The sequence below is a fragment of the Urocitellus parryii genome, chromosome 5, assembly GCF_045843805.1.
Source record: "Urocitellus parryii isolate mUroPar1 chromosome 5, mUroPar1.hap1, whole genome shotgun sequence".
Classification (NCBI taxonomy): domain Eukaryota; kingdom Metazoa; phylum Chordata; class Mammalia; order Rodentia; family Sciuridae; genus Urocitellus; species Urocitellus parryii.
The window spans coordinates 94,945,717-95,067,612 of record NC_135535.1 but is presented as its reverse complement, the minus strand read 5'-3'; the positions used below and the strand labels follow the sequence as shown (position 1 = coordinate 95,067,612).

The 121,896-nt window shown below is 38.2% G+C and overlaps 4 protein-coding genes across 5 annotated transcripts in view; 1 reads left to right on the top strand and 3 right to left on the bottom strand.

The window, feature by feature from the left end:
- Positions 1-758: 758 nt before the first annotated feature.
- Positions 759-68,418, bottom strand: Gucy2c (guanylate cyclase 2C). The gene is made up of 27 exons (XM_026414174.2): positions 68,202-68,418; positions 60,429-60,541; positions 58,872-58,936; positions 55,680-55,895; positions 54,586-54,707; positions 52,849-52,945; positions 50,466-50,583; positions 49,537-49,672; positions 47,923-48,008; positions 45,325-45,436; positions 39,495-39,576; positions 36,932-37,037; positions 32,698-32,760; positions 32,069-32,140; positions 31,534-31,638; positions 24,337-24,423; positions 23,083-23,215; positions 20,684-20,821; positions 19,930-20,018; positions 16,760-16,851; positions 14,425-14,583; positions 10,597-10,789; positions 9,454-9,628; positions 6,415-6,513; positions 4,655-4,749; positions 2,534-2,610; positions 759-933 (listed from the first exon to the last, which is right to left on the bottom strand). Exons 1-27 carry the CDS (start codon positions 68,416-68,418, stop codon positions 759-761), a joined length of 3,222 nt encoding a protein of 1,073 aa, XP_026269959.1.
- Positions 68,419-105,031: 36,613 nt separating this feature from the next.
- On the bottom strand, positions 105,032-105,473 carry H4c16 (H4 histone 16). Its single transcript, XM_026414175.2, has one exon. It carries the CDS (start codon positions 105,462-105,464, stop codon positions 105,153-105,155), a length of 312 nt encoding a protein of 103 aa, XP_026269960.1. The 5' UTR covers positions 105,465-105,473; the 3' UTR covers positions 105,032-105,152.
- A 2,240-nt stretch (positions 105,474-107,713) lies between these two features.
- H2aj (H2A.J histone) lies at positions 107,714-108,360 on the top strand. Its single transcript, XM_026414169.2, has one exon. It carries the CDS (start codon positions 107,800-107,802, stop codon positions 108,187-108,189), a length of 390 nt encoding a protein of 129 aa, XP_026269954.1. The 5' UTR covers positions 107,714-107,799; the 3' UTR covers positions 108,190-108,360.
- A 12,063-nt stretch (positions 108,361-120,423) lies between these two features.
- Positions 120,424-121,896, bottom strand: part of Wbp11 (WW domain binding protein 11) — a 14,023-nt gene continuing 12,550 nt past the window's right edge. For both annotated transcript variants that reach the window (XM_026414172.2, XM_026414171.2), the window contains one exon: positions 120,424-121,442. In XM_026414172.2, the coding sequence (XP_026269957.1) occupies positions 121,009-121,442 (434 nt within the window). In that variant the 3' untranslated portion in view covers positions 120,424-121,008. The remainder of the gene's footprint in view (positions 121,443-121,896) is intronic.

Here is a 121,896-nt window from a genome sequence, read left to right as displayed (position 1 = left end):
TTTAGAAAAAAAGCAGAGTAGGCATTGGACCCCTGCCTGGGTGCCATTCTTAGGTCACTGGCATTACTTGTATTACATGTCCATATTGCTAGATGGGACAACCCCAGGCAAGGTCTCTGTTTAAAGGTTAAAGTCCCCTTGCATGCAGCAGGTGAAACTTCCCTGGCAGGTTTTCACCCTTGAGCAACAGCTAGCTTTGTCATGCTTCACTGAGGGAGCATTTAGTCAGTTTTCAGCAAGCAGAAGATAATAGTTGGCACGTTCCAGGAAAACAGGTAGAAACCCAGACCTAGACTCAGGAACTTCGAAACTTTTATTCTTACCTAACATCTAGCATATTTTCTGCAAAAAATTTTGAGATAAGGGGTTTAAATGGAGATAAGATATCTAAATGGAGATGAGATAGCTCAAATGTAGTTGGGACCAGTTTTTAAAATCCACAAACAAAACAATAAAACAAACATGAAATACATAAAATAAGAACAAAATCTCAAGTTTTAGATAGTATATGTCTTCCTCTTTTCCAGATGGATGCTCCTTGGAACAACTGTTGGGATAAGTCCAGAGTAAAATGCAGTGATTTCACCGAGAACACACATCTGATTCATGGAAGAAAGTCTATGCTCCAGCCAGGGCAGCCAGGCTAAGTATTTTCAGTGTCACTGAGGTCTCAGGAAAATGCAAGCCTCAGGACACTTGAGGCTGCTGCCTAAGTGCAGCTGGATTTGGTGCGAGTAAGTCCTTAAACTTTCATTGGTCTAAAAATAGGTGTTCTCCTGGTCCGTGGTGTTCAGTTGCAGGTATTCCAGAGTGCCTTTCTTATAGCTGGCCACCCGTGTTGGTTTTCGGCTTTTTATTCCTGCAGCCTGTCTTTTCTGTAAAGAGTTGAGGATCATGTCTGAAAATTCTTCTTGCAAACGCTGTTGATTCTCCCTGGAAAGAGGGTGGGGAGAGAAAAATAAAACATTTTAGCAATTCACAGAGAATATTCCCCAGCTCCAGAATCATCAGTTCAGTTCCCCAATTACTCTGTGAATGTCTATTCTGTGCCAGATGTAGAAAGCTCCAAGAATGCAGAATGATCCTGACCTTTGATGAGCTTGAAGGACTGCCATCCCTGCAATGCGTATAGAATAAGCAGAATATATTCTACAGCAGGCAGGGTATTCTACTGCAATTTCAAAATGAATCAACATGCTGCTAGAATTTGGAAGAATAGTCAGAAGAACTAGGTTTTCATATACCACTGTATGCTACAGAGGAAGGGGAAAGGAGGCCAAGGAGGCCACCCAACCCTCAAAATACATTGGTCCCACATATACCTGTGGATATGGATATTGTTTGGGGAGAGCTCAGGATGGTAGAGGGCTTCAAGAATGGACTTGGGGCGCTGCTAGTAAGGAACCACGTTTCCTAAGTTCTGGGGAAGATCTGGGTTTTATATTGGCATCTCTAGCCATGTGCCATCTCTCTGATGGCATCTAGGCGTCTGCAAGACAGGGATTATTCTCTGCTCTAGCAAAAGCCATGGGAATAACCATACGACGGATTGCTGCAATGTCTACCAATATGCAACTGAACTTGAATCACCTTTTAGAGAACTGAAACCTGCTATTTAGACCTTTGGCTTTCTCATCTCAGGGTGAACACAGACTGCATGTGAAGATGCAGAACCATGGTTGTGGGGCAGAGGAGGGTCCTGTTTTCATCAGATGACTAGCAGAAAGATGAGACAGGAGGAGGAATGCTGAGAGCTTCTTGTCTCCAGCATGTTCTACTCTTGTAAGAGCCAGACATGCATGAAGTGAGCTCCAAACTGCTTTTTGTTCTTTCAAGCAAGTCTGGAACACAGCACTGGCTTTGCCATATCTCATGGCAGGGACATTTAGTCAATTTTTCAGCAAGCATGAAATGATGGCTGGCACATTTCAGGAAAATGATGTAATAGGTAGAAACACATACCCATACTAAAGAAACTTCTATTTTTTAATTCTTACCTAATATATGGCATGTTTTCTGCAAATATTATGAGCTAAGTATACTTTAATGGGGACAGGTATTTAAAATACAATTGGGACAGTTAAAAAAAAAAAACAACCTCTCATTTGTACAGAAGGAAAAAAGAGTCAGTAAACAAAATCTCAAGTTTTAGACAGTATATCCCTTCCTCCTCTTTTCCAGGTGGACACTCCCTGGAACAACTGTTGGCATAAGTCCAGAGTAAAATGCAGTGATTTCACCGAGAGCACACTTCTGATTCATGGAAGAAAGCCTATGCTCCAGCCAGGGCAGCCAGGCTAAGTATTTTTCAGTGTTGTTGAAGTCTCAGGAAAATGCAGGTCTCAGGACACTCAGTTCTAGCAGCTGGAGAAGGGAGGGTTCTCATGTGTATAGCCCCCTGCCTCATACTCAACACATCATTACCACTTGCAAGGCACTTGCCCCAACTGACTTGAATGGCTGTAAGGAGCACAGCTTATAAGGCCAAAACCTCCAACTCCCCTATCCCTCCAGGTCACACCCAGAAACTTACACAGTTGGTGGGGTTGGCAGGTTGTATTTATGGTCCTTCATCCCAGTCAGCCAGTAGGTGATCTCTGTTCCTTTTCCCTAGGGAGACAGAAGAGGTGAGTCCAATGGATGCCAATGAGACAGTTCCGCTCTAGCCCACTGTTCTACAGGGATCTGTTTCCAAGAGGCATCTTACGTCCACATTTCTCATCGATGCCTATATTTAAGTGCATAGCACATGCCTTTATGATTTGTGTTATCTCTAGATAAATTTTTATTTCCAAATTCCTTTAAAAAATAAATCTCTGACTAAATAGGTTTTTTTCCCATAAGATATTTGAAAATGTCACTATAGCTACATTTTAATAACTCTAATTTAAAAAAAAAATTCATCTGTAATTCTGCTGCACCAACAAACCCAACCAGTTTTCATTGCCTACATTTTCTTTCTTTTCCTTTTTTTTTGGGGGGGGGGGAGCGTGCTGGAGGTTGAACCCAGTGGTGTTCTACCTCTGAGTTTCAGCCCTTTTTATTTTGAGATAGGGTCTCACTAAGTTACTGAGGCTAGCCTCAAACTTAAAATCTCATGCCTGAGCCTCCCAAGTAGCTGGGATTACAAACATATGCTACCATGCCCAGCTGTCTACATTTTTATTTTAGCACCTTTTGCAACAAAGTTTTGTCACAAGACTTTTGTTACTTTACCTACATTAAATGTGTAAATTATAAACACATATTCACCATAATAAGCACTCCTTGAGTGACATTTGTTTGGCTCATCTGGGGACTATGAAATAAAAATAACCTTATCAGAAACTGTTTTTGCTAAAGCTTATACTCAAAAAGGAGATTAGATGTGTGTGTGTGTGTGTGTGTGTGTGTGTGTTCACTTTTAAAAATAGTGGCTGGTTGACTGTGTTTAGACTGCAGTAATCTATAATCTATAAGTCACTTCTATTTTCAGAGGAATGCTCTTATGGAGAAAATATATTGTCCATTTATGGGCTGAAAATGTAGCCAAGTAGCAAATGCCAAGCATTTGCAAGGCCATGGGTTCAATTCTCCACACCAAAAAAAAAAAAAAAAAAAAAGAAAAAAGAAAAAAAACCCCTGTAAAATGCGTTTATGGAGGACTCAAAAACTGAGTGTGATGTTAGGACACCTTTACATACAAGGAGGCTTTTCTAAGTCAAGCCTGGAGATCAGGGCATTATGGCTACTGGAGACAGAAAACTGTTGATAGCTGGCTTTAGACCAATTGTGAAAAGATTGTAATTTTCAAAGAGCAGACTGAGAGCCAGTTGGAGACAGTTGGTGGCTTTGGAGGGCAGCATTTTGTTTGTTTGTTTTTTGTTTTGTTTTTGGTAGCAAGGATTGAACTCAGGGGCACTCCGCTGCAGAGCTACATCTCTAGTCCTATTTTGTATTTTATTTAGAGACAGGGTCTCACTGAGTTGCTTAGCGCCTGGCTTTTGCTGAGGCTGGCTTTGAACTTGGGATCCTCCATCCTCATCCCCTCCCCGCTCCCCAGCCTCTGGGATTACTGGGGTGCACCACCGCCCTGGCAAGGGTAGCTGTTTTTGATGTGAGGAACAGCATGGGGAATTTAAAGCTCTAATTGTCAAACTTCAATGTGATCACAAACATTTGCAATACTTGTTAGTAAGATTTCTGATCTATACCGTGGAGTCTCAGTAGGCCTGGTGGGTGTACAAGTCAGGAGTAATGGGCCATACTTTGCAATCTATTGATCCAGAGTTTCAGAATAATAAAAGCAACTGACAAGAGAGGTGACCTGAGACATAGCATCTTGCCATTAGAGTAGGAAATTGGGGCTTTTGACTTAAACAAGTCCTGAACAGAAGAAGCTCTTGGGTTTGGAGGAATAACTGAGGACAAACCTTGTACATATGTAGAGGAAATAGCAGTGTTGTACAACATATTGGTCATAGACCTAGGGCCTTTCTGAACAAAGGAAAGTTCTGATGCTCACATGTAGGTTCCTCCTACAGGGATGGTGGCAGATCTTTGTGAGGCATATAGAAAAAGGAGTCTTCATCCCTGTGCTTCTTGACCTTCTTGGCCAAGTCTCGCAGGAGATGGCCCAGATGTGTGCGACAAATTGTCTCTGTGGATTCCTTACCTTTAAGTAGGTCTCTCCTCTTACTTCATACAGGAACTGACAATCGGTTCTCTTCAAGGTGGCTATAGTGGAGCTACTCATGTGAATCCTATAGGCTGGAAATGCAAAAGAGACAAATGAAAGCTCATCGGTTTTGACAGCTATGATATGCCACCTTTGTTTCCCCTTGATTTATGCTATCACAAACACCTGAAGCCAATATCCTAGATTGAAGAGAAACAAATACAGCTTTTTAAATGAAAGCACCCTTAAAAATAACGCCAGTGAGCTAGACACCTATAATCCCAGCAGCTCAGGAGCATGAGCTCAGGAGGTTCACATGTTCAAGCCAGGTTAGCAATTTAGTGAGGCCCTAAGGCAACCAGCAAGACACTGTCTCAAAATAAAATGTAAAAAGGGATCCGGGGTGTGGCTTAAGCACCCTGGGTTCCATCCCTGGTACCAATAAATAAATAAATAACATCAGTGAGATAAGAAATATTATCACACATGATAAGGAAAAAGGGTACTGGTTTCCAGGATCCTGAGTGATGGCACTCGTTGGGTTTTGTCCTCTGATTCTCACTCTGGCTCAGGGTGGTAGCCTCTAGGAGCAGGTTTTGGATCAGACTTTCAGTGCCAAGCTTAGGAGTTAGAATTTGCTTTGGGTTCCTGTGAAAAAATTCTAGTGCACAGCTAAAGTGCTGGTGGCAAGATGAAAATCCAGGGTCTTGGTTTTCTCAAATGTTCTTCTTCTGGACAATAGTGATCCTCTGAAAAACAAGCAGTGAGGCACTCCCTGCTCCATTGCTGTCTACCATCTTTCTCACTATGGTGCCTAACAGCCTCCCCACAAGCAGCATCAGGAGGAAGAATGATGGAAAGCCCAGCTGTGAGGCATATAGAATAGGAGTCTTCATCCCTGGGCCAGAGCATTGCTAAATGCTTGATATATTTCATTCCGAGTTTTCCCAGCAAGGTTAGGGTATGGTCCTCAGTTGACATCTTCATCTTTCAGAGTCCTAGAAAGATCAGGTACATTTTCCTCCAACTTACTCTGATAGTAATTAGCATAGTTATGATTTTAACCCAAGTCTGTATGACTCTTCTTTTCTTTATACTCTTGATTTTTCCAGCATATACTAGTATCAGGTTGTTGGTAGAGCACCAAACTACTATCTTGCCTCCTGTGTTTTTGTCAGCTCTTATCTACCAGTGCTTTTTTCTTCTACTATATATTTCCATTATTATCATTATCTCCAATATTATTGAGCAACTACTGCATGCAGCACCCTGTGCCTTTATTTTGGCAGGGCAAATATAATATATATCTTTGCATATAACAAACACCAAGACTCTTTCCTTTACTAAAATGAATTCCTAGAAAAACCAGATAAAAGAGAAATGGGAATTTGAAGCAGTGTGTATAGTCCATATATAGCCCATAGGAGTTTTTTTTTTTTTAACTTCCATAGATCTATGCTAAATTTCATGACTATTCCAGGTAGAGCATGGTTGAATTAATTGAAGGTGGATAAAAAATATAGAAAATTAAAAACTGAGCAGTAATAGAAGAATAAGATAATTATCAGTAAATGATCACAACAAAAGCAAATACAGCAAGGACCAGATTGACACAGGCTCACATGCTGCTGCTGTGCAGGATCATCCTGCATTTCCCCAGTACTTTGTGTCTGCTTATTGTGCATGTAATCCCACAATTGCCTTCCTCTGCAAGAAAGCATCTTTGTCCTCTAAAAAAAACCAATCTCCATTCTTACGAAGGCCAGTGGATTCCATCCTAGAGGCTGTGTTGACGGTGTCCCCAAACAGGCAATAACGAGGCATCTTGATTCCCACAACTCCAGCAGCACAAGGACCTGAAAGGAAGAACAAGAAGCTAGAGGTGGAGGCAATGGAAAGTGCAGAGTGGAGATGAAGGAGCCTCTTCTCAGGGTCACAATGTCAAACACATCATGTCATGGGGAAATGGCAGAGCGTGTGATGTGCTTGGTGATTTTTGCTTTAAATGAATACACCCAGGAAGGATATGCTTTCAAAAAATATTTTGCTGTGTGAAGAACTGTTGCATTGACTCAGAACAAGAAGGCACCCAGAGATCCAGGTCACAAAAGCGGCAAGTCTTTCTTAATATTTTAAATAGAAGGGTGAAGGTGATCCCATGGCTTGCTGACTGTGCCAAACCACTCAATCCTGCACCCTGGACTGCTGGAGGGCACTGGTGGTTCAATGGCCCAAGTTAGTTTTATTTTTATTTTAGGGGGTGGTATTTCTGGGATTGGAGGTATAGTGATGGAAGACCAGAAGACAGGAATTGGGAATAATTTTCCCTAAGCAATTCAGGTTTGATGCAAAACAAAACAAAAACTGATTTAAAAAAACAAAACAATAACGGAAAATGTACAGCAGGAAAGATTTGTGATCTGGCCGAGGCCCAGGAGTTCCCTCATATAAATATGGAAACATGATATTTGGCTCTGGTCATGATGGGGAAACCACAGCTATATTCCTGAATACCACTGGATAGGGGAAGGCTGTGGCAGAAGGACACTAACAAGCAGAACAAAAGCCAAGGCAAGACAGCATTGAGGCATATTAATCATGTATTTGTGTGGGCTGCCTGAAAGCAAGGAGTTAAAGATTTTAGAAGCTAAAGATTAACTTGAAAACTGCAAAGCTGGGTTTTTGGTAGAGGTAATCATTAATTTTCTAGTTGACAGTAGTTTTTGATCTATTTGAGTTTCCTGATAGATTTATTTTACCCCTGTGTTTATGAACACACATAGAAAGAAAGAAAGAAAGAAAGAAAGAAAGAAAGAAAGAAAGAAAGAAAGAAAGAAAGAAAGAAAAATTCTCAAAATACCAGATCTTCCCCAGGATCCTTAGCCTTTCACTGTCAGGTTTGATGTAAAACAAAAGAAAAACCGATTAAAAAAAAAATAACGAAAAATGTGTGACAAGAAAGGTTTAGCAGAAGCAGTTTTTGATCAGATCTCTGAGTTCCCCAGCTGTACCAGGCTGTGCACTAGGACTGGTAGGTCTGTTTGCAAGTGACTTCTTACTTCAACAACAGACTGATAAGGCCGTGGAAGGCCTAAAATAGCAAAATTCCTGCTGATACTGTTTCTTGTTCTCAGTTATTAATACTTAACTTTGCAACTGTTCAATTTCCTGAGCCTAAACCCTTCCAGGCATATGTGCCTAATAGCTGCTCTCATGCCAGCCCAGTATGGCAGTACCCTCGTGGTTAGCTCAGACATTGAGCAGGTCACAGGTAAGGCCTCCACCCTCCTTGATGTCAATAAATCAAGCCTGCTGCTAACCCCTCCTCCAGGTTTGACGATTTGTGATGGGACAGAAAGGAGATAGTTCACTCACTGCCTGGGTGGTCTGGCAGATGCCAGGAGTTCCCTCATATAAATATGGAAACATGACATTTGGCTCTGGACATGATTGGGGAAACCACAACTATATTCCTGGCTGTCAAAGATTTGGCAGCAGTTTTTAAGTTCTATTTACTGTCACTTTGAGAAAATCATTCATTCATATCAACAAATATTTACTGTCAGGCTCTGTAGATATAAGAGGACTTCAGGAAATGCAGTTGTTTGGTCCTTGCCACAAAGCCTAGGGGCTATCTTTTAAGTTTTCTGTACTCTGGGTCTCCTGTAAGCCTTGGACTAGGAGCAATGCCAGGAAATTTATAGAGATGTGATTTAACATGAGGAAAAACTGTCTTAATAATTAACCGTTTCAATAGTGGCCTGAGTTGGAAAACTATGAGTTTTCAAGGAGTCTTGGGGTTATTCTAAATGTGCCATACTATTATTTATCTTGGGACCTATAAAGACAATGGTACCTTGCAAAGGATTAATCCAGATGACTTTTGAGTTCCTTTCCAACTATGTTTTTCTGTATCCATAACTCATCTTCTCAAATCATTATGTTCAAGACTGTTAAATAAAACTAAATTTAGCCTGAGGCTGCCTCCTACCTGGCATGCCTATGGAACAAGCACAACCTCCTTACAAATTGAAAGCCTAATTTAGAAAGATACTTTTGGAATAAATGGCTAAATCTCAGGTAATCACAACAGCTGAGAGCCAGCCAATCACAGGCTGCTAACTGATCATATCAGGCCTATAAATGGCAAACATGGAGCTGTAAAACCAAGTGGTTTCTGTACCTTACTTCTATTTTCTGTCTGTATAGACTGCCAGCCCGTATTACCCACTGGTTCTGATGGTCACGGTTTGTCAATTGTTCTTTCTCAATTAAGTTCTGTTGAATTTGCCTGAAGTGTTTCTTTTCAACAAAGCTATGAAGTTTTTCATGGTCTTTTAAGTGACCTATGTAATTTCTGTACGACTGCAGGGGAGTGGGGTATATCTGTTACAGGAATTTTACCAGTTATTTTTTTCCCCTGTAGATAATCAAATCCACTTAGGTACTATTATATTTTAATGGGGAAATGTACAGAAGTTGAGATTGAGAAGAAGGAAGGGATGAGGAGGAGATAAGTGCAATAGTAGATTCAGTGACTTAAATGGGAAGTCCTTCTTGTTTTCATATGTGGTTGGTGTTATCCATCCAAGAGTGAAAACTGCTGTCAAATGTGTTGTTCCAATCACTCTCTATAGACTGGGTCTAAAATGTCAGGATGTGTAATGGTCTATTTGATCCACAGAATTCAACAGTAAATCTCTTGTGAAAATCAATCATGTTTCAGGTCCCTCTATTTTTTCTGATATAGTTGGTTAACAGATGTACAAATGGTCTTAAGAAGCTTATCTCCATACCAGAGTGAACTCCAATGCGAATCCATACTGGGAGGCCGGGAAGATGCTCCAGTTCAAAGGTCCCTATGAAGCTGAGGATATCTAAGGCCATCTTGGAAATATCTACTGCATGCCGATTGCCATTTCTCTTAGGCAAACCACTAGCCACCACGTAGGCATCACCAATGGTTTCTACCTGTGGAAATACTTTCTCATCAGTGGCTCTGCTCCTTCAAAAGGCACAGATTTTAAACAGAAGCAGTTAATCACAAAACAAACACAAAAGGTTTTTTGGGAACTCAGAGGCACAGTCCTAATACACTTTTTCTGGGCCAGTTCAACACCAGTTTTATGCTAATTTCTTCAGAGTAATTTTTTTTTTTTTTTGGTACCAGGGATTGAACTCAGGGGTACTCAACCACTGAACCACATCCCCAGTCCTATTTTGTATTTTATTTAGAGACAGGATTTCACGGAGTTGCTTAGCACCTTGCCATTGCTGAGGTGGCTTTAAACTCGTGATTCTCCTGCCTCAGCCTCCCCAGCCACTGGGATTACAGGTGAGCACCACGGCACCCAGCTTCTTCAGAGTTTTTATAGTCTAGTTAAATGAATGATAAAGTGTTTTATCTAAAAGTGTTTCATGATTACATAAATTGTACAGATGTGGTGACAATTCTTAAAATGTTTAAATAATCTGATTGGGTTTAAGTCATTTTAGGAATACTCTTAATTTCCAGAAAAGTAATCTATAGTTGTCTTTGTCATTTTCTACATGCAATTTGAGCAAAAATAATTGTAGTTTCCTCTAAGTTATAAGACAGATTCTATTTATTTAAACTCTAGTGTATTCTCTGCTTCATTTGCACTCAATCTAAATATCATCCATTTTTTGAAGGTAATTTGAGAGGGATGACATTTTCTCTAAATTTAGTTTCCAAAATTCATTCCTGTGGAAATTTTCTTCTTTTGTGCTATTTCTTAAAAGTTAAATGGTAATTTTGGCATGTCACCCTTCCAGTTCTTCCACTTCTCTTCCCTTTTAGCGCAGTTTCAACCATCAATTCATTAAAGGTTAAATTACAGAGGACAAGAGAAATAATGGGAAGAGCCATGTCAGGCTTTGATGCCTTTGGTCTGTTCAACCATGAGGGAAGCAGTTACCTTGTAGACATCATGGTGATCCACGATTTGGTCAAAACTCTTATAGATGTCATTAAGCATGTCCACCACTTCCATGGGGGTGCTGTATTTGCAGATAGTAGTGAAACCTACAATGTCGCTGAAGTAGATTGTAACTTCCTCAAATAGTTCTGGCTCCACAATGCCTTTCTCCTTCAGAGACTTTACCACTAGCCTAGATGATGAAGGGAAAATAATGCCTTCAACTTCAGTAAATTTTTCTTGTCTAACATAAACATTTAAGATATTAGTAATTGTTTACCAATAACTTAAGAATTCTAGATTTCTGGTGAATGATTATCTAGGAAGCAAAGTTAGGTTGTATCCATTGTATATATAAATACATCACAAACACACACACACATACACATAATGTGTGTATTAGAACCCAGATGAATCTATGCAGGTTAAACATTCACTTAGTGTTAGGGTCCATAAACAAGTCAAGATGGCGCCTGGCATTTTGCCAGAGGGAGTGGTTTGAGAAGTAATGCCAGCGAGCCATTAAGTGTGGAGATTCCTTAATGACTGACTGCTGTGTCTAGATTATGTCAATTAATTAAGCTGTGTGTAATCATTAAGATGATGATTCCTTATTGTTTGACTGCTGTACCTAGTTTATGTTAATTAAGTTAAGCTGTGTATTCAGTTATGTATATATACCCCGACTGTCCTACAATAAACGGCTCCCACTACATCAATCTTCACAAGTTCCTGTCACCCCCCAGTTAGTTTGCTGCAGCCAGACTGTGGCAACTTAGTATTTGATTATTAACCCTAAAACACATACATACATAACCTTAATAGCTATTTAACCTTAAGGCATATAAGTCCTTGCCCACTTTTTACTTCTGTACTGATAATCAATTTCTTACAGACCTAGTTCTTTATCCAGAAGCAGAGATGGCAAATGTTATAGATCTAAGAGCTTGACTCACCATAGTTATCATCTGACTCTCTCATCAAAGTTGTTTTATTTTCCCTGCCATATTTAACATGATGTTGTTTAATATCATTATGAAGGAATAATGCATTTAACATTAATTTTGATATATTCTAAATCAGAGTTCATTTGATATAGTTTGAACTGTATTTGAGTCAATCACCATGTAAACAAGTTAAAACTATGGTAGATTAGCAGAAGTCAAAAAGAAACAACATAGAATAGCTTTGAAGAAACATAACCAGCTGCATTTCAGACCAAGAATTGAAAGAGAAGAAGTACAAGAATGGACTCCCTATTTTCTTCATGTACCCAATGGCTTTCCACTGAAAAGAAGGGATGGGGGCTGACATGATAAATGCTCTCTGTCTGACCTTGGGATCACTGTGGAGTGGATCCAAGTATAGAACTACCAGAATTAGAATCTGGAAGCTGGGAGGTACCACAGAAGCCATGGAAAATAAACCCCTTATGATTATAGATGAGAAAGTGAAGACCTGAAAAGGAAGTATGAATTTCCTACAATCCCAGAGTCCACTAAGGACAGAGCTGGTATGAGGACTTGGCAACATTTTGTCTTTCAGTCTTATTAATGTGCCATGATTCTTCCACCATTCAGTCCTTGGATATTTGGGGAGATGGGGAAGATTGGGAGGTGTGCTGATTATGTAGCAAAGAAAGGATACCCATGTCTCTCCCAGAAAACAAATCAACCATAAACATTTGCAGTACTCATTTGGAGAAAATTCAGTGCACTGAGGGAAGTCTTTTTAACTGGTGCAGTGACACAACTTGGGACCTTTGAAAAACACCCCATGGTGTGGCTGGGCAGGCTCTCAGAGGTACTCCTGGGCTGGTTACTCTGGGCATGCCAGATATAAAGGGCAGAGCATTTTGGAGGTTACATAGATATAATGATGACATAAAAATTTCTGCCATTGTTGCCCTTCTTTCTACTGCTTATAAAAAGTCATTTGAGCTTGGAAAACAGTGTGTTATCCAGAAAAAGAAACTACTCTGTTGGTAGAAAAATAAAGGAAGGAATGTAACTTAACTTTGATAACAGGGTGTTATTGATGCAATTAGTATGCAGACTAGATGTCTTAGAAAGGCTTCCTGCAAGAAGAAAAAACATCTATTCTGTTTCAAAACCCCAAGGGGTAATATTCAAAGAAGTGTTTAAATAATATTTGGTTCCTACATACAGTCTTAAATGTATTTACCCTTTTTATATAAATATTTCTTCTTAATTCTTCTAGCAATCATTCATGCATGATTTAATTTTACTTTTCAAATATGAAGAATTTTTTGCTGCAGTCATGGTGTACTGTAGCTTCAACATATCCGAACAGATGTGTTTCATGACTTTGGCAATCTGATGAAAACATCTACCACCTAGTGGTCAAAGTAGCATACTGAGCCAGGGCTAGGAAAAAGGCTGAGGTGGTCAGCCAGCTGTTCCAAACCATTTGGTGGACATTATTGGTTAAAATCACCAATAATAAAACCTAAAAAGGTAGCCATATAATCAGGATATTGTTTTGTCAACTAGGCATTAAAGGCCAGGCAAGGAACTATGCATTATATAATTAAATTTTATAGAACTCCCACAGAAACCGCCATCCCTGAGACAAGCGTGGAGGGTACTATTCCTAGCCTTCTCCTACGTGCTCTGAGGGTGGGTAGGTTCTGTATTAAACTCTCTTCAGGCCTAGAGACCAGACAGAGCATGCGTGCGACCCCTACCTCTTCTCATAGCACTCAGGCTTGTAGAAGAGATGCTATTTTTTAATTGAAAAAACAGCTAATTTGATCTTGAAATCTTGCCTTTGCCTGTGTAGAACTGATATTCTAAAAGAAGCAAGTGTTCAAATTAAATAATATGAGTAATATAGAAAAAGTCATAGTTGCCATAGGATAATAATCATCATGGCTGTTCCAGGCATTATGCTAATTATTTCTATCCTGCGCATGATCTCAAGGAACTCAGAGCCACCCTGGAATGTGGATGGGAGACTGGGGCTTGAAGCATTTGAACACCTGCCCAAGATTGCTCATCAGCAGTGGTTGATGGAACCATGTGTTGAAATCAGGCCCAGCTGACCTCAGATTCCATGATTTTACCTAAAACGGGACTGGCTCATTCATCCTTCACCTGATGGAACAGTTGGTTACACCTGAAGAATGCTGCGACTCACTGAAGCACAGTGGTGGGCCAAACCTATTTCCTCACTCTTCACATTTCCATTCCCTGCTTAACTGTCAACACTTAGGAAACTTTCAGGTGTTTGGGAATTTCATTCTTCTGTCATGGCTGTCATGTTGCTTCACAAGACAGAGGTCAGCCTCTACATGCCTCTGACACACCCAATGCATTTCCCCTGCCCTCTCTACGGGGATGGCTCCTAGTTCTTGTAAGTTGGATTCTACTTGCAGTCAGAAGAAATCAAAGAAAAAACTAAGAGTGCCTGGAAGCACCCTATAGTTTCTATATTCTGCAGGCAAATTTTAATTTCCATTTTGCAATTGAGAGATTAGGCAATTTGTCTTAAGTGGTAGACTTAATAAAAAGTGGCAAAGAGGTGCTGACACCCAGGTGTCTGCACAGTGCGTGCTACTCCTGTGTCACCATGCATATGTTGGAAAGTAATCTCTCTTTTTTAGGTATTTAGAGAATGCATGGTACATGCATTTTTAAGCCCTATAATCTGTTGAAGAATATGCAAAAGGAAACAATCCCGTATAGATCTGGGAAAACAAAAGCAAAGCAACAGCAATGCTAGTCAGATCTGCCAAAGGTTTCAGCCACAGGCCGGGAAGCCTGGCTGTGGCACCAGGGAACTCTGTCAGCAGGAGGGCTGCCTCACCTGGGCAGCAGCATGAAGTTCAGTCTGTCCGCCCTGTCCCTCTCTGCCTTGTACAGCTGCGTCCTTTCCTCTACCAGATGTTCCAAGTTCCGAGAATAGAGCTGCAGGCGTCGAATCAAGGTGTCCATATAAGTCTCATTTTTCTGATCATGAAAAAGGCTGTAGGTAGTAGTAGATAAAGAGATCTTCTTAATTAAGAAAACACGCAGTAAAACAATAGAAAACCACATGGAATAGGAAATTAAAGAAAAATAAAAAGGGCCAACAACAACAACAACAAAATTGAACCTGAAGAGAAACCAAAGAAAGGAAAAATGAGATCATGAATGTTTAAAATTATCTACAAAGAAAGCCACAGAATTATTTATAATAGCAAAAACTGGAAAATAATCTAAATATATACCAAAAACATAGTCTAAATATCATGTGTAATGGAATATTAATGTACCATAAAGTAGAAATGAGAATAATTAAAGACAACATAAAGAAGCACCCTTTATCACTAAGTGGAAAAAGTCAGTTTATAAAATAGTAAACACTACAATCTCAATTTTACTGGAAAACGGGTGCTTTTACTTTCTTGCTGACTTATTCCTCTTTCCTAAAATTTTAATAATACACGATTTATAATAAAGGAGAATCATTTTAAAAATGGCCTAGAAGTGATCAATGGAAGCATAAGAGAAAGACCAAGAAAGTCCACGCCAAGCCACCGAGCATCTCTTCAGGATAATATTCTAATTCTGGATTATGTTGTTAGACCCAGAAGGCACAAGATGAGAGGCCAGCTTTCTGTGACATTGGGACACATGATACCCGGTGCAGAACTCAGGGAAGAGACACACTGAGTTCTTGTGGTGTCATATATCAGAGATCACGCTCCTAACACAGGAAAGCACCGTGGATGGTGCTGCATGAATCACGGCCACTTGGTCACTACAACTATGACAAGCACAGGCCACCACTTCCGCTCTCAGGAGGAGATGGCCTACATCATGATCCCCTGGGGTGAGGAGGGATGTTTATTAAAAAGTCAATATATTTCTGAGTCCTACCCCAGACCTCTGTAAGTAAAACTGCTAGGCTTACAGCAGAATTTTTTTTTTTTTTTAACAAGCTCTCAAGGGACTCTTACTTGCCCCACTTAGAGACTAGCTGGGTAGAATGGGTGAGGGAGCAGGTGTAAGGGACAAAGATGGATTGTTTTACTCCACCATTAATTAATTCAATTAAAATAGTTTTCCCAGCCTTGACTGCATATCTTAATCACCTGGGGAGCTATTAACACTTCTGATGCCAGCCCGCACCCCAGACCAATTACGTTAGACTCTCTGGGGCAGGACCCAAGGCATCAGCAGTTCTGAAAGTTGCTCAGGTGACTCCAATGTGCAGCCAACTTGGAGAACCACCACTGAAGGCTACAACCTTCACAAGTCTACATGTCATCTGTCATGGTACAATCTCAATTGCTCTCAGTAACAGGCCTATGAAAGAGTGAAAAGGTGGCAAGAATTAAATCCCTTATTACTTTCAGCTCCATTCCAACAGCTGACAGCTTAGTTCTACCAATCAAGGACCACACACTCATTAACTTCACTGCACCTCATCTCCAGCCCTGGGCTTTTAGTCTCCTTAATTATCTGAATCTTTTGACCTAATGAGAACTGCAGAGCTGGGAGGAATTGAAGAAATTATCTTGTCCAATCCAATTTTACTAACAAGACAACGGACACCCTGTGAGGGTGAAAATTTTGCCCTACATCCCATAGCAAGTACTATCAGATCCTAGCGTGGAAACTGGATCTCCTAACTATTCATTCAATTTTTTTTTTCTCATCTGCAATGGATTAGCTGAAAACATGAGACATCCAGAATTCAACCTCACTGGATAATTGTGTACTGCTGTTTTTTCTTTGATGCTCAATTGAACCTGATTCATAAGACAGATCTTAAGTACCTAGGGCCAGAACTGGTGATTTTAACATTTAAAAAAAACTTGCTGATCTTAAGAATTATCAAGAGGCTTTACAGATTCTCAAGACCTATATCTTAATTACCTGCACAAGGATCTGGTACTATATTTTTAACAGAAATGCTATGATCAGTTAGAACTTGTTTTCAACCAGACAATTTGTCTGACATTTTAAAATTTTCAAGCGAGTATGTCCCTGAGAAAATGGCCTGTTAGTCTTCATATCATTTTAATTTTTATGAGACAGGTGCTTGCAGTCTGGGATCTTTCACTGGAATAGGCAGACTCATTCTTGGATACCACTGAATGTCAGCTGTCACTGAAAAACCCAAAATTTGTGAAAAGTAAACATTTCATCAGTACCCAAATATCTTGGCCAGTGTGTTTTCGATTTTCTTGAAATCTGGTCTCTTTTCTGGATCTTCCTCCCAGCAGCTTTTTACAAGTAAATACACCTGGAAGAAGGAAGTGGGGTGAATTAGTTTAGAGGATGGTAAATTCGGACAAGGTCGCCTCCTCTTCTCTTCTTTGATGGGAGTAATTAAGAAGACATATTTCTCCCTCACCGTCCCCCCGAAAGCCAAACCTCACCTCTGACATTGAGGATAAAGCTAGCTCTGCATTTTCCATCTCGGGTATTACCACCTACACTACCTTACCCAGTAGTTCCTGTGGGTGAAATTAATGAAAAACGTGATACCAGTTTGGATGAGACCGGGTTGATGCGAGAGACTAAATGCTTTACAGTAGTTTGCAGTGTTTGTGCTGGGGAGGGCAAAAATTAATGGGGCTTGATGAGTAAGTGGCTCTAAGTGAGAATAAGAGCTGGACGGCAGTCAGTGGTTTTCCATTGCGGCGAAAAGAATTGCCTGGGGAGCATGTGTATTTCTTATAGCCAGGCCCCACCTCAAGAGCTTTGGGTGTAACTGTAAGATAAGCAATGACTAATTCACTAGAATAAGTGTGTCCCCAATTTTGCATGAGGAAAGGACAGTTTTATATTTTTTTAAAAAGTTCCCCATGTAATCCTAATACACAGTTGCACTAGAACAGCAACATAGAGAAAGGAGAGGTGAGGAGGAAGAGGGAGGCAGAAGGAGCCCATGGAATCTTTATTTTATGAAAAAGAGAGGTGAAAAACTTTTTTTTTTTTTAAATTGGTTTTTCACTCTAAAAACAGGCAATATTAAATCCCTGTTCTTGTACTTTGCTTGGGAAGGGACTGGAGCCCTGGTGTAGCCTCTGGCTGTCTGTAACTCACCATGAGGTGATGTCCTTGCTTGATAAATGGCCTGCTGACTACCTTATAGGAGATTGGATAGAAACCACTAGAAATGTTCTGGAACAGCACCACAAAGGAAAATCCTGAGTAGCTTTTGGCATCGCTCAGTGATCAGACCTGTATTCCATTGGAACCAGCTACTAGATATGAAATCTCATTCCTTATTTTCAATTCCAGAACCATCCAACTATGCACAAATGAATTGAGGATGAAAATGCTTTGGTGAAAAAGGTTTTAATCTGAATATACTCTTGGCCCTCTGTATCCCTATCGGTGGGTTCTGCTTCTGCATCCATGGATTCAATCAATAGCAGGTTTAAAAAAAAGAAAAAATCAGGTCTGTACTGAACACATATAGATTTTTTTCCTCATCTATATTCCCTAAGCAATACAGTAGAAGAAGTATTTACATAGCATTTACACTATATTTAGATATCATAAATAACCTGGAGAATGACTTAAAATACATGGGAAGATGGGTATAGACTATATGCAAATACTATGCCATTTTATTGAGCAGACAAGGAACCAATTTCCTACAGATCCTGAGGACAACTATGCTCAGGTTAGAGAGTTTGAGAATGGATGGATGATATGTGGGGAGGTATAGAGAAGCAGATGAAAAGAAGGAACAAGGAGAAGGCAGGAATAGGAGCAATTGTATCTCAGAACCCTGGGCTACAACGTGCCTGTGCTATTGAAAAGGAGCAGACGAAGAGGAGAGGGAAGAGTGGCCTATTTTTCCTGGGTGGATTCTGGCTAGAAAACTCCTCTGGCATGGACTTATAAACAGAAGGACAACATTTCTGCTTTTATCCCACAAGGAACAAAAGGTATATGTGTGTGTAAAGCACCAGAAAGATTTTTAAAATACTTGACTATCTCTTGTATTAAGGTTCAGGTAAAATTCTAAAAAAAAAAAAAAAAAAAAAAAAGTAGAATTTTTTATCCCCAGCAGTAAAGCTTTTTCTGAAGGATTGTTAGAAAAATAAATAAGCAAATATGGAGAGAAAAACTCCATTTCTTCCTGGGGAAGAGTAAAAGTACACTTAAGTTTTTCTAGATATTGGAATATTTCTTTTTAAATCATTAGATAATACTCTGTAGAGTATATATTTTTACAAGACTAACAAGGATATCACATTGACATCTTGTTCTTTCAGTTGATAAAAACTGAGAATGTGATGTGTGTTTTAGGAGCCAGCTGTTTTCTGATTTGGCAGCAGAGGAGGGCATGTGGAATATCTCATCCCTAGAATGTGTGAGTATTACCTTTCTGTAGTCCACCTTTATCTGCAGGGGATAATTTTAAGACTCCCAGTGAATAACTGTGGGGAGCACTGAACCCTGTACATACCCACGATAAAGTTTAATTTATAAATTAGGCACAGTAAGAGAATAACAACAATAACTATGATAAAACACAATAATATACTGGAATAAAATTTCCAGCTTCATTACCATTGCATTTGGGGGCCATTATTAAACAAAATAAGAATTACTTAAATAAAAGCACTTTTATCCCTCAACAGTCAATCTGATAACCTAGATGGCTACTGAATGAACAATGGGAGGGTAGTATATACAACATGGATATGTGAGCAAAGGAACGATTGATATCTCAAGTGGGACAGAGTAAGATCTTGTCACACCACTTAGGATACACACTGTCAGGATGTCACATCATCTCTGATACACAACACCACCCGAACTCAATGTGTCACACTACTCAGAACAATATGCAATTTATACCTTATGAATTGTTTATTTATGGAATAATAAATATAGTAGTTTCAGACTACAATTGACCATGGATAACTGAAACCACAAAAAGCAAAACTGCAGATAAGGGAACCATTATATTTGGAGAAAGAGTCTTTGCAGCTGTAGTTAAGTTAAAAATCTTGAGGTGGGGCAATTATGCTGGAATTGGGTGGGTCCAAATGCAGCGACATGTATCCTAATAGGAAGAAGATTGAGGGAAAACAGACAGAAAAGGAGGAGAGAATGTGACCAAGAGACAGAGCTTGGAATGTGGGCCCACAAGCCAAGGAATGTCAACAGCTATCAGAAGCTTCCGGAAAAGGCAAGGAATGAATCATCCCCTTAGAGCTTGTGGAAGGAGTGCAGCCTTGTCAACAACTTGATTTTAGAACTGTAACTGAATAAGTCTTTGTGGTTTTCACCACCACATTTGTGGTGAATTTTTAGAGCCGGCCAAAGAAATGAATACAGGGGAAGATGTACTCACTTCCAGCTCTTTTTCGTCTGCTGTTTCCAGGAAGAGATCTGGGCGGAAGGGTTTCATGCCATTGGAATTTTCCACTCTGAAAATCTTCTCTGATTGGTGAGAATAGTCAAGTTAGAAGGAAGAATACAGCATCATCACCTTCAGAAGGCTTCTTGTGTCCAATACTCGGGCCCCACCCTCCCTAAATCCCTTAGTCATCTTACTTCCCAAGATAGTTCAGAGTCGGCACATAATAAATACCCAGTAAAGTCTGAATGGATGTTTAGAAAAATAAAAAAATCGCATGCTATTCTGACTCATGGAATTGGACTCACTACGGTGACAGTGCTTCACCTTTTGATTAAAAATAATTTGTGTATGTAAAAAAAAAATTTGGAGAATGGAATGAAATATTTTCCTCTGAGAGGATATGACAAAAAAACTGTAGCTTTTCTCATAGTAAAAACTGGAATATTTGTGTCGTCTTGCTAGAGTGATCAGCTCTTTCAGAATCAGAAGGAAAGGCGGAAATTGTAAGGGAAGATTCTTTGACCACAACACTGACAGCCATGACGTCTGGCAGGGCACATTATCTTGTGCTTTTCGGGGACTCTAACTCTTAATCCTTCCAATAACCATGTAAAATGTGTAGTGCAGATGCGCAGTCACTACTTTTGCAGATGAGATATGGTTACAAGGAGATTAGGGCCTCCCTGAGCCCAGAATGCAGGTTGGCTGGCTCCCAGCTGGGGCAGGGGAGGGGGTTCAGACTTACCTTTCTGGTCCCGGCAGCTCAAGGTGTAGAAGGTTTCTCTCCGCAGGATGATCTCCTGGGCGATGATTCCAAAGCTGTACACATCTCCCTTCTGAGAGATGTTGGCTTGGCGGAGGTGCTCTGGAGCGGTCCACAGGTCTGTGCATTCAGATATTGAGAGTGCAAAGTTGGGGGGAGCAGCCTCTAGGTCTCCAACCTGCTTTTGCTTTTTAAGTTCTATGCCATCCACCCAGAATACGGTTGGTTTTGGAATGGTGTGGTCCCAAACTTTTAAGGACTGTAGGTTCATACCAGTGATAGAAGGTAGAATAACACACTTAGCTTTAAAGCTGACTTTGAAAAGTCAGAATTTGGGTGAGATCATATGTGTTCTCTAAAACAGCTAGGATAATAGTTCTGAAAACCCTTGAGATCTACCCAGAACAGGGCCTGGTGTGTAGTAAGTGCTCAATAAATATGTTGAATGATTGCAATAGAATAGGAAAGGCTGAGGGATTTAATAACTTATGGTACATATGGAATGAATTTTTGAAAGCTTTTATAAACAAATAAATAAAAATTTATATATTTAAACATATTTATTATTTAAATTATTAGAATTTATTTTCTCTCTCTCTTTTCTCTCTCTCTCTCTCTCTCTCTCTCTCTCTCTCTATATATATATATATATATATATATATACACACACACACACACACACACACATACATTTTTCTGGTACTGAGGATTGAACCCAGGGGCATTTAACCACTGAGCCACATCCCAGCCCTTTTAATATTTTATTTGAGGCAGGCTCTCACTGAGTTGTTTAGTGCCTTGCTAAGTTGCTGAGGCTGGCTTTGAACTTGCAATTCTCCTGCCTCAGCTTCCTGAGCTGCTGGGATTACAGGCGTGTGCCATTGTGCCTGGCTATATATATATATATATATATATATATATATATATATATATATATATATTTAAATATGTAGTTACTGAAAGAAGATAAAAATATTTTCCAAGCATAATATACTGGTGGCCTCCAAGCCAGTTCATGCCCACAGAAGCAGTTTCTTTCGTGTTCCCACAGTATTCTTAAAAAATATGATGTATGTAATTTAATCACATTTTATTATGTTCACACCACTGTAATGATTTACATAGAGCCCATTTCACATGAATGAAATGCCTGTGTCTTAGTACCTAGAGACACCTGTATTCTGGACACCCATTATGTATCTGATTTAGCAATGACAGGAGCACAGAATTAATTCATTTTTCTTCAGCACTCTCTGGAAAGTTTTTGGAATCACCCCACTTCTTATAAATGCTTTGAGATTTTGATATTCAGTAGTTTTAATAAAAACAATACATAGATAGATTCATGTTGCTGGGCACAGTGATGTATTTATGATGAAGCACATTTTCCTCATTTGGTTCTCCAACCAAAGTTACATCACCTTTTCTAATTCCAGTCTTATAAATATTTGTGACTTGTGATTTACTCACAGTGGATCCTAAAGGTTTGAGGTTGTTGAAAAGGTATGTATGTAATCTACTAATACTGACACTGCAGTCATCTGATGAAGGAGATTTGCTCCATTACATCATGAGCCATGTTTGGCACACAGTAGGGCTTCGAAAGAATTTACTGGATTGAATCCAATATCATATTATACTCAACAAGACTGTGGAAGTCAGGACAGAACTGTGATTTTTACTAAGGAAAAACTAAAGGATTGTGAAATTAGAATTAGACACGGAGTTAATTTTTGGATTTAGTAGTAATTTTAGGCAACATGAATGCTAGATTTCTAAGGCTGCTTAACTATGAGTTACAGTAAAGAAAGGATAAATATTTAACATGAAAAACCTTTCACACTCTACAAACCAAGTTACCTTTTTTGATCCACCACATTCTGAAAATGATGAGAATATATTTCATTGAGAAGAGTTTTTTTTTCTTATGTTTTATTACCATTGAAGAATGAAAGATATGTAGCTTTGAAAATGCTTTATATTTTTTCTTCTAGGGAAATCTAGTAACTTCTCTGAGTCTCAATTCTGATTTTTTTTTTAAAAGAAGCGGATTAAACCAGATAATTTCTAAGGTTCCTGCCTGCACTAAACTTCTATATTTTTTCATCCTATTTGTTTCACAAATCAATAAGTTCTTCATGGTCTCTCACTGATATCAGGGGACACTCAGCTGAGCATTGAGAATAAGGTCCATAAAGAATATTTGTTTAACTCAGATGGAGAATGAGCCTCTTGTCGCTCCAAGTTTTTGTTTTCTGATCAATATCACTGTTTTCTAACCACTTTATCTGGGCTTGAGAGAAAAAAATTTTTTTAAAGTAAGAAGAAAGAAAAAGAAATGCCAAATGGGAAGCTAGTGAAAAATTTCATTCATTACAAACCTTTCTTTGGATGTAAAATGGAATTGCAGCCAAAATCGGTGATCTTCACCACCATTCGACTGTCCACTACGCAGTTGGTGGATTTCAGGCGACCATGGACCTCTATTTTACTGGCGTGCAGATATGACATCCCCTGCAATTTTTCGGATGACAGGAAAACAAAGAGATGAGACACACTTCAGCTGCTTGGTTATTTTAAAGGAAGAAGTGACATTTTGACACTATTTCAGCATAAAAGATAGCCACACTGTCAGATTTTAAATTTAGTACCATTACTTTTGGTTTATACATTTTATTAGAGCCTTAATATTTTCCTACATATTCTATATCATTTTGAAGTCTTATTTAGGCTACAGAGTAGACAACAGAGTAAAAGACCATTGTGTAAAAACTCTGGTTAAGTAATTTTGTCTGAGGCACATGGTCGAGACAAATATAAATGTGTGTTTATATATAATTTAAGTGTTTTACTTGCCAGTGATTTGGGTTGTGACCCTGTGTATGTCTCTGGTTCTTGGCTACCTCAATTTTTCAAATATGAATTATAAGTCCTTGTTTTTCGAAGGGAGGGGCTGGCCTGGATTATTTCTTAAAATCGAATTGGTTTCATTCTGTTTTGAAACAGAAGCGTTTCATTGCTTCTGTTTGAAAGGGGAAGTCCAATTTTAGCTCTTGTACTACCCTCTGGTGGCCAGAGGTGTCATAGCCAGAACTGGTTTTCAACCTTTGTAGGAGTGAAATTGTACAAGCAAAAAGGTCATCGTGACATTTTTTGGAACCATACAAAACGGTTTACTCTTGGGGCAACTTTTCCTCATTCTCGGATAAGGCCACGGTTACTGTGTCCGCTTCCTTTTTCATGTCATGTCTGGAAATAGTCATGTCCAAATTTATTATTGCTTCATGTAAGACAGCTGCTTGTACTTCGTGTTTTTTCTTAGAAAGTTGAAAAACTTCAATGGTCTTCCATGAAGTTTAATAGGATTTTGATTTCTGACAAATCTATGAAAATGTATGCCCCATGCCCAGAATACAAAAAAAAAAAAATACGACAACAAAAATAATGTCACCAATGTATATGGAATATTGATTTGTGCTGGGCCTTGTGGTAAGCATGTGCATGATTTCATAGATGATATAGCTACCGTTATCATTCTACAAGTGAAGAAATCAATGCACGCTGAGGTTGAATATAGCCAGATCTGTTTTATATTTAATTTCCATAAAAGTTTCTTATTTTCCTAGGTCTCTTACCTTAGCAATGTCATACAAGACAGAGATTTTAAACTCCCAATCCATGAAGGTGCCATCAGGGTAGGAAATTGTGTCATTCAAAACTTCCTGAATAGGAGAAAAGAAAAGAAAGAAGGTGAGCTGTTGTATGGAAGAATGGTTTGGAGAGACTATTATGAGCCAAACAATAATCTCCTAATCATGAGAGCTTGGGACCATGATTGTGTGAGGGTACTCACCCAAACATAGAGGGTTCAGCTTACTACCCACGTAGGCACTGCGGTATGTATTTTACATGGTACAGCCTATTGCTCCTAGGGCCATGATGATTAATAGGGATCAGACAGATGTGAGGTGTGGGAATATGAGGTTAAGGGAATAATAATTCTATAAACTGGGCCCACTGGGCTGACTCCCACTTGCTTTCTTCTTTTAAAAAACAATTTACCTGCAGCCCTACCTGGCTGAAGCCAACAGGATATAGGACATTCCTCTGCAAACTAAAGTGAAATGCAGGCCCCAAATGCTGATAGAACTTACCCTGAAGTAGGGGTCTGGAACTTTTGTAATCCTCACATAGACCAGATTCCAGAACTCAATGAGATAAAGATAATTCCCCCTAACCATAAAACCCGCAAGAACAGGTTCCAATGAGAACTGGCCAGCATGGGCCAAAGTGACCTAGAGCTGTCATGCACAGTGGGAACTTGGAAGTCTGATGTTATCATGCTGTCGGTCAAAAGTTAAGAGGTAAACCTGGGTGGGACTCTCTGGAAACTTCCCTGAGACCCCCACTAAAACTAGAGGCAGGAGAGAAGACACCCTGTACCCTCTCCTTTCTGAAAGGACCCATTGTGTCCCTGGAGAGTGTCGTCTTTTCCCATTTCCTGTCCCTTTTAATGAGCTCATGCCTGTTACTCTGAGTAACATCTGAAATCTTTCTGGCATGATTGCAAGAATTGGGATGCAGGGGGTGCCTCAGCTATACAGTAGGTCTCTGCCCTGTAACAATGATCAAAACAACAACAGTAAATACAGCACAAGATGGAATGATGTCATGAAGAGCATGGGAAACACGACGTTTATGGGGCAGCTGCCTGCACAACACACACATTGTTTACAGTACGACTTCTTTTATAAGGAGGAGTACACTCTAAAATAGTGATTAAAAAACATACTGTGGTGATACCTAAATCAGTCACATGATCATTTATTATCATCTTCAAATATTATGTATCATGTATATAATTCTGTGTGCCCTCTGACTGGCAGCACAGTAGGTTTGGTGACACCAGCATCACTACAAACCCATGAGGGGTACACTGTGCTGTGATCTTACAGTGGCTACAACGCCACTGGGTGATAGAAGTTTTTCAGCTCTGTTACGGTACGGCTGTCAGATCTGGGGCCAATGCATGGCTGAGCCATGTGTTATTAGTACATGACTATTTCTTTCTTTCAATGAGAAGCATTGAGTGGCTTTCACCATCAGACAGGGGCCAAGAAATGAGCACACCCCACCTGGAAGGAGAGCTGGGAGCTTGATTAAAACGTGGTTGCCCTGCATGCCCCATCTTTCAAAAGTTGGATCAGTGCTTTTCTCAAAAGCTTAATCATGCTAAGTTTTTCTGAGGTTTGCTAAGCCTTCTATCAAAAAGAGAGTTCTTGGATTTTTGTGTGAATTGTAAGAGCTAGACTTTTGACCCAAATTAACACAATGGAGGCTCTATCAAGACACATCTTTGTGTGTGTGTGTGTGTGTGCACGTGCCCGCTTGCACCAGGGGTTGAACCCAGGGGCACTTAACAACTGAGACACATCCCCAGCCCTTTTTATATTTTATTTTGAGACAAAGTCTCACTAAGTTGCTTAGGGTCTTGCTAAGTTTCTGAGGCTGGCTTTGAACCCACAATCCTCCTGCCTCAGCCTCTTAAGCTGCTGGGATTACAAGTGTGCACCCTGCATCTAGCAAGACACATCTTTTTAATAAAGTCAATAAGTAATCCTAAATGATATCCTAACAATACTTATTTAAGGAAAAAGCTCAATTTGACCTTCAGTTTTAATTTAGGCCCTGTAACCCTAATTTCTAAAAAAGTGTCTGAAGTCATTGACCATTTCAGATGAGACTGGCTGGACTGTGGGTACTAGGGAGTTAAGGAAGGAGAGTTATGAGCACACAGACTCTCTACAGTAATTATTTCCCTTTCTATCCATTCTTTACCTTTATCTCACCATTTACCCATCCTATCTTGCTCACATCGGACAAATTGTAAAAAGTGTATTATTCCGTTTGACTATGAAGGGAATATATACATAGTATAGAAAATATGAACAAAATTTACAAAATATAAAAAAGGAGAAAATAAAAATCACAGCTAGTTGCATTATCTAACTTGTTCTCATTCTGGTATTTCCTTCTATTCCTCTTCAATGTTCATTTACATAAGGTATATGTACTATCTTACAAAATTGGGACCATAATATATAAGTTTTTTATATTATTTATTTTTTAGTTTTCAGCGGACACAACATCTTTGTTGTATGTGGTGCTGAGGATCAAACCCGGGCCTCACGCATGCCAGTAGAGCGCGCTACCGCTTGAGCCACACCCCCAGTCCTATATGTAGGTTTATGTGCTGTTTTCTGATCAATTTTAGTAGGTGATCTATTTATTTCCTTAGAGATAGTTGAGAGTGTATACAGCAGGCCCTGAGTTTGGTGCTAGGATTACAGTGGGCCCTTTTAGGGCATTCATGATCTGGTGGGGGAAACTGACACTCGTAAAATAACTGTAATAAATATGAAATTATAAATATGATAAGTACTATAAAAAGGGACTACAAATCTGAGGATTGACCCTTACACTCTGGGAATTTGTTATGTAAGTCAAAGATGTTTCCTTCAGAAAGTGTGAGTAAAGCTGAGATCTGGACACAGTAGGGAAGCAAGTTCTATGGAGAGAGAACTGCTCCGGCAAAGTCCCTCTTGTGGAAGCGAGATGAAAAGTCTGAGGGTCCTATTATCTCAGCCCTATTTACTAAATTACCCTTTCACCAAACTTGACAATATACTAATGCTATTCTTGGACCATGCATTTTTCTTCCATAAATCATGTCTTTATTCATGAACTATTACTAGACTGCTTTTATTATAACTTTCTGGCAAGTAGCCTCTCATTATTCTTCTTTGTTAAAATGTTTTGTTTATTATTGTTCTTTTATATTTTTTCCTGATGATCTTTGTTAACCAAAAAACAAAAAGGGGGAAAAAAGTCTGCCTTTGATTCGAAATTCTTTGTTTTTAGAATTTTTATATTTCCATATAAATTATAATCTGTGGCAGGCGAATAAACTGGCTCTATGAAAATAGCCCTGATTTAAATACTTGCAGACTCTATGGTGCAATGCTCCCATCTGAAATATTTTCAGCCACCAAGAATTCAATACTGACTAGTTAACAAATTCCTAAATATTTAACAATCAGCCTTGAGCTAGCACATGTTGAATGTCTTTATCTGAAATGCTTGGAACCAGATATGTTTCATATTGTGGATTTTTTCCCCCAATTTTAGAACATTTATATATACATAATGAGATATCTTGGGCGTAGAACCAGCTTGCTATGTAAATTTATTTATCTTCCATGTACATCTAACACGAAAGCAGCAATGTTCAGAGGTGAGTCTTTTGAGAAGCAATGGGATCTTGGGGGCTCTGAACTTATCAATGGATTAATCCTCATTAGTGGATTACTTGGAGGTGGTGGAAACTGGAGTGGGGGGCATGACTGGAAGAAGTAGATTACAGGGGGCCATGCTCTAGAAGGGTATTTCTTGCCCCTACCCCATTCCTTGCTTTCTTTTTGCTTCCTGGCTGCTACCTTTGCTGCACCTTTGCTCTGCCACACCAGTGATTCCACCATGATATCTGCCCTGACCACAGGCTGAAAGCAATGGAGCCAGCGACCGTGGACTGCAACCTCTGAGATCATGAATCAAAATAAATCTTCCCTCCTTAAATTGATTTTCTCAGATTTTTTGTCTCAGTGATGAAAAGCTAACACGGTGAGCCTCTACACCACTTCAAGATAGGGACTAATTGCTGGAAAGAATCAGCGACATGATTATAGGGTGGATATTTTGGCCCTGTCCCTCCCCTTTCACTAACAGGGAGGAGAAAGGGCTGGAAATAGAGTTAACTGTCAATGGTGGATGGTTTAATCAATTGTGGCTCAGTGATGGAACTTCCCCCAAGTCCCCTAAGTGAAAGGATTTGAAAGCTTCCAAGTAGGCCAACACATCTACAGGCCAGGAGGGTGGCACAACCCAAGTCTCTAGGGACAGAAGTGCCTGTGCTTGGGATCTTTGGGAAGTTTCCCTAGGTATTTCTTATGAGAAACTGCTGTGACTCCATTTTTGAGAAACCAGCCTCTACCTCAGAGCAAAGCCTGTCCAAGGAAGGTGGCATGACCCTTGTCCTTGGAAAAACCCACAGAGCACTCCTAGGCACATACCCACCCTGTTGAGTTGTTTGTCTGCAAATAAAAGGAGAGATCTGCTGCGCCAGGTGTCCTTGACACAGTTAGGCTAGGTGAGGACCCATAGCAACCTCCTAGCAGCCACCAATCAGCATGAGATAGAGAAAATACCTGGGATGCCAGATGATCCCCCAGTAGTTTATGGTGGTTGATAACATGTGGGGAAACCTTGTAGTTTAGCACGTACACCCCTCATGGCCTAAACCAATCAATTCAAAGGAATCCCCCTCTTGTACTAACCAATCACCCCTACCCAACTTGTTCCCGCCATTGAATGTGCTAATCAATGTTAAACGTTGTTGTTTGAGTTTCTCTCAGTGTGGAATGATTTGCTGTGTGATGTTGTGATGCACAGAGTATCCCCCCAAAACCTATAAAATCTCACTGAACAAAGGACCAGGACTCACTCCCTGGGACCGCTGCGTCGGGAACGGTTGTGAGTCCAGGCTCGAGCTTGCAATAAAGACTCTTGTGTGATTGCATTGGATTCGGTTCCTAGAGGTCTATTGGGGTCCCATGAATCTGGCATTACAGTTCATCTGGCTGCTTGTCTGTGGTCTTTATAATAGACTTTATAATAAACCAGTAGTAGTAAATAACTTTTCTCTGAGTTCTGAGTCATTCTAGCAAATTATCAAACTCAAGAAGGGAGTCATACGAATGCCTGATTTTCAGCTGGTTGGTCAAAGTACAAGAGGCCTGGGATTTGCAACTGGGGTCTGAAATAGGGACAGTTGTGGGACTGAGCCCTTAACCTGTAGAGTTTGATGCTAACTCCAGGAGTTCATTGAAAAAAATTGAACTGAACACCTAGTTAGTATCCAGAGTAGAAGAACTAAGTCTTTTAGGATGAAAAAACCTCATATATCTTATGTCAGAAGTATTAGTGAAACTGGTTCAGAATTGGCCTACTTAAAAGTTTACTTTTTGAGTCAGATCTTCATGATTTTATTACTTCTGAAGTTTTTTCTTTTCAAAGATATTATAATTTAGTAGCAATGAAGTGTTTTCCACAATTATAATTGTTTTCCACAATTATAATTGTGGAAAACACTTCATTGCTACATGTTTTCACTGCTTTTATTATTCCTACTTTTAAGTATTTGTATGTTTATTTTTAAAACCACAATTAGAAGTAAGAGGCTTATATGTTTTCATAGTTTTTTTTTAAACTCTGTGCATTTTGAATTTTATTTTGTTTTATAATGATTGATATTGAACATCTTCTTCCCCTTAGGCCGTAGTTATTATTCTAAGTTTTGAATAACTACATTATTTACTATTGTTTAAGAAAGAGTCACATTTAGAGTTACAGTTTTTTTCTTTGAGGATAGATTTTGGTTTATGCCACATATTTGGAAAGCTAGTGTTTTTGCTTTTTTGTTTTGTTTTTTGTCTTGTTTAATTGAAGCCCATTAAACAATTCATAATTTCCAAATTATTAGTTTTGACAAAAAATTATTTTTTAATTTCATTGAGTTATGAATATCTAAACCTCTTTGAAGTTACCAAAGCTTCTTAGGAATTTGGCTTAGGAATTTGGCTTTGTTATGAGGACATGAGGTTCCTAAGAGGTACTGAAAATAATCCAAAGGCAGGACTACCCACACATCTTGATTTTCTTGGTCCAGTTACACTTTGTGTCTGTTATTCTAGGATCATTATTATAACATCCCGTCACTATCAAGGTATCCTGATAAATCATTGGGTCACCCTACTTTGGGCCCTCATGGCACATGCCCATAGACCGTTCAGTCTGGTTCAGGTGTATCAGTGTCCTTTGAAGTCATTGTCCCACAGTCCTTTCTGCTCTTGCCCTTTTCAATCCCTGTTTCTGTTTGACACCTGACTCTTGTGTTTTGCAAATCAACTATGCTTGCCCTTCAGAACTATGTGATGATTTGACACTCTTTGCTTAGTGCTTGGTTCTTCCTATGAACTTTACTCAGTCCTGTCGTATTCTTCTTTTTGCTTTGGACCCACTCAGCTAGAATACCTGACCATGGGAACTCCTGGTTATCTTCAGTCCCCTCACAAGGAAGAGCAGGTAGGAATTTAGACCAGAGCAGATCAGGACTTATGAACAAGTCCTCTTGTGCTTATTTGGTGCTCTGATAACAACTATCCATTGATCTTTCAATACAAAAACAAGTGTAAAATATAATGTATTTAAGTAAAATATAATGCATTTGATCCAGGTGTGAGAGCACACGCCTGTAATCCCAGCTACTCAGGAGGCTAAGGCAGGAGAATCAAAAGTTCAAGACCAGCCTTAGCAACTTAGCAAGACCCTGTCTCAAACTAAAACTTAAAAGGGCTGGAGATATAGCTCAGTGATAGAACACCTCTGGGTTCAATCCCCACTAACTGCCCAACCTGCCCAACACACACCACAAAGTGTATTTTGAAGTAACCACTCACTTTCCTACTTCTGTTCTCTGTTCCTTTTTCTCCCATCTACATTCCTTTTCCGAATATCTTTTGACTTCTTTGTAAAGAGATTATAGGACTGATTGATAAAATCTGAGGAATCTAGTTTGAAAAGTATGTGGGTCTACCAACTTTTCCTGATAACTCTATAGTATTATCCCCCTGGTAAAATATTTTTTAAAGATCTGATTTTTTTTTTTTTAATATGGTTGACCACTTAGGAAATTGAAAATGATGCTGGTTTCTTACCCGGAGGGATCCTCTCTCACAGTATTCGATCACCCCAAAGATCCTGGAGTCAAGCTTCACTGTGCCATAGAACTTGGTCAGGTTGTAATAGTCAGTCTGAAGCAGCTAAGATAACATGTGTGTTTATAAAGCATATCAACCAGAAGCCGGAACCAGAGAAAATATTCATATGCTAGCAAAATGTGTTTCATTTGGGAAGATGCATTGCTCTTAATAAATTGAATGTCAGTACCCATTTGTTACTATGTATTGTGTTACATCTTATTCAGCAGTCTTTCCTTTGCTAGCAAGGTGACTTGAATACAAATTTTACTACTTTCAAATAATATTAAGAATGTATTTTAGAACATACCAGCATATTTCCAGAGTTTTTACAGTGTAAAATCTCACCCTCCAACATCTCTAGGCAGAGTTTTCAAAAAGTAGCTAAGTCATTCATTTCTTTCTCATAAGACATTTCTCCACAGGGGACCTCTGTGTTCAGGGAAAATGGAATGAGGTTAATTCTCAAGGGGTTGAAGTATAGGACACATACCTTGTTCAGTTCTATCTTCTGTTTCTCATTGAAATTGCCATCACTGTGCTTGAGATCTTTGAGGATCACTCGCTGCAAAGATCAGTTGAATTAAGGAGTTACTGTTGCAATGTAATTCCTCATATAAATGGGTATTATAATAATTTGTTCCTATGTCCTATTAGACTGTAAGTTTTTTTGAGCAGTGACATTTGATTATTGTTTATATCCCTGGTGTTTAGGATATGGTGTTTAGGTTTGTTTGTTTCTTGCAAAATGACTAGGGGAAACATGAAGATGGGAGGAGGTTGGGCAAGAAGATACAAAACTCCCAGATGGGATTCTCAAGAATGAGCCAAAATACAATATTAGGGTTGCCCTCAGTGCTGTGAATCTATTTCATATTTCTGTTTCCCTCCAAATAGTTAACTTATCCTTTGGCTCCCCCAGGATGGTGAGTTTTGTAACCTTCAAGCAGAGCCCTGCCTATCCTATGAAGCTCTACAAACGGCCCTTTGAAGCAACCTGGGAAACATCTCCCCCGCAAACCCCTCACCCACTATCCCCCTTGCAAAGTCAGGGCTGGGACCGTGATGACTCAGAACCTACTCCCAGTTAGAGTTCAGAGAAGTGGGGGAGACTGGAGTCACCTTTTTGTCATACTTGCATTGTCGAAGTCTCTGGATTGTATCTCGTCTCTTGTCGTCATCAATCTGGCACAAGAAAAGGCTAATTATTCCAGAACTTCTGATTTGTCCCATTCACTGCCTGTCAAAGGCTGAGAGGCTCTTCCCGCTGGGCTGTATCTGCTGTTTGCTCAACATCCCAGAAACACTGGGGTAACTGACTTGTCTTTCCTTCCCACTACTCACTCCAACCTCTTCTTCCCAGTATTGACTATATCCTCCTTAACACTGGGCTCTCCTCGATTTCTCTCTTCAGCCATGGATTTTCTTTCTTCCTTCTTCCCTGACCCCCCTCCTACGGTGAATTATTGCCCATAGTATAGACAAATGCTCTTAAGGAATGGTGATAAAGGAAGATGCTATGCATTTATTTCAGTTGCAAATTAATGCTTGAAAGTCCAAGTAGCAGTGCTCATGAGGCAAATGGGCCAGATGTGCCTAAAGAGATGCAGTCCCAACAATTCTGGGTTCTGCTCAGAATTGTCAGATCATCTGATTTGTCAAAAGAAGCTGGTTGATAAATGTAGATTTTTACATGCTACACCATGATATTTATATGCTGGCAATTGATTTTTAAAATGTTAAATACTGAACAACACACACACACAAACACTGATACCTGTGGGCTAGATAGGGCTGTTGGTTTGCCAGTTAAAGATTTCCAGTCTCAAGACAGAGGAAAGATTGGGAATGAGTGTATATTTTAGTTTGGTTCTTAAATCTGGTATGTATGTTTATCTTTGTTAAAATTTACCTTACAAGGACATCTTGAAACTTGAGTGAAATATTTCAAGGTCCAATCATGATTCCTGACACCATGCAGATGAATAAATGTTGAATCTGCTAAGGCCTAGACAAGCCCAGACTAGGGATTGAACCCAGGGCTTCATGCATGCTAGGCAAACACTTTCCCACTGAGCTACACCCCAGCACAAACTTTTTAAATAACAAAGTTCTTAGTTGTCTTTTAGGCAGTCTCTGGAATCCACTGAAGGACAGTCTGAAACCAGCTTTTCAAGAATGCACTAGTGCAGAAGTAGCCAGCTCATCAGGTCAACGACCTCAAAATCCCCCACAGAATGTGATAATCACCCCACCCCACCCCAAAGAAATACATGGCCTGTGAAGAGGCAGGTTGACTGATTTGTTTATAGCTGCCAAGACTCTCTCTTCTCAGCAGCTCTCTCCTCTCTTTTCTTAAAAATTGCCCTGTGACTCAAAGATCTGGGAGGCAGATCTGAGCTGATGTCTCCTGGTCGCCCTGTCAGTCTGCAGCAGAATAAAGCCTTTTACTTTTGCAGATACCCAGCGCCTTCTTATTTGGCTTCTTTGCGTATTGGGCAGCCAGCCTGTGCTAGGTGCCAACATCAGTTATTGTTATTTTTTATTTTACAAATGAGGCATAGAAGGGTTAAATGACATTAAATGCCACATTAGAAGACCAGCAGAGGCTAGGCTGCTTGTCTTCTTGTCCAGTGTTCTTTTTACTGTTTCTGACCTCAATGAGGTCATTTAAACTACTTGAATCTCATTTCCTAACCCTGCAATCCTTATTCAGAAGGGTACTTGGTGATCAAATTAGACACCGTTGGTGAAATTTTTCTTGCAAGCTAGAGGATCCCAATTCCCCTTTCACTGGGGATTGAACCCAGGGGCACTTAACCACTGAGCCACCCCCAGCCTCTTTTTATTTTGAGAGAGGGGTTCACTAAGTTGATGAGGCTGGCTTTGAACTTGTGATCTTCCTGCCTCAGCCTCCCAAACCACTGGGATTACAGGTTATGGGCATGTGCCTCTATGCCCAGTAAGGATTTCTCTTTTTATTCGAAAATGAGATATCATCATCTTTATCATTCTTTTCTGTTTTTTTTTTTAATCATTCTTTTTCTGTTTTTCCTGACTTCTCTTTGTCTGATTCTCTGGTCTGGCTTTCTATGTTAGTACTGGGATATTTGACTATTATCTCATCCTTTAGACTGTCTTCCTTTTTTTCTGTCTTCAGAGAGTATCCCAAACTTGAACTATTACCTGTCTGGTTGTATTTTCCTCTCATTCTGACCTTGAGTTTTCTCCCTGTTCTGTCTGATTCACAGCATCTGATGAACTCTCTCTATAGCCCTCTCCCAGTCTTCCTGCTCCCTAGGCTATCTAAACTCAGGGCAAGAATGATACCTCCATGCTAGGAACCATTTCTGACTTCCCTCCTTTGAATTTACTTCCCAAAATTTTATTGGGTAGCCCTGGGAGTGACTAACCTGATAAATTAACTATTCAATATTCTGTACTCTAAAATTCTGCAAGAAACTGGCAATGGACGATGCCTTCTACTGCTGGAAATGTTTAGATTTTAAAAAAACACACAAAGATACAGTGTTTAAAGGTTAAACCAAAGGATCAAAGTGGGGTTTTGAGGCAGTAGAGATTGTTTCCTAGGTAGGGTTTTTCAGAGGTGGAACATGTGGGAACCTATCCAGGTGTCATCTCAGAAACAGGAGCACTCACTTAAAAATCTCCTCAGCTACTCCTAGTGTCAAACAAAATAAGCAGGAGGTAATTGACCTGAGGCTGCCTGAGTATTTTGAGTTCCTATGTATCAAACCACAGTCTAACTTACATCATCATACATAAATAAACAGAAACCTTATTTAAGAAAACGTTTTGGTAACAAGTAGCTGAGTTTCAGCCAATCACAGGCAGCCAACTGATCAGACCATGCTCAGATCAGGCAAACTTCTAGCAATAACCAATGAACTTATTTCTTTGTATAACCTGTGAAAGAAAGCTCACTGCCCACACTGCAGAGTGCTCTCTGACTTTCTTTTGGTTTTCAGTGTTTCCCAATTGATGAATCATTTTTTTGCTCAAATAATAATCTGCAAAATTGAATCTGTCTAAAATATTTCTTCTACCAGCAGGTACTTCCAGTCAGTCATTTCTGTCAGCAAATTCTCTCTTTGGAAGTCAATTAGTCTTGTGGTTCTTTGCACCTTACTGTGAATTACTGCAAGCTTGATTCCTCCATGACACTTGTATGAGATACTTGGTCCTTGTGAACACAGTGTTCAGGAGTGAGGTTCAGAATGCAGCCGAAGGGTCACTTTGGAGCAAGGAGCATTTCTGAAGGAAGGAAGACCTCATCCATGTTCAGCTGTGAGGGGATATGAGCTCTTAGAAGCCCAAGTGCAGTACTTGGGGTAGGGTGTCAGGGGCTGGTAGAAAGGGGTCAAAGATAAACCTGGCTGAACTTGCTGCTTCAAGTTCTCCTCTGCTGGTTTTGGGCAGGGAGGCATCTCAAATAGCACTACCTTATCAGGTTGGTCCTACTATGAGAAAGTCTACAAATGCCCTTACGTGAAGGTCCTGGGTCTCCATTCCTTCTTAGTATACTTTGATATAAAGACCCTTGTAATTGCAGTATATAGGTGTTAGGATCTTAGACTTCACAGGCACACTGGGTTCAAACTGTAATTGTTTCTGAAATTCCATCTGTTACCTCAAGGGCTCAGGGAAGATGCAATGGGTTAAAGTATCTGCAGTGTTATAGTGTTCAGTTAAGTGTTAGCTGTCATTATTTGCAGTAATCTTACTGACTCGCTGTAGGTGACCCTGCACTGTTTCTTAATGCTTTGGTCTTCAACTTCCTTATCAGCAAAGTTATGATTATAAAGCTCAACTCACTGGTTCCTTGTGAAGAGAAGATGAGAAACACAGGTCTAGCATCAACTGCAGTAAATGGGGTGAGTTGTTAATAATGGCTACTGATTGTACTTCCTGGTTGGGGACGAATTTGAACAAACATCAACAGAAGTCTCTTTCTTCAGCAATGAGCAAGGTAAGTGATAGGTCCTTAGTAGAAGTAGATTAGTATCCCAGGTTTGGGGGAATTCAAATGCCTTTCCCATTCCTATATCCCTTCCATGACAAATTCCCAGCAAGTGCATGTCTTGCTTCTCGTGGGGTCAGATGCAAAAACCCAGTAACACTCTGTAACTCAGCCTCCAGTGAAGTGTTCACTGGACTGAAGAGCTGGCATTAGATCAATGAAGAATCAAGAGAAATAGGAGGTGGAAAAGTAGAAAGCATCTAACTTTTGGATTCTAGCACAAACTAAGATTGGACCATTTCCTACCATGCTGCCAAAGTCTTGTCAAACACCTAGCAAACTGCACCATTGTCCAACAGGTCAGGCAGGCCTTACCTTCAGGCTGATTTGGTTGGTCTCATTGTTCTCCAGAGGAAAGATATTTTCAGGAGGAATGTGGGACCATTTTTTCTGACGAAGTTGATTATCTCTTTTATATTTTCTGTGGAAGGAACAGAATTGGTTGATAGGTTTTATTAGTGTCCATGCTGTTCTATTTCTGAACACCAGGAGAAATTTAGGACCCTGGTTTTCTCAGGCAGACATGTGTTGAGGAAGACTAGCTCAGTGGTGAGACTCTCCATGCCCCAAACTGGCCAGTGCTGGCCATTAGTGGACCCACAGGAGGTTTCGTGGACTTCTCTGTTCTTTTGTGTTTGTTTCATTTTACTTTCCTTGATCCTTCACTATAATAAAGGGTCTGAACCAATGACATGGAAACATGAGGGAACAAAACAGAAAAAAATCAAAACTGATAGCCTTACATGGCAGAAATGTTCATTTTTAAACCACCAACGAAACACACCAGATTCTACGTAAGCCAGTTCTTTTTACACATCTGTGCCTTATGTTTAGAGAAAATGAAAAAGCACAGAGACAATGCAACAACATGTGTCCCAATTTATAAAATGTTAGAATCTTGTCTATAGTGCACATGAGGAAGAATTCTTGAGTTTTTGGGAAAGCTCACTTGGAGCTTTTACAGATATTGCCAAATTACTTCCCACAGTGGTAGCACCAATTTACCTTCCCATGTTCTTAAGAATATTTAGTATTGTTAATTTTTTCCCTTATCTTTATGATGCATGTTAATGGTGTGTCAGTTTTGCTTTAATTTGCATTTCCTTGATTACTACAGAGATGGTCTTTTGAAATATTTGCTACATATTTTATAGAATATATAGAATCATAGAATCATTTACTTATAATTTCTCTAATATTTTTTATTATGCGATTTTTCTTTTCTTTTTCTTATTAACTTTTGTGAGTTCTTTATGTCTTCTGAAAAACAAGTCCTTTTGTGTTAAAAATACCTTCTCACAGTTTATTCTTTTAACTTTGCTTTATGGAAAATTTTGATTTTACATATTTATCGAGTTTTCTTCTCTGACATTTTTTTAATCAATGACTGAATCACACTTTCCTAATCTGACTTCATAAAGTCATTTCCTAAATTTCTTCTATATTCTGAAGTTGGTTTTTCACATGCAGATCTTTTTTTCTTTTAGTTTTTGCTACCAGGGATTGAACACAGGGGCGCTGAAACACTGAGCGTTGCTTAGGGCCTTGCTAAGTTGCTGAGGCTGGCTCTGAACTCATGATCCTCCTGTGTCAGCCTCCCACGCTACCACACCCAGCCAATTTCATGTAGTTTTAATTTCATTTTTTACTTGTGGGAAGCTTACTGTCCCAATATCACATCCTAACTGACTTGTAATATTATCTCTGTAATATAAGCAAGTCCCTGTACTTGCTTGAGTCTGATTCTGTAATCAATCGTCTTTTCCGTTGACCTATTTGTCCCTGAATACCTTTTTGTTTTTAAGTCATTTGACAAACTGCACCTCACCTTTTCAAGTTCATTTATAATGCCTTTCTTATACTTTCCTAAGCAGAAATCATTATTTTCCTCCTATGCTTCCATCCAGCTCTATTAAATACACATAAATAGCATAGTATTCACCAGTTATTTTTACAGTAAGACTGGGAGCATGGAGAATGACTCTTGAGACATTGAAGGCAGCCAAGCACCCATGCAGACTCTCGGAACTCAACAGAACCAACTGTCATTCATATTGAATTAGGGATTCTATAGACCATTTACTACTTTTCTTGTTATATTGGAAGAATACATGAATGACAACTATTTGCCAGGTCCCCTAGAGGAGACTCTGGCCATGAGGAAGTCCTCTTTCTGCCTCCCATGCTTAGAAACAATGGGAAATACGTGTCACTTTTGTCTTGCAATTTGCTCCTCTCTTAAGCTGACTCTCATTTGGACTTGGTTTCTGAAGGAAATTTTGGCTTCTGCTCATTCTTGACTAAATGGTCACACTGTCTATTGTGTATATTTCTAAGCAATACAGTTACAGGATCCTAGCTCTGCCTTTGGATTGAAGAAAACAGCCCACTTCCTTCCTGCTAAAATAGGAAATTTGGAATAGATGATCTCTAAATCCTCTCGCAACCTAAATATCATGTAGTACCATGATTTTAAAATCTCCCACAATATGCCAATAAAACAGTGAGAATAGCTAGTTTTCATTTACATAATGCTTATTATATTGCACTCTGTATACATGACCCATTTCTAATTCTCATGGCAGCTCAGAGGAAGAAACTGAAGCAAAATAACTTGTTTAAGTTGTTAAGTAACGTGTGCTTGAGACCTCAAAACTGGTAAAGCACAGAACTGGGTCAGAGTTCAGGCGTTTGACTCAGAGCTCTAATCTGCCCCCCAGGTCATATTCTGTCCTTCTGTCGTCTTGGATGCAGAATGCCTTCATGATCTTAGGTCTGTCTAGAGATCTCCTTGTGAGCATGTGCGAGCAGCAGAGTCAGATCTCTGCCTCCTTCCTCCTCTGAACGAGGACCATTCTGTGGCAAGGAGGGGAGGTACCTCAGCACCAGGAGAGCAATGATCAGGACCAGCACGACTGTCCCTGTTAGTGTGAAAACAGCAATCATCAGGATCTGAGGGCCTGTGGCAGGAAAGAGTAGAAAATGCATTAGCAGGATGTTTGAGAAGAGAATGAAAACATTTCACAGATTCTAGTTGGGGAAGGGACAGAGAAAGCCCTTTTGAAAAACATTTTTTTTTTAATTAATTGTTTCTTGGTAATTTATGTCCTGTGTTCCAGTCCTGAAAAAAAGCAGTCTGGCATGTGCCCAGGGAAAGCAGTTTCATTTCAGCTCTCCTTGAAGCCTACATTTCTCTTTTATCTCTAACAGGAATCACCCAATGGTTATAAGAACATAAAGTGGTTTCCAGCACACAAATAATGGTGGGAGTCGAAGCCTACCTGCTGTCCTTGAAACCAGTATACCCCAGGAGGTTGCACAGAGAAGAAACAGACAGTGAGTTTTTTAAATGCAGAACACATGTTGGAAGAAGAGTCGGTGTAGACTGTTTAATGACAGCGTTGCAGGCTGGTTCTTTCCAAGCTCTCTGGGTTATTGAGGTAGTCAGTGAGGAATGTGATTTTCGTTATTAGAACACTAGTGTATGGGTGGAGTTAAGTAGACGGAGTAAGTTGAGAGACTCTCAGAAAAGTTAGTGGAATTCAGGAAAATGAGGATCCACCCCCAGGAAGCTTTGAAGCAGAGTCTGAGAATGTGAAGGCCTATGCCTGGGAGGAGAAGGCCCACCATCAAAAAACCATACAGAGAAATCATGGCTCACACAGCCCACACTGCATCCCTGTTGGGAAAGGAAATCAGTGGATTCCAAATGGAATGGATTCCAAGAAATAGAATGTGTAAGAAGCTAAAAAATAATAGAAATATGGTGAAGACACAATTCTTTCTACATAAAGAGAGAGAGAAAGGAAGGGAGGAAGGAAAGAAAGGAGGGAGAGAAGAGGTGCCCCAAAGAGAAACTCTCAGGGAAAAATGTTCAAGAAAGGCAGAGTCCAAAAATGAAACAAAGTAAAATGAGGCCTGATTTTGTGTATTTTAAAAAGGAGAGACAATTCTTTATCTTTTGTGTGGTATAAAAGAGAAGCTTTGGAATCATATATAAAGAAATGTTATCACAGCATAATATTTAGCTTTGTGTAAATATTTACATCATGATAATGATGAAAATGTTTACTTACTTCAATTTATAGAATCAACTTATAGGTAAAGACCAAAGAACTATGATATGATTGCCAAATAAATATGAACAACCTTGATAAATTAAAGAGAGATAAAGGAGAGTATGGGAGATGGAAAGAGGGTAGAAGGAACAATTGGGGAACTTTTAGCTTCATCTCACAAAGTGGGGGAGCAAGACATTTTTATAAACAGTTGATTGAACAACACTAGAAGCTCATGTATATTAATTAAATACCTAATAAATATATTGACAAAAAAGGTGATATTGAGAAGTAAGGAGGACTAGTGAAGAACTAAATCTTAATTCATAATACAAAAGATAGATAACATCTAGAGCTTTTAAATCAAGAAACATTACTTAGAAATATGCTGAAGACATTGAGAGTCTGGGGACACACAGAGGTGGGACCAGACATGCTCACCTTCCATTGTGAACATCTCTACTACTGGACTGAAAAATCACATACAAGAATTTTTCTTTGCTAAGAATATAATTAATGAAGGTGCTCTGATGAGGAGACACCAAGATCCCTCTATTAAAGTAGCTCTCCCTTCCTATCTTCCCTGTCATGGCACCATGACACAGAATCCTTGAGACTATGGTCCATGATCTACTTGTCTGTTCCTGTATCTTTAGCACATATCAGGCCTGAGACCTGGTAAAATATCAATTGAAAATGACTGAATGAAAAAAAAAAAGAAAATGACTGAATGAAAAAATAATTGAATTAAAGTTTGGCCTCGCTCATCTTACTATCTGAAAGAGGCTAGGGAAAGGAATCCAAATATTAAGACACATAAATTCATGTCAAAAACTGGTATGCTGTTAGACTTCGGTTACACACTATATGCATTTTACACATCATATTCTAATGAAGTAATTCTTTTTTTTCTGAAGTGGGGTGCTTTTTGTGTGGTTAAATGTTGCAGCACTCTTTTAAGGGTGTACAGTACATTTGAAAGTTTTAGCTTTGCAACCATACAGCTGCCTCTAACTACCTGTTTTGTGCTAAAAGGAAATTTTCAACAGTGAAAATGTGAGTTGTGGATTTATCTCATCTGGGCAGAAATAAATTCATACCTTGGAGATGAGGTAACATTGTGGGCATGTTTGTCTTTGGTGATGGCCGTATGTCACTACAATCACCACTTCCATCATTACTATTACTACTCCCACTTCTATCACACCAGACAAATAACAAGAGTGAGAACAAGAAATGCAGTTTCAACAGTGCAGATGATTGCACTCAGCGGCCTACTAAAATTGCACATTCCCTGGACTAGCACAAGAATTAGAGAGAATGTGGTGGTCTCAGCCCATCTCAAGCCCCATCTGCCTCTTGCAGTATCAACATCTCACTGTGCTAGATGTAATTATGACATTTACACATAGTATTTAAATATGCCATGTAGAATTTAATATAGTTTTAAATTCAACATGCTTTTTAGTTTTGCTTGTTAGGTTGTCTGGGTCACAGTAGTTCTAAGGCTAAGCTTTGGCTGCCTCCTGGTGGTCACTGTGATTATTACATCCTATTTATCTCTTCCCAAGGAATGCAAAATGACCTTATAACTGCAAGGTCATATGACACTATGATTAAAAGGAACCCTAAGTCTCCTGTTGTAGCAGAGGAAGAAACTCACACTTAGAGAAGAAAAATGACTAAAATTAACACAGTGTAAATTAGTGCTGGAGTTCAGTGTAGAAATACAGTTATCGCATGTCATCATTCATTGATTTCAAGGCGTATGTTGAGGGGTGGAGAGGATAGGAATAAATAATGGACTGTACCTTTAAAAAATATAAAAAGACATGTAAACAAATATAAATGCTAGGAGTCAGGTAGGGTAAGAGCAAGATAAATAAGATTAATAATCTCCTGGGTTGCTGAAATAAGTTAGGACAAATTAAATAAAGTTAAATCTTGAAATGAGTGTACGTTTGCCAGTTGAATGGGGGAGGGTAATAAATTCTGGACAGAGGGAGTAGCATGAACAAGGACACAGGGGCACAAATTTATATGACCTTTCTTTAAGGAGGTAGGAGGAAGTTGAGAGTGGGGAAGGGATTTTTTTAAGAGAAAAGATATGGCTGGAAAAATAGGAAGGTCATGGGCATATTGTACTCTATTCAGTCATTTGGACTTTGTTCTGCAGGTAGAAGTGTTGGCAACAGTGTGGTGATGTGAGGGGTTGCCTTGGAGGTGGGAGCACTGGAGCAGGAAGGCAGCTGGATGTTGCTATAATCCAGGAAGCAGATGAGGAGGGCTCTGAGGAGGATACAGCCAGATCTGCATTATCCACATTGTTGTATCCCAGATGTTTAGCACATCTTGGGGCACTAACTAACTCTTCCTTAAATGAATGAATAGACAGTGAGGGTGTGATAGCCAGATGAAATATTCTGATTAGTTAGCAAGTGTGTACACAGAAAAAAGGCCAAGCATGCATTCCTTATTTGTATACTATTAGATTATTTGTATATTTTACTTGTAAAGTATAAAACTAACTATAGTAACAGGGAAGTAAAGGAAAGTTCTGGCTCAGTTTTCTAGTTAACTGAAAGTGAGGTGAAGTTGCCCAGGGTAATATAATGCCTCTGTGCTACAAAATATAAATATTTCATGTGATATCTTTTAAGTAAATAATGAGAGTGCTCAAAAATTATTTTTCGAGAAGTTTAGCACTTTAAAATCCCAGCCTTCTATTAAATAACTAAAAACTTAAACACTGATAAAAACCATACTAAAATTACAAACAACATTGTCACTGAGAGCTGTAATTAGGAGAAAGAAAATAATATTTTAATTCAAGAAGTTACAAAAAGTAGAGAGTTTTAGAAGCCCATGGTAAAAGAAAGAGCTATTTAGAAAGTCAGATTTGGTTTAGAACTAGGAAGCTTGAAGATCATTCTAGGGATAATAAAGAAAGCTGATTAAAGAAAAACCAACTTCCCAAAGGAATGCCAACAGTTCCAAATTGCTTGTTGTTTAAAAGACTGTCATCCCCACCCCACCTCCTTTTGTGCTTTACTCAACTGCTAATGTCTTTTGAATAAAAGCACGGGAATAATTTTGAACCAAAAGTGACTGATGCAGTGAAAGAGAACCAGGACATTACAGCTTTGGCACAAGCAAGCCCACCGAAGCAGAAATGTGCCCCCTAAGGCACATCAAAATTCCAGAATTTCTGGCTGCAGAGCAGAGCTGGGTTAGAGATATTTTTAGCTTATAATTTTTAAATGCTTTTTAAAAGTGATAAACAAATATAATCAGTAGAAAATATTGAAAATTCTGAAATATACTAAAAAAGAAAAATGTATTTCTTCCAGAATTATTCTACTCAGTAGCTACCACTGTTAAAATTTTAGCCTGTTTCTTTAGAATCTTCCTTCTTTCTTTCTTTCTTTGTACCTGGGATTGAAAGCAGGGGCAGTTAACCAATGAACCACATCCCCAGCCCTTTTTTTTTTAAATTTAATTTAATTTAATTTTTATTTTATTTTTTATTTTTTTAGGTGCAGATAGACACAACACAATGCCTAGACGAGCACTCCACCGCTGAGCCACAATCCCAGGCCCTTCATGTTTTATTTTGAGACAGGGTCTCACTAAGTTGCTTAAAGCCTAGCTAAATTGCTGAGGCTGGCTTTAAACTTGAGATCCTCCTGCCTCAGACTTCCAAGTCACTGGGATCACAGGTGTGAGCCACCACACCCAGTTTACAATCTTATTTCTGCACAATGTTTAACGAAGTTAGGATCCCAGCATCGTAAGTTTCCTATCATTTAAAATTCTCTGCAAATAATTATTTTAATTGATGACATGATGACCCTTAAGAATGTCTCATAATTTTCTTTAAAAATGTATTAATGGTATTTACATTTTTTTTTTTGCATCTTTGGGTGTATTTGTCCAAATGTAAAATTTTTTCCCTAAAGACAGTTTAACAATATGGAATTACTGATCATCATTTCAAGTCCTGGCCAAAGCCAGTCATGGACAGAATATTCCAACACTTTATGTCTGAGGAGATACCTGTCCTGCCCAACCTGCTGATGATCAATGTCACAGAGTTGCCTCGCATCTTGCCGGGGTGACAACCTAGCCATGTTAGGGCTTTTTATGATGGAGAGACTCTCATCTGATTTGGGTGGGAAACCTTCACTGTAACTGAAATATATGTCCGAGGAAGGAATGGCGGGGGGCATGATAGGGAACATAATCACCAGCCACACCTCAGCTTGATAAAGCATGTATTCATTGCTGAAATAGGTGTCCTTTGAACTTTTCCCAGTAAAATATAAATGGAGAAAAAGTACATGTCTCCCTCTCATTTTTGTCAATTGCCAAACTTTAGACTTCTATGGGATAATTTATGTCCAAGGGTACAACACATTTTTAAAGATGGGTCTGGCAAAATTAGAATAGGGGTATTTTCCGTGTTTAATCAGAACTTTAATGTAATTCATGGTTCAGGGAAATAAAGTCCACATTTACAAACCTGGAAAATTTAGTTGGAGGACCAAACGAAACAACAATAATCATAAACTAACTTCATAAACCATATAGTTTACTCTTCTTACCAGAAAAACAATTTTAGGGAAAGGAAATTCACTCAGAATATCTTACCCCGGCCTGGGATATCATTAGGAAGTTTATGGTTCCTCCAGACGAATGAGGGGCGTGTCTCCTCTGTAGTGGTACTATTTGTGTGGGTGTCATAAGTCAAAAGAATCTTGTACTGTGTCAGGGCACAAAAAAAGAAACGGATGAACAGGTGAGGTCTCCTGTCTTGCCCAATGATATTTGCATTTAAATAACACTTCTCACTGGAACAAGGTAATTGTAAAAAAGCTTGGAACTAGTTAGGATCTGTTTATTGGTTCATGGCATGAACATGGATTTATTTTTTTCTTGTGAACAAAATTTTTATATACACACTGTATCTAGGAGCAGATATGTAAACTCTTAAACAATTAATTTCCAAAAATGTGCAAGAAATTACTATAATTTGTTTACAAACCAAAACACATTAAAATCAATGGACTTTGGATAGTGCGTTCAGTGGTGTACGAACATGGATTTAATTTCCATGTGCGCCAATTAGTATTATATATCTTTATGGCCATGTACAATACCATTAGTCTCTGCCCAACACAGTTACTTTGATTCTTTAGAGAACTAGTCCACGTCGTTCATTTTTACCAATGTTAAAACAGAGTCCAAGAAAAATTTAATGGCCAACTCCAATTCTCGCCATACATGGTCACCAGTGTTTTCCACAATATTAAGCTGCTTTTGGAAACCATCATGAGTAAAGATATCACAGGTAAAACCCATTATAACATTTTTTAATACATGCCAAGGGATCCTGAGATAATTCTACATTCCTTAAATTCTATCAATTTCATAATTTTCTAATCTCTTCTATCCCATTAGGTCCCTACACATGACACTAATTAGTTACTACAATAAAAGATTTATTTTTCAAGTAATCTGCTAAAGGAAACATAAAAGGTATATTCTTAAATTATTATTGCAAATATTGAGACATTGGAAAAATAACCATCCTTCTAAATTTACCACCATTTCCTCAATATACTCTGGACAGATAGTTAACATTTTCAAAATTTTACACTTAAGAACAGAATATATAATTGCATACATTGAGGATAGGAAATATCTTATGTATTAGGACATGGCATATTGAATCTCTACTGAAAACTACCTTGGATATGGACTATCATCTCTGTAGCTGTCTTGAGAAGTAATCTCTGGTTTTCCCAAATATACATAATACAATTGATAGCATTAGATTATTGAAAAATTCAACCAAATTTGCTTTTAGAGTGGATAAATGCAGAGAGCAAAGTTTTTCACTTTGAGGAGTTGTCTGAGGCTGAGATAAGATATCATACATGTCTGCCTCTCTCCATGGGACATGAGGGCATCATCCCAGAAGCAAATACTTGGAGGAGGGTGTAGGTATATTTCTAGTTCCTATTAGTGGCTGAAACATTGAGAAGATCCAATTTTAAGGTATTCCCATGGATTTTATTCCAAAAATAGCATTATATTAAAGGTTCATTATAGTAACTAAAAACTATAGATTACTTCTCTGAAATGTTGCCCCCAAATTTCCAGTGTACCTTTCCCAAACTGCACATCTTTTCTCTAGTTTTTCACATTTGTCATTGTAGATGTCTTTTGCAAAGCTAGGTCAATATATATACACTCAGGTCATAACATTCACTCTGGAAAATGAAAAAAATGCATGACTTTTTCTCTTAGATTCCCCAGATATATCAGAATCTGATTTGTTGAAGGAAAAAGCATTTTATTGACCATTTGGTTGGCTGGAACAGTGGCTTTCATAGTTTGGATGAACACAACTTTGGATGACAAAGTGGGGTGTTTTCTTTTTAAATTAAATGTTGATCAGCTGTCACCTAGGTGCTGTATAAAAAGCAAAACACGGGAGACATGGAAAGATGAGTTTAACCCACTCCCTCTCTTTACAGGAATTTCTATAGAGGTAAGGAAAAAAGAGATATACATTGTAGATAAAGGCAAAAACGTTATGGGTCTGACTGTGTGCCTGAAGGATTGCACAGGTCATGATTTTCTTGGGAGTTTCTATATATATATATATTTTTAGTTGTAGTTGGACACAATACCTTTATTTATTTATTTATTTTTATGTGATGCTGAGGATCGAACCCAGGGCCTCGCACATGCTAGGCAAGAGTTCTACCACTGAGCAACAACCCCAGCCCATCTCCCTGGGAGTTCTGATGGAGAGAACAGAGACTATCTCATAGAAATCTTGAGTAGCGAAAATGAATAAGCAATTCTGAGGAGAGACTTGTTATCTTCTCATTGATATTCCATGAATAAATATTCTGATCCTTATATTAATATATTTTGGATGTTTATATATATATGTGTGTGTGTGTGTGTGTGTGTGTGTGTGTGTGTGTTTTCCCACACACATATGTATGGAGAGTAAATATAATTGATAATCTGGGTAATAAGTTCTTTGGTCTAAAATGCTTAAGGAATACTACCCCAAGTAGGGTATACTTATAAAACGGAAATGAACTGCCTTCAGATTCTAAGCATAACTTTTCCAATTGCTTTGCTGTCGACCCTCATCATGTTACTTCAGGTTATCCTCCTCACCCAGGTGTATCACCCCTATGTTTCCTGATAAGCCATCAGACGTACCTTCTGGTTGTCCATGGAGGCATACAGAAGCACCATAGTATTGTCAATATCCCCACAGTCGTCCAAAGTCACGGGACCCGTATAGCCTAGGGCAAAATCAGAGAGCTTTATAGGCCACTATTGACTTCTTGCCTGAAACCACGACAGAAAGGTTTCAAATAGCTCTATTTCAAATTTGCTGAAAAGTTGTTAAGCTGAATGTTCTTGTCAGAGGACACTTGAATTGGCTCTTGACCCTGAGATTTCTGAAGGATATTTTTGTGGGAGATGTTGTTTGAGGTAAAAATATTTTTCATTGCATTTAGGGTGACACTAAATGTAATCAGTTAATAAATTCCTCAATTATTAGTGACAAACTTTTGCTGAAAATATTTACTAACCTAGTCCCATAGTGTATAAGTCTAACTTAGGCCATAAAAAGAACAAAATCTCTTCACTATCATTTATCTGTGAAATAATAGCAGTGTAAGATGAACCTATTAAATGGCTGTTTGGATTTAAAAATGATCAAATCAGCAATTCCACATGGTTCAACATGATAATCTAACACTTATCTCACATTTACTACAAATCATCTCGGTGCTAAGTATTTTCTATGAAGTTATCATTTCATTCTCCCTAGACTACCATGATATGGAAACTATTATTATTTCTATGTTATTCATAAGAAATAATGTATAATTGCATTCAGAAATACTAAGTAATCTGCTCAGGATTGTAAAGCTGATAGGTCATTAAACTAAGACTAAAATAAATGTCTCCTGTCTGAGCCTGGGCCAGGGGCTCTTAGGATGCTTGACCAGGATCATGGAGGTAAGAAGATTAAGAATGCACTGAAGTGCCTGGGAGAACTTGGGACACATGGAAGGGTCCATGATTCTCTCTCCCTCCCTGCTTCTTCAGGGGACTGAAACGATCTCTTCTTATCATTGTCATAAACCACAGCTCCTGGTACAGCCCCCAGATCTAGTGCCAGGCAGCTTCTGCCCACTGAAGCTGACAGAAGACTCTCTGTGCAGTTGGACAAAGGTTTTCCAGAGTAAGACTTTAAAGGCAAGTTAGAGGAAAAAAAAAAATGTCTAACAGGAAAATTTCTTTATAATCTCTGGATAAGATCTGGGAAGTGAAAGGTGAGAATGTGGATAGAGACTTGTGAATAAAGGCGAAGTCAACCCAGCAGTTTGGAGGGACATGTGTTGTTTGGGATGGTATTGTTATGAGGGGTTTGGGCAGTTAGAGGTTTGACGGAGTCCTGGATCCTTGAAGGATAGAAAGGGAAGTATAAAGAACCAAAATCAAACTACAAATATTTCTCTTCTTGCTAGTCTCTGAGCATATCCAGGATGCCACTTGTCTAACTGCCTTGTGAGAGCTCATGCTTTCTGAGCCACATGCTGACTCTATGATACCCAAAGGTTCTGAAAGTCTGAGGTATAAACTACTGCCCAGTTATCCATAGTGGCATTCCCAAAATTGATGCAATGATGTTTGCTCCTAGTTGAGTTCAAAGGTCTTAGATCTTGAACCATCAATCGCCACCACCCCCATACCATGCCCCATTTCCCAAAGCCCACATCTCTTCAGCTGAGCTGTTTGCTTATAGGAGACCAGTACCTTGAAATGTGAGGTTCCTGAAAGCATGCGCAAATTTGGAAGTGGCAATAGCTTCTCCATTCTCAAGAAATATCTTCAGCATGTGCCCAAAGAGCAAGGTTCCATCCAAGTAAGCAAGAGCAAAGTCATTTTTTTCCTGAATAAGAAAGGAAAATCTTAAAAAGGATCCTCCTCCCCAAAAGAGATTCTGGTCTTGAGACTGCAGCAAAATGTTCTTGGGATCAGCAGGTCATTGGAAAGGTAAAGGAATATTTGACCCTTCCCTGGGTCAGTGTTCTTTGTTATCCAGTGGCACAATTCTGCTTTCTCTTGGGATCAATAAAATAAGAATACTCCTTTAGGGAAGTATCTACAGGCAGCTTTACTTCTTTCCCAAGGTGACAAAAGAAATAACTGCAGCCAAGAAAGTCAACATAAAGCATTTCCATGATTCTTATAAGATTTTATACAGAAATACTTGCTCATAGTTTAATGTTTTATTAAAGCGAAAAAGAAGAACACACATGCATGCACATGGGCACACACACACGAAAAAAACCTTGTCTTTAAGAATCCTGAATGTGACATGAACAGTTTTGGTGACAGAATACTACCAAGCCTACTTTGAGGACTGGGTATGACTTCAGGCCTCAAATGTCTGCCCTGGGGAGAATAATGGGCAGATCAGAACTCCTCTGTCTCTGTGGCTGTTGCGTGGTGATCCTCACAGAACTGGGCAATGAATTAACACTCTTGCCCCAGTGAGACCAAGTGGTTCTTTTACCTTACGCATTTTGGTCTGCCTGTCTGTGAAGAATCATGTTTGCCAGAGATAGGAAGCAATGCACCTGGGCTGGGGATACAGCTCAGTGTGAGTGCCTGCCTCACATGCACAAGGCCCTGGGTTCAATCCCCAGTAGCACACGCGCACACACACACACACAGCTTACCGGTAAAATACTCCTGGAGAAAGAGGTATTTATCATGGAATTTCCAGGAGGCAGAGTCAGAACAAGGACATTTTTCATATAATCAGGGGCTATGGCATTTTCCTCAAAGTAGTAGTCACTATAATCAAAAACATACGTTCCTCATAAAATTAAGTTCCTCCCAAAACTGAGGTGCATCTTCCACAATTCATAGAAAATATAACATGGGCCTGGAAAATACTTTAAAACTTTTTTGTTTAGTAATCTACAAAATTTTCTACCTCCCCCAGATAGAAGTGTTTCCCTCTACATTTGCTAAGATGCATGAGAGAACTTAGGCTGTTGTGATTAACATAGGGAAATGGAAAAGAAAATCAGAATACAAGGTACATCTTTGAGGGAAATTTTTGGGTTCTGGACATGTGAACCAATACTTGCTCCAAAGGCTTAATGACCCTGGGTGCTCTTAACAACTTAGAGATATTGGGATATGGTACAGAGAAATATTATCATTAAACTTACTTTCCAGATGGTAAAGCATAAGCATAAAAAGTAAACGTTTTCTCTAGCACTGTAAGCTTCTTGACAAGTGGGACAGTAGCTCATTGACCCTCATTTCATAAGCTCCCCGATGACGCTTGACACACTGCAGACTCTTGATACTGTCTGAGATTGCTCTGAAAATTATAGGGCTTCTATGCTTCCTAATCGTTTGGATGTTTCAAAATGCAAAGAATCTAACATGATCAAACTGCTATCACTAGAGTGATCATCATTTAATGTTTAAACACATCTGTGTGCTAAGGACTATGCTGACTCTTGCTCATATTATCACATCTAAATGGACACGCACAAAATGGACATTTTAATTCTCATTTTACAAACGAGAAGATTTCGTCTCAATATGCTAAGACTCAAGAGTCAAAAGGAACAGAAGTGTCAGAATTAGAATTTGAACACAAATTGGTCTATTTTTGAATCTCATGATGTTCTTGAAACTTAGCCATGAGTCCTTGGGGAGTACTCACAAAGGAAAACTAGCATTTTAGCAGTTGATGGAGGGTTGGCTGAAAGTAAAATTATACCAACTTGGCTACATTGAAGACAAAGCAGTCACTAGAATTAATGTGTTGGTGGGAGTGAAATGTTGATAACTTCCTATACTTCTATAGCTAAAAGGTTAGATTGATTGTTAATCTTCATGAACATCTAGCTGTGAAACAGGCCTGCATTCATTTCCCTTCACACTAGGAAAAGTACTCTTAGTGTGGGAGTAAAGACCAGGCTAATATCCGGGAGATGGAGAGCAGCAATCACCTCAGGTCTGAATGCAGACAGGTAATGATTAATGGTCCAGTCAGATAAGTAGTCACATGATTCAACTCATGGGACAAGGGGCACAGGCACGGCACACCAGCAACACCTCCTTTATGCTTAGAATAACTCATATTACCTTGGCACTTGTTAGTGAGTCTCCAGACATATTAACAGATGAGTGCTAAAAATATGTACAGGCTGTGATAAAAGATGGTTTCTACTCTGCAGAATTCATAGTGCAGAAAAAGTGCAGAGAAGTCACTTGGTGGCAATCTTTTCTTCTGCACATCTCTGGGACTGAGAATAGAAAGCATCCAACAAATTTAATCACATTAAGGTACAATGACTAAGTCCAATGTGTTCTGCATTATAATAAGGAGACCATGATTTAGTGTCCAAGTGGAAGCCCTTTTCCTCAGACAAATGCTCCAACCATATAGGATACTAGGACAACAGGAGTAAACTAGGACTCATCTGGGCTAATATGGACAACAGTCAACTTGATATAATGGACTCTAATGTCTTATTGAGATACTATAGTCCCAAAGAAGTGCAAAGAAAATATTACCACCAAGTGATTAGGTCTTAGAAAGCAAGGAATAATTTTACAAATCAAACCTACATAGCTAAAGCTTTACTCTCAACAAAGAGGCCAGAGAGAAAAGTAAAAGGGGGTCAAATGCCATTTGCAACTGAAGAAAACAAAATGAGGCCCATATTCACAGGAATAATATTATTGAATGGTTGAATGGTTGATTGAGTTATCTTTTCCTAGACAAAGACCTTAAAATCAGCGTGGGAATCAGGATCCTAGCTTGATGAGTAGGTCTCATGGATGAATGAACGTGGATTTAATGGACCTTTAATAAAATTTTGCATTCAGCAATGATGAAGGTGCCAAAGGACTCTATCCCTGCGAAGCTCACAATTGATTATATGAGAATGAGGGTGAGAAAGAAACTTTAATTCAAACACTACTGTCAAACTGAACCCTTTAAGAGGCTGTGCAAAGACCAAGTATCTGTTGGAAGCCCCTGGAATACTCCCTTTCTGAAAGGCGGACAGTCCCTCCAGGTATGATACCTACTTGAATAGATCCACTAAGATAATGACAGTGTCTTCAGCCACTTCCTGGTCACCCTTCAGGCTGTTGAAAGTTTCTGGTGTACCACACATAACAATTACTGGAGGAGAGAAAGCAAAACAAGGAGAGAAATCAACGGTTGTCTACACAAGATTGGGAGAAAAACCAGTTTTCTGGATTTGAATACAATAGGTCCATATTATATTTTTTTAAATTAATACCAAATCCCTAAATCTCATTCCCTTTTTCATTTATGGTTATGAATTCAGAATAGGACTGCATGGAATCTTTAAAAATCTTTTGGTCTTGGGTTGGGGATGTGGCTCAAGCGGTAAAGCGCTCGCCTGGCATGCGCGAGGCGCTGGGTTCGATCCTCAGCACCATATAAAAATAAAGATGATGTGTCCATCGAAAACTAAAAATAAATATTAAAAAAAATTCTCTCTCTCTCTTTAAAAAAAATCTTTTGGTCTGTTCGCTTAATTTCATAGATTTAGGGAGACTGACGCCAAAAGCCAAAGGGGTCCTTTGATTGGTAGATGACTGAGACGACTGAGACAGCTCTGAGCAGAACTCAAGTTGTGAATGCTTATTCCATTACACTGAGGTGGAGTCATTATAGAAGTCATTTGCAGAGAAGTGAAGTGCACCCTACCATTTCGAAAATGATTGAAAAGATACAGTAAAAGTGAATGTGAAAAGAATTTATAAAGTCCTTCTGAGCAACTTTCCTTGGGCTTTGCCTGTAGCTTTTTAACTTGGAACTCAGTCTTAGAAATTTGAGTGACAGAATCCAATCGGAAGCTCTACCAAAAACCATAGCTAACTATTTCCTAAATGCACGGTTTTGTGAGAAAGAGGAGTTGGGGGAGCTTCGTTAAACATTTTTTATTTGCCATTTTTGTCCAGTTGAATTGTAAAGAATTTAAGGGCATGAATAATGTTATACTTCTTTTATCCTCAGATCTTGGTTAATGTTTTGCAACTGGTAGGTTTTAATATAGCAAATTCTTAATCACAACAGTTTATTTGAGTGATTTCAGAGAATCTGCCAAGAAAGCATCTTTTCTTCAAGGAAATTCTCACAATTGATTCCTTTGTTCCTGATATGTTCTGGTTTATAAAAAGAATTTTATGGAAAGTGCAATAAATCACCTAATGATTTATGAGGTTGATTTTATTCCATTAGTTTTTCACACTTGGCTTCTAACTCATGGGGCAGGTGAGATATAGATTAGGAATGTGAGATGGTCTTTGCTGCCTTGTAATTTTTCCTGAGCCTGTATATCAATAAACTTATCTTCTTGGTTAGCAGGAGGATCAGGGTTCAGAACATGTGAGGATTAGTCACAAATCTAATAATATGTTGGATTAAAGTGCACTTAGCAGTTTACCAATGATAGCTTTTGATATCATTTTAGTTTCTAAAAGCTGGATGTTAGCATAATTATCTATATTCATTATGTGAATATATTTATTCAATCCTACTTTTGTGTTTTTCTTTCAGAGGACAAAAGATACAGTAAAAGTGAAACAATGAAGTAACTAATTAACTAATCAATGAAGGAAACAAAATAATAAAGTTTCAAGCAATTATAGATCTATAGATCTCCTAAATATACAGAATATATACAGGTAATGACGATAACTATTCAGTCGTAAGTTTGTCAGAATGACTCTGAAGGAGGTGGTAGTCATGAGGAAAGGTCTTGCAAAAAGATTGTTTTCCTATATTTTTACCATTGCTTTTCCTGTTATGATTCACTATGATATCCCGAAACTGGTCATCTCGTCTCAAGGTATCCTTGAAGCTGAGTACCTGAGAAAAATAGGAAACTCCAGCCTCTAGAGCATTAAGGTACCTGAACAGGAAAAGGAGAAAGTAAGAAGACAATTTTGTTTCCCTCATGGCCTTCCCATGACTTTCACTTGTCATTTGCAAATCTGTCCTGGGACTTTATTTAAAATTAATTTCTGCTATTAACACAATAGGTAGTACACACCATTATACCACTGATTTAAATTGTGGACAGCTAACTTAGTGAACGTATAGAGGAAGTTTTAGGGGATCTTCATGCATATATAGAAATAATAGGCATTTGATTGGTCCCTTCTACTTGCTTCCTGCTACTTATAGAAGGGAGGGTTTACTCTGCTCTATGAACCAGAAGCCATTGAATGTACAGTCCAAAAACTCAGAGTTGATAAAAATAATTTCTGCTCCTATGTGAAATGGTTTTTTTTTGGTGTTCTCCATTCACCCCAAAGTTTCTAGGGTGAGGTCTTAGAGCTGATTCCTATATTTTCCCAGAGGTGCATCCCTGTGGTATCCAATCTTATACTTCTGCAAACCTAGGGGGACAGAGACTGCAGAACTACGCAGCATTCTGGAAGCACCGCCAGTAACCCAACCAAAAGAATCTCTCTGCCACTTTTGCTACAGTTGATAAGTACATGTAGCATGGGCAGAACACACTTTCTCTGGTCTTATAGTACCAGTTATTTTTTTTTCTTCAGAGAACTTACTGTGGAGAATCAATAAAACTAATGTGAACATACTTTCAAAACTAGAAGGTATGTCATGAATGATTTATGCTGATTATTTTATGATACTTTATTTGCTTTGACACCTTTGCTTTTATATGTCTCTCTCTCTCTCTCTCTCTCTCTCTCTCTCTCTCTCTCTCTCTCTCTCTCTGTGTGTGTGTGTGTGTGTGTGTGTCCATTACACTGCTCTATAGATGAAAGGCACATCTGATAATAACCAGATATCTGCTATGAGTTTATGGCTTACTTTATGGTAAGTGCCCCACAATGTTAATGATCCTCCTTACCAGAAACAGTCCTCAGTCTCATTACCATCCTTATAAACATATGAAGTGTTCCAGGAAAAAGGTTTGAATGGCAGATCATTGATCTTCCAAAAGTCAACCAAGAAGTACATCAGTTTCCTAGCTGGAGACATCAGCCTGGTTAAGGTTTCTTTATAGTCACACGACAATCCAAAACTTCCAGCTGAAATCATGGGGTAGTTCAACTGGGTGTCAAGGCTATGCCGAGAGGTGAGAAATAAACCAATGTTAAGGTGAACTTAAGTAGCACAGATAAGATCCCTCTTTCACCTTTTCTAGCATGTGCATATAAATAGCACAAATCAACTAGGGTCATTGGAGCAAGGTTCTCATGTATATAGATATCCCTCCAGCACAGGTGAATTTAAAAACATGTATTGGCCATATGCTATGTTCCCAGCACACTGTGGATGGTTTCAGCATTATGCAGATTGGTTACTTTGATTTATTCCTAAATGAGTTATCATGCTTTCTGGGCTGGGAAGGGAATAGGACTGAGAAATAGAGATTTGGGCTACCAAGTTCATCATAATTATTTTAAAGCCAGAAAGATGCTTTTTCACATTTCCCTCCATATATTCCCTTCTTTCCAGCTCTACTAGGGACCACTTTTGAAATGGATGGTAACAAACGACTTTTCCTTCCTTGCTTAGCACAAGGAACCCTTCTTGTAATTCTTTAAACATATCAAGCTCCATTCTCCATCAAGACAGATGCCAGGATAATGCTCCCTGCCTCTTTTCCTGGAGAACTTTTATTCACCCCTGGGGACCTAATTAAGATATCTCTTTAAGAGGAAAACTTTCACTGATAGCTAAGGACAGGTAATGATTTCAGAGGGTATATGTTGACTATTTGTCATCCCCGCTGGACCGCCAGTTCCCTGAAGGCAGCAGCCTTGCCTGACAGCTCACCTCAGTCTGCTGGGCTCACAGGTCAGTGCTCGGTACGTATTTAATGATGGAAGGAAAGCAACATCCCTTTCCATCCTCCATGCTGGTTGGAAGGATTATTGGGTATCCTGCTTGCATCTCAAACTCACCATGTTCATGGTCGAATTTATCTTTTATTTTAACTCCTCCAAAATACCTTACCTTGATTTTTTCCCCCATTTCTTTCAGTGTTTTGAGATCTCAAAGTCTATTCCATGCCCCACTTCAATATCCAGTCATTTATGGAGTATGACTGATTCTACCTTCAACTATCTTTAAAGCTGTCCTCCGTTTCTTGCCTGCTGGCTTTTGCTAACTCAGGCCCTTCTTCTCCCTGTGGACTTTCCTGTCACCAGTCTCTGCCCTGTCTCACCTATATGTGGTCATCACTTATTCCTTTCAAAGTTGAGGTTCTGTTCATGCTCTCCCATGCTCAAAACTCTGGAGATTTCTATGCAAATCTCAACAGATACAACTTCTTTCACCTGGACTGCCCTCACACAGACTTCTAACTGTGGTCCAACTTAATGTTTCTAGTCTTTGTTATTCTTCCATACAGTTCCTGAACCCCAATTAATAAACACTTTCACAGACTTTCATCACTGCCCTCTTTACCTGCTTTTACATCTGCCTGGATGGGAAGATTACTCCCTGATCTTTGCCCATTAAAAATCGGTACCGTTCTTCAACACAAAACTCAGATTCCATTTCCTTCACGAGGTCTTTCCCTTTTTGAAGCTTAACCTCCTGAACCAGAGGTGACCATTTTCTTCCATGTATTCTGCACCTTCTTGTTTGCTCTTCTCTGATGGAAACTGTCTCACTTGTATTAGTCACCAGTGTCCCTGTCACCTTCTCTACTTGGCTGTAAAGGGGGTGTGTTTTACTTAATATTCTCTTCACTAACAAAAATAAAATGCTTCATTGCATACAGAAGGTTCTCACAAGTGGAAAATCAGTTTTTCTGGTCCCTCTTTCCTTGTCAGTAGCAACATTATAAGAGATCAGATAAGACAAATAGTGGGAATGAGCACAAGGAGTAGGAAGAGTGTGAAAATATCTGAATTTTGGTATGGAGGATGGAATCAGAAAGTGCTCCCGTGGTGTATCTATGGTGTCTGGTGGCCTGGATCTGGGTCTGTTTTACTGCTGGGCGAAGGTATCATAAGCAGACTTACCAATAGAAATTTTGGAAGTCTAATGCTTACCCTCCAAAACTATTGCATGGTGTCCCTTAGCACAGTTTTCTTTGTGCAGACAAAGGGTGGTCCTTGATTCAGGAGAACACTAAACAGGTGAAAGAAGTGCACAGGAGAGCCGGGTGCAGGGCTGCATGCCTGTAATCCCAGCAGCTCAGGAGGCTGAGGCAGGAGCATTGGAAGTTCAAAGCCAGCCTCAGCAATTTAGCAAGGCACTTGGCAACTCAGTGAGACCCTGTCTCTAATAAAATATTAAAAAGGGGGTGGGGATATGGCTCAGTGGTTGAGTACCCTTGGGTTCAATCCCCAGTACCAAAAGAAGAAAGAAAGGAAGAAAGAAAGAGAGAAATGTACATGTGAAGGATTTTGATTGAAGAAGGTGTGATCGGACAGAACAAAAGCATTTTGTGGTGATGTGAATTACACTGAACAAAATTAATGAAAGGGATGGGGGCAATTTTCCTAAAGCCAGATAAATTTTTTCATTCTGGAATATATTATAGGCTTTTTTTCTAAGACGACATGTGTAGTATGAAAACACTTAAGTATGCTATTTTTTCATTTTCAAATAAGTCTATAAAATAAGTATCTTGCTATTTATACACTTTTATAAACCTGCATATAAAACAGAGCCCCACTAATACCCGTGGGTGTAGCACTGCCCTTTTTATTTCCCCCCCTGCCCATGCTTTTGTGAATATTATCTTTATTAAACTCCTCAGGCTCTCCGAGGTCTGATGTCCCTGTTTTTTGCTAGGTCCCTGATTTTCTACTCATCATGTGTTGCCTCTTATGCTCCTACGTTAGTGACTCAAACTGAACAGCGACTGTGGTCACCCCACTGAGCAAAAGTAGAGCTACCTGGGGAAGGAAATAGCAAGTATAGAGAAGTGACAAAATATTAGGGTCCCAAAGCCCTTCATTGTACTGTCTTGACTACACTATTGGTTATTAAATCATTTAACTTGCAATAGCATGTTCTGACTTCAGTTCACAATGATAAAAACAAAAACAAAAAAACAACAGCAAACCAAACTACTTACTACATCTGGAAGGTGGAGTATGTGCATGAGGGTCCCATGAGAGCACAGCCCAGCTGACCTTTCCTCTGTAGGAGACAAGAATACCACTAATGACTAAAAAGAAATACATTAACAAATGAATAGAAAAGATGTGGCAACGGAAAGGCTCCTGGAAAGTTGGGACGTAGCCTGTCAAGAGTTTGAATGCACAGCAGAAAGGAGTTGCATATTGTGCTTGGGCCAGGCCAGGGACAACTTAAGGGTAGGGAGGTATGAGGGAGAGGAGATGCTGTGGGTAGAGGGGAATGTTATCCCACCAAGGTGAGGTGGATCTCTTATTGGTGGGGGTGGGGGTATGGGAAGAGATGAAGGAGGGGCTGTCAGGACAGATTGGGGATACGGAAGATTTGGGAGTGAGAGGACAAGTTTTAGTTTCAGGGAGAACTACAAAGAAGGGCTCCTGTGAATCACATGCCATGTGATCAATCGAGCAATTATCAAACTTATCTTCTACTATTTCTCCAAGGGAACCTGGTTGGGAACATCCCATTCCCGGTTTGGAGAACCAGGCCTCCATAGAGAAGAGGGAAGAATCGCATACTTCTCTGCAACTGGGAAGGAGAGTTTACCAAACTACCCTGGGCCACCTTGCGCCCTCCCAAGACAGACCCAGCCAAGCGTCCTGACTTGAGTGCCACCTCTCTGGTCAATGTGAGGTGACTGATTAAAGTTCTAGAGTCATGGCTCTACTCCCCACGTTCTTAAATGTCATTTCCCTACTTTCTAGCAGTTGGGCATCTTGAACACCTATGTGTCACTAAAGAGTTTGTGCTATTCTTCAGCTCCTTAAAGTTTGCCTTAGATTGGAATTGGGAGGAGGAACTGGGCAAGAACCTTCCCCTTCCCATTTCTATTCTTAGATATTACCATTACCACTTGAAGTCAGGTTTCAGATTCAACCCTCAAGCAACCGGCCTGCGACCTGATATGTGGCAATGGCTTGAAACAGATTTCTCATGTGGGGCTGGGAAATGTGTGTGTGTGTTTTTTTAATTGTTCTTTTTAGATAGACATATTATCTGTGTATTTTAACACATTATATATTCATGGAGTGTAACTTATTCTAATTAGGATCCCATCCTGTGGGAACATGATGTAGAGTTTCACTGGTGGCGTATTTACATATGAACATAGGAAAGTTATGTCCGATAATGTGTTTTTAGATATGGCTCCTCAGATATTTCTTGAGGGAAACAAAGGCAAACCAGGTTCACATCAACATGTACATTTTTAAAAAAGTTTATCATCAGTTGAAAACAAAATAATTCCTCTCTATATTCCTGAAAGTGTGCAGATAGTACGTAGCTATGTTTCTCCCCACATTTCTGGATTCCTGGAGGGCATTTGGAGAATCCATAGGACACAGGCCAGAAACCCGGCCTCCAAAGCAGTCCACTGCTTGGCTGCAAAGGATGGGGAGATGCTTCATGGACACGTGCACAGGTTTCGCACTGTGACCATCCCAAGCCAAGGGGGTGGGGTGGGGTGAAAGCTACATCTACAGAAGAAAACACTTACTGTAATTTCCCTGAGGAGATCCAAGCCTTCGCAGGTGCTGCTCCGGCAGTCGCCTGACTTGTGAATCAGACCATCGGAATATATAAAGGTAGCATTCACAGTCACATTTAAGCCTGTTATCCAGAAGGGAGGGAAAAGAGAAAACTAGGTTTTTTTGTTTGTTTGTTTGTTTTTGTAATTTATACCAACTCTAGATTTATCTCTTTTTACTGATTCTGAGGAAAAAAAGGAAGATCCATTTCCAGGCCTGGAAATATTTGAATTCTGAGTTTTTAATTCTATTCTTCAGTCATTCCCCCCTCCCCTACCCTATCTTTCTGTAAGTTTCTTTCTGTTCATTTCCCTCTCTCCACAGTATAAAAGCCATACATTATAAGAGTAAAATGCCATGATCTTTAGTAAATAAATGGAATTGTGCAGCCCTCATCATTAAGTCCCGAGTTTTCAATTCTGTGACTATTTCAATGAAACTGACACAGGTGCATTAAAACAGGTTGGAAACCATAGTCTGGGACTTATATATTATTATATCAATTAATTTGAGTTAATAATAATTATATAGTTAATATTACAAAGATTATGATTATATTCTTATATAATTTGGTTACATAAAATATAATTGCATTATATATTTTATGCTATATTTAAGTTTTTTTTTTTTTATTATTGGCACCAAGGATTGAACCCAGGGGTGCTTAGCCATGGAGCCACATCCCTATTCCTATATTTAAGTTTTTATAAGTGTTCCACATCTGGGACAATGGGAGAAAATGACATTTTCGTATGTCTGATGTTCTTGTCATCTTTTCCCAACTCCAGGTTCAGCAAATTTCTTACACAGAGTCGGACAGTGTGGGGAAAGCAGAAACAGATGCTATGATGTCCTGCTCATTCCCAAGATGCTGGTTCTGTTTGCTGCTAAATGCATACACAGTTACAACCTTCCTTGGTCTTCGGTCTTTGTTCATTCAGCCAACAAATACTTGTTAAGTTTCTGCTATGTGCCAGGCACTCTTGTTTGTGCTCAGGAGATAGCATTGATCAAAATAAGTCCCTGCTTTCATGAAGCTTACATTTTCTTTGGGGGAATCACCCAGAATTGTGCTATTTCTCATAGAGTGGCTGTGGAAACCCCTAGGGGGAGCCAGAATCTGAGTGCCACAAAAAAGCGAGGCATGCAGACACAGGTTTCCTGTTGGAGATAAAGCAAGGGCAAAAGTCTTGGGCAGGATGGTTTTAGAAGCAGTAAGGAAGCCCCTGCAGTTATGGCAGAGCTAGTAAGGAGCAGAATGGCAAGAGAAAAGGTCGAGGGAGCACATATCACTCAGGACCTTGTAGGCTTTAGTAAAGACTTTCAATTTATTCTGGGATGGGATGTCTGGGGTCGGGGTGGAGGGTTAAGCAGAGAAATGATATTGTCTGGCCATCATTTAAAGAATATTTCTCTGGAATCTTATATGGAGAATAGATCATAGAGGACAAAAAAAAAGCAGAGAGGTTAGTTAGGAGTCTATGATTCACCTAGGTTAGCTTGAACTAAAGTACTAGTAGCAAAAGTAGAGGAAAATTGTTGAATTTTTTTTGTTGTTGTTGTTCTTATTAGTTACACATGTCAGAAGAATATATTTTCACATACATATATGGAGTATAACTTCCCATTCTTCTGGTTGTACATGATATGAAATTACATTGGTCATGCATTCATATATGAACATAGGAAAGTAATGTTTGATTCATTCTACTGTCTTTCCTATTCCCACCCCCTCCCTTCCCTTCATTCCCCTTTGTCTAATCCAAAATACTTCTATTCTTCGCCAATCCTCTACCCCCTTATTATGAGTTAGCATCCGCATATCAGAGAGACTATTCAGCCTTTGGTTTCTTGGGACTGGCTTATTTCACTTAGCATGATCGTCTCAAATGAATCTTGGAGGAAGGGCTGGCAAGAAATTGCTGACAGATGGGATAAAAAGCATGAGAAAATGAGGACTCAGGATAACGTCGATATTTTTTACCTAAGCACCGGGTAAAGGGAATTGCTATTGACCGAAGTAAGAAAGAATGTGGGAGGAGCAAGTTTGTGTATTCCAGGGAGGAATCAGAGTTCAGGTGGACATGTCAGTTGTGGGATGCAGATTAGACTTCCTAACAGACTTAAGTGAGCAGTTGAATATACCAGTGAGGGATAAGTATCAGAGCAGTTATACTTACTGATAAAAACTGTCACCTGTGTCTCTCAGATTTATAATTTTAGCACAAAAGGGATGTCTTAGATTTCTAGAAAACAGCTTGAGACAAAAGTTTCACTGGGCTAGGAGCTGTGGCGCATACCTGTAATCCCAATGGCTCAGGAGGCTGAGATAGGAGGACTGTTGAGTTCAAAGCCAGCCTCAGCAATTTAGCGAGACCCTAAGCAACTCAGCAAGACCTTTTCTCTAAATAAAATATTTTAAAAAAGGGCTGGGAATGTTGCTCAATGGTTAAGCCCCCCTGGGTTCAATTCCTGGTACCAAAAAAAAAAAAATTTTTTTTTCAATGGGGTTGTCCCATGTAATAGATGATGGGATCTGAAGTCATGATTATCTCATCCCTAACCCATTGTGCATTTTTGATATCTCAGATCCAAACTCATGCATGAGAGAGTAATTTTTGCCAGGTTAATATCACCATTAGTATTCTAAATGGTGTAAGAGTTTTGATTGGATTTCACTGTAATTAAAAATTTCTCTCTTAGAAATATAAGAATTCAAAACAAGTTTCTCTTTGAAATATCTGCTTGGTCATAGGAGCATCTAGTCTTACTGAAGAGTTACCACTCCCGATGTTAAGCATTTCCTGTGTGGTCCACTCCCAAAGACAGAGTGAAGGGTTCTCATTCTGGCCTGAGATCTTTGGATAATAGCTTTAGGTGAAGGCTAAGGCATTGATTGAAGGATATGGGAAATGACAACCCCCAAGACAAGGAAATGATAATCCCTGGGAAGAAAGTGAAGCATTGATTCTTTCCCAATAAATCCTTTCCCAGTGACAAGACAATCTCTGGGAAAGAGATATCCATCCATCCTAAAATGGCAGTCCCTGGAAAGAGGACAAGGATTGATCCTTTCCCAATAAATCCTTTCCCAGTGACAGTACAATAGACCCTGGAGGGAAAGAGATAAGCACTGAATGCTGAACCCTCCATCCTTGTCCAGCAAAAACAATACCCAGTAATAACAAGTTTCAGGTTCTCACAACATGTTTCTTGAATGCCCAAACTGACTCATTCTGTTAAAAAGATTAAGTCATCTCTCAGTGTCCCCTATAAAAACCCAAACCCCTTCTGTAACAAGGGGCCATTTTCTGCCCAGAAAATGAGCCCCTCTGATGCCCAAATCTTTTGATGAATAAAAGGCATAGCTGATCCATGAAGTCTGCTCCCATCCTGGTTATTTGTGCTTTCATTATGGGGCCAACACCGTTTTTGTTGTTGTTGTTGTTGTTGTTTACACTGATGACAATATTCCTGGGTATTCTAGGCACCACATTTTGAAAGATAAAAATGAGGTAGCAGAACATATCAAGCTCTGTCTCTTATGCTATTGTGTCCTTTCAGTAGAAAAATAATCTGGACAAATGTCTGATTGCTAAGCCAGAGACATTCTTAATTTGCCAAGACTACCCAGAGACTGGAAAACTCAGTCGTTAGTCTGTCATTGTGAGTGACTTTCTATGTGTTCTTTTTAGAGGCTATTTTAATTTCCCTGACATGATATCCTCATATGTAAAGAGAGGTCTGTACCTAAATTGTCCAGTGGGATAATTTTTAAATAATACCTCTAAAAGTGTAAAGAATATCTATAATAGAAGTTCTCCTGAATATCCAAATAATGCTTTTAAAAGTAGAGACCTGTTATTCCTCGTGATGGAAGTATCTTTGCACACATTCCTACAGCCACCTAAGAAATATGATTATGGGAAATGACAATCCTACCAACTAGGGAGCACTTTCTTTTATTTTTGGTTAATTCAAGAATGCATACACTGGTACTTTGTTCAGTAAGAGGTCCAAATAAGAGGTGTCAGTTCTTTGCTAGGACTTTGCTAGGATAAGAGGTTAATAAGATTAGACTTGTCAGAGAAAATCAGTGGAAGAGGTGAGGTTAGTGATGGGTTTAGTAATAATTAACACTTGAGTATGGCCATGAACCAACCACAGGACTAAGCATTTTATAATGTTTATTCGAGATAATTCTCACAATAGGGAGAATACAGGGCGTTGAAGCCAGGAGAACAGGAGGCTGGGGTGCAGGCGAGGAATGGTAGAAAAGAGGGCAGGAGAAGGTCTTGGGAAACAGCAGGAGTCATCAGGCTGACCAGGAGGCAGTGTGCAGGAGCCTGATAGAACCTGGGCTTCAGAAAGATGGTAGTACTCACCCCTATTAATGTGAAAGCTAACTCCTCCCTTGACTTCTCCTGTCTCTATGAGACTTCTGCTCTCTCCTACCTCCATGAGGTACATTGAAAATGACCCATTTAAAAATCGTAGGCTCCAGGTAGTTCATGAGTGGCACAATAAAACCCAAGTGTTAAACCCTGAACAGAGCTTGGGAAAAAGGAACCATGGTGAGTTGAGTGTGACCTTGGACAAGTGACTTCACCACAGGGGCCCCAGTTCCTCTTCCACGTGTTGTTATAATAGACTGAAGCATCTCTGTCGCAATATGCCTGGCATTGGGATATGAATTTTTACATGCATCATTTTACTTAATTCTTTTCTGAAAACTGCAAGAGAACTAATATTTGCCCTAATTTTTAAATGAGAGAATGATGTCATAGAGAAAGTTGATTTCCTTAACATTACAGAGCTAGTAAGTAGTGGAACTGGGATGTGAGCCTAGGGCAGTCTGATTCTAGAATTTATCCTGAGTCCCTTTCAGGAGGTCCATGAAGTCAAAGCTATTTCATAATTGCACTAAGATATTCTTTGCTTTTTCTACTCTCTTTCATGAGCATATCATGGAATTTTCTGGAGGTACATGATATATGTTATATTGTAACAGACTGAATATAGAGCCAGTATGAGAATTTAGCTCTTTCATTAAATTGAATATTAAAGACATTCTCAATATGCGAATCAGTACCACTCTTGGCACTTGCTTTGTTTTGGCTTGAGAAATATAGATTTTTTTTCTTAGAAACATTAACAGATAAAATGTTTGTTATTTTTAGTGAATTTATAAGCAAATGTTTTAAACATTTCTCAGCTTTAATTTCCAATCTAATAAATATCGATAAACAAATAAACCACAATAAACAAAACTCTTCAAGACCATCAATTTTTCCCTTGATTCTTTTTAAGAGTATAAAAGGTCTTAAGACCAGAATGTTTTAACATTTTAGATTCACTCCAGTGGAATATACTATAATATGCTATCTTTGCCTATTTTATCTCTCCACATGATTTCTCAAAAAAAAAAGACTGAACATTTTTCAAACAACAAACAAGTATGAACTTTAAACTCTTAATTTTATTTTATTTAACTCTCAGATATATTGTTTTAAAATTTTTTTCCAAATAGCAATGCTCAGTATATGTAGAACATGAACTATCTTCTCTCTAAAACCTGCTTCTCTTTTGTTTACTTTTCATGAATATCTATCCAACAAAATGCATTATTGAAGGGGGGGGACAATCTGAGTGAGAGTTCTATAGAACTCTCCACTTACTTAATCCATTCAACAATCTCACCATTAGTACCTCTATATTACCAATCAGATGAGTGAAGTTTCAAAATAATAATTCATCCACTCCGATTCAAGTAGTAAATGGTGGAGCAGGAATTCAAATCCAGGCTGTATGAATTTGGAGATCAAGGTTTTAACCTGTACCCTGCACTATTTATTTTATATGCCAGGCATGTTTTTCTCCAAATAGAAATAACGGCCCAGCAACAGCAACAACAACTGCCGTTTATTGAGTATTTACCCAATAAAGGGACTTACATGCATTTCCTCAGCGAGTCCACACTCTACCCATAAACTGTAACTACCACTTATTCTGATTTTAGGGATAAGGAAACTGAAGTTCAGAAAATGTAAGTAATTTACTTGAGGTTATATTGGCTGTAAGTGGTTGGTCAAGAATATGAACCAAGATCTGTCAGATTCCAAGTCTCCGCTTCTAATAAAGATCTTAGTTCATCCTGTGCAAAGATCTTACAGTAGCAATATGATACACTCATCAGAACCAGACAGAAATGGATCTGGATCCACTTGAAACAGACAACCTGTAGGGCCTTAACAAAGTTATGACTTCTGCTCTAAAACCAGTGTCAATTATACAACCCCACAGAGCTGTGGCAATTAAAGAAATTATGTAATGAAAGTACTTAGAACTTATGTAACACATGACCAGTACATAATGAACAAGGAAACCAGGGCTCAGAGAGTCTGAGGGACCTCACTCAACCAGGGTCTCAGAAAAACAGAAGAGTTGTGGGCAGAGACCTCAATTCAGATTCTCAGACTTCAAATCCAGTGTTCTTTTCACTATCTCACACTGTCTCAGTAAAAAAGGGGATTTTATTAAATAACTTCTAAATTCCAGTGTAGCTCTAGATCAAATCCATTCGTTTACATCTGAATATAGTTTCAGAAAGAATTGAGAAATATTGTAAATACACAGAAGTAAGTTATACATATCTGAACTGTTGCTCTAATTTCCATAAGATTTTTCCCATAGGATTTTAAGTAGAGAAGATCAAGATGTATCGTTCTTAAAACGGATAACTATTAATATGTATCAAATTCTCATCAACTCATTGATTCTACTTCTGTTAACCTAGTCTCAGGGAGTAGAGGAAAAACTATATACAAGAAAACATTTATTGTAGTATTATAAAAACAATCACAAGAAATTAAATAGAATAAAATATTCTACCATAGGAAAATTTCAGAAAACTTGGGTAATATTTATTCTAAGGGATATTGTGTATGTGTTCACATGATAACTAGGAAGAACACACAGCAATAGGAAAATTGTCACTTATGGAATAATGTGAAGTGACACAGAAGTATGCAGAATTGTTTCTATGGCATATGGATCACCAACCACATTCTTAAAAGAGGCATGTGAAAATAGACTGAAAACTTCCAGTGAACAGAAATTTTCCTGAACAATTTATTTTATATTTTACATATTTTATGTAATAAAGTTTATGTTTATAATTAAAAGATACAGTGAGGAACTGTAATAATGAATTTGATTACCAGTTTATTCTGCCTACTACATATGATAATTGCAGCCAGGGGTGATGTAAAGAATCCACAAGTTCAGAGAATAATATATCATTCTCTGGATAGAGATAGATTTGGTGCCTGAATGAATTTTACTCCCTTATTTCATCTTCTTGACTGGTAACCCTGTGGGTAATATTTATTCTAAGGGATAAATATTACCCAGGACTTGAGATTGAGCTGCTCTTGAGCTGCTATAGAAGAAAGCACAATGCCTCCCTGAACTGGGCAATAAACCCAGTTTTAACGGGTTTTTTTTTTACTGCTGTGAACACTTTACATTTTCCTGGCTTGAAGCTATCCCCAGAAAAGGTGCATGGTAAGTGAGCACAACATGGTCAGGTTCAAATTCTCCCCACTGAAGATCTACTGCCTGGAAACAGAAAGGGGTTTAGAGATGGACCTTGGGGAAGGTCGAGCGATCAGGCAAAGTACAGAAGGTCCATGCTTAGCCAGAGGTGGTAGCAGAGGAGGATTCTATTAGCCTGTTCTTACCAGCTTCGTGCAGACGCATTCTCACTATGTCCAATCCCTCATTCACAGCTTCTCTCAACTTATCCAGGGGCTCTGGGAAGGCCGAGTTGTTCATCATCAGGACGCTGATCTCATAGCTGTCATTATGGCAGTTTTGACTGAACTGGGAGGCCCACAACATCAGCCAAGGCTGGAACAACAGTGAACACAAAGCCAAGCCCAGCAGTGGTGTCTTCATGACTTAAAATCCGTACTCCCCACACTCACTTGCTTTGTTCTGGCTTCCAGGGACGTGGGAACTCTGGCTGGATAGCCTCTAGCTGACTTGCTGTGTCCACTCCTCTCCACACTCCTTTCTGGTCATGCCCCACTGGTCACATGGGCCATGGGACACAGCCTGCCTACCAGCAATTAGCAGCTGCATTATGGTAGGAGATGAACCAAAGTTCACTATATGTTTGCACACAGAAAGGTTAGAGCTATAAACAGGGAAATTGCCTGGGCCTCACCCAGTAAAATACATCAACTTGTGACACAACACTGAGAAGAGAAAGAAGAGGATGAGTGTCATATATTATACATAATAATCCTTGTGGAATGGAAAATAAAGGTCAGAGGACTTACAGAAAGCATAGATACAATGGACAATTAGTTCTTAGGCTTTTGCTGTACATCAAACAGGAATACTCAACCAGGAAGAGCTGTGATTCAGTTATCTAGTCAAAAGCTATTTATTGAGACTTGACTATGTGTCAGGCATTGGTAAGGTGCTGAATATCCAGTCACAGGAGATGTAGAGACATTAACATTCTCATGGAAGATGCATTCTAATGAAGGAGACAACATTAAACAAATAACTATAAATAATTAAATTCAGTAGTGAAAAAAAGTACAGGGTGCTATGGGAGCACACAGAAGGTTAACATCACCTATTCTAGAAAACCAAGGAAGCTTCTCTGGGTCAGTGTCCTCTAAAGTTGAGCACTGATGGATGAACAGGTATTAGCAGAGTGAAGAGATAAGAAGGGCATTCTAGGCAGGGGGACAGCTTATGTAAAGACATAGAGGTAGGAGGGGGCAGGGAATGTTTGAATAACTGAAAGAGGTCTAGCATGGTTGGGGTGCGGGCAGCTGGGAGTGAAGAGTCAGCAGAGAATGCTAGAAGACCAGGCTGCAGAGGTTCCCACAAGCTATTAAGGATTTGGGACTCTATCATAAAAGCTGAGAAATTAACTGAATCAGGTGAATTTTGAAAAGACCACTTAGGCCAACATGGAAGCAATGTCCTGGAGAGAAGCAGGTTCTGGAACAAAGAAAGCATAAATGAATTCTAAATGAGGGCTGTGGCAGTGGAGTTGGGTTGAAGAAATATCTAAAAAGAAAATGGAATGGAACTTGATGTTTGACTAGATTAAGTCATGAAGGAGAGAGAGGAACAAGGGCAATCATGACAGTCTCAACTGGGTGACCAGCTGTTTACTGAGCTCTGGATTTAAATGGAGATTGGAGATGACCGTGACCCTAATCTGCCACAAGGAAGGAGGAGAAGCAGGTGACCATGATCCTGGCCCACCATGTGGTAGGAGGAGAGTGACCCTGGCCCACACAGTAGGGGGAGAGCAACCATGCTGCAGCCCCATCTACTCACACGTGGGGTGGCTTTCCCTGCTGGGTTCCATATAGTGACAACAGCCAGGACCTACAAGATCATCATCCAGATTCTTGCAGGCAAGGTATCGGTAATCTGCAGGGACACTATAAGATTTTAAGGTAGAAACTGTAATACCTCAAATCCACACTGCTAGAGAGGAAGACCCATGGGCAACATGAAGAAACAAGGAAGAAAGTGCCCCAAACAAACCAAGCTGATACAATAATAGATTCCATTGCCAGCATAGCAGATTAAATGTCAGAGAAGGAGTTCAGAATGTACATAATTAAAATGATCTCTGGAGCAAAGAATGAATTAAGAGAGCAAACAGAGGCAACAATTGATCACTTCAAAAAGATACGAGAGGAAATACAGATAGCAAAAGATTACTGCAAGAAAGAGATAAAGACTCTGAAAAATAAATATCCAGAAATCCTTGAAATGAAGGAAACAATAAATCAAATAAAAAATTCAATTGAAAGCATCACCAACAGACTAGATCACTTGGAAGACAGAACCTCAGGCAATGAAGACAAAACATATAATCTTGAAAATAAAGTTGTTCACACAGTGAAGATGGTGAGAAACCATGAATAGAACCTCCAAGAATTATGGGATAATATGAAAAGACCAAATCTAAGAATTATCAGGATAGAGGAAGACACAGAGATACAAACCAAAGGAATGCACAATCTCTTCAATGAAATAATATCAGAAAATTTCTCAAACATGAAGAATGAACTGGAAAATCAAATATAAGAGGCTTACAGGACATCAAATATACAAAATTACAACAGATCCACACCAAGGCACATTATAATGAAAGGGCCTAGTATACAGAATAAGGATAGAATTTTTAAAGCCGCAAGAGAAAGGTTTCAGATTACATATGGGGGAAAATAATTCAGATCTCAGCAGATTTCTCAACCCAGGCCATCAAGCCAGGAGATCCCGGAAAAACGTATACCAAGCTCTGAATAAAACTGGATGCCAACCAAGAATCTTTTTTAAAAAAATATATATATTTTCTTAATTGTAGATGGACACAACACCTTTATTTTATTTATTTATCTTTATGTGGTGCTGAGGATTGAACCCAGGGCCTCACACATGCTAAGCAATTGTTCTACCACTGAGCTACAACCCAACCAAGAATCTTATATCCAGCAAAATTAAGCTTCAGATTTGATGACAAAATAAAAACCTTCCATGGTAAACAAAAATTAAAAGAATATACGAGAAAGCCTGCACTACAGAATATTTTCAGAAAATTTTCCATGAGGAGGAAATGAAAAACAACAATGAAAAGAAGCAAAGGGAGGAACTACACTAAAGGAAAATCCAATCAAATGAGAAAACAAGTCAAGTTAAAAACCAAAGTAAACCCAAATGACCAGGAATATAAACCATGTCTCAATAATAACCCTGAATGTTAATGGTCTAAACTCATTAATTAAAAGATAGACTGGCAGATTGGATTAAAAAAATTCAACAATATGCTGCTTTGCAAGAGACTCATCTCATAGGAAAAGTGAAAGGTTGAAGGTGAAAGCTTGGGAAAAAACATATCACTCACATGGCCATATAAAAAAGCAGGGATTTCCATCCTAATATCAGATAAAGTGGACTTCAAATCAAGTTAGTCAGAAGAGATAAAGAAGGATATTTAATACTGCTTAAGGGAACCATACATCAACAAGACATAACAATCATTATATCTATGCCCCAAACAATGGAGCATCTACGTATATCAAACCATTCTCAATTCCAAGAAGCAAAAAGATCACAACACAATTATACTGGATGACTTTAGCACACCTCTTTCACCACTGGATAGATCTTCCAAACAAAAACTAAACAAAGAAAATATAGAACTCAATAATACAATCAATGATTTAGACTTAACAGACATATGTGGAGTATTTCATCCATCATTAAGCAAATACACCTTCTTCTCAGCAGCATATGGATCTTTCTCTAAAATAGACCATATATTGTGCCGCAAAGCAACTCTCAGCAATTACAAAAAATAGAGATACTACTCTGTATTCTATTAGATCATAATGGAATGAAACTAGAAGTCAATGTTAGAATAAAAAAATAGAAGGTACTCCAACACCTGGAGACTAAATAATATGATGTTGAATGAGCAACAGATAGCAGAAGACATCAGGGAGGAGATAAAAAATTCTTAGAGGTAAATAGAGAACACTGATACAACATATCAAAATCTCTGGGACACTATGAAGGCAGTGCTAAGAGGAAAGTTCTTTGCATTGACTTTCATTAAAAGAATAAAAAGTCAACAAATAAACAATCTGACATTACAACTCAAAGTCCTAGAAAAAAGAAGAAATCAACACCAAAAGTAGTAGAAGACAAGAAATAATTAAAATCAGAGCTGAAATCAATGAAATTGAAACAAAAGAAACAATTCAAAACATTGACCAAATGAAAAGCTGCTCCAGGATAGGCAGTTAGTATTATCAAAATGGCATACTACCAAAAGCACTATACAGATCTAATACAATTTCTATTAAAATCCCAATGACAGTCTTCATAGAACTAGAAAAAGCATTCATGAAATTCATTTAGAACAATAAGAGACCCAGAATAGCCAAAGGAAGAAAAGTAAAGTAGGAAGCAGCACAATACCAGACTTTAAACTATCCTACAGAGCAACAGTAAAAAACAAACAAAACAAAACAAACAAAAACAACAACAAAAAAACACAACAGCATGGTATTGGCACCAAAATAGACACATAGACTAATGGCACAAAGGAGACCAACCCACATAAATTCACATACTGGAAAAGGTGCCAAAAACACACATTGGAGAAAAGATAGCCTGTTGAACCAATGGTGCTGGGAAAACTGAAAATCCATATGCAGCAAAATGAAATTAAACCCTTATCTCTCACCATGCACAAAACTCAACTCAAAATGGATCAAGGACCTAGGAATTAGTCCAGAGATCCTGCACCTAACAGAAGAAAAAGTAGGCCCTAATCTTCATCATGTCGGACTAGGCCCCTACTTCTTTAACAAGACTCCTAAAGCACAAGAAATAAAATGAAGAAAAAATAAATAGGATGTATTCAAACTAAGGCTGTTCTAGAGGAGTGCTGAGCCTCTAAATCTAGCACCAGTTTCTCGGGTGCTTAGGTGGATGGATTTGTCTCTTCTCCTTGGTGTTCCTGCTTCCTGGATTCCCTTCCTCCCCCATCCTGAGAACAACTCTAATTTAATGCACCAGCAATGTCTTTCCTCCCTTCTTCCCAAGCCCATTTCTTATTCTGCTGTGTCAGAGCTAGCTGAAAAGTTTTTTAAATTTCCTGTTGACTCTTGGATTTGCTCTTCTGTCTAGGTGGCTGTGTTTACACCCTCTGGGAGGTCTGTGTTGGAGATGTAGTGATGTATCTCAGCTGTAATAAAGTTCTCTGGATCCTGGAAATGGCTCTGTTTTCTCTTGCTTTACTTAATACAGTGAAAGGAAACAGAGGCACCTTACTCTCTAGCTGCCAGAGAGTGGTGAGTTGGGCTGATATTTCAATCCTCATAATGTATCTCTGCACAAAAGCCAGGTATTACCCTTATTTTTGTCCCTGGGAATGGCTGGAGGATTCCTTCTCAAAATCATGTGGGTTAAAATGATAGCTTGGGAAAGAGGGAAGAAGACAGTGATCTATTTCCTGAAGTGCTGATTTTGTATTGCTCATGCCTAGCAGATGGTTGGAAAGGTCTGCTGTGGGGAGCCACTCTGAATGATTTATGCCTTCCATCCTGAAGCGAGAGGCTTTGACTGGTCACTACATTTCATAGTGCCCTGGACTGTTGTCCTGGTCTAGGAAATTGAGGGCGTGTCATCAGATGTAGGTGTGTCACCCATGGAGTTGAATTACACTCACCTATTCCTTTGTAATATTACCCCTTTGCCCTGTTTGGGATAAAAAGTTCCATGGAAACTCCCTTTGTGTGTCCCCTTCTCTTGCTCTGTCTTTGGGTGTGGCCTTCCTAGATGTCAGTCAACTTGCTGACAGCAGACATCATGAAGCTAGACTCAACACCCTGAAACCTGACCCGTTGTCTCATTTGAATGGCTTCTCCTCAATAAAATGCTTCAACACTTGCTCTTGCTCTCTTTCTGCGAACCCTTTAAGGTCAGAGGAGCCGTCACAGGACCCCAAAGAAAAAGGTATCTCTGTCTCTTGGTACTGCATCCCTGGAGTGACCCTGAGTGTTTTAGTCACAAGGAATGTGACAGTCTGTAAAGCATTTAAAAGGTGGTATGTTGTGAGACAAGGAGGGGCTTCTTTGAGTTCCAGGAGATAGTTTGATATCTTTAGCAAACAAACATTAAACTTCAAGCTGAATTTGAACCTATTTTGGCTGTTTGCTAAGCATATGAATATAAAAGGTGACCTAAATTTGTCAACCCTAAGTTTTTTCATTTTAAAAACAACTTTTATTTTGAACAATGAATTGAAATGCATTCTGCTGTGGTGTATAACAAAGTATTACAAATAAAAAAGTAACGAATTTTATTTCTATTCTAACACATTTCTCAGGTTAAGTCTAAGCCACGACCCCTGTTGGAGTTGGAACATGGATACGTATGCCAGGTAATTGATGGGATTTGACCAAGTCCACTTACTCAACTTTAAAGAGCCATCTTGGAGGTAATTCTCCCCAAGATCAACTTCAACACTGAACCGAAGAGTTTAGTTGCCATATTATTCAAATCAGTCTTTTGTTCGACCCATAGATACATGTCTTAGTTCAAGGGAGAAAAAGTCCTGCAAGAGAAAACTGGAAGAACAGCTTGACAAAGTCATAGATACCATTGTTTAAGAGGTCCTTTAACTGGCTCTGTCACATATAGGACAGGATGGTTTTCCCCACTGTGGTTAAGAATGCCACCCAGCCTTGCTTGGCACCTTAAGGGTTATAGAGTTAGCAGGAGTGAGGACAGTAATGCCAGAGATTTGGTATTCATCTTAAGAAAATGGAGACAGTCCGGTCATGAAGTTTCCAGTGTCTGTTTTCTCAAGTATTTTTGCTGTGTGATTGCAGGCTAGAGAGTATGTGATGCTGCTAGGACATTCTGCAAGACCCCCACAGAAATGGAGAGAAGAGAAAAAAAAAAAAAGGTCATGTGTGTTCTTGATGAAAGATGGTTGGGAATAACACAACAGTGTTGAGTTTGGTGCTTCTGAATTTAACTTTAAAAACAGAGGAAGAGATTCAAGCAACGGAGACACACATCTCCAATTCACTGTGCCCTAGTGGAAAGGCCCCTAGAAATGGTATTCAGAAAAAAGAGAAAAAGTTCCAATCCATACAGGTAAAGAGCCTGTTGAAGAAGACTGTTGAGAAGATGAAAGGAGCTGAGGACCCAGTGTGGAAGCTGAGGGAAGGTTTGAGACAGGAGAGAATGCAATTGTGGAGGCCCAATTGGAGGACAGAGAGTATGATTTCATCAGGCCGACTCTGTCTCCTCTGCTAAGCGTTTGCTTAATGATGGTCTGCATTTGAGGTAGCCGACAAACAAGATATCTAGACTAAAATAGAAACAGCTGGGTTTGAAGGTAAGAGCTTGAAAAATCATGAAAGGGCCAGTGAAGTGAAAGTGAGAGAAAGTTTAAATGCCATAAAAATTAACATCTACCATTTAATGAGCACCTATTAGAAACCTGATAAGAGCTTGGAAAATCATGAAAAAAACAAAAAACAAAAAAACACCGAAGTGAAAGTGAGAAAAAGTTCAAATGCCATAGGAATTAACCACAGCTATTTATTGAGCACCTACTGGAAACTTATCCTTCAAACTGTTTTCCTTAGATATATTTTTTTTAATCTTCCAAACTGTATTTTGGAAGGCTTTGTTATCTCATTTTGTGGAGGAAGGAAACTCTTTGGGTCTAAGATTACATGAATTATGGAGTAGAGACAAATTTGGTCAGTTCTGCCATATTCTAGGATCAGTGGTCTTTCTACTCAGTCTTTTCACTGAGTCTGGAGCTGGGGCTGGCTAGAAGGGCCTGTAGTGAGGTTCTAGGAGACCAACATAGATAACAAAGCAAGAGCTTACAGAAAGGGAATAAGAAAATATGAGACATACATGTCTAAAACTGCTGTACAAGAATGACAGAAGAAAGCAAAGTAGATGAAGAGAAAAACGGCAAAAACTTGAGTGCTAAATGTATAAGGGTGCTATTATATACCACATAAGGTGTCTTTAGTTAGCTTTTATTTTTAAAATGTAAATAAAAATAGTAAAAACAACAACAACAACAACAAAAACCTACTTGGATTGTGCCAGTAGCTGTCTATTCTTTCTTCCTGGTGGATCTCATCTTTATATGGTTAATGAACTGAAGTTGACCTTGTGAGCCCTGATCCCTTTCTCAACTTCAGATCCAAATTCCAGTGTCTCTTAAAAAAAAAAAAAAAAAAAATTCCAGTGTCTCTTGACACATCTCCTGGGATGTGGAATGGAGGTCCCAAGCCCAGCAGGTCTGGAACAAAGTCCTGGAGTCTCCCCCTGGACCTTGCTTTCAGCCTTCCCCAGCCAGGAAATGGAATCCTTGCCTCACCCTATTGATGGGGATATGGAGTTGTCCTTCATTCTTTTTCTTTCCCTCACTCCCACCTCCAACAGGGAGGCAGCTCTGCTGCCACATTTCTAGATAAAGGTCCACTCTTTGCTTCTCTAGTCTGTGCCATCAGCTTTTGCCTGGCATGCTGTCTGAGGCTTCTAACTGGTTTCCCTACTTTTCAGCTTTTTTCAATTGATTTCCTACACAATAGCATATATCTATGTAATTTTACTTTTTATTTATTTATTTTATTTTTTTTGTACCAGGGATTGAACTCAAGGGCACTCCACCACTGAGCCACATTCCCAGCCCTATTTTGTATTTTATTTAGAGACAGGGTCTCTTTGAATTGCTTAGCACCTCTCCATTGCTGAAGCTGGCTTTGAATTTTCGATCTTCCTGCCTCAGCCTCCTTAGCAGCTGGGATTACAAGCATGGCCACCACACCCAGCTGCCAATTGATTATGTACCATGCCTTCCAACAGCTTGACAGTTTATTTAATATGACATCATGAACATACCAAATTTACCAAGGGTTGAACATTCATTCTGTCTTTTCTCTTTACCTTTTAAGTCTTCTCTTTTTTCCCCCATTTCATTTTGATACAATGTCTCACTAAGTTGCCCAGGCTGGCCTCAACCTGACTTCCTCCTGCCTGAGGCTCCCAAATAACCGGGATTACAGGTGTGTGCCACCATGCCTGGCTCTTTGTGACTTTTTTGAGGCTTATATTTTAAGCGTATTAATCAGAAAAGATTTTGCATTGGTTTCTGCCAGTGCCTAAAGGAACTACCAGTTGGAACATGTTAAAATTTGTTCTTACTTAACTTTTAAATTAGACTTTTTATTTTAAGATAATTGAAAACTAACATGGAGATAATTGAGAATTAATATGGATTACTGAAAATTAACATCTATTCTGTCTTTAACAAGTGATTTTTATTACTGTAGTTATATAATAAGTCTTGAAATAAGTAGACTGATTGCTCCTACTTTTCTGTTATTAGTAAAACAGAGAAATTGAATAAATCTTTACCCAGTTTATCCAACGGTAAAATTTTGCAAAATCATAGTACAATATTATAACCATCAATTGATATTGATACATTTAATTCTTGTAAAAGAAGTGACGTGGATTAAGTTTCACAATTTACAAATTTAATTTAATTTTGGTTCTGAAGGCTCAAATACCTTCTATTTCTTGAAAACTTCTTTTCTCCCTTGCATTCTCTTTACATCTTCATTGAAAATCTGCTTATTTATGAGTCCTTTGTTCTGTTGTAGGAACGGATAGATCTATCTTTCTGACTTTAACAAATGTTTTATTACTGTATCTATAAAAATCAATCTTGAAATCAGGAAGGTTTATTTTTTTCTACTTCTTTTTTAAAGCTGCTTTAGCTATCCTAATTTCTTTGTTGTTCTACATAAATTTTAGAATAATATTGTCTGTGCCTTCAAAAAAAATCTTACTGACATTTGTTAGAAATTACATCCAACTTGTACATTATTTTGGTAAAAATTTGATCTCTTTACTATATTGTATCTTTCAACCCATGAACATGGAATGTCTCTCCATTTATTTAGATCTTATTTGATTTTTTAATCATAGACTTATGGTTTTCGGCATACAAAGAACCTACATATTTTGTTAAACATATATACCTCATTTTTTTGAGTAACTATAAATGGTATTGTATTTTAATTTTGGTGTACACATACATATTGCTGGTATATAGAAATACAATAGATTCTCATGTGTTGATTGTGAATTATGTAACCTTATTAAACTCAGTTACTAGTTTTAGGATAAAAAAATAGATTCTTTCAAATTTTCTGTATATCTAATCCTGTTGTTTGTAAATAGGTGCAATTTAATATCTTTCTGATATATGCATGTTTTTTCTTATTGCACTGACTAGAACTTCCAGGTGAAAGCAGTCTTACTTTTCATCTAAATTGTCAAATTCGTGTGCACAGAGTTGGTCCCTTATTATTTTTGAATGTGTACAGGGAGTGCTGTCCCCTATTTTATTCTTGATATTGGTAACTTGTGTGTCTTCTCTGTTTATCAGTTTTGCTGGAGGTTTGTCAATTCTGTTGATCTTTTCAGGAAACAATTTTTACACTGATTTTTGTCTTTTTTGTTTTCAACTTCATTGATTTCTATTCTGATTATTTCTTTCCCTCTGTCAGTTTTAGGCTTACTTGGCTCCTTTTTATGTTTCTGATGAGAGAGACATAAACATAGGACACCACTCTGGCAGGGACAGGGCGGGGGCTCTGCCTCATTGTGACCAGTTGGAGGTTGAAGTCTAGTCTGGACACCTGGTCTCTGTTGAATCCAGTATGGGAGTTCCTCATTTCCTCTGTGCAAGGGTAAAATTCCAGCAGGACACTAGTAATTCCTGGGGTGGGAGGAGCTGGAGAATCTGTTATTATATCCCTGATCCCAAGGGAGAACCTGTTCTTGTAGTTTCATCACTATTGGTGCTTGCAAAAGTCCTGATTCTCCAGAAGGGCTCCTTTGTCCCCACCCCAGGGGGTAACGTTAGGGGAGCCTGATGACTGTCACATAGTGGTGCAATTTAGGTTCCCATCTGGTCTCCACTGACACCCTGGCAGGAGGTGGCGATAACATCAGTGAAGATAACATTTCTGGCTCCCTATGTGGCCTTCTCTAATACCACCCTGGGATGGTGGGTTTGGGTGTCTCCTTATAGCTCCTCACTCAGCCTTTGCTGGTGCTGGGGGTGGGAGGGTTGACAGTTTTTGTTTGTTTGGTTGGTTTTTCTGCAATGTTTGACTGCAGTAGAGCTGTTATTATCTACAAGGTTTGTCTTGTTAAGTCCTTCCTGATCCTCTTTATTAAAGAGAGCAGGTTTGTGTTGGGGGCTTGTTTTGTCTGCACTGGTGAGTGTTTCTAGATTGTCCGCTTTTCAGTTACAAATCTGGGACGTAGGAAGCAAAAGAAAACAGAAGGACCTCACCACCTTGTTGTTCTCTGGATTCTGAGTCCCCTCATAGATCTGTCCTTTTTCTCTCCACCTTTCAGACTTTTCATTTTCTATAAAATGTCCAGGAGTTTTGAAGGAGGAATAGGCAAAAGCATTCTATTCCAGTTTCTTAGAAGTGGAAGTCAACCATTGAATTCTGTCTTCGTCTTCCTTCATGACTAGCGCGGCTTCCAGATCTTTAGCCCATAGCTTGATTAGCTGGGGCAATCAGACAATTTTCATATGGCATTCAAATAATGGAGAAATAAACTACTTTTGACCCCAGGTGGCAGGATCTGGTGGGCAATTTTTAACCTTACATGTTAATGGCTCAGTGCAAAGCTATTCCTCAAGTGTGAGGGTTAAAGAGGTGGGGAGGCTGTAATAAGGAAAACATGCAAATATTCATCTGTTTGCCTTCTCTGCAATAGTGGAGGAGTAATTATAAAATATGAACTATAAATAATGGAACAAACTTCTTATTTTTCTAGAATTTTTGTTTTCTAGTTTATATATGGCTCAGAAAATTATTTTGACATACAAGATGAATTTTGTATCAAATTAAGATAAATAATAAAAGTCTTGATGTCATGGCAGATTATTCTGTGGGAAATTCAATAATTTTTTATTATGATATAAATGATACTATTACGACGGAAGCTCCTCTCTTACCTTATTTTGATTAAATGTGACATGTTACAATGAAAAATAAGATACTTCCTACTTGTGTAGCAGTTTATTCTATATTAGATATTTTTCACTGGCTAACCTCTAATAGAAATCTCCTTGCAGTATTGTAAGCTTCATTAACTATAATTTGATCAGTGCCAACAGAAACTAAATGAGGCTTATCCTTGCCTTGACTGATGTGTTGTGATACTTAACAATAATGACAGTAATAATAATATATATTGAGAATAATAGCAGACCATGTAAACACCGCAGGTGAGATGGGCATCTTTCTCTGGAGTGTGACTTGATGGACATGGGAAGCCCACTCTTCCAAAACATGGCCTTAAGTATTTATTTGAGTTAAATTACATTTTCTGGGATTATATATATATATCATTGTGCAATTCTTAATTAGGAGGAGTAAGCCATTAGTAGGCAGAAAATTTTCATTCCAATAGATTGTTTAATTAATTAAGGATCCCTGAGGAAGGGACACAGCTGGGCAAGCTTTGATGGGGAACAAGGAAGACAGCTGCTCCCCTTTCCATTGCCACAGCTGAGTGTTCTGAGCAACTTTTGCCCATCAGTGAATGAGGTGTGGGGGGGCAGACCCTCCCTGAGCTACTCTTTCGCTTTCTGTTGGCAGCAGGAGAAAACTACAGGGGAGGCAGTAACAGTAAAAACCTCAGAGGATGTACAAGAGAGAGGAAGTTTGCCAGAATTTTAAAAGCAGCCATTCAAATTTGATTTCTTTATTGCCAAAGATATCTATACTAACCGTAAGGCCCACCACTCCTTTTTCCTGGCAGTCCCAACAGTTTGTTCAAGGATCTTCCAGTCCTGAAGAGGAGCTGCTCAGTGAGGCCTGGCCTCGCCCCAGCTCTCCAAGGTGGCTCCTGATGGACTGAGCCTGCTGTGGTGGCCCCGTCCCCTTTGTCATTGTCAGTTTAGGCATGATCATGTGACAGTAATGCTCCATGAGATATAAAGGGAGATCTTTTAGAGACTTCTGGAAAAGGTTTCTTTGCTGTTAAAATAGTTCTAAGGAAAGAGACGATCTCTTTCTGCCTCTGGATGTGACTTTCTCTAGATGGAATGTTTGACTGCAGCACGTCAGCTTGCCACCAACCTGAGATGAAGCCAGCGCTGGAGACGTCTCTGAGCTACCCAGTTTATTGATCCAAGCAAAGCATCACGTTACTCTTTTAAACATGTTTTGAAATATGTATTTATTGTGGATTGGCTAAACAGAACTGACAAACATGCATTATCTCACATACAGATGATTTTGTTTTATTTTATTTTATTTTTTTGTGATGAAAACACCTAAGCTTTACTCTCAGTGATTTTCAAGAAAGTAATACATTGTGATTGAGTCAAGTCACAGTGATGAACAATTGGTCCCTTGAACTCATTCCTCGGAACTGAAATCTTTGACCAACTTCTCATCTCAACAACACCCCCGCTCTGCTAATCCTTTTGAGTTCCGTTTTTTAGATTCTACATGTGACTGGGATCATGTCCTCCACGTTCACCCATGTTATTGTAAATGATAGGGTTTCCTTCTTTTGAGGGGGCAAATAATATTCTGTTGTATACTTACACTGCACTTTCTTTCCTTTTCTGATATGGTGGATTACATTATTTTCTTTTTATTAATATGTTTTAGCTGTACCAATTAACACGTTCACTGTGACATTTCCATGTAGACTGCATTTTCTTTATCCATTTGTCTGCTGATGGACTTTTAGGTCAATCCCATATCTTGGCTAGTGTGGATAATGTTACAGTATATATAAGAACACACATATCTTTGACATACTGATTTTGCTTCCTTTGGATATATGACCAGTAGTGGGACTGCTATTCTGTTTTTAACTTTTTGAGGAATCTTCATACTGCTTTCCATAGTGGCTTTACTGATCTATATTCCTGACAGTGTGCAAGAGTTTCCTTTTCTCTGAGCTTTTGGAAACACTTTCCATCTCTTCCCTAACAGCCATCCTAACAGGTGTGATGTGAAATTTCATTGTGGCTTTAATTTGCATTTCCATGATGATTATCGATGTCCAGCACTTTTATGAAGCTGTTGGTCAATTATATGTCTTCTTATGAGACGTGTTTATTAAAGTCCTTTGCCCACTTAAAAAATAGGATTATTTGTTTTCTTGTTATTGAGTTGTTTCAGTTACTTATACAATTTATTTTGGCTATTAACCCCTTATCAGATTTGTGGTTTGCAAATATTTTTGTCCCACTCTGGAGGTTATGTTTTCTCTTGTTGATTGTTTCCTTTGCTGCGCAGAGTTTTTTAGTTGGATGTAATCCCAATTGTCTGATTTTGTTGCCTGTGTTTTGGGGTCATATCCAAAAAGCCATTGCCCAAAACAAGGATGCTTTCCTCCTTTGTTTTCTTCCAGTGGTTTTATAGTTTTAGGTCTTACATTTATGTCTTTAATCCATTTTGATTTTTGTATTTGGTGTGAGATAAGGTTTTAATTTCACTGTTCTGTAATGTAAAGATCCCACCATACCCTTACGTGTTATATTATGTAAAGGTGGATATTTCCTTATTGTTCAAGATACTTTGAATTGGGTTTTCTTTACTTACTGACTGATTCAGTCCCCAATCCACTGTTTAAATACAGGAAGCTGCTGCTTTTGTATCAGAGGGACTGGTAAGTTCAGAGGAAGGCAGTTTGTTATTGCTCAACAGCATTCACTGGGAAACTTCTTGGTGGAGGATACAATTTTGCTTTTCTTCCTTTTTGACCTAAGTTTTTGGTTTTCTAGAATTCCCTCTTCACTCATGAAATCACTCACTCATACATTCACTCAATGCAATGTTAGCACTCAGAAAGATCTTGGTGGTCATTTCCACATCTGAATTTGTAGAATATTCAAGCTCTTATTTTCCAAGGGCAGGAAAAACTGATGATGGACACATACATGTCATCTTAAAAAATGACTTCTCCATATTTTTCTTCATATCAGAAAGGATATATTTTCCATCTTAAAAATTAATCTTTGCTGGGCACACTGGCACATACTTATAATCCCAGCAAGAGGATCGCAAGTTTGAGATCAGCTTCCAAAACTTAGACCCTGTCTTAAAATAAGAAATAAAAGGAGATGGGGATGTGGCTCAGTGATAGAGCAACCCTGGATTCGATTCTCAGTGCTGGAATCCTGGAATCCTGAGTATTTCAAAACCTGTTTTTTTTCACTTAGTAAATTACAAACATTAAAATATATATATGTATATATATATATATATACGTATATATATACATACATATATTCATTTAAATTTTATAAATTAGTGTAGTATTAAATTATATTGTTTGCAATTATGTTTTCTATATATGTATGTGTATATTTGTATATACATACATGTATCAGTTTTATAATTCTTGGTGACTGACTAATGTTCCTTTAATCAATCCCTATCATCAGAAACTTAGGTTGCTTCCAATTTTTTCCCATTATATAAATTCAGATCCTATTTGTTCTTCTGACTTCATTTGTGCCGTTTTCCTCCTTTGCTCTCTATTACCAGTCACATTGCCCTTTTATCAATTTCTTCAATAAAATGGAGAATAAAATGTTGATTCTAGGATTGCAGAAACAATGTTGTTCTCTTAGTGCATCCCAGCCTCTCTGTATTTACTTGTCATACATAGTAAACACCTATTTAACTCTAATACTTTTGGTTTTCTACATGGATACATTTTTCTTTTTCTATTATATATGTGATATTAGTTTTCTTATTTCCTTAAGCCCATACTAATGCTTTCTCTCTTTCTCTCTCTCTCTACTTCTATCTCAACCTCGCTCCTCCCAGAAGTCAAGGGCAGATCCAACTGGAAATGTAATGACAATTCCTGGTTTGGGATCATTTAGCATTTGCTGACTCTTCTTTTCTATGCCCTGTCATTTCATGACAATTAGTACATCTGAAATATAGTCATCTAAAAGCCCTGTTACTCCACTGAGCACAACTTGGACCTTATTGCATGAAATTGTAATTGCCCTGACTAACAATCACAGACACTACTTACTATCATCACCCACACTGTAGTTGCTTTTTTTCTTTTCATGTATTTTGGTCAAATTTATTTAAATTTCATTTATAGCACTAATAAACTTCCCTTTTAGATCCCCTATTACTTATGGGGGATAAGTAAGTGTTATTTTTATAAGTGTTATTTTTATTGATGTTAGAACAGTATTAGCTTATGTGTTTCTTGGTTGCACCCGAACTAGATATCGATTTTTTTAAGGACATCCTTTGTTTCTTGACTGAAAGCACAATGCATGTCCACAAAGAAGAGGGAAGCAAGGCACATAACAGTTTGAATTTCGTAACAAATAATTTTGCATTAAATATTGAGACAACTAAGGTAAGAGATGGACGTTAGGACGGCAATTACTACAAATTGTCCATTTTAATTATTTTGGATAGAAATGTCTTCAAAATCTTACAAGGAAAAAATGTTATATTAAAATATGAAATTTTTACTTGGGATTTAGAGTGCCCTTAGAAAGTCTCTGATAAGAGTTACAGCTCCATTTAGATTTTCATGGTGACAGTCTGCTCTCTTGTTGATTGAAATATTGTGGAGAACAAATCTACCATCCACTGAGATCATCTCCCAACTCTGGATGCAGCAGTTTTTACTGACATCACCTGTACCAGGGTTGAAAGACAAAATGTGCCATGTGAAGCAATAAGGAGGAGACCATGCAAGCACTTTTAGGAGATGAGCAGTGTGACTTACATACAGGCACAAAGAATGTTCTTTATTCTTGAACTGAATTGAAGAAGGACATTGCAAATCACATCAAAGAGCATTTATTAAACATGCAGTATTTGGTGGAACCAAGTTTTATTCATATATTTTATCTCAATTTTCTAGATTCCCATAATAACTCAACCAAATGCTCTGCCAGTAAATGCATAGGAAGGAAGAAGTTCACACCATGGTCAATATGTTTATTCTAGATGTTCAGCACATCCTTTTTCTTATATTCATTTGCTTTGAGTACATATATTGAAACCCAATTTTAACTCCAACATGCTCTGATATATATCATGCATGACAGGTGAAGCAGTTAACTGGACTCAGCAAATTCTCATTGAGCTCCCTGGGTATGGGACACCTCTAGCTCTCTAATTTTACCTTTCAGTAGAGAAGTGGTCAAGGAGACAAAACTCTCAACTGAAGTTCATTTCTTTTGGGAACTTCAATAATATACGTGGAACAAATTTTTTTAAATTTTTGAAGGTAAAGTCAAACATACTGTTTTATAAGATGTCCAAACAATGTGAGATTAAAGAAAGAAAAGGTGAAAATGAACATTTCGGACATTCATGTACTATGTTCTTGTGTAAATTTGAGCACTAATTGAGTGCAACTCAGACTAGAACTCTTGAAATATAAAGCTGAACAAAATACATACAAATTATACCACTTGGATAACATTGTGGTAAACATCAATAACTCTGAAGACAGAAATAAGCTGAAAATATTTCTACAAAAAAAAAGAAAGAAAGAAAGAAAGAAAGCACACTGACCAAAGAGACTTCCTTCCCCAGCATCTCTCTGAGAAAAAGTAGCCTCCTCACAATCGGTTCTGAAGGGCTTTCAGCACCTTTGCTGGCCTGCAATCATTGACATGCATGCAGAGAATAATCAGGTTTCTTCTTCTTCCTTAGTGGTCAGAGCCACATAACGTCTCTTCCTTTCTTTCACAGTTTAAAGCTTCTGTTTCCCCAGGATCCACAGAAAAAAATGGTCTTACATCTGAGAGAAACTACATTCTTGCCAGAGTTAAGCCCCAGGGGATTAGTTTCACCGGAGTTATGAACCTTTGCTGGCTGTCGATGTTAATAATTGCTTCCCCTCTGCTAATTCAAGCATTATTGTGTTTATTTTCAATTTACTCAACAGGCACATTGAAAATATTCTAGACCACCCATCAATAATACTGTTTAATTCAGAACATTCTTCTAAAATAGTTATTGATTCAATTTTTCTATTAAGTCCTTAAACTGTCACATATTTTGACAAAGAAAATTCTATTCATCATTAGTTCTTCTTTACTTGCAAATCTATAAAGCTTTGCTGTGAAATACCCAATAAATGGTCAAGTAATTAAGAACTTTTTGCACTTTTAGTCTTGATTATGAATTCCAAATACATACTAATTTCTCTTTTATTCCTTAAAAGTTTAATTTTTAAAGCCAAGCACACATTTCAAGCTCCCCTAAAAAAATAAAATAACTGATATCATCAAATGCAATTGTTGCCAAATCTTTCTACTCTATGCTACTATGACAGTTCTTACATTTTTATTTTCTTTATTTTTTTATACTTCAGTCATTGACTAAAATTCAGAAAAAAAACCCACAATGTTTTATTCGGTTTTATGGCTTTGGCTCTTAGCATAGTCTCTTACATAAAAGGGTTTAATAATATTTTAGAGAAAATTATTATCTACATTAATGAAATAAAATATAAAAACTGATATAAAACACAACTTGAATAAATTTTTCTATTAATACTCTACAATTCATGTTTTGGTAAAGACTCATGAAAGTTTAAGTTATTTGTTTTCATTAATTTCAAGAAGAAAATCTAGATCTCTCTCTTGAGATTTTCCTTTCCTCTGGAGTACCAGGCGTTCTCTAGCTAGAATCAGCTCCCCTGAGCTTTTCATGACCATGGCTAATAATGAACACCATTTCCATAGTCTCTTTGGTTCTTATCTATCATCCACCAAGGATGCAATCTTTCTTCATGTTTGAACTGTCAAAGTTAGTTTCTGGAGACCCATCTACTGCCTTCTTAGGAAATTCTAAGGGACTCTCAGTTTTATCCTAGGTAACTGGCTTTGATTTTGACAGAACTAGACCCGAGTATATAAAAGATGACAAAAATAAGTTATAATTTAAAATGTTCGATTAAGGCCTATACAGAGCAATACAATTAATGAATAACCATGGTCACTATAGTCATAGTGTAGGAACAACATAGTCTGATACTCTGGAAACTGTCAAGAGTTGAATAGTAAGAGGTATTTAAGATGCTTAATTTGTATGGAAGCTTGAGCTCATACCTCTGTTCAAATAAGTTTATTTTTTTTTCAGTAGAAGTATAGGAAGTCAGTGTGGCAGAATTAGAAAAAATGTGTTCATTATGAAGATTTTAAAATGTAGGGTTCCAAAAAGAAAAATAAATAAATAATGAAAACTATTGCATACTGATGCATGATGCTTCAAAACTTTGCAAATTAACCTCCCTTGAAAGTATTCAAATTTCTTAGAAATAGGATAGAAAATATAAGTATATTGGAAAGTCTTTTGAGCTAAGAGAACTACAAGTGACCAGAAGACTTTAAAATTTGAAGGTTACACTGTAAGAAAAAAAAGAGAGGAAACAAATTAATAATAGAAGAAATGAATGAGAAAACATCGTATACATCCCACAGGCATCAAAATGATAATAAAGGAATAGTATAAGTAACTCTATATTCACAGTTTGATAACTTAGATAAAATAGACCAATGCTTTGAAAGACAATTTCCAAAACTCACACAAGAAAGAGATAATCTGAAAGGCCTATATCTCCTGACAAAATTGAATCAATAATTCACAACCTTCCAAACAGAAAGCACTAGGCCAAAAGGGGTTCATTGGTGAATTCTTTTTTTGTGTGTGTGTGGGGGGCACTGGGGATTGAACCCAGGGCCTTGTGCATGCAGGTCAAGCACTCTACTAACTGAGCTATATCCCAGCTCCTTCATTGGTGAATTCTATCAAACATTTAAGAAAGAAATTGTAGTAACTCTCTATAATCTCTTTCAGAGAATAGAAATAGAGGGAATACTTCTCATTTTTTTTTAAGGCCAAAATTACTCTACTATCAAATCAAGTTAAAGACAGTCCCTCTAAAATCTGGAACAAGACAGGGATGCCCTCTCTATTCAACATAGTACTTGAAACACTGGCCAGAGCAATTAGACAGACAAGAGAAATTAAAGGAATAACTATAGGAAAAGAAGAATTTAAACTAGCACTATTTGCTAATTATATGATTCTATACCTAGAAGACCCAAAAAACTCTACCAACAAACTTCTAGAACTAGTAAATGAATTCAGCAAAGTGGCAGGATATAAAATCAACACCCATAAATCAAAGGCATTTCTGTATATCAGTGAGAAATCCTCTGAAAAGGAAATGAGGAAAACTACCCCATTCACAATATCCTAAATAAAAAAAAATTACTTGGGAATCAACCTAACAAAAGAGGTGAAAGATCTTTACAATGAAAACTATAGAACCCTAAAGAGAGAAATAGAAGAAGACCTTAGAAGATGGAAAGATCTACCTTGCTCATGGATAGGCAGAATTGATATTATCAAAATAATACTACCAAAAGCACTATAATGGTTCAATGCAATTCCGATCAAAATCCCAATGTCATTCCTCATAGAAATAGCAAAAGCAATCATGAAATTTATCTAGAAAAATAAGAGACCCAGAATAGCTAAAGCAATTCTAAGCAGGAAGAGTGAAACAGGTGGTATCGCTATACCAGATCTTAAACTATACTACAGAGCAATAGTAACAAAAACAGCATGGTACTGGCACCAAAACAGGCTAGTAGACCAATGGTACAGAATAGAGGACACAGAGACTAACCCACAAAATTACAGCTACCTTATATTAGACAAAGGTGCCAAAACCATGCACTGGAGAAAGGATAGCATCTTCAACAAACGGTGCTGGGAAAACTGGAAATCTTTATGCAACAAAATGAAATGGAATCCCTATCACTCACCATGCACAAAAGTTAACTCAAAATGGATCAAGAATCTAGGGATTAAACTAGAGACTCTGCGGCTAATAGAAGAAAAAGTAGGCCCTAATCTCTATCACGTGGAGCTAGGTCAAACTTCCTTAATAAGATGCCTATAGCATAAGAATTAAAACCAAGAAGCAACACATGGAACGGATTCAAACTAAAAATTTTTTTCTCAGTAAAATAAATAATCTGTGAAGTGAATAGGGAGCCTACATTCTGGGAACAAATTTTTACCCCTCACACATCAGATAGAGCTCTAATCTCTAGGGTATATAAAGAGCTGAACAAGATAAGCACCAAAAAAAAAAAAAACAAACAAACAAACAAATAATTCAATCAATAAATGGACCAAGGACCTGAACAGACACTTCTCAGAAGAGGATATACAATCAATCAACAAATATATGAAAAAATGCTCATCATCTCTAGCAATCAGAGAAATGCAAATTAAAACTACTCTAAGATACCATCATCTCACTCCAGTAAGAATGGCAGCCATGATGAAGACAAACAACAACAAGTGCTGGCAAAGATGTGGGGAAAAAGGTACACTCACACACTGCTGGTGGGACTGCAAATTGGTGCAGCCAATATGGAAAGCAGTATGGAGATTCCTTGGAAAACTGGGAATGGAACCACCATTTGACCCAACTATTCCTCCAAAGGACTTAAAAACAGCATTTTACAGGGACACAGCCACATCAATGTTTATAGCAGCACAATTCACAATAGCTAAACTGTGGAGCCAACCTAGATGTCATTCAGTGGACGAATGGATAAAAAAAAAAAATGTGGCATTTTTACACAATGGAATATTACTCAGCAATAAAAAAAGAATAAGATCATGGCATTTGCAGGGAAATGGATGGCATTAGAGAAGATTATGCTAAGTGAAGTTAGCCAATCCCCAAATAACAAATGCAGAATGTCTTCTCTTATATAAGGGGGTGACTCTAAATGGGGTTGGGAGGGAGAGCAAGGGAGGAAGATTACCTCTAGATAGGGAATAGGGGTAGGAGGGAAAGGAAGGGAGAAGGGGAATAGCATGGATGGTGAAAGCAGAACCTTATCATTATACAAAATACATGCATGAAAATGTGAAAAAAATAAATAAATAAAGTGAATAAAATCACTATAGTTTAAAAAAAAGGATAAAGACAGTACAAGTAAAGAAAACTACAGATCAGTGTTTTTCATGAACATAGATATAAAAATCCCCAACAAAAATGTATGGCAACTTATACATGTATATATACAAAAATGTATAAAAATGAATAACGATGTATAAAAAGAATTATTACCAATTTAAAAATGGGCAAAAGGTAAGAACAGACACCTCACCAAAGGAGATATAGAGATGGAAAACAAGTACATGAAAAGATGCTTAATGTCATGTCATAAAAGAAATGGAAATTAAAATCAACAATGAAATCCTACTACACTTCTACTAGTCAAGGTCCACAACACTAAAAACATCAGACACGGAGAAATAGGAATTCTCATTCATGCTGGTGGGAATACAGAATGATACAACCACTTTCATTTATTTTATTTTTGCATTTTTTTAGATCTTTAGAAAAAAAATTTGTTTTTTAGAGAATAGGTACAGCCTGGTTTGGTGGCACATACCTAAAATCCAAGCAGTTCAGAAGGCTAAGGCAGGAAGATCGGAAGTTCAAGGCCAGCCTTAGGAACTTAGCAAGGCTCTAAGCAACTAAGTGAGACCATGTCTCAAAATTTTAAAAAATTTTAAGAAGCACTGGGTTGTTGCTCAATGGTTAAGCACCCCTGGGTTCAATCTCTGGTACCAAAAAAAAATGTACAAACTCTTACATTTATAATAAAGGAATAATATTGATAATAGGGCAGAGTGGAGATGCAAAAGCTAAAATAACTGGAGAAGTGAAGAATAAAGGATACTGGAAAAAATATAGCACACATTTCACGAAGAATGGCAATTACATTTTGCTGTGGCAGAGCATAATCAAAAATGTTTGTTATGTTAAAAAATTAAAGATAATTATAGTAGACAATATTGAAAGGCATTTTCAGCAAATATGTAGAGAATGTGAAAAGATTCTCTCAAAAGTAAAAAGAAAATTAATAAATCTGTCTGCTGAAATCATGTCTACAAAAATATTTTAAATAATTACGAGCAATCTGAGTTTTTAAGGTTAGCCAAGTATAAAATAGCCTGTCTTGTCTTCCAAAAAAAGATAATTTTTAGATGGAAAGATGGGAAAATAAATTATGTGTTATCTCAATTGTGGAAATTTTATTAGAAACTTATGAGACTTTCACTTTTGGTAAACTATCTTTAACCAAGTCATCAAACAATTACCCATAATATGCAAGACCTTTTTATTAGATCACAGATCAATTAATTCAAACTTTGAGGTCTTGTTAGTACTTTTCTTCAGCTTCTTTAGATAAGTCAAATTGTCATTTGAGTATATATTTTCTCAAAGGAAATCCACATGTACAAAGAAATTTAACTAATAAATAGACTAAAAAATGGGACTTGTGGTATAGGTAGTTTTGAATTTTGTATGCCTGAAAAATATTAGTTTCAATAATAGCAGAGGTTGTTAAAAGGACAGATTTATTGATTTTTAAAGCATGAAACATGGTTCTCCTATGGTTCTCCTTTGTTCCTCTCTCATATATATCTAAACCATGAATGCCCAGTTTTCTTTAAAAAATAAATAAATAAATAAACAAAAAACAACTATAAAAACTGTCACAAGTGAAGTTAAAATCCTTTAGGGATCATGCACAAATGCTATGCATCATGGAAATTGTTCTGAAATTGCTGAAAGAATTAGAAGACAACTAATCTACTTAACTGCATGTTTTTGCTGATATTTGTTAGTTGAGTTGTGGAAGACCTATACAAAAATTTACCATACAGTTCATTTGAAATCAATGTTTCCTTCAAAGAAAAGGAATGCTTGGCAAAAGATATTCACAATTCAGAGATGAAAATTGGCCATCTTATTCATGTTTTCTTACTGTTATATTATATATGAATGAGCTAAATTTGAAGCTACCAAGAATAAGCTTGTTTGTGACCTAGTTACATAGATACAAGAACTCATGTTGAAATTAATCTTCGCATAATGCAAGTCAATAAAGATAATTTCTTATGTTATTTAATATAAAGAAGCTTTTAATTATGATTCACAACATTACTGAAATTGGCTATAAAATTACAAGAAAAATATGAAGATTGCTTTGTTGATATTGGTAAATTTATTGATTTTTATGCATTATCCCCTCAAAAATTTCACATTGATGAGTTAACACAAGTTAGTGAATTTTCTTAACTTGGATGGACATAGTTTTGTTTCTGATATGCTTTTACTTCAAGCTAAGTAAATTCTTTAAAGATAAACAAGTTTCATCAATTTAGATGCATATAATCAAAGAAAATAATTTTTGATCATTTATTCAGCTATTGCACACTTTTAAGTTTGTTTGGAACAACTTGGACATGCAAAACTATTTTTAAATTATACATTTTGTGAAACCTAAGTATATCAAATAAACTGAAAAGTTAAGAGTACTGATTGAGATGTGCTATAAGTGTAAAATACACACCAGATTTCAAAAATTTAGTGCAAAAGAGGAATGTAAAATACAGCACCTCAATAATTTTTATATCAATGAGTTGTTGAAATGTTAATATTTGGGGCATATAAGGTTAAATAAAACATTATTAAAGTAAGTATCACTCAATTTTTACTTATCTTTTAATAGCTTTATTTGTTTCTATTTTTATATGGTACCAGGGATCGAACCCAGGGCCTCACGCATGCTAGGCAAGCGTCTACCACTGAGCCACAACCCCAACCCTATCTTTTCACTTTTTAAACATCATACTAGAAAGTTTTAAGTTACATGTTGGCTTATATAATAGCATTTTATTTCTATCAAGCAGCCCTGTTCTAGATTATTTTATGGTTGGGGTCACACAAAACAGTTGGTTAATTTAATTTAATAATTAGTTGCTTTGCAAACACCATTTTCTTCTGTTATATAGAGGAGCTAATTTAGTTAAGAAATAAAACTAATGAGTTTAAATAGAGGCTCCTATAACTTACTAGCTTTATGTCTTTTGTCAATTTATTGACATCTTTGGGGTAAATGGGGATAATAATTTTATTTTGTAAGGCCATTGTGAGGATAAACGAAAGTAAAGAAGATAATGTACTTAGCACAGTGCTGGGTACAGAGTTGTCCCTAAATTTGTGGTTAATGATTACAACTACAAGTCAATGAGGAGAGAAAGCAAGAAGTGATTAGAGGGAAAAAGGGAAGGGATGAATTGTTAGCAGGTTGAAAGTGTCAGGTACTCAACAGGAAGGAATAAGGATGCCATACGCCCATTCCTACCTTTCAGGAGGAAAGCAGTAAGATTAAATCTGTGGGAGAAATTGTGAATTCAATTTTAAATATGCTGAGCACTGGGTGACTGTGGGAATTGAAGAGATGATACTAGGGGAAAAAAATACAGGTTTGGAGCTAAGATCAGTCTGAATTGTCAATAAAGACTTGGAATCCACAGGTGAGAGCTGGAAAGGAGAACCATTAAGAGGTGTGTGGGGAAGCATTGAGGCAGCAACAGAACAAAAGACAGGCGAGGAAAGAAATCTGGGTACCCTGACATCTACAAGAGAATTTGGAGCAAGACGGAATAGGAATAGCCTCAGAAGCAAGATGGAAATGAGATACAAAGAAAACCAAGAAAGGAAGAATTCTTTAGCAAGCTCTTAAATTTGTGGAAGAAATGAAAAAAATAAAGGGTATATGCACTAAGATTTCCTGCCCCGATGCAAAGGCAGAGGGATCAGGAGCTTCTAGAAGTGAGTTACCTGGTAACATTTTACTAAAGTCTGACTCTCACAATACTAAAATGCAATTATGCCCAGGAGATGTGATGGCTGCATATCTCCCTTTTATTGTTGACATGGAAAAGCATACAGAAACCAAGTTATCAGTTAAGAGGATAAAGCAAGGTATCAGAGTCCACAGTGAAGCATCAGGGTTTATAGCTTTTAAAATGGTCATTTCTTTTATAGACACATTTTAATCAAGTGAAATACATAAGTTATCCATTATTTAATGTCAGATAATAAATTAATACACAATTTATGTACTGCATTGGAAAAAAACCGTTATTTTGCAAAAATATTATGTAAAATTCCTTCCCCATTTTTAATATGATACAAACATCCTTCTTATCCTGTCTATTCTTTAATGCATGTTGCTCTTCTGCTTTTTGATATATGCCATCAATGTATCTTTTTTTCTATATGCTACTTTGGTTTAGATCTTCATCACTATGTAGTTTTAAATAATAGTCTTTTATCTGGTTGGCCAAAAACAAAACAAAAACCCAACCTCATTTTGTTTTGTATATAGCTATCACTTTTCACAAATATAAGTAGATTAATCAAACCTAAATGTTTTGATACAATATAGCCATTACTTTGATAATACCTGGTTATCAGAATCTTATTACCTAATATAAAGAAGTACAGTATAGAAAATCTAAAGGCAAGGAGCTTTGAAAACATAAAGTCCCTGTCATATATTATGTAGTAGGCTTTGGTTTCCTTATTTAGGCTTCAGTTTTCTCATTTGAAAATCAAAGCAGTTAGAAGAGAAGAGCTTGGAAACTTGCAAATTCTGATTCTGAACACAGTTTGGCACAGGGATACTCAGGTCTTTGCATTGCTTCCCCCGTTATACTTCTCAAAGCACTTTCTTACTTAACAAAGTTTAAGGAACATCAATCAGTAGCTGGCACAGCCCTGGATTCTGGGTGCAGGTAAACAAGAGAAAGTTGCCTGCCCAAGCATGTGTACTACATCAGTATGTAATCATGGCAGTAATCAAGGCATTGAGCTCAGTGCAATGTAAGGGAATGATAAAAACATTCAGCTTTGCCATAAGATGTTAAATTAAGATCACAGGGATGTCAAAGGGTGGAAAATAAAATATAAAATAACTAAGTATAAAATACTAGTTAGATGCAGTGGGGTTAAATGCATAAGTTTACTTCCGTTCCTTCTTTGTATTTCTCTTAGCCAATAGTGCATGCAGTAAAAAGCAAAACATAAGCAAGCAAACAAAACAAATCATAAGCATGAAATTGAAGCAGAAAGGAGATAACAACAGACCAGAGAAATCAACAAAATTAAGGAGAACTGGAAAAAAAACATGGACCTAGAAAATTCACTTAGAATGTTGGATAAAGATGAAAGGTATGCACACTGAAAGATCAGAGACAAGCGAAACACAAACACAAACACACACACACACACACACACACACAATTCCAATTTATATTGAAGAACTCCAAAAGTGTCAGGAATTGGAAGTACAAGGTCTCTCTGAAGGTAGAGGGATAGGAGGGCTGAAAAAAAGGGGTTTCCTTTAAAGTTGGTTTGAGAAGCAGCAGTCAGAGGCTGCAATGCCCCTCCCACCCCTCATTTCAACCAGATTCTGCAGATTTGCTTTGCAGAGAGGTTGAATTAAAGGGCTCCAGACTCAAAAGGTAGGGGTAGGGATCAAAAGTCTACATGTTGAAATCCAGAGCTCAAGCTCAATTCCACAGCTCAATCTGGGTTTGTTTACATGTACCGTATTATTCTACAGACAGAAAATTGGAGTAGTCTCTTCAAAGGAGACAGATATATTGAAAACAATCTAGAGATATCATTATTCCCTGAGAAAACAGGTCCCTGCTTCTCACCCTACAAAGAGACTCATTGGTTAATAAGTAGCACTTGGGAACCAAGCTCACATAAGTTTTCATGAAAGTGCCTTATGAGCAGGAAACTTAATTATTACCTGGCATGGGAGGGAAGCCTCCATTATGAAAAACACTGACTGAAACAGAAAAAGGACTGAGAAAAAAACAAAAATGTAGGGAGTAAAATAAAACACTTAAAAATTCTAGAGGCTTAAAGATATAATATTGCAACCCCAAAGCAAGAAAAAAAGTTTTTATTTAAAAATACGAAAAGATCAAAACAATAACTCTTAAAATTGGAAGAGAGATAAAATTTAATAAATTTACATTAGTATAGGAAAAAGACAGAGAAAAAAGATAAAATATAATAATAATAGATTTCTATTAACAGGAAAGAGAAAATTATCAAATACATAATATGAAATAATAGGCCTACCAAGTACTCCACACAATAAAGACTCACACCAAAATCATTAAGAAATTTCAAAGCATAGCTAGAAAAATACAATCCTTAAGTTTTCAGGCAAATAAAATCATATGGAAAGGATTAGAAATAAGAATGTCTTTGAATTTCTCAATAGAAATAGAATCTAACAAACAATAGAAAAATGCTTTCCAATTCTAAGAGAAAATAATTTTTCTATATTCAGTAAAATTGTCAGTCAACAATGAGGAGAGGAAAAAACAAAACAAAACCAACCTTTTCAAATATGCAAATTCTTAAAGATATGCAGATCAACCTATCCATATTGAATCAGGAGCCTTGTGAGCTTCAGGGAAATAATAAAATAATAATAATAATAATAATAATAATAATAATAATAATAATATATGGTGTTTAAATATATCAGGACAGATTTTTACTTCTTTGGGGGAATTTAGAGACCAATAACAATAAGTAATTTTAAACTTCAGGGAAAGTAAAAATTGGTACAAGAATTTTAACCATACAATAGCACAGTTATGAATAATTATAATGAGATAAATACTTGAGTACAGATTTAACTAAAATATTCAAAATAATTGTGCTGATGGATGAGGCTGGATGAGCATGTAGAAGTGAGTGCTACATAAGAGAGGTATATTATCTTCCTCTATGGTAGGAAGTTAACAGATAATATCTAAAACTAAAAGGGTTAGAGATAGCTAGCCTAACATTGCTATTTAGAAATATAAAGATATAGGAGTCAAGACTCATTGCTTTCTAGGGAGAATAAGCTGAGGTATGGAGAAATGCAACAAAGAATTTCTGGTTTTCATTATACACTTTGTAGAACAACTGAATTTTTATGATGAAATAACTCTTATTTTGATAAAAAAATTAAAATTAAATTACAAAACGAAACACTAAGAGTAAATGGAGAATTTCTAGTGCAAGTGTGCTTTGAGTTCATTCATGTATTTCCACTCCCAATCTCCAAGACTCCAAACAAGTATAAACAATAAAAATAAAAATAAACACCATGGGCTGGGGATGTGGCTCAAGCGGTAGCGCGCTCGCCTGGCATGCGTGCGGCCCGGGTTCGATCCTCAGCACCACATACCAACAAAGATGTTGTGTCCGCCGAGAACTAAAAAATAAATATTAAAAATTCTCTCTCTCTCTCTCTCTCTCTCTCTCCCCCCCCCTCTCTCACTCTCTCTTTAAAAAAAAAAATAAATAAATAAAAATAAACACCAGGAACAAGGATAAACAACAAAAACAAACAGAAAAGAGCTAAAAAGGCTGGGGATGTAGTTCAGTGGCAGAACAGTTGCCTAGAATGTTCAAGGTCCTGGATTCAATCCTCAGCATCATGGAAATAATAACAAAAAAAAACTACAAAAAGTTGTCATTCAATGTATGGTCTGGAACTCACAAAAGAGGTTGAAGTAGGAGACATAAACTTTGAGAGTCATCTTTTAATTGGTGATAAATTAATCCACTAAAGTGAATGAACTCATTTTACGGTGAGTGATGAGTGAGAAGGGATTGTGCCTTTCTATTAGAAAAAGACCTCCCTGAACTTGGATGGGGCAGGAGAATGGGCAAGGACTATGCTCTATCACAGCTCTCATCTCATCTCCAAGGGGACCACTTAGATAGGGTTGAACCTCTGAAGTAGTGTTTAAAGCAAATTATAGTCTCTGTTGGAAGGTGGTTTGTGTCAAACTGCTGCTTGCAGGAGGGAGACAAGACTACAGCCACCTCCATACAAGGTCCAGGCCCAGTGTCCTCTGCAAAATCTACAAAAACTATCAGTTAAGACCTGGTACTGAACTGAATAGTCATGTGAATCCAACAATCAGAGATACAGTAAAATTGAAGAGCATATACAGTCTCCAACCCATAATGCCACAGGATTAGAAGATGCTACAACTTCTCCCCTCATATAAAATATGCCTCAAGGTCGACCACCCCAGCCTGTGATTCCACGGGGATTCAGTCTCTTTTTGTCTTCTTCTTCTACTATTAATATTCTACTTCCATCTTTAATGTCGTCCTCTGAGTGCTATATGGCCATTATTTCTGCCAAGCAGAGAAAAGGAGAGAGAACTATGAAGTTTCTCTCATCAAGAGTTATCCTCTTTGGGGCTGGGGATGTGGCTCAAGTGGTAGTGTGCTCACCTAGCATGCGTGAGGCACTGGGTTTGATTCTCATAAAATAAAATAAAGATATTGTGTCCACCTAAAACTAAAAAATAAATGTTTTTTTTAAAAAAAGAGTTATCCTCTTTTTAAGGTTTTTCAGAGGCCTCTTCTAGCAACTTCCACTCAAGTACACAGAACTCAGCCACATGGGCATTCTTCTCAGCCCAGGACCACACAGCTTTTCTACTGAGTGCTTTACTACTCCCAACAAAACTTAGGTGCTGATATTGAGAACAAAGAGGGAATGAATAAGTGGGTCATCAGCAGTGTCTGTCACAAATAGAATCTTGATAAACCGGTAAAAATGAGAAAATGAAACAATGGAAAAACAGAAAAGATAAAAGGGAAAATCATGTTTATAAGTGCTAAACTAAACTGAATTCCGCTATTAAAAGATAACCTCGTAGCCACTCAGGCATGAGATTGAAAATTCAAGGCCAGCCTGAGGAACCCTTCTCAAAATGAAATAAACTCATTTAAAATGAAATTAAAAGAGCTGGGTGTGTAGCTCAGTGGTAGAGCCCTTGGCAAGCATATGCTGGGCCCTGGGGCTTAATTTCAGTATCCTGCTACACACACAAACACACTGTTGGACTAATTAAATGAAAAATTAAAACCACTATAAAACACAATTCAATAGAAATTATTTAAAATGCTGAACTCAAGCAACGCCTGTCCTTTTCCCAGTTTCTTCATCTTATTCTTCAATGGTAAACAGAGTTCAGAGCCAATGATGGTGGTGGTTAATAAAAATTATACAACTAGCAACCAATGGCTGCTTCTGGGGCACTGCCTGTCCTCTGTGGGCTGTCCAGGTGGTTGGCCCCACCCAGTGGGCCCTTGTAGCACCAGGCAGGGTCAGAAGACCAGTTACAATTTGGGGAGCCTGAGTTTGTGAAAATTCTACAGCAAATCACATTATGCAAGTATTCACCAGTATTCTCTTGAAAAATTAGTCAACATATTTGGAAATAATACGCATATTCTTAAGATTGTAGACTATTACTGTAAATATCTCAGTGTATTAGTAAAACATATAATATAATCATGACTGATGTCATAAATTTGGACTCCTCGGTACAAGAAGTAGACAAAGAAAAATAGTCATTTGTTTTTATGTAAAATATATAATGGGTGATCAAAAATTTGGTCTAACTCTTTTAAAAACCTTCAAATAGAAAATAGTAGAAATGAGAGTAAGTCTCATATTAGTCAGGAGACACAAGCATATCATTAATTTGAGAGATAATGGAATTAAACAAGAGAGGTTAACAGAGAGCTCTATTACACTGAAAGACAGTACCCTAGGACTGAGAATGAGTACTCAAAGAAAGAACTTCCTTGTAAAAGGTTCTCCTTCCTTATGATGAAGTAGTTCTATCAGATGGTATGGCTGCAGCCCAGTCAATGATGAAAACATTGGAGGTTTGCTCTGGACCAGGGCTGCATGCAGCTGGTGGATCAGGCCTTGGCACACAGGAACTGGTAAGCAAGAAGCCTCCTGTTGATGTATGAATGAAACTTGTTGGATGGTAAGCCTTAGAGGGTTTCTCTCTTAGGGTTCTTTAGAGAAGCAGAAGCAATATGCTGTGTACAGATTTATTGTAAGGACTGACTCACATGATTACTGAGGCCGATAGACTGGAGACTCGGGAAAGCTGAGGGTGCAATCTTAGTCCTAAGGCAGTCTGCTGGAGAATTTTCTCTTGCCTGAAGAAAGCTGATCTTTATTCTATTCAGATGTTCAACTGATTGGCTACAATCCACTGACATTATGAAGGACAATCTGCTTTATACAATTCTATGGTTCAAATGTCAACTTCATCCCAATAATGTCCTCATCGAAACATTCATAATAATGTGTGACAGAATATGTGGGTACCTATGGCCAGTCTCATTGACACATAAAATTAACCACCATAGTACCTAAGAGCACCCTTGGCAGCTGTGCCATAAAAGAGGAGAAATGAAACCCTCTCCTTGCAACATCCTTCCAACCCCCTCTACCCGCAGAGGTTAACATGGTGCTAGCTGGAGAAGGAGAAATGTACAGGTTGCTGTGGTTTGAATGTGTTCCCCTCAAAACTGAGGCATTGCAATAAGATAGTATTAATAGTCTCATGATTAGGCCATGAGAGGTCTACTTCATAAATGTGATTAGTGCTCTTACAAGAAAGGTGCTTCATGCCATGTGTGGCTATTTTGTCCTTCTGCCATATGAAAATACCAAAAAGCCCTTACCAAAAAAGAAATACCAGCACCTTAATCTCAGACTTCCCAGCTTCCAGAACTGAAAAATTTTTGTTCTTTATAAATTAAATAATAAATGAGGGCTGGGGGCTATGGCTCAGTGGTAGAGCACTTGCCTAGCACATGTGAAGTGCTGAGTTCGATCCTCAGCACCACATAAAAATAAATAAACAAAGGTATTGCGTCCATCTAAAAAAAAAAAAAAAAACAATAAAAAAAACCCAAATAATTAAAGTATCTCCTTTTTGTACATCTAGTATGGCTAGTTCAGTAGTTTATCAAATTTCACGATTAAAACTTACCTCCAAGTTGTTTTATTCAAATTTCACATATCTGAGTATATCATGTATAAGACAACAAATACTTGCAGAAGATGTGTTGTGATGTATTTTAACCTTCAAGATTGTAAAGTTGCTGTTTATACTCTGGGGCATTATAATCTAAGTGAATTTGGGGGAACACTTTAGTGGAAGATAATCTCAAAAATATGCATGATTTTAAATTTAATAAATTATCAGAACATGATCATTATCGTAATAAATTTGATGCCAGTTGTTAAATAATTACTTATGGGCAAGCATCAGTTTGTAAATTTTGCAAAATGATGACAGGAAACACATAAAATCTACACTGAAAATGGGTAATGAGAGGCTTTGAGTTATCAGAAGGAAGTGTGAAAGTGTTGGGTACTTGAAAGACGGAAGGGTACAGCTAAAGACGACAGGGGTCAAGGACACATGCATCATACTTTGAAACTTTACCAAGGGTCACCAAACCATGTGGCAAACTCTTGGTCTCCCTCTGCCACAGTTGTTATCAATTCTTTGTAACTCTGATGATGCTCTCCATAGTTCAGGTTTGAACTTTGCCTGTAAGAAACTATACACTGTGTACTGGTTTTGTAATGTAGCTTTAATCTTTAAAGAGATCAAAAACAGACTCTGTAGCTGAACATGATGGCACATACCTGTAATCCCAGTGGCTTGGGAGGCTGAGGCAGGAGGATCCAGAGTTCAAAGCAAGCATCAGCAAAAGCAAGGCACTAAGCAACTAAGTGAGACCCTGTCTCTAAATAAAATACAAAAAAATAGGACTGGGGATGTGGCTCAGTGGTCCAGTGCCCCAGAGTTCAATCCCTGGTCTCCCGTAACCCCCCCCCCCCCCCCCCCCCGCCAAAAAAAAAACAGAGCCTATAGTAGCCAGTGTTCAGCTGACTTATAGTAATGATGAAACACAGACTAATAATCCAATTATACCAAAGAAAAAGTGTCAGTTCTATTAGAAAATCTTGACACAAGAACTGTTACAGCTATATCCGTATTAGTTTCATGAAAGTAATGACAGGAAAGAGATCAGAATTTAGTTTTTCACTAATTATTTTTTAAAATTTTTTAGTTGAACATGGACACAGTATCTTTGTTTTATTTATTTACTTATTTTATGTGATGCTGAGGATCAAACCCGGTGCCTCACATGTGCAAGGCAAGTGCTCTACCACTGAGCCACAACCTTAGCCCCTCACTAATTATTAATAAAGCATGAATAAGACAATTTAGTCCATTAGTAAGAGTTTGCTTTTTATTTTAAGAAGTTCTTTACCTGTACTGTCTAATTGAATAGAACATCAGTTCTGCTAAGCAGATGGCATTACCTTCACTCAGTAGAGGACATAACCAGAGAGAGGTTTTAGTGGTTTATCAAAGTTTACACCAGATACTATCAGAAAAGTTTCAAATGCAGATTTTCTAGCTCCAGATCCAATTTTATTTATAACACAGCAAATTGTAAATTAAACTAGCCAACATTTCTTAACTTGAGGCCTATGAGTCCATTGAAAATGTGTACAACATTTTGGAGTGTGTGTGATGAAAGTAGTGGTGTGGAAATCTTTCAAATAATCAAAGGAATTAATGATCAAAAATGCTCAGAACCACTGACGAATTCCTGTAAATTCTTGAAACAGAGATCATGTCTTAGTCACAATTGTATCCCTTGTACTACTATAATGAAAGGAGGCAAGGACTCAATAAACTCGGTATGAATAACATGTCAAAAAATTACTTTTCTAATGTTATTTGTGTAACATTAAATCTTTAAATTTTCCTTTACATTGATTAATAGCAGATGTAGACATTCTACACATTATCCTAAAATTTTGGTATAATAAGCATTTGAATTAGATCATCACTGTATTTTATTAAGGGTTGCAGGTGCCAAACAGCACCTGAGGTAAAAACAACATATAAGCAAAAAAAAAAAAAAAAAAAAAAACTAATAGGAATTCAAGATAATTGATACCCAAGAGACAAAAAAAAAAAAAAAAAAAGAAAGAAAAAGAAAAAAGGTTTTCACATTGATAAAAGGTACAACCTACAGTATAAGAATAATGATTTTTAGATATTAACTAACAAATTCTATAAAACAATTGATTTTAAATGAGGATAAATAGAGTTGAAAATAGCAAGAGACAACCCAATACTATCAGGTACAATATAGGACAAGTACACACAAAAAGATATGGATTTTATTTCAAATATAATTAACAATAATAAATTTGGTCATGAATCCAATGCCATATATTGAAGTATATACTGTGCTTCTTTGTCTAGGATTCATGAGATATTTTCAAATATCAGTAATAAATGAAACTTCAGTAATATCCAAAAGGAAAAAAATTGCATAGATAACATTCTCTAGTCCAAATTTATGACTGGAAATTAATGCTGACAAACTAGGAAGACATTCCAACTACCTAAAAATTTAATCTCTTTAAATTGAGGTTAGGATTATATGGAAAGCAACTGTGTAACTCTACTATGTCTTTTATAAGTAACTCAAAATTTCACTTAATGGAGCTTAATGGAGTATAAAAAAAACTTAAATCAACAGCATCATGTATACATCTGAATCTTTATGCAGTACGAGAAAATACTTAGAAGTGAAATGTCAGCCAGCAAACATGGACTCTCTGGAAAGGGCACAAAAGTTAAGAACAAGGGGTGAGAAATCCAAAAGGACTGGGTTCAAATCTGTCTCCAATTCTAACTGCCTTTAGTCATTTCATTTGTAAAATAGTAATTTAAACAAAAACTTTATAAATTTGCGATGGAATACAGCGTGTTCCAAAGTGCCTTGCTCACAATAAGCACTTAATTCAGTGTACCCATCACTAGTAAAAACAGGATCCCGCTGGGGGAACACTAGTAATGTTTCCTTGATTAGATAACATCTGCTGTCCAAGAACCAGGACGTTCTTAACGTTAGACACGGACACTACTACGGTAAGGAAACTCTTGGAGCAACCGGCCATCCGCCTTCCGCGGAGCTAAGTGGCCCTTTCCACGTTTAGAAATGCTACAGCTGGAGGTGTTTAGTGTTGCTAAGCCCTCCTTTTGGGGGAAGAGAGCCGGGCGAGTGTCCTAAGACGCACCGAATTCAGTCCCTGTCTCGCCTTACTAGCGGCCCCTGCTGGCCCTTACGTCTGCAGTTCTCCGGGTGCTCAGCCCTTTCCTAGCCTAGATAGAGCGGCCTCAACAGGCCACCCCTTTACCGGCTGCACTGCGTGGTCACACGGCAGGATCACACCACTACAGAGCTCTCTCGCCCACCTCCTTCTAGAGCACCGCGAGAGACTCTTAGCAAAGAGTTCAATCAAAATCCTGGGCTTGTCTCCTATCGGTAATGGGTCGCGTGTGACAATCTCCTGAGCGGTTCTGACCACTAGCACATGGTGGCCTCGGACTCCCGGCAACTTCAGTACAGGTGGAGAAGACCTGGATTTTCTTGCCCGCAGGAGACGTGGCGCCCGCCCGCTCTAGGACCCCCACCCGCCGTGCAGCTGACTTTACAATGCAGCTAACCCAAGGGAACTGCAGAGACTCCCGAACTTCGGCCGGGTCTTGGGTTTCGCCTCGCTTTGCCGCCTAACATCTAGCTGTGCTAGGTCACCTCTCACTCTAAACTTCAGCAAAGGAATAAAACATTCACGCCCGGAAAGACTCTTAACGCGCCACACCCGAGTGGCATCTGGCGCTGAAAGGTTATGGCGGCTTCTTCCCGTAATACACCGCGACCACTCGCCTCTGCGCCTACCCGGTGGGTTACAACGCGAGAACCCGCCCCTGACGCCAGATGCTTCTATCCAATGGGAAGGGGCAAGTCGGCTCACCCTTATTTACATACCAACCACTATATATACCCTGGGAGGGAGGATTGAGGCGCCAAGAGCTTAACTGCTCTTAAGACATAGGTCTGCTAACGTGGACGTCTACGCTCAAGTTGCCTGTGGCGCCCCCCCCAGGAGTCACTTCCCAGGCTGTCCAAGGCAGAGGGGACCCCAGCCCATAGACTTAATGCTTTTGGCCAACTTATGTCACACCTAACCCAGAGCAATTGCCTCCGCTGCAAACGTCCCATATCTAAGACACCGCTCTACCGTACCCAACCTGATGCTTGCAGGGTGGTGTTTACAGCTCTTTTCTTGACGTTTTGGGGCCCTGAAAAGGGCCTTTGAGTGGAGGGGGCGCTGTGGAGACAGCTCAACCGCCAAAGCCGTACAGAGTGCGGCCCTGGCGTTTCAGAGCGTAGACCACGTCCATGGCGGTCACTGTCTTGCGTTTAGCATGCTCCGTGTAAGTCACCGCATCGCGAATCACGTTCTCCAGAAAAACTTTGAGGACTCCTCGGGTCTCTTCGTATATCAGCCCAGAGATGCGCTTGACGCCCCCACGACGGGCCAGGCGGCGAATAGCTGGCTTCGTAATGCCTTGGATGTTATCTCGCAAGACCTTCCGGTGGCGCTTGGCGCCTCCTTTCCCAAGCCCTTTGCCTCCTTTCCCGCGTCCAGACATCTCAAAAGCACTACAGCACAGTCAAACTAGAAGAGCAGCAGTGAGCAGGTCTGAGTCACGGTTGGAGTTTATATTTCCTTGTAGCGGACCTGTTTGAAGACCTCAGGGAAGTGGGAGGGGCTCCAGGCCCCGCCTTTGAAGCTTTCTTTTAATCACTGCCATTTTAGAAAAGTAGTTAGCAAAATAAAGCCGATTTCCTTTTGTTTGCTTTTTTTAGTTTTTAAAAATATTTTTGAAAAATTTGCCATGAATTTGAAGACGGATTCACAGTGTTATATTTGAAGGTTTAAACAATATAAGATAATAGAATTTGTATTGCCCTTTCTCACCGCTTAGATAAAAAGCAGACGGATTCTATGCTTGCTTGTTCTCTGACTCTGACTGTCCCTTCTTCTCAGCTCCGGCTAATTCTGTTGTTTGTTTATTGTTTTCCAAACGGAATGCTTATGCTTATGATACCATAAGCTTATGCTTATGAACTAGTGAAAATAAATAAAACTAGAAACACTTTACATCTTATAGCAATTACTTTACAGATACTCGTGTTATCTTTTTAAAAATACTACAGTGAAAATATTTTGATGGTTCTCTCTCTCTCTCCTTAAAAGATGAATTAAAAGAGACTTGAAAACACTGCCTGTATGATAGGGAAAAATCCTGAGTGGTTAAATTAAACAACCTGATTGTAAAGCCTTGACTCAAGTTAGAATTCTTTTACTAAAATAAAAGGAATGCCACAGTAATTTTTTTAAATTTTGTTTAAAATTTCCCATGATACAGGCAAAAATTTATGCTAGTTTACAGAATGCATTCCAGGAACATCTTGTTGAATCTGCATCAGATGTGTATGTGTTTTAATTTAGCACACAGTTATTGGATGCTCACTGATGTATTTAAACTTCAAAACACTATGAGATGGGTATAGAGTTTAAATAACTATGAAAGATAAGTGGTAAAACCAGGATTTGGAGGTGGCAGTCTGGTGCAGGATGACGGCCTCAACCTTGACAATATTCTCAGTTTCAAAAACACGTGTTTGCCAGTAAGGTACATATACATAAATACACGTAAACATTATTTCAACGAAATAAAAATCTTTAGTAGGACAATGAATAGTCACATTTGTTTCACTTTTACATGGATGCTAAAATCCACATAAATTTTATTTTAATATACAAGTGTTTAATATTACATAGCCATGTAATTATAAAATGTAACAAATGTTAAGGTAAATGAAAGTACCTTAATAATTAGTAGAAAGTAATTTGTAATGAAAACAAAAACCCACCCTTACGTTGTTTCAAATGTTATTGTCTGAGATTGGGTAGATCCGGCCGGAGTTCATCAAGACGTGAGCCCAGGTGTTGGGACCTACAGAAAGCAAGCCAAGGCCAAGACTTTAAGCCTCAGCAACTGAACTGTGCTTGCATCTCTTGCATGAAATCCAGTGGCTCTTCCTATCCCACCAGTACAGAAAGCACTTCTGTCTTATCTATCACTCTTAGTTTCAGAGCCTCAGAAGGGTAAGACTGGCTGCCTGTGAGCGGCAGAACTTTGAGGGAAGACCAGTGTTCACTGGTTTAATTACGAAGGTTCATATGTCCAACTACTAACAAAGCCTCTTTTGGAGCCAGCTCCCCAGACTGTTGGGTAAAAGGAAGCAAGGTGCTGGTATAAAGGAAGAGGCAACCTACCCGGTACTGGGCAGGCAGAATTCGGCTAGAGTCTGTGATTTCGCTGCAGGAGCAGTGTTATCACAAGCACGGGCTTTGGAGTCAGATGACAACTTAAAAATGCTGAATTATTACACGAGAAAATCCACCTAGAGAACACAGGAACTTGACATCTTTCGGATTCTTTTTGTTTCCAATCGTGTTATTTAGGTGCTGGGGATTGAACCCAGGGCCTTGTGCATGCGAGGCAAGCACTCTACTAACTAAACTATATCCCCAGCCTAAGTTATCTTATTTATTAAGGGTTTCTCTTCCTGGGAGCAAGCGTGAATGTTAAAAACTCAGCATCCACTGAGCACATTCAGGCCCGCTGCAGCGGTGCTTTCAGGCCCAGGGGTATTAGTATGAGCGGCTATGTAAATGAGGACTAGAAGTTTGCGCTTCTGATTGGAGGAAGTCGGCGCAGGCGTTTCCTTTGCCAGCTCTCTAGTTGGGCGCGGACTCCGTCTGTCATTGGCCCGCAGAGCCGGGGCGCCCAATAGGAAGGCGTTGCCTAGTGGCCACCGAGAGTTTCTAGAGGCAGTTCGGTGTGGTAGGCTGCATTCCCATAGCGATCCTGCTGGTGTGATTTCCCTCACTGGAGTTTCAGGCGAGAAGTGAACATGTCCGGTCGTGGAAAGCAGGGTGGGAAAGTGCGGGCAAAAGCCAAATCCCGCTCCTCCCGCGCGGGCCTGCAGTTCCCGGTGGGCCGAGTGCATAGACTACTGCGCAAAGGTAACTACGCGGAGCGAGTAGGCGCTGGGGCGCCCGTGTACCTGGCGGCGGTGTTGGAGTACCTGACGGCCGAGATCCTGGAGTTGGCTGGCAACGCGGCGCGTGACAATAAGAAGACTAGGATAATCCCTCGCCACCTGCAGCTGGCCATCCGCAACGACGAGGAACTAAACAAGCTGCTGGGGAAAGTGACCATCGCTCAGGGCGGCGTCCTGCCCAACATCCAGGCTGTGTTGCTGCCCAAGAAGACCGAGAGTCAGAAGGTGAAGAGCAAGTGACCCTGACGCCACCATGGGAAAGCTGACTTCCCCAGCAGAGGCTCTTTCCAGAGCGGTCCCGCAGTGTTTTTGATTGTGCTGAATGTCATGGAGGGCCAGTACGATCTAGCGGGGAGAGGGGCAGTGAGGAGCCCGCCGGAGTCGGGAGCCAATAAAGTCGGTGAAAATCCAGTAGTCGAGAGAGCTGTGTAGTCGCGGGACCTACCGGATGACCCCGGGGTGGGGGGTGGGGGCGCGACCGGAAACCTCTGGAGCAGGTACTGGTCAGTCGGCTGGAGCCCCTCCGAACGCTCGGATCCGCAGATAGATCCCCCTCGAGGCGTTGAGGGAGGATGAGGGTAACCCAGAGGGTTCCAGTGGTCTGGAGATGGCAGGGTTGGGATCTCCCCTACTTGCATTAAGGCAAAGGAGAGGCGGACTAGGTGCGGTGCGGCCTACTCTGGCATTTTACTTCCCGTTTCCAAGGCTTCAGCCATTTGTAAGCGATCAAGACTAAGCTATAAGGAGAATCATGGGGCTGAGCTGGTTTCGGTTAGGAAGTTGTTTCTGGACATAATTTTCAAAAGATGGAGTAACTTCCCTTTGAAGTGTGGCCCTGGTGACACGGTATCAATTTAAGATTCTTTCTTAATAGCTCTTATGTTTTTCATGTTCTGGATGTCAAGTATCACAACCTAGCACCCTTATGTTCTCATTTCTTTAAAATGAAGGAAACATTCAGTAATTTGTGTAATACAGAAGTATGAGTCAGGAGGGTGGTAATGTTTTCCTGACACGTTGCATAACAGTGGAATCTTTAATCTGGATTTAGAAATGCTTACAAGCTTTTAAAATTATTTTCTCAAATGTTGGCTTCTTAGTGGTCTTGTCTCCATGTTAGGCTCTTTGGGAAATGACTTGACTTTGCTCAATTACAAAACAAAACAAAACCCTGGCTTTTAAGGATTACACTTACTCAACAAATAACTTACTTAAAATTCCTGTTCTCCGTGAAGTAATGACCCCATTCCAGTAACCCTGTAGGAATTGTGATTCTTACTGGCTCAGCATTACTTTAATAAATAAGCAAGGAAAAGTAAGGCCACAGGATTTAAATACAGGGAAAAACACATTGCAGGCTGAGACTCAACACTTAAAAGTTCAACATTAGTAATTCTCTTCTGCTCTTGGGTTGACCCTTCCATTTCATCCTTCTGAGCAAGCTTCATACTGGCCCACAGGACTCATAAAAAAGATCCCACCTTAGATTTCACATTTATAGATTCATCTTTTCTGTGAGAGTTGAAGTAGTCCTGGGGGGAGGGTGGGTGGTAAGAAATGGGATAGCAGTGACTGGCCCATTTTCCCTCCTGGACTATTTCATCCCCAATCCTTATTGAACATCTGTGCCATTCTGTGTACTAAGTGATGAGGGTACAGCTATCAATGAGGTCAACCAGACTTATACTCTCTTGGAACTCCCTTCCTCCCCACCCCCCTTAGTACTAAGGACAAGATAAGAAACAAATAAATAATATTATAGATGAGCTTTGGTTAGTACTTGTGTCTTTTGCTGTTTGTTGAGTGGATATTGGAATTACTTTTCCCCTGTGGTCATCTTTGAGTTGTACAAAGATGTCACATGTACATTTTAGGAGGCAGTTATTGCCTCCTAATACCTGAGAAATAGATTCCAATGACACCATGAGTTGTTCCAGGATTTCCAGCTGTTGACTCTACTCCTTACCTTCCTTTCAAAGGATTTCCTCATATGTAAAATAGTCATGATACCTGTTTTGAGGATCAAGACTGTCTACTTACTATGTGCTATATATTAGTTACTTAAATTGAAAGAAGTACCATTTCCTATAAAGGGTAGGTTTCCACTTACAGAATAAGTTATAGATAAGCATGCTACTAGTATTTAAAAAAAAAAAAAAACAGCACAAACTGAATTGTCAGAATTAATTCTCGGTGATACCACTTGGGGGCAGTGAAGCAAAAAAAATTATGTAATTTTACACATACACACACACACACACACACACACACATATATATATATATATATATATATATATATATATATATATATATATATATATACACATGCACAATCAACCCTCTATTCATGGATGGGTTTCCACATCTGTTGATTCAGTCAAATGAGAAATATTTAGAAAAAAAAATCTACTGAACATAAAGACTTTTTTTCTTGTCAACATTCCCTAAACAATGTAACAACTACATTGTATTGAGTACTATAAGTAATCTTAAATGCTTTAAATTATACAGGAGGATGTGAATATGTTAAAGGGACTTGGAAGATCTGCAGACTTGGGTATTCAAAGGGGGTCCTGAAAGTAAACACCTATGGATATTGGAGAGCAATTATATAATATATATAAATAATATCAATTATTTGTAAATGTATGTCAGTTTTTTTGACATTCGAGTTGAATTTCCTCAAGATTTGATATGAGGCATCTTAGAGATCTTTACCAAATTATGAAGAAATAAGGATAAAGGCCATCAAGACATTTATAAGAAAAAAAACCACTCTGCCTTTGCCTGTGATGATTCATAGCAATCTGCCTAACCCTGTTACCCAAAAAGCAAGATTAAAATACAAAATAGTAACTGCCTTCATCTCCACCCAACTTTCAGAGATTCTTAGGATCCTCTTAAACACTTTTCCAGCCTCAAAATTCAACTAACTCCTCAACATTTCTATTTTTGAGAGTTTCTTTAATTGAACAATTTACTAGCAGTTAAAAAGTCATACTTTCTTGCAAAGTCAATTCAGCCTGTGTAACTTGATGAACAAACCATAGTTCTTGAAGTTAATTTAAAAAGGCAATAATTTTTCAAGCATGAGACTATATGGAAGAAGATTTAGGATTTAAACTGATGAGAATGGATTCAGGTTTTTAATAGATATACAATGCATAGTTTTATTTGCACACATACTCTTTCCTGCAGAGACAAACCACTCAGTGTGGCAGGTTGTGACTTGGCCGAGATTTGTTTAGTCTTTGTTTTTCCTGTAGAGCCAGTCTTGACTTTATGTCCCTTAGAACTGGCCAGTTTAGTTTTGTCTGCCCAGAATCTAAAGGTCTAGTTCATCCCACAGTTGGTGATGACTGGCACACTGAATGCAAATTCTTCCCAAAGCCCCTTGCAGTGGTGGAAAAGTTGAATACCATGGTGTTTAAGAACTCAAGCTTTTTAGAATGAGACATAGGTTCAGATCTCCTCTGTCCTTTACTAGTTATCCAACTTTGGAAACATTACTCAATCTCTTTAAACCTTACTTTTATCTATAAAATGGACATAATAATAGTTCACTTCAAGGGGATTTGGGAGAGATTTGGTGAGATGTGAATGAGGACACTAAGTTTGCCATATAGAAATGTGCCAAATGCATACTAGCTATTCTTATTTACATATGAAACTGGATTTGAAATGAGTAGCAGTATTTATGGGATCTCTGGAAACAGTTAAATAGACATTTAACAATCCTGTGACTTTTTTGATAGCAAACTATGAAACATTTTTAGTGTCTGTTGTACTAATTACAGAACATCTACAGTTTATAACAGAAAAGAATAAGAAATGGTTAAAGCTTATGAACCTGAATTTATTTTTTTCCCTGAAGACAAAGAGTTAATGGCTTATAAAGTGCATCTACTCAGATTAAAAATGTAAACTGAGCAATATTAATGTGTTACATCTATGATTGGTAGCCATCTTTCAAGAAATTTACTGTTGTAGAAACACGTGCTCAAAAAGAATGTAATGATATAACCAGCTACACATAAAGAGAGGGAGATACTAGGGTGTTACTGGAACAGGGAACAGGTGCCTGTGTTAGCCTAGTAGCAACACTAGCAGGTGGGGAGAGTGGCATCTGAACTAGATCTAGGTGTAAGTTAATCTGAGAAGTGGCTGTGCACAAAGCTACAGGGGTCAAAAGACAAAACTTGTAGTTGTCTTGTGTGTGAGCATGTTGCTGGGGTTTAAACCCAGAGCTTTGTACATGGTAGGCAAGTGTTCTACTACTGAGCTCTACTACTACCACAACCCTGGCATCTGTATTTGAATTTGAATCTAAGAATAAGATTGACTAAAAATGGCTAGAGTAGATAAATCATCCAGGAGGAATGTACAAATGTATAAATGAATGTATGGAAAATAGCCACAGCCAACAGGGGGTTGGGGGGTCTAAAAGATTTAGTGGATTGGCAGAGGAAGGAAGGGGAGAAGACATGGCTGACAACCAGGACAGAAAATGTCAAGAGATAGAGCTGTTTTTTCATAATTTGGATTTCTGTACTCCATGCCACCTCCTAGTGCTTACACTTTCTCATGTAATTAGAAAATAGTTTTTTAAAAGTTACTAGTTTTCCACACATGGAACATGCTGACAAATGAGCTGCCTCACTTTACTAACTGAATTGGAATAGAGATGAATTTTTGCCCTTTACATTTTTATATTACATACAGAAATATGAAGGATCCATGGCAACAGTGAAATGTGAAAAATGTCTTTTTAAAAAGTCAAGAAGAGGGATTGAGGGTGTAGCTCAATGGTAGAACTCTTGCTTAGCATGTGCAAGGCCCTGATTTCAACACTCAACACCAAAAATAGTCAAGAAGAATATTGGTAAGAACATCTTTGATATCCTTTATTATCATTCAGTTGAATATAATTTTTACATATGTTTTCATTTTAAGGGAGTTTTAAAAGTTGGTAACTTACTAATTCATAAAAAACAATGTAGGCATTTTAGAATGTTGAGAACATGAAAAATTTGATGCTGACAAACCATTGTTTTCTAAAATCAGGTAAATGATGAGCTTCCTGAGAGAGGGAAATGGAGAACAAGAGGAACAACACACAAAGAAGAATAAGAAACACAACCAGCCTCGGGCAGATATGAAATTATCACTGCAAAGTTCTCTATATCAGGAGAGGAAAGAAAGTTTAGTTGTGGAAAATCAGATTTTTATATATACATATATGAAAGAGAATTATAGCACATTTGGAAAGTAATTTGTATCCTTGATACTCTTATCAAGCTGTGTAATTTAAAAAGCCAGCACTGCTTAACCTCAAAGTATAGCTTCAAAGCCAGGATGAACCTTACACTCAACAAAATTACCTTTTTTTAAAACAAGCAAAACAAAACAAATCTGTTCATGGGGAGTTGATTCAGTTTCTGTTTCAAAGTCCTTCTCAAACGAACTGTTCTTCTTTTTCCCAAGCAGTCACTACAATTCCACAATATCCCTCATCAAGTTGAACCTATTAGGTAAGTGTACAAATCAGCATCATAGTGAGAAAGCACAAAGGAAATGCATTGGCTTGGAAGAGACGTAGTTTTATTGTGATGAGTGAGACAAATGCAGTGTTCTGCAAAGATGCATAACTTCTAACCCCCAGAGCTGGATTAAGGCAGTCAGCATCAATTATGGGGCCAGGTAGTCAAAGACAAAACTAAATAGACCGGTTCTCAGGGGCAGAAAGACAGGGCTCAGGAAGAAGTCTTTTGTTTGTTTGTTTGTATTTGTTTTTGTTTTGAATCAGATTTGGAAATGAGGCCCCAAACAGAATTTATCCCAAGGTCTGGAGCCCTTCTGAAATTCTTAGCCCTTGAATATAGATCACAAATGGATTTATTAAACCTATATCAATCTTTCTCCCTAAAAATGTTCCTTTTTATAGACATCACTAAATATTAGCTGTAGAAATAGGGAATATAAGACTAAAAGTGATTTTACAAAGAATACAAATCTAATTAGATAATTTAAAAAAAATCTGGGCTGGGGGCTGTAGCTAAGTGGTAGAGCATTTGCCTAACATGCATGAGAACGTGGGTTCAATCCCCAGTACTGGAAAAAATAAATCCAAGAGATATTCTTTCAGAGGGAAACAAAACAATACTGAGGCGCTTTAGCCAATATATAATGAACTCACCTTCCAGCCATGAGCAGGTGCACCTCATGCATATAAAATTGTAAGCAGTCTTATGTGAATACACTTATTTTTGAGTTAAGTCCTGGTCCAGATAAGAAGCACATTAGCTGAACCTGAGGTTTTGTCGATGTCCTTCAATCAAAGATTACTGGGAACACACCTGTAGTTGTACAAATTGTGTTTATTGCTCTTTACCCAAGGGAGAACACACATTGTAGAGAAATATGGGATCTTTGAGTAAGAGAATATTAGGATTATTCTAGGATTTGGATTTGGGTTGGTTGATTTGGGGACTTTGCTCAGGATTGCCAGTTGTCAGGAAATAGGGTGTAGGGAAAGCTGTATTGTGTGGAATGAAGTGAAGATAAGCTATAATTGATAAATATGCTAATGCAGCACAGCATTAGTGTATTTATCGATTGTGGTTTGAATAATTCTTACCTTTTTTATGTTCAGACATGTTTATAGAGTGGTCTTGTTTTGATTTTTCAAGGTCACTTAGTGGGCTTTTCTGGTGTTGATATTTTATGAAACTGTTTATGTTCTGTAGAACATCAAAGTGAGCTATGCTGAGCAGGCTCTTAGCAACACCAAGGTCTGGATGATAGTCCAGGCCAGCTGCTATCTGTCATGGGCTGCTTTTCCTTTCTCAGTAGCTAAAGAAATAATGTGATACCCAGAAAAGGAATTTCTCAGCAGTGGAAGTAGACCAAGACATCTCAAAGCAAATGTTGGCAGTGTCCAAGCACCCTGCAACTGTCTGAGTATTATAGTACCACATTTACATACTTTAAATATCCAAATCTTCTAACAACACCCCCAATTTTCATGTTCATCAAGGAACATTCTATCTTGAATTTATCTTTTTATGTATGCTTTCATAGAGGATAAGATTTTTCTGGTTTCTTTAACATTATATTCCATTTATTCCTAGTAATCAATCATATCTTATATTTTCATTTGTATATACTTATATAATTATATATATTTAAATTTGTGTATAAGTACCATGACCATGACCTCACTTTCCCTTCCTTCTTGCATTCCACCTCCCCTCCCACCGCCCAAATGGAAGACAGATGACAAGAAAGTCCAATGATGTAATCACTATAATTTAGCCTCTTGGGACCTTAGAGAGGGGTGGAAAAGTGTAAAGAGGGGATTTAGAGGGGCTGACTTCTAAGTTGTCTGAAAAAAATGTGAGTTGGTACCCCCTGCCATGGGAGAAGAATGTTGCTAGACCTTTCATAGCATGAAAAGTTAGCTCCTTACAAAACCTTGATGTACAGTGTGTTGTCACAAGAACAAACAGGACAGATGGAATCCCTGTGTTCCTGAAGCTTTCACAAGAGCAGTCCTTAAGCAATGAATACATGTTGAGTTTCCAGCCTGTTCTGCCTTCTTCCTGTGCACCACTCACCAGCCATACAAAACTATGTCTCGTCTTTTCCAGTTATAGGGAATAGAGACAATAGAAATCACATTAGCTCCTCTTTGCTTCAGCCCATTGACTGGCCCAGGCAGACTTAATCTAACTGCAGGGAAGTCTGGAAAATGTAGAAGAGTAGATTAATTTGCTGAGTACCATTGGCTCTGTCATCATTCATTTGAGCATTATTATTATTTTTTTACTTCCTAGTTCTTAGTGTTTTCTTTCTTTTTTCCTTCTGTTGAACAAACTTGTAACATGGAGCCTGCCAGTCAACTGGGGTTCTCTTGAGACTTTGAGAGGAAAAGTGACACAAAAAGAGTTTGTATTATTAGCTAGTAGACATAAGCTAGCAGTATCTAAGCCCCTACAAGGAACTTAAAAAACATTCCGTTTGCCCAGTCTGGTGGTACATACCTGTAATCCCAGCTGCTCAGGATGCTGAGACAGGAAGATCACAAGTTCAAAGCCAGCCTGGGCAACTTAGACTCTATTTCAAAATGAAATAAAAATGGCTGGGGGTTAGCTTAGTGGTGGAGCACTCCTCTAGCAAGTGTGAGGTCCTGGAATTGATTCCCAGAACCACACACACACACAAACTTAAAAAATATTTTATATATATATATATATATATATATATATATATATATATTAGCTAGTATGTCTATATTAGCTTTTATATATATACATACATATATACATATATATGTATACATGTTTATATATAAAACCTCCATCAAGCCAAGATGAAAATATTATTCTCATTTAAAAAAAATATTCAGTTTGTTTTTGCTGAGGAATCTGTGGTAAGAGGTTTATAAGAAGGTTATAAGAGTGGAGGTAAAGAACTCTGATTTGTTCTTATGTTCATATATTCCTATGTGCCAGTCATGAATTTATTACCTCTGGGCTCCAGATCGAAACCTCAGAACCCTCTGAGATAACCATGAAATTCCTTCAGGCATTTTGCATTATAGTAAGGATGTTTTCTCAGTATAGGGCACTGGAGGGGCATTGCAAGAGGAAAGGTGTTTTGCCATGAAGACATGGAATAAAGGAGACCATCTACTTACAGTGTGGTTTCCTGCAATGGAAGCAGCTTAGTGACAGATACTTTCTACAACTGGCAAAGTCCCAAATATTTACCATCTGGCCCTTCAGAGAAAGTTTGTTGATCCTTGCTCTATTCTATTAGTAGAAACAAAAATAAAAAATTCCCCTAACCACATGCATCTATTTAAATAACTGTTGTTCTACTAATTTTTCTTCATAAATGTTGTATTTTCATGATATTCTTTATTTTATTAAAAATGAACATATATCTCATGAAAAAACTTTTGAGTACAAATGTGAATTTTAAAATACCTCTGCCTTTGATCTGGGTTGTTCAATAATAAAAACAATCTTGGGAAACATTGGATTTGTACTTGGTGTGTATTTTGCTTCCCTTCTCACTTAAGAAAGCCAACAAATATTTTTTTAAGGTATGATTTTCTCTGCAGTAAGTTGCTAGGTACAGTGTTCTTTTTTTCTTCCAGAAAAAAAAAGTTTAGCCTTTATAGAAATACTATATATGGCCTTTTCTTTTGTGGGTGATGTGTTTTATAAAGCCCAACAGAGTTTTAGAGCTACACCTTTGTTTTCCTCCCTTCTGTGTGAATCTGGCTTTCACCTTCCTTTTTTCTTTGCCTCACTCTCCATCTTATTGGGATCAAGTTTGCTGAGTGAATAATGAACAGTGTGGTTATTTCTATTCTTCCTTGTGTTCTACATTTTTTTCTGAGGTTCTATGAATATAAATGCTATTGTTTTCTTCATGAAATATTAAATGAGAATTATTAAAATATTATATATATATAATTTTTAGAGTATTAATTCTGCATATTTACCTCTTACAAATGGGGTATAACTCCTATTGGATTCGTCGTAATAAATTACAATCACAACAGTTCTTTTTAAACTTAAAATGTCAAAATGTCTAATGTGGGCAAGTATAGGACAACATGTCAAAGAAAAATTTGGGATTCATGATCTTCTCTTTGCAGACTTCTGAAAGAAAGAAAGAAAAAAAAAAAAAACCAAAAAGTTTTCTCTATTTGGTTGAAGCATCATTAGACCAATACTATATATTTGATATTCTTTTTTTAAAAATTTGTTTTTAAATTTTTTTGAGAGAGAGAGAGAGAGAGAGAGAGAGAGAGAGAGAGAGAGAGAGAGAGAGAGAATTCTTTTAATATTTTTTTAGTTTTTCGGCAGACACAACATCTTTGTATGTGGTGCTGAGGATCGAACCTGGGCCACTCGCATGCCAGGTGAGCGCGCTACCACTTGAGCCACATCCCCAGCCCCGATATTCTTAAACTTATAGAAAAAAATGTTTCCATTTGCTTTAAATTTTTTGAAATAATTTAACACATCAAAGTTATAGAGAAAATGAGTGTCTTCACCAGCATGTATTGCTGTCAGTCCTTTTCCCAAAATTATTATAACATAGTTCTTTAAAAAATTAACTTTGAAAAGTACAGTATTCAAAGTTTTAGACAGATACAGACCTTGAAATTTACTCCCTGAAATTTCCCCAGGTCATTAAGGTCATCTCCTGATACACCATTCACCACTGAGTTTCTGGTGCCTTGCTCCCAGTAGTTTCTCCTGTGGAATTAACTTTATACTTTGGCTCATGCCCACCAAATCCTCAAGTACCTCATTCCATCAACTACTCTTTCATAATTTCTCTCTCCCCACTGGCTATTGCCTCCCTGCAAAGTGTGTTGAATAAGCAATACCCTTCCATTTGCAAAACCCCATCTTTCCCCTTTTGCTCTCTGTCCTCTTTCCTTCATAGATAAACTATAAGCCCCTGGCAGAGAGAACTTAAGTGGGCAGTTATTTTGGCCTCATAAAAGTTCCAACTCCAATTTTTGTCAAAGGTTCTTATTTCTGAGGTTATAACTGGCACTCTCTCCCCAACTCATTCATACCTTCCTGAACCTAGGACCTAGATATGTAAAAATTATGTGTGGCTCTGCTTGGTGACAAATTTGAGTCCCAGAAGTCAGGTCATTAGGCTCATCCTCCCAACAATTTCTGATTTAGATATTATAACTCCTAATTTGAGTCAGATATAAAGCAGGTGTGTAGTGTGAAGGATGTGGTGATTGACTGTGGTATCTAATGGTCTGAAGAAATTACTTGGGTACAATAAAAAACAATTTAAAAATATTTTTAAATAACCCTTCTGTCTATAAATAAATAAGAAGCTATTTTTAAAAGTGGCACAAACTAGAAAATACAAGTTCAAGAATGAAAACTAAAGAGTACCTTGAATAACATCTAGGGCTGTCTGCTGCTGCTTCATGCCATGGCAGAGGTATTATTGTGGGATCCTTAATTCACATTTTACAGCTCAGGAGAGTTAAAGTCATTTCAAAATGACTTTAAGGGACAATTATTGTGTAACAAATCAGTGATTTGTTAAGGAAACAGTACCAAGTCTACCCACATACCTGAGCAAATATTTGTATCCAGCTTCTGTTTCATAGCAGTGATCTAATCAGATCAAACACTTGTGAAATCACAATATAAATTATGACCATAACAAAAGTTTACCCAGAATTAGAACTGTTGATTCTACTTCTCTGCAGATGCAGTTTACAAACTAAATTTGTAGGATTTTTACCTCTAAAATGATTTTGAAAAAACTTGCAAAATATTAGGTAATATCTTTAAAATGCCAAATGCTTCCCTACTTTACTTGAAACAGAAATCTCTCCCAGATATATAAATTTCAAGCACGATTATCTGTCCTTAAGCACACACCAATCACAGGAATGAAGAAGTTCAGATTTCAGGGATTGCTTCAGAAGAAATCAGCTATGATAAAATAATAGCCTTATTGTATCACTGCATTACCTTTTAGGATACCACCAATCTTTGATGGTATGGGATTTGCACAAAAAGTCATTTAAGTAAAGTAAGGTGGATTTAGCCTAAACACAATCCATACATTGGGTATGTCTGTGTATAACATTGATATGGACGTAACAGTGGTATGGACATAAGTAAATAATATAAGGAGCAACAGCCCCCAACAACCGGGCCACTGGATAAATCATGAACACTTTTCAAGTTGCAACACTCTCAAATGTGAAACAGTAAAAATACCTGAGTCATCTCCCAGGATTACTGGGTATATAAAAAGTATTTTGTAAAAAAAAAAAAAAATCTATATCTATATCTATCTATCTATCTATCTATATATATCAATGCTAATTAATAGTGTTAAGCATTCTAATTAATGTTTTAATCTAAAACCACATACACTTTATCATTCAAAACAGGAAATAGTAACCCTTTCTGATTTTCTAATAGCTTAGAAATGGCTTAAAATGGCCTTTGCTGGCCAGGCAAGGTAGCCTGTAATTCCAGTGGCTCAGGTAGCTGAGGCAGGAGTTCAAAGCCAGCCTCAGTAACAGCAAAGTGCTAAGCAACTCAGTGAGACCGTGTCTCTAAATAAAATACAAAACAGGGCTGGAGATGTGGCTCAGTGGTAGACCACCCCTGGGTTCAATTCCTGATACAAAAAAAAAAAAGCAATAAAAGGTGAGTCATAGTATTTGTAATAAATACCCCTCAATTTTTCTAAAGCCAATACGATACTCTTCAAGAAGAACTTTTTTCTTTAGCCCCTAAAATTTTAAAATTACTTATTGCCATAATTTCAATAAGATTCTTATTCTGTACCTGAAACAATAGTTCCTTAAACTCAAGTTTTAAATACTTGGTTTTTTTCCTGCCCATAAAACTAATATTGTTTAAATATTACTATTAACACAGAGATACCTTGGTGTAGAACATTTATTTTATTTTTTTTCCATGAAACACTCAAAGTTCAGATCAGTGGGAAATAATTTTAATCAAAGAATTGTACATTTTCTTCCCACATATCCTGCTTTGTATTAGGAAATGACATTGTGATCCATTTCACTACAAGTAAAATTATTACAAAATATTTACAGGAAAATATTAAAAATAACTCAAACACAAAAGGCAAGATGAAATAAACTGGGTTTTCAGAAATCTCTACTCCAGTGCCCACAGCACACAAGAAGAGAGTAAAAACAAATAAGTAACTAAGACTCCCCTGATCACAAATTTCCAAAGAACTGGAGAAGGGGAAGAAACTGGATGAAGATGGTAGTGTGAAAGGAAATGGATGTTAGCAGCACTGCTGCAATAGCCAATCTATTCTGAGTGAAATACCCTCTTATGTGCAGTAAATTCTGAACAAGGCTGTATTTTAGGATTTTCCTTGAACTGAAATTAGAAAATACCCTGACAGTGGAAGTAGCTCTTTCACCTAAGTTTAATAAGAGCCTCTTGCTCCACGAACCACTGTAGTGAACAGAAGCCTGTTCTGACATCAAAAGCTGTCACAGCAGCCCTTCCATTTCTTTCATGAAAGCTTCATAAACATCATCCTTAGTTTGTACTGAAACAGGGACAGAAGGACCAGATTTGGGGGCTGCTTTGGCAAGAGGCACAGCAGAATCATCCTCTGACTTTCTTTGGGGAGTAGCAGTAGCCCCTTTATTCTCCCGACGTACCCTCAGTGCAGTGGGCACAAATCGAGTAATTTCTGCCTTGGGATTAGTGATCTGTGGCTTGGCACTGATGGTTGCTGTGGCTTTCTTCTCAATGGTGGCTGCACTTGTATCATCCGCCTTGGGTCGCTGAATCAAGTTGGGTGGGGCACTCAACACCCCCGGATTCGGCAAGGGAGCTGGTGGGAAAAGCCCAGGTGGGGCAGGTCCAAGTGGAGGCACCAAAGGTGGGCGCATCATGCCAGGGCGAGGTGGAGGGATGCCTAAAACAACAAAACAAAACAGGCAGGATGAACACAAGAACCAATATAATTTAAATGCTATTAAGGATGACTAAACACAGGTGGATTAAAATTTTTTTGAAACAGATAACAATTTACTGAAAATAAGCTCAACTGTTATTTGAAAGTTAGGAATATATTCTGATAGTAAAGAATAAAACAACTTTCACTTTCAGCCTGTGCCCCTGTACTTATAGTTTTCCTAATTAATGATCTACTTGAAAATATTGAGCAAAATTGATTATACCAACTGGTTCCAAAGTCTACTTCAAATCTGATGGCCCAGATGCTATTCTGGCTATATGGTGCAGATGGCCAAGGTCAGGGGCTGCTGTTCCTTGCATTATTTACTTAAAAGGCAACTTAAGGGGCTGGGGATGTGGCTCAAGCTGTAGCGTGCTCGCCTGGCATGCGTGCAGCCCGGGGTTCGATCCTC

Coding starts and splice junctions, on each gene's coding strand:
- H2aj (XM_026414169.2), top strand. CDS start 107,800: ATGTCCGGTCGTGGAAAGCAGGGTGGGAAAGTGCGGGCAAAAGCCAAA.
- H4c16 (XM_026414175.2), bottom strand. CDS start 105,464: ATGTCTGGACGCGGGAAAGGAGGCAAAGGGCTTGGGAAAGGAGGCGCC.
- Gucy2c (XM_026414174.2), bottom strand. CDS start 68,418: ATGAAGACACCACTGCTGGGCTTGGCTTTGTGTTCACTGTTGTTCCAG. Junction 60,542..68,201: donor AATGCGTCTGCACGAAGCTG/GTAAGAACAGGC, acceptor TCTGGATAACAG/GCTTAAATGTGACTGTGAAT. Junction 934..2,533: donor CTGCCAACCCCACCAACTGT/GTAAGTTTCTGG, acceptor CCCTCTTTCCAG/GGAGAATCAACAGCGTTTGC.